Raw genomic sequence first — 142953 nt, 5'->3', positions numbered from 1 at the left:
CAGGGTGAGGCTGTAACTTGGGAACCGTAACCTGGGGCGCCACACTGGCCTGAACCAAGATCTAGCTCAGCGAAGAGCAGTGGGCAAGCATTCACTGAACTACACCGAACATATTCAACAGCAACACCATGTGGCAACACCTGGAGTGGCCCAACCAGGCTCCTTCCTGGAGGTTAGACACAGACTGACACCTTCAGAAAAAGAAAGTTTTCAAGTATCTCAATTTACTCCAGGAGAAGGACACTTTAAGTGGGAGAGATTGGATTTCTTGGAAATCTGGGCAGGTGGATAATTAAAGTGTTAAACGGAAAAATAAAAAGAGCTGCAATTCTTTTGTAATAGTAAAGAAGATCATATTGATTTTACAAGTCATTTCATCAAATACAAAATGCTGCTGTCAACTGTTAGACGCACCAAATATTCACTAAGAAAGAAAAAAAATGCCCAACATGGGGAGTTTAGTAGGCGTTTCCAGCAAAAAGCTGGGAGACAAAAAAGAGTTAGCTCCCAATGTAATGGTCCACGTAGAATAAACCTGCCTTGTAGAAAGGGACAGTGAGGAAAGGCATGAATCAAATTTGACACTGAGTGGAGAGTGCGGACTCTAGAACTGGAACTGCAAACTGGTACTCACCCAGGTTTGGGGTCTAAACACACACAGTGTGGTCCCAAATCCTCAAGCTGAGAAGTCATGGTAAAGAGGTTTCAGATGCAGGTGTTTCAGGTACCTTGCACCACAGATGCAAATTCTGAAGGAAGTGAACATAGATCCAGGCCAATAGAGAGGAAGATGCCATTGACTTCAGAGGTGCTAAAGCGTAGGGGGTGGAGGGTGACTGTGCATCTGAAAATCACATATATATAGTGTACTTGTGTGTGGTGTCGAGACAGAGGAAAAAACCTTACGCAAGGTAAAAGGGAACTAAGAAATCATATGGGGGAGTTTCCCATCAGTACCCTTAAAGAAGGGCTGGGTACCACAGAGTAAGGAAAAGGACTTACTCTGGCTTCTGAAAAGGGCCCACCCACAATGCATAGCTTCAGGCCTCCCACGTTGTCTCCTCCTGGTGATGCTAGATGCTGCCCTCCCAGTTCTTTTGATGGCCTTGGCCTGTAGGTCCACTGGTGTTTCTTCAGGCCACGCACAGTGTGTCTTCATCCACTCCGGGTGTCCAACGGCCTCTCCTCCTGACATCTCCCTTTGCCGCAGAAGTCTGAGACCCGCTCATTTCTTGAGTTCCTGGAACAAGTCCTTGAATTCCTCAACCCCTCCTCCAGGAAGCTTTCCTTGTGGCCCACTGTGACCCCACCAGGGTACCGCACTTCCCTGTTTGCCTGGACCCTCTCCCACCCGACAGTATTGCTAAGTCTTTCTTTCCAGGGAACTCTGGAGTGGTGGTAGCTGGGATTGGACCCTTTTCTCCTGACTTCTTAAAAGTTGAGCCCACAGGAAAGGTGAGAGACACTTGCCCTCAATGCTCAGGGTGGAGCCCCAGACCAGAAGCATCTGTGTCACCTGGAGCTTATGAGACAGGCAGAATCTCAGGCTCCACCCTAGACCTTCTGAACCAGAATCTGCATGTTAACGAGATTCCCTCACCCACCTTCTCCTTCCTGCCCCACGAAGGTGATTCCTCTGTACGCAGGTTAAAATTTGAGAAGCCCCATGTTGAATTGACTTGACGGTGGCCTTGAGGAAAACCATCCGCAGAGCCTGGGCAGTCTGCCATCTGGGTTCCTCCCTGCCCCACCTCCTCCCAGCCCAGGCCCTCGCCGGTACACATGCTCCAGCCCAGGGCCCAAGCAGCTCTTGCTGGGAGCACCATGCCAGCCACACCCACACCCGGGAACCTGCTCTGGGCACTTGGCCTCGGAGCCTGAGGGGGGCCGGTTCACATGAAGGTCTGCTCCAGCAGCCTCTGGCTCCTGCTGGATGTGACACAGAGCCAAAGGTCTCCCTTTGGACGGGATTTGTCATCCTTATGAGACCCCATGCCTGGGATGCTGGCAGGTCTCTTACCCCCAAGCCAGGATGGGGAAACGGTTACTACCAGGGGCTCCCCAGCATTTTTGGAGCCCTACTGTGTGTCTAGGGCTTCTCTGATTACTGGCGGTCCAGCTCTGCCCAAGAGATATTCTTATCCCACTTAACAGACAAGGACACAGACACCCTGAGAGGTTAAGTGACTTACCCAAGATCACACAGCCAACAACAGGTAAAGCAGGAAATTAAGTGCAGGCCTGTGTCACCCCCAGCCTGTGCTCTCCTCCCTGAGTCCCACATTGGAGGACTGAGAGGAGAAGGTTGCAGATATGTCCCTGGGGATATGTCCCTTCAAGAGACTTTCACTCCTCTCTGCTTACAGGTGGGGAAACTGAGACCTGGAGAAGGGGCTCTCTCCAGGTCACATGGTGAGACAGGGGCAGCTCCAGGACTGGGGTGTCCACATCAAAGTGATATGGTATGGCAGGCTGGGCAGACAGAATAATCCCGGGTTGGGATTCCAAGAGGCCACGGGGGGTCACCCAGCTGGACCTGGGGGGCACAGGATCAGTACTGAGGCCTGAGCCAGGGTGGCTAGGCTGCTAGCCAGGAGGCTCTGTTCAGGGTGGGCTCCAGCCCCATTGCCTACATTCCCTTAGCTCAGCAATGGTCTCCTAGCTGTAACTCTGTTTTGGAGCAGCAAATTCAGCTCCATTTCCACTTGCTGGGGACAGGAAGCTCCCACCGTGTCCCCAGCCAGACCCTCCTGGGCTCCTCCAGAGCTTCCTGTCCTCCTGCAGCTGCCTTCCCAGAATCCTCCCTGGGGGGCCCAACAGCGCTGCCATCTGTTCTAGCATCCACTAGCCATCTTTCTTCTAGCAGTCTCCTTTTACGCATGTAAATGTATTTGAAAAAGAAACTTCCTATTACAACCCTCCATGGAAAATCAGATTCACCTGCTATAATGAGAAGCTATAAAAAATATATAATATAAAATATAATATAATATAAAAGCTATAAAAATAAGCACAATGAAACCTCTCGCTGTTATTACACCTCTGCGGCATTTGTCTGAGACAGGCCTTGAGTCTAAGGCCGCCAGATGTCCTCTGTTAAAAGAGACAGAGACAAGCCTTGGAGACCTGTCAGCACCACGTTGAGACTGCTCTCTGATTTACTCAGAAGGAATGGAAAATACCGCAAAGGGAAATCAGCTTCTGACCACATGGGCTGGATCATGCGAAGTTCTCTGTGCGTTGTCTCAGACTAGTTGGGGCCTTGCTCCCTCTCCTGGGCCCCGTGGCCCCGATCCCCGTCCCATGCCCTGTATCAGCCCTGCTTGATCAGTCGTGGGCCTGGTTTCGGCTTTGGCTGACATCCTTGGTTTTCCTCACCCCACCTGGGAGGTGGCACCCAGGCTCCAGTTCTGGGCTTCACACCCTGACATCAGGTAAGACCCACGAATGGAGGGAGAGTTCTGGTTCGGTCAAAGCCAGAACCTGCAGTGTGTCCTCTACTTGGTGTCACTGTGTCCCCTGGTAAGAGCCAAAATAATGCCCCTCCCCGGAAGAGGCCCTGCACAAGCCCCACCGGCCCAGTCAGCAGAATAGGGCCCCTCACCAGCCTTACCCATACACCGTGTACATTCTCCTCTCTCAGTAAACAACGACTCCTACTCTATGCCAGACCCTGTGAAGAGCTGGGGATGCAGCGGTGAACAGGACAGACTGGGTCCCTGTCCTCATGGAGCTGAAACATCAGAAGGGAGACACTTGCAGAGCAAACTGAAGCTGGGACAGAATGGTCTCCCTCAGCCAGATGGTCAGGGAGGGCTTCTCGGAGGAGGAGGTGTTTAAGAGAGCCATAGGGGAGGCTGAGGAGGTAGCCACCGCAGCGTGGGGAGGGGAGAATTTTAAGCAGAGGGAAAGCGGAAGCACAGCTCTGAGGCAGGCACCTCCTCTGTCCCCAAGGAGCATCAGCCCAGGCCCGGGACCAGGAAAGGGGCAGGTAGGCCCTGGACATCCCTTCCCCTGGCTGTGCCTGCTGAGAGGAAGGGTTCCAGGTGCTGACGGAAAGCCGCCTGGCAAGCCCATCTGTGCCGTGGCCCATCTCCAGCAACTGGCTCGTTGCAACATGAATGAGCTGGGAGCTCGTGTTCAGGGCACTCGGATCCTTTGGGTTTACAGAGTGACAGAAACCCAGGGTAATCGGACAAAGAGAAATTTATTCTCTGAAAAGCCCAGGAATAGATTAGCTTCAAGTTGGAGCCCATAACTCAAACCATGACCTCTACATCTGCTTTCTTTCTCACTTTCACTTTCTCTCTAAATTTCTCTTTCCTTGGTTTAGCCTTCTCTCTCAACAAGCACTCCTCCTGGTGACAAGATGGCTGTAGCAGCGCCAGGCTCATATGCTCCTTCTCTGCAACCCCACAGGAGCCCCTTCAGGGCTCCTGTGAAGGCCGGGTCTGTAGGATGTGTAGGAATCGTCCGCCCACATGCCCTTTCCTGAGGAGCCCAGGCAGGGCAGACCACAATGAACTCCCCCCGCCTTCACCAGAAATCGGTCACCACATATTGTTTTGTAATCGGCTTTAAAATTTTTTTTTACTAGACTTAATTTTTTTTAGAGCAGTCTTAGTTTCCACAGCAAGATGGAGTGGAAGGTACAGATAGTTCTCATACCCCCTGCCCCCACACATGCATTGCCTTCCCACCAGAGTGGTGCATTCCTTACAGCTGATGAACCTACGGTGACATATCATTGGCACTCAGAGTCCACAATTTACATTAGGGTTCACCCTTGGTATTGTACCTCCTATGAGTTTGGACAAATGTATTCACCATTATAATATACTGAGTGTGATAAAGTATGATTAGAGAAGGATTAAATTTTGTCTGTATACCATGAGCATTTTCCTGGAATATATAATATTTTCCCATGCTATTTTTAATAACACTGATTTCTAACGTATGTGCCACCGCTGGTTTAACTGTCTTGTAAGGTTCCAAATTTTCCTAAGTACAGGCACCACTGCAGCCAACGCCTTGATCCAGTGTCTTTTTCGTATTTGTGCTCTCTGAAGGCAATTTCTAGCAGTGGTATTTCTGAATCATAAACACTGTTAGTGATTTTGATAATATTAATTTCTCTCTCTCCTTAGAGTCTGTACTAACCCACCCCTCCAGCAGCTAAGTGTGAGAGATGCCATTTCCCTGAACCTTCCATAACACTGGATGTTAGCATTTTTAAACTATTTTCAATGTGATACTGAGAAGTGGTTTCCACGGCTTAGTGTGCATTTCCTCCTTTCTGGCGAGTATGAGCATTTTTCTTAGGCTTCCTGGTCGTTTTTATGGTGCTGAAAGTTGTAAAGATGTTTCTTTTCCCCTTTCCATCAGCCACTTCTGGAAGGAGGCGGGCCCTGGAGAGGATCTATTCCGCAATTTTTTAAAAAATGGCCAGCAGATGGCGCTGCCGCATTGGCGGCACCGAAAGCTTCGCGGGCTGCGCTGGCGATACGGCATTTAAACAAACAGGAGGGAAATTGAGCGTTTCTTTCAACAGAGAAAAACAAGACTTTGAAAAACCGTTGGAAGGGGTTTGAAATAATGCTGAAAAGAAAGAGCTTTGCTGGGAAAGTGCTGATGCTCCGCTGCTTCTTCACTGCACTTCCCACCGCTCATGTTGTTTGGGGTACCCGGGCGACCCCCACTTGCGGTTCAGGACGTCACTTCTCGATTTCTTCTCCCTCATCCTCTTCCCCCAGCTCACACACCCAGAGGGGCGGAAGGAAGCCTCCTCGCCGCCGCCCCTCCACCTCCTCGATCAGCAGGAGGCAGTGAAACCGCAACTCCTAACAGAATGGGCCGCATGAAAATAGCAGGAGCGCGCAGAGCCTCCAGGAGCAGGACCGCGCCCACTGTAACCCGACGTTTGGTCCGCTGGCTTCTGAGGGAGAGGGCTGGACTAAGCCTCCCTCCATATGGGAGGAGGGTCCTTCTCCAATATCGGGGTGGGGACGTGGGCACCCACAAAAGCCTGCCACGTGACTTTCCAGGAGGGAGGCCTTGGGTGTCACGCCTCTCCCCAGATCCCACCTCCGATCTCTTGAGGACCTAGATGGTGCTGGGGGCTTCCCATCCATCTGTCTGCGGAACTGGAGGAGAGGGAGGGGCAGCATTACGTGACTTCTTTTTACCATTTAAATACCTGGGCCCCCGGTCTCCAGACGGTTGGTAAAGCGTGGATTGAATGAGTAAGTAAATGGAAGGAAGGAAGAGGGGAGAGAGTGAGAGGATAAAGAAAAGTCTACCATGCTTGTTAGAGTGTAAATTGGTACAACTCTGGGGAAAACCATCTGGCGCCATCTACTGAAGCTGAACATAAACAGCTCTCTGAGGACCCACAATTCCACTCTTAGGAATATACCCCATAGATAGAGAGACACCATCTTCACCAAAAGACATGAGCTAGAATTTCAGGGCAGGACTACTCCCCAAAATACTCCCAGGCTAGAAACAACCCAAATCTCCATCAACAGTCAAACAGATAAGTAGACGGTGGTACATTCATGTGTTGGAATATTATACAGCCACGAAAACAAACTGCACTTATACACAAGGACGTGGATGAATGTCACAAACAAGACTGAGTGAATGAAGTCAGACACAAGGAATATAGCCTGTGTGATTCCATTGAACGAAGTTCAAGAGGAGAAACTAAACGATAGAGGTTAGGGATGCTTACTGAGATGGCAAAACTCCCAGAAAGAAAAAAAAAAAAGCAGAAAGCGTTGCTATGAAAGTTGAGAGAGTGGCTGCTACTTCTGAGGGACAAAGGGTCAGTGGATAGGAGGCAGCGGAGAGCATCTCGGCAGTATGGGAATTTCTATTCTTCGTCCTGGGCGATGGTTACAAGAGTATTTGCTCTAATAATTTGCTAAGCTGTACCATTGCATTTATGCACTTTCTGAAAGAATGAATGGATGTAGCCAATATGAGATCAATATTTAGTGTGCACTCAAGGCTGGAATTTGAACCCAAGGCTTCTGCCCCTAGCCTGTGCTGCCCTGTAGCACTAAACCAATGGGGAGGGGCTGGGAGTCAGGGGATGTGATTACCTGAACTTCAGGCCTCAGGCTAGTGAACGATGCAGACCAAGATACTTCACACCCACCCAGCAACTGTGGGGCTCGGACTCCAAATCCACACTTTCCTTAACCCCCAGGAACAAATCATGAAAGGTAGATATTCAGGAATAATCCTTACAGATGCCTCATTTAAATAAAGTGTGTGGTGAATTGCAGGGATGATGCCAGTTCTCTATGCCTCCCTGTCACCATGCCATTTGCCCTGTGACACTGCAGTTCCTCCACTACAGAGGCAGCGTCAATTTCCCTACTCCTTGAGTCCTGGTTGTTCTGGACACTTTCTTTGGCCTACATGATGTGGCAGAAGGGACAGTGTACCAGTTCCAAGCCTTGGCCTGAAGAGACCTTCTGTGTTTTGCTTGCACTCTTGAGCTTCTGCCATCGGCATGAGAAGAACATGCCCATGGTCTCCTACCAGAGGATGAGAGACTCGTAGAGCAGAACCAAGAGTAGCTGACAGAGAGCCAACTCCCAGACATGAGGGAGAACTCAATCAAGATCAGCCACCTCTCAACCATGCGATTCATGAACCCAAATAATAAATTGTTTTAAGCTACTGAATTTTGGGGGCTGTTTGTTATGTGGAAATAGCTAACTGATACATTGTCTGTAGACAACTGTGGAGTCCAGGAACTTGTTGGAAGAGGTTCCAGAAAGGAGATGCCCAGGATGGGGGGTGATCAATGCCGGTCTGCCCAACACCCCCGCCTTCACTGGATTCCCTTTGAGGCTCCCAGCAGCCTCCATGTCAACATTACCAGTGAGGCTACTGATGCCTGCCTACAGAGAATCTATCACACCAGGCCCTTGGTTCAGCATTTTACACACTTATCTCACATAACCCTTACAATAGCCCTATGAGGTAGGCACCATTACCATCCCCATTTGACAGATAAGGAGACTGAGGACAAGAGGTTAGATAAGCAGCCCAAGGGACCATGGCTTATAAGAACTAGAGCTGGGATCTGACCTCAGAGCCTGTGTCATCCTGCCTGTCCATCCCAGCCAGCCGGGAGCATCTTCCCCAACTGCAGGACGCCAAGTCCCTAGACTCTCAAAAGAAGGTCACCCTCCCCCCCGTTTGCCTTCTCCTCTCCCTCGGGGCCACCAGGTCCCCAGCATGAAGACTGTGCTGAGCAGAAATCCTGTCCTAGCAGAAGATTGTTCCTGTAGATAAACAAGAGGCCGGTTTACAGGAAACCATCAGCGGAAAGGATGCTTCGCAACAACTTCTAAACAGGATGAAGTGTGTTGGAACAGAGTTTGTCATTCTGATGGGGAATCTTGGAATACTGGGGTTGGAGGGAATTCCAGAGCTAATCCAGTCCAAGTTTCAGACATTTTTTAAGCCACAGAGTCTTCTTCAAATGAAATGTGATATAGAAACTGAACACAGAAGAAAGACCAAAGCCAAGCTTTTCAGGCTGTGAGGTCTGGGAGCTCTACCTTAGGCCCATCGGTGGCACCCCTGGGGTTTCGTGGAGCACTATTTGAGAACCACTGTGGTGGCCCCGTGGGGTCACTTTGCTGATGAGAAATGTCCTCAAGGTCACAGAGCACTAGAGTAGAAGAAACAAGACTTGAACTCAGATCTGCTGCCTCCCACCCCTGGGCTTGCTCTTCTGTTCCAAGTGTTCAGGAATAAAAACACTCATTCCAAAAGGAAGGCATACACCTGAGTTTTTTTTTAACATCCATTTTTCAAAATGGTGCACTTGGCATCTCACCTTAGTCATTGGATAGAATCGCTCAGTCAGCACATTTCAGGAAAACTTTTTTTTTCATTGCTTTGTCATATTTAGCTTGGGGTCCACTGGGACCCTGGACCCTTTTTCCCGGGATCACCTGCCTTGACTATTCTCCCCTCATCTCACTGCACAGCCCTTGTTTAGCCAGCTCCCTAGGGAGCAGCTACTCCTAGAGCAGCTTTTCCCTGCTGCTTTTCCAACCTCTTCTACTTTCTGGGGTGATGGTCAGGCTGCAGGTGTCTGCAGATGTGAGAAGTGCTCCAGAGCACCCCCCAGGTCCAGGAGGAGCCAGAGAGGCCAGGGAGGGAGCTGGGCAGCGTGCATGGGGCGCCTCTGGGTTTTGCCTGCTTGGCTCTTTCTGGAAACAGCATCTAGTCATTCTCCTTTGGGAGTCACCCCTCCCTGATTCCCAACCATGTAGTTTGGGGGGAAAGTTGTATTCGTTTCCTAGGAATTCTGTAACAGATCACCACAAACTGGGTGCTTAAAACAACAGAAATTAATTGTCTCACAGTTCTGGAGGGCAGAAGTCTGAAATCAAGGTGTCAGCAGGGCCGTGCTCCCTCCGAGGTTCTGGCGAAGAACCCGCTTCACGCCTCCTGGCTTCTGGTGGCTTCTGGCAATCCTTGCCATGCCTTGGTTTGTGGGTACATCACTCCAGTCATCGCCTGCATCTTCACATGACCTTCCTCTGTATGTGTCTGTGTCCAAATTTCCCTCTTTTTATAAGGACACCAGTCATTGGATTAGGGCTCCTCCCAAGCCAGTATGGCCTCCTCTTAATTTGGTCACATCCGCAAAGACCCCATTTCCAAATAAGATCACATTCGCAGGTACCAGGTGTTACGAGGTCCATCTTCTCCCCTCCTTTACACACCTGGCCCATCTGGTTCCTCATCCCATTTCTGCCCTTCCCCCTCCACCGCGTGGGCCCCCTTGATCCTCAGAAACACCAGCGTCTTTCCTGTGTCGGGCCCTTGCTCCTGCTGGCCCACCAGCTTGGGATGCTCTTCTCACGGCTCTTCAGGACACCCTCCCTGGGGACCCGCCACTCTTGCCTCCTCCCATTTATCTCTTTAACAGCTCACATCCTCAGGAAAAATCCTCTTGGGGTCAGCTCATTGCCCCTCTTCCCCTTGAGTATGAGTCCCTTTGGGGCCCAGCTCACCAGGCCCCTGCCCTTGGTACCTAGAAGGGTGTCTGGCTGAGCCAGCATCATGGGCGTGTGACCTCTGCAGTCCCGTGGGCCCCACGCGTACAAGGGCCACACGCTTGATTTAATGTTCTGCTGCCACGGACCTGAAAATCTTAATACTTTTTGAAAAAAGCTCCCCCATTTTCATTTTGCACCGGCCTGGTAAATTACGCAACCTGTTCTGGTGTCCGGCAGAGAGGAAGCACTCCATAAATAATTATCGAATGACGCCACAGCACCCCTTGCGGGGAGGCAGACCCTATGCCCTGCAGATCTCCTTCTGGGGGGCTGGGCCAGGACCCTACCCAAGCTTAAGCAGAGAAGCAGAAAGGGGAAGACTGCTGGGATGGGCAAGGTAGGAAGTGGGGAAGGAGGCAAGGCCAACCTGAATCCCATGCCTCTGTCCCTGGGTCCCTGAAGACACCTCAGAAACAGCAGCAGCAGAGCGCTGGGGCCAGGAGGGGCTATAGGGCTGCGGAGCTGGGTGGGGGGGAAGGGAGAGACAGGCTGCAGGAAACTTCCCGCTGTCCCCCGCTCAAGAACTAACACAATGAACTCACTCACTCTGCAGGGCACACCTGGACGGCCAGGTGCACACCTGGAACACGGGGAGGGCCCTCTGGCTCATCCAGACCAGTCTCTCCCAGAGTGGAGGTGCGGCCAGCCCAGTGACCCCATCCTTTAAACCACCTGCACCCCAGAGTCAGACGTCAATCCCCTTTCTCTTCTTCTAATTATGGCCAGGAGAAAGCCCCCCTGACACTTCCCCAACTCTTGCCCATCTGTGCTTTTAACAAAGAGATGGCTGGGCTTCCCTGGTGGCGCAGTGGTTGAGAGTCCGCCTGCTGATGCAGGGGACACAGTGTCTGTGCCCCGGTCCGGGAGGATCCCACATGCCGCGGAGCGGCTGGGCCCGTGAGCCATGGCCGCTGAGCCTGCGCGTCTGGAGCCTGTGCTCCGCAACGGGAGAGGCCACAACAGTGAGAGGCCCGCGTACCCCCCAAAAAAAACAAAGAGGTGGCTGCTCTCCTCTTGCTGCTTCCGGTGGACAAGACTGTCCGGCTAGAACTTACTGACGTTGTGTTTCACTGTATTTATTTTTATGGTTATTTTTTTTATTATGGACCTGATACTGTCTCATTTTTTTCCCCATTTATGTTGATGACATAACTGTTCCTTATTAAATAAAATGCATTTAAGTTAGGAAAAGGGAATCTTCGTGAATAATGGCCAGGTGATGGTGGATATGGTAGAAACTGGCATATTTGGCACATGCGATATGGCAGCGGGTCCCGAGAAAAAGAAGGAGGGCGTTCTGAATTCTGGTCCGGGCCCTGATACAGAATGGACACGGAGGCTCAGACTGGGGACGGGACGTGTCTGGAGTCCCACGCAGGCTAGTGGCGAGGCCAGTTCTCTGGGCCCCCTCCCCAGTTCTCCCCTCCAGCTGACCAGTCAGCCTCACAGGTCTGTGATTCATGATGAATCCAAGGCTGGGCTGCCGCCTTCCTCCCAGAAACTCCCTTCCACCAAGTCCCTTGGGGACCCCCCTATCCCCGCAACCTCAGGGTTCCTGGCCCATTTAATAACCCAAGCTGTGGGCGAATCCTCCTTAACAACCCTCAGACAAGCAAGACTGGAAATCACGTTTCTGCTTTGAAAACTGTCACCGACTGCCTTTCCCACCTTACGCTCAGCAAATCTTCACAGGCGGTGTTTTAAATACTCTTTCTCCTTTTGCTGTGATCAAAGCACTTGCTTGTTCCCCTGATAGGTGACAAAAGATGTCAGAGAGACTAATGAGAGAATGTGGTGGCTGCCCGCTTCCTCTCTCTTGGGGGAAGAAGGCTCGTAGGGTGTCTGGGGCTGGGTGGCCTTTAGGATTTGGGGGGTGAGTGCAGGGAGAAGGGTAGAGGCTACAGGCAGGGATGGAGGAGGGGACCTCGGGCAGGCTGATCATTTGGCTGCCCAACATCGGTTGGGTGGGCCTCCCAGCCTGCATATCCCCTTCTCCTGGACAGAGCATCCTAATTTTGCTTTAGGATAACTACCCTTCCTCCACCCTCAACTGTTTCAGGAGGTGTTGGCTCCAGCCTCGGCCATGGGCTGTGTGCGGGACTTAGACCTTGTATCCTCCTGGCCCTGGTACTTGGTATTGTGGTGGGCGTATCAGCCAATCAGAACGGTGCAGAAGCGATCTTGGGGCTCCAATTGGATTGACTACTGGGAGAGAAGACAGCTCTTCCGGCTGGACTTGGTGGGACAGGGATGTAAGCCTGGAGCTGCTGGGAAGTTTGCCCAAGAGGGACTAAGCAAATGGAGCCCCCAAGTGGAGGGAGAAGTGGACGGACACTGAGTCCTGATGATCTTAAGTTCCTGGATCAAACTGTACCTGAATACGAAGGCAATAAACTCCCTTTTTGCTTAAGTTGTTGACGTTTTTCTTTCATTCTGACAACAGATGGCCATGCCATGATCATCTCTTATCATCTGAACGTGTGTCTTCAAGCACCTCACTCCCTATAGTGAGGCTACACATCCCTATGCCCAAGGATATAAATCCACTTTCTTCCATTCTCTACATTTCCAGACACAATTTCAGCCCCTTCCAGGCTCATCACATGCCAACACTGGAAGACTCTCGGTTAGCGGGCACAAGTCCAGATGTGGAAACTGGGACTCGCTCAGGTAGGATACCACATGGAGAGTTCCTGGGATGGGTCACACCTCCGGGGTTGTCTCTGCCTGGGTATCTTCCCACCCAAGAGATAGCCCAGAGGAATGGATCAAAGCCTAGAGACTCCCGCAACTCACGCTCCTTGAACATGACAGTCCCATTTTCCAGGTTCAGGGACTGAGGCAGCCAGGGCCAGGAACATCTGACACTCCTACTCTCATCTCTTCATCTTGACACACACTCAGCACTTAACCCTCCACCTTGCAGCTAGGAGAGAGGGAGAATAAGCGCTGGCGTTGACTGTGATCCTGGGTTCAGCCATGCCCAAAGGCCCTAGATCTACCTCTTGGATCTTTCAAAGGCCAATAAATCCTTTTTAGGCTAAACCAGGTTAAGCTGGGATTTGGTCACCTGTAACCAAAAGAGTCCTGATTATATAGCTGCCTTCAAATATTTGAGAGGCTGTGTGTCATGGGACCAAGGGAACAGCTATATCCAGCCAGCCCCAGAGGTCAGGAGGAAGACCTGTCACAGGAAGCTCACCTTTCATGGGCCTCCCTAGTTATCTAGGTGGAGTAGAGCCCCCGGAAGCAGTGGGAGGGAAGGCTGGCAGTGTGGGGACATGATGGAGACCAGGATGCATAGGAAACCACAAATGCCAGGGCAAGGTGCCCCTGAGAGAGGGGCTGGTCTTCCAAGAACTGGGGCCATAGATGCCCCAGACCAATTGTTCTCAAAGTGTGGTCTCCAGACCAGCAGCAGCATCATCACCTGGGAAGGACAAATGCAAATCCTCAGGCCCCGCCTCAGACCTACTAAATCAGAAACTGGGTTTGAGGCCAGCAATCTGTGTTTTAAAAAGACTTCCAGGGGGTTCTCATGCTGAACAAAGCTTGAGCACCACTGGTTTAGACATTTCAATAAATTAAATGTGCTCAGTGAAGAGAGTAAATTATTTACTATTGAGAAGAGATGCGGGGAGCCCAGAGCCCAGCTATTGAGTTTTCCTGTTCCCAAGCGTCTCAGGGACACTTAGCAGTTATAGATACCAGTACAGTGGCTCCATGCCTCTCCTACAGGCTTGCAGCAAGCAAGGTGGCAAGGCAAGGGATGGCCACCACCTCCAAACCCCTCCAAGCCCATTTGCCTCAGCCTCCTCCTGGGGACCCTCCTCCACTGAAGAAACCCCGGGAAGCATCCTGCCAGGCCCAGCATATGGAGAGGAGGGCACGGCCCAGAGGGTGTGAGCACTGGGCCATGGTTGACCAGATGACCCATAGCCAGACCAGCTAGGAGCAGATGCCAGCCAGATCCCTGACCACAGCCCTCGCTCTGTCCCCAACTCCTTTTCAGTAACTCCACCTCATATTAGTTAGGATAAGCCTGGGTTATCCTGGCAGTAACACACTGACCTGACCTCTCAGTGGCTTTGTACATCGCATATTACTTTCTTCCTCTTGCAAAGTCCAGAGCAATTCAGGTGACTTTCAAGGATGGTTTTCTTCCTGCAACGTCATCTTAGCAAACCAGACTGCTTTGCTCTTGCAGCTCTGCCATCTCCATGCAAGGCTCTAGGGGCAGGGAGGACTGGGGGGATGGGCACAGCTCTTAAATCCTTCCACCCAGGTCACTTCCACTGGCAATCCATCAACAAGGACCAGCCTGTGGCCCCAGGTAGCTGCGAGGGGGCTGGGACACATGGAGGGAGCTCTCAGACACCCCAGCTGTGGTCCACTCTGCCACCTCCCTGGAATCACTCATTTCGTCACCAAACACCTATTGAGGAATGACTTAGAACCTGCCCCATGCACAGCATGGGGTCCACCACCATGAATGGGACAGACTTGGTCCCAGTCCTTAAGGAGCTCACGGCGGGGGGGGGGGGGGGGGGGTGGAAGATCAAGCAGATCCTCATCGAAGTCTCCCAGGACCCCATTTCTGTGCCCCCTTTGTTACAGTGTCACCTTCCGTCCTGACATTAGTCAGCTTTCATCCCTTGACTGAGCCTTGGTTTTCTCATCTGTATAATGGGGATAATAAGAGAGTAACAGAAGTCATCCAATTACAATGAGAAAAGTAAGTCACAGACTGGGGAAGCCTCACAGCCCTGGGCGGTGGAGCCGGGATCCAGACACCATCAGTCTGATTCTATGGTTCAAGCCTCTTCAGTGGCTCTGGTCTCTTCAGACCTCCCTGGGTGAATGGCCCCTGCAGAGTTTCCCTCAAGCTTTTAAACTTTCTATAAGGAGGGGATTTGACAGCCCAGCCTCCTGGGCAAAGCCAAGGTTGGCCATGCCTGGCCTCGAGCCAACGTGGTTCCCCAAAGATAACTTGAGACAACCCAGCCTGACCTCCGAGGCATCCCTGAAACCGGCTGCTGGCTCAGGTCACTCCAGAAGGGCCATAGCAGCTCTCCCACCCACCGGGCCATGGACAAGTTCAGCTCCAAGCCCCTCACCCCCACTGCCCTTTCTCCAGACTTAGATGCGATTGAAAAGCTTACCACGGGACCAGCAAGGCCACCACTGCCACCATTAGAAACCTGATCCCCAGTTGCTGATTAAAACCAGGAGGGGGTTTTAATCAGCCGCGGCCATATGCTATTTAACTGAAGATGAAAGTACGAATGATAAGCATCATCTCGGAAAGGATGTCGTTAAAGGAAGAGCAGAGCAGCAAGTGGCATCTTTTATCATTACAGCAGCCCCTCGCCAAGCTCTCGTTAGGGGCTTTGAGGACCATCTGGGCCCTATCTTCATTATGCAGCGCTTACAGTGTCATTGTGTTTGACGACGGCTCCCGAGCCCACACCACACTAAACTTCTAAATATACAATTAATGCCCATTAATTATAGTTTTCAAACCAGCAAAATGATCCTTCATTAACTTAATCGCCTCTTCTATTTTATCAGGAAATTGTACTCTCTCTTCTCATAATCCCCGCATCTGAAGCCACCCGTTGGCGGCGGCACGTGACGCCTGGCCCACTGTTTGTGGGACAGCCTGCCTGCCTGTCCCTGGCCATCTCAACCCCCCCGGGCCCGCCCTCCACCGTGAGACGGGAAGCTACCGCGGGCCTCCAGAGCATTCCTACAGGTTGTCCGAGCAGGCGTGGGGTCCAGACAATGGTGGTGGAAGTGAGGCTGGGGCGGCTGCCACCCCCCGGCACCTGGTCAAGCTGGACCCCAGGTCGGATCGAACCGGATTTAAATCAGTGTGTGTGGGGTGGCGGGGTGGGGGGCGATGTGGAGAGGAAAATGGGGTCACCACCTTCTGAACCACTGTGTGTCGTCCTCATCCTCACTGCCGGCAGCCGTGGAGCCCCGCTTCCCGGTCACACTAGCCAGCCACTTATGGTATTATTAACCCCATTGCATGAGTGGGAAAACTGAGGCTCACAAAGGGGAAATGATTTCCTCAAGACTGCAGAGCAAGTCGGCAGCCAGGCTGGGACCCAGATGCTGGTTGTCTAACCCCCCAGGAGCGGCCTCACCCTATTTGCAGGCATGAGAGCTGGGATGACTGTCCAGCAGCTTTCCCGCCCCATCACCCCCTTAGCGTGGAGGGTGCTCTCCTGCCCCATCGCCTTTGGCTTGGCCCTGTGACCTGCTTTGGCCAATGGGATGGGAGCAGATGTGATGCCCACCACAGCCCCTGCATCTTGGATGGTCAAGAGATGCTCAGGGAAAAAAAAAGGGAGGCGGGAGGGCAAGGAAGAGAGAGAGAGAATATCACAGAACACAAGCTTTGCAACCTGACTGGGTCAAATGCCCTAGAGAAATTGTATAACCTCATAGCCTTACCTTTTCCATCTGTAAAATGGACATGATAGAAAACCTACCTTGTAAAGTGAGGATTAAATGGACAGTGCTTTACCTCCAGTGGGATTTGGATACCGTGGCACCTCAGAGAGCCTGGAGGAAGTGGCTGCTTCCTCACCCCAACTCCGTGGGTCCCCGAGCCCGTCTAGATTCTGTTAAAGCCCTATTACAGTGTTCTATAAATTTAAAGGATCTCTACGGTTCCTTGCCTCTGCTCCAACTTTGTTTCCACAGTCTGCTTTTAAGCCCTATCACCACATCTCATGTATGCCTTAGTTTACAGACAAGCAGTTGTGATGTGGGGGGAGTGTGGATGGCTCAGGAGGGGCACATGGCTCAGCCTTGGGGTCAAGGGGGGCTTGCTAGAGGAGCCAGGTCTCGAAGAGGGAGTGGGGCAGATGCACCACAGACCCAAGGCCACCTACAACTTCAGCTGCAACTCTGAGGAACAGCCCAGCAAGCACAGACTCCCGTTGCCCCGGCAGGCTTGCCTCCCTGCAAATTCCTGGGGCCCCCTCCAGTCCCCCGGGAGTCTGCTTGCAAGCACACAGCCTGGAATTGAGGAGGCATCACCCTGAGACACAGTCTGGAACCAGTGAGCACATGCTCCAGCCTTTCGTCCTGCAGGTGGACACGCCGGGAGCACTCCGTACACCTCCCAGAGGTCCACCACCTCCACAGTAAAGTTTTGAGGTAGGATGATGAGTTCCTTCAGGGGCATGTAGCTGGAACTCCTTGTCAACAGCCTAGAGACGGCCATCAAGGCCGTGGCAGTGGATGAGAACCCCGAAAGTGAGTCCATGGAGGAGACACGGAGGCCAAAACTGAGATTGAAGCAATGCCACTATTTTTAAAACTTTTTATTTGAAATACTTACAGATTCTGCAAAGATAGTGCAGAGAGGTCCCATGTACCCAGTTTCAATGCTGCAATTTTTAAAGGAGGATTAGGCAAAGCTGACTGCTAAAAGCAGCTCAGAGAGGCTGGAGAAAATCCAAAAGGGCTTGATGGCAGGGAAGCAATTTCACTTAGGATTCAGTTTGATTACAAGGGAGAGTGGTTTAAACAAGTGAGAAGTTGATTTCTTCCTCATTTAATAGTCCAAATGTAGATTCCAGGTCTGGAATAAAAGCCCTGGTCCTCTAAACCCTTAAGGACACAGGCTTCTGCCAGCCACTCCACCATCGCTGGGGTGTTCTACTTGTCCTCATGGTCCGAAATGGTGGCTAGAATTACAGTCATCACACCTGCTTTCCAGGTAGAATGGAAGAAGGAATGGAGAATAAAAGGGATGATAGGAATAAACAAGGCAGCTCTTAAGGCAGATTTCCAGGAACTGCCACATAAAACTGACTAGAATTTAGTCACAAAGTTTAGTGACAAAATAGTCTGAAAGCTGTCATCTTTATTCTTGAACTCAAAACCAGAGATCCTATTACCAAGAACAAAGGGAGAATGGATACAGGGGAGCAACTAGCATCCTGGGCACAGAATCCAAGGGTGGAGGGTATTCTGGAATGAAGGATATGGTCACCATCGTGAAACACAGCCAAGATGTCAAGAAAGGTAGCCACTGTAATTCCCACTGGATTTAGGACAAAAAAATCAGTGGCAACTTGGTGGGGAGAATTGTAATTGTCCATCTGACCCCAGAGCTCTTGATCCTGAGCGCTTTACTTTTTCCAGAGTTGGCTCCTATCATATGGATGGGGCAGAAAGACAGAGGTGATGGAGTAGAGGGTATTGGACAGAGAGTGGTGGAAATCCAGACCACAGGCTATGGGAGAGGAAGCAGGAAGTGAAGATGAGGGAGTGAGAGGGAGCTAGTCAGGAAGAACCGAAAGGGAACCAGTGTGAGAAGGACAGGAGTAAGGACAGAGGGAGGTAGCAGTTTTTGTGGCTTCCAGGGTGGGGTGCCTCTGGGTCCACAGTGGGACTCAGGAGTGGGTAGCTTAAGACAAGAAAAAAAAGGAGGTTGTTTCCGGGAGGGGGTTGGTTTACAAAGTTTAGAGATTGGATCTAGGTGAGTGCTGACATCCCCTAAGATGCTGGCTGGATGTCAGGTAAAGGCAGATGCCGAGCTCCCGTAGCGAAGCCCCAGGCACCTTCCACACCACCCCTCCAAGTCTTTAACGTCCTCATCGTGACACGGCCCCAAACCTTGAACGTCTGCCCTTGGATTCCCAGGAACATGTTCAAAGCCCTCACCTTTTCCTTTGAGGCCCTCCATGATCACCTAGCAGTGATTAAGATGCTGTCAGCAACAGAAACCCTAAGGAACAGACAACGCCAGGGCCTGGCCCTGAGTCCCCCGCGTGAAGCGTTTCTGTGTCTGCTCGTCCGCTCCCCAGCTGCTGGCGCCTGTGATGGAAGGCTCCGTCTGGCCACCGGAGCTTCCCCTGCCTGTGGTGGGAGCAGCCCTCAACTAAAAACTGGTGGGAATGGGTGGATAAATACCCCAGCTTCCTGGCTCTGAGGGTAGGTAACTCTGATGGGCGTTTCACATGGGTTCCCAGCAGAATCAAGCTCTAGGTATCTTTCCTGCCCTGTCCCCTTCCTCACTCCCCTACCAGCACTTCCCAGGATTGCCTCAAAATAAACAACTTGCTCTCAAATCCACATCTCACGATCTTCTCCTGAGAAAAGCCCAACAACTGAAGTGCAGATGCTGGGTAGCCACCAGTTACTGTACGAGTAGGAGCTCAACGACATCCTCTCGGGCCCGGGCTCTCCCCGCGCCTGCTCTGTGGTCCTCAGGCTGGTGGCCAGACGGCTGTCATCATGACGCCTTACAGGCCCCTCAAGAGACTTTCCTTCAGGTCTCATTGGCCAGAACAGGGTCACGTGACCTCTCCTGAACCCATCACTGGCAAAGGGGATGATGGCTTTACCAAGACTGGCCGAGACCAGCAATGCGATTAATAGAAAAGGCCTCCTACATCTGTGAATTTGTTGAAGAAGAAGGAGAAGGAGGAAGAGGAGGAATGGGAGGGGCGCAGTAGAGAGAGAAGAAAAGAAGATCAGAAAAAAGAGGAAAAAGAACTCAAATGTATAATGTCAAAAGAACAACTTTACAAGGTCAAAAATTCATATTTGGCTATGTTCTAATTATTAGAACCAAAATGTAGTTTAAAGAAACGACTGGCAGGCTTCCCTGGTGGCACAGTGGTTGAGAGTCTGCCTGCCAATGCAGGGGACACGGGTTCGTGCCCCGGTCCGGGAAGATCCCACATGCTGCGGAGCGGCTGGGCCCATGAGCCATGGCCACTGAGCCTGCGCGTCCGGAGCCTGTGCTCCGCAACGAGAGAGGCCACAACAGTGAGAGGCCCGCGTACCGCAAAAAAAAAAAAAAAAAAGACTGGCTTAGACTAATCACCTAGGGGCAGAAAGGATATTGGGGTCAATCGCAAGGACCAAAGCACGCCCCCATCTTCCCTTGCAGTCTGAGTCTTCCACCATAGACATGAAGTACTGAAAAGATGGAGCTGGTTGACTCGGAATGCCGTTCATTCACTGATTCGTTCATTCAACCAGCGTATATTATTTACTACGTCCCTGCCCTCAAGGAGCGCACAGGCTACTTGCTGGGGGCAGAGGTGTGGAGACAAGAAAGGCACAGAGGGCTGAGTGTGATGGGGGCTGGGTGGTCGAGGCATAACCCGGGGTCCCCTGATTCAGCTGCTTCGCCATCTAGAATCCCACCCCCACACCCCCCCACAGCCCCATCATGCCTGCCTCCTCCGGGAAGCCTTTCCTGACTTCCCCAGGCCCCCAGGCGCTACCCTGCCCCGAAGCCCCCTTGGACTTGGGATGGATCAGGCCCTGGGCTGACACTGCCTAGGATGGCTCTGAAGTGTCCTTGTGTCCGTTTGTCTCGTCTTCCCCATTAAGAGTGAGGACTCCTAGAGGGAGGGGTCGTGTGTCGCCGGGGCCAAGCCACAGCCTAGGCCAGCCTGCTGGTCCTCGTCTCAGCCCCCATACCTGCCTCGTGGCCTCCTCTTCGCCCTATCTTTCCCATCAATTTCTTTTTTCATAAAAATCAATTTCTGTCCCGTTTTTGCCATCTACATAAAAGACTGTGGCATCAATTAGCCTTCGTTCTCTCTCTCTCGGTCTCTTTTTTTTGCTTCCTCGTCTTTTTTGGAAACCTCTTTGTAGGGAAAATCTCATATTTCAGCAATTTGCATTATCCACACACTCAGCTTTGAAGTTCTAAGTTATGGTAAGAAAAGGACCCACTTATCTGCCCATAAAAAATGTTCAAAGCTTATAAATTCCCTGAAACAGATGTACATTATCATTGGATTTGCCTTTCTTTTTGCTAGAGCATGCCTAATAGAGTTTCGGCCGCCCCCTGGCCCCCTTCCCCCGCCCCTGTTAGCATCTTGTCTCCACAGAAGCCTGCTCCCCACTGGGCCAGACCGACTTCAAAGGTCCCAGGCTGTCTGTTAGAAGCAAAGCACAAAGTGGGAACATAGGGGCCTTTTAAATCCCCCATGTTTAAGTCAATATCATGCCTCCCTTCTTTCCCCTCTCCTGGCAGAGGGACATAAGTCAGCCATTCCTCTTCTGCCTTCACAGGCGCCAATTCAGCAATCTGAGGCCTCTGTCTCTCTCTGTCTTTGCCCTCTCGTACTTCCCAACTTTACTTTTTGTTCCTTCTCACACTTACGACGTTGTTCAACAGCAGAGAAGGTATTGCTGAACCCGGGTATAGACAGAAAAGTGGATCCCCGGCACTTTTATGGGTGAGAATGTCATAAGCAACTTGTACGAACCCGGCTGGCCTGTGTCCTATGACGAGGGCTTCCTCTCCAGGCTACTGGCTCCAGTTCCTTCTCCACTAAGCGGCCAGATGGTCATATTCTGTGCCCACCTTCCGACCTATTGTTTGACCCTCCTACTTCTTGATGTTTCTTCAGGGTCGTGAGCAAACTCTCCACCGTGGCCCCCCAGACCATGCCCACCCTGGGCTTCTGTCTAGTCCGTGCTCAGCCTCTCTGGCCTCCATCCATGTGTCCAATGGCCTACCCGGTCTTGCACCTCAGGGCCTTTGTACAAGCTGTTTCCTCTAGCTTTCACCAGACTAATTCCTCCTCATTGTTGAGGTCTCCACCTAAATGTGGCTTCCCGGAGAGGCCCTCTGCAAGCCCCAATCTCAATCACGTCCCCTCTGTTATTCCCTCACATGTCTCCCCAAAAGTTATCACAGTTGATAACAATATAATTTTGGTGTGACCGCTGTCTCCTGAGGAGACTGAAAGCTCTGAAGGGAGGGAGGAAGGAGGCCTGTCTTATTTTGTGCTGAGCATGGTCTTGACACGCAGCAGTTGATCAGTAAGTAACTGAGAGTATGAATGGATAGGGGAATCTGGTGATGAATATGAGACAGGTGTGGTCCAGGGAAAGGCCGCCTGGACCTGAGAAGGACCTCTCTGAGCAGCGAGCACCAAGTCTGGGTCACCCTTTGCTCTGACCAGGCTTGATTTTGGCCTCTCCTTGTCACCACAGGGGTGGTCTGACCCCAGACTGACTTGCAGTCACCAAACCGCAAAGCAAGACTCAGTGGGGTACTCAAATGCCAGATTCTTTCTCCACAACAAAAGAAGGAAGGAGGGAGGGAGGGAGGCAGGAGGAAGGGAAAAAAGGTCCTATGGACCACACTAGAATATTCTGGCATTCTGGCTAGGAATTTCTGAACAAATCACAATCAGATGCTGCTTTTTGAGACTAGAGCCAGAGGAAATGGAATCGTGTGACCTCTGTTAAGATGGCCGAGTACACTCTCCATCAGGAGAGGATCTGGCCTGGGGACAGAGCCACTCAAAGTCACCTGAGACCCGTGTCCCTGGTCTGTGCTGGGAGCCCACTGGCTAAGCCCAGGGACGCTGCCCCTCAGCTCTGTGCCACCCAGAGCGTCCCTGCACATCCCTGGGTTTCAGTCTGTCCAAAGGCTGCTACCCCTTCCTGGAGGCTGAATCAGCACGTCAAGGAGCCTGAGCAGGACCCTGTGAGAGGGTGTCCCCTGCCTGGCTGTCCTCATGAATCCAATCAACAGAGATGTGCTGAGTGCCGAGAGCCGGCCATATGCTAGATCTGGCTTGGGGCCGGGTGGGCAGGCCAGGAACTTGCTATCGTTCCGGAGCTCAGCAGATATTTAACAAGCACCTATCTTTGCTGGGCCTTTGGGATTACAAAATAATCTTTGGTGAACAAGATAGTACTTTAGTGGAAACAGATGTTAACCAAATAATCAGAGGCACAAGCGAGCTTACACAGTCGATCCTGATGACTCACAGACTCTTTATCTGTGAATTCGCCTACTCACTAAAATGTACTTGTAACCTCAAAATCAATACTCACGGCGCTTTCATGGTCATTCGTGGTCACGCGCAGAGCACCGAAAAATTTGAGCCGCTAGTCGCGTGCGTTCTCAGCTGACATCAAACAAGGCAACACTCTGCCTTTCCGTTTCAGCTCTCATACTATAAACGTGTTCTTTCCGTGGCCTATTCAGCGCTGTGCTTTTTGCATTTTTTGTGCTTTGTGTTAGCCGTGGCTGAAGGGCTGTCTAGTGTCCCTACGAGCAGGAAGGCTGTGGTGTGCCTTACGGAGAAAATATGAATGTGTGTGCTAGACAAGCTTCATTCGGGCGTGGGTTACTGTGGCTGAGGGCCTTGAGTTCAATGTTAACCAATCAACATTGTAAACAAGGTGTCTAAACAAAAACACAACACAAAGTTGATGGAGACGCTGTGACCAGAGGCTCGCAGGAACCTAACCCTATATTTCCCCTAAGACCTGGCTAAATCAGCGTTGGCGATAACTTTACGGAGAGTAAATACCGTGAGTGACGAGGCTCTGCTGTAATGACAAACGGAATCAACACTGTGAATGAAGGGGAGCGGCAGGGCACCATTTGGCTGCCGCTGGGGCCTCGAGCCAGACCAGCAGCCCCATCTCCCAGACCTTCCTTGCACTCACATGTCCCTGGACTTGACTGGGGTGAAGGCAGAGGAGGGGTAGGACTGGTCTTTGCTAATCTTTGTCAGTGCCCACAGGTTTCTGGCAAGGGAGGGTTGAGGGACTAACAGCTTGTCTCCAGGGACAGGTGTCACACTGTGTTTAACACATTAGCGGTAACCTTGCTACGTCATTTAGCTGGACCGTAACTCGGCTTCCTCCTCTGTTTCCTCACAAGGCTCTTCTGAGGATGTCAGCAAATGCAGGCTGAACGTACAATGAGGGCTAGGTGGTTGCACGGAGCCCCCCTTCCCCAAGGCTGGCTTTGACCAGCTGCACAAGTACCTCCCCAGGGAGCAAGGGCCTCAAAGCAAGGCAGGAAGACTGGGAAGGGCCCACTGGCGTTTCCCTAGAGAGCCGAGGGACGAAGGAGAGCAGTGATCCCCGCACCAGGGCTCACCGTGGACCTGCCCCCGTTGGAGCACAGGCCTTGAGTCCCATTAAATCCGTCTCTTTGGCGCTTGTAGCTTTGAGGGGAGGGTGGTAGATTACTGAGGGCCCAGGAGGCAGGGCAGCTAGGAAAAGAACTGGGCTCACCCCGGGAGGGCTGTTACTGAAGTCTCCACCCTGTCCTCTGGCATGGTCATGGCCACTTGCCCCAACATCGTGAGGCTTTTTGGAGGTTTCTGGGGGCTGGGACAGGGGCCTGGGGAGCTCTCTCTGTCTCGCTTATACCTCAGTGTACATACTCCCTAAGGGCAGGCCACTGGGGTCCCACCCTGCTTGTGACAAGGCCCTGGGTTTCTCACACTGTGCTCTACGGGCCCAGCTGCAACATCATTTCCTGGGGTGAGAGCGTGTTCAAAGCACTGATCCCTGCGCCCACCCCCAGGCCCATGGAATCTCAGTCTCTGGGGGTGGGCCTGAGTCTCTGCATTTGACATGCTCCCTGGGAGATTCTTATGGGCCCTGAAGTTAGGTATTGCCCTCAGAGGAGCCCTTTGAGGTCATCTGGGTTCTCAGCCTGGCCACACGGGAGCTTGGAACATCCTGGTGCCCAGGCCAGGGAATCAGCACCATCAGAGGTGGGACCCGGGCACCGGTATTTTAAAAAGCTCCCCGGGTGACTCTGAAGCACTCGTAGGATGAGAATTACTGGTTGTGCGCATTCCATCCCGCCCACCCCCAGCTCCCACCCGCAGGCTGTCCTATGGCAAAGTCAAGTCTGGAGGGTCTCTATCGAGGTGGAGATCCTCTTGTCTCTGTCAGGCTCACGGACCGGATGCATCACAATTCTACTTTACGGAGAGAACGTGGAGGGGAGAGGAAACCCCTTGTGGGGGCAGGGGGGTGCTCGGTGGGAGACGGGGAGTCTAGGCCAGCCTCCGCTACTTCCTCCCCTTCTGAGGTCACCTTCTGCTGCTAGGAGATGGACCTCACTCCCATCCCCCCTTCTCATGCTAAAGGAAGATGCTGGGTGCAGAAAACCCTTGGCAGAGACATGCATTAACCAGTAAAGTTATTCCCCCGAGAAGAGGGGTCAGGTTCAAAGGTCTGTTGGTTTGGGAGAAGGTGACAAGACCAAGAGCCAGATCAGAGCCCCCACATAAGAGGCGTGACTGTAGGAAGTGATGAAGCCTTAATGACTGGAGAGGGTGCCCTTGTACAGCATTTAGGAGTCAATACACAGCTTTTAGGGGCTATAAGGCATCTGGCTGAACCGCCTGTATTGGTTCTGCAAAACACAGCCATGCACACGTAGGGAGCAGGGGTGAGGCTGGGGTTACACCCATGGGCCTTGGGGAGCAAAGGCAGGGGCTGGGAGGGCAGATTCTGGGGCTGGCTGGACCAGGGGCGAGGCCGCCTTGGGGTCTTTGGGGCCTGCAGTCTCCTGTACATGCTGGTGAAGCCCTACCTTCAGTGAGGAGGTGAGGACGGTAGCGGTGGGATGCCACAGCCCTCCAGCACCGAGCACAGCTCCGGGGCCCCCTTTCATTCCCAGGAGCACTGACAGGTCTCACAGAAGCCGGGTTATTAGGGCAGGCAGGCTTCCCCTCCTCCTGTCACCTGCAAGGCTGCCTTCCTTCTGGCCCAGTAATGATTTGACATCTAAGCCCTGAGAATAAAGTGGGGCGGGGTGGGGGAGAGTGAAAGAAACTGCTCCCAGCTGTTTCCTTTGCCAAAAAGTGTAATTGGCATGGCTGGGTGTGAAGCGCACAGGCCCCCGGGGCTCCCCGATCCCCAGCGCGCCCTGGGTGATGAGAGCCTCGGCCCAGCTGGCTGCCTTAACCAGACGTCCACAGTGCCAGTGACAGATCGGCGGAACTGGGCATCCTAGCGACCAGCCAGTGCTTTGTGCAAGCGTGCGTGAGGCTGGCAGAGCCGCAAGTGAGGGAGCCCCGGTGCTCAGAGCTCAGGTCCTGGGGAAGCAGGGGCAGCTCCTGCGCAGTGGGTGTCAGATTTGCACACAAGACAAAACTCACCCCCACCAGCCTGCAGGAAAATGTGCTCAAAACCTCACCAAGAAGCATGGTTGACCGTTCGTTCGTTCCATCCTCCCTCCTTCCCTCCCTTCCTTCCCTCCCTCCTTCCCTTCCTTGCCTCCCTCCCTCCCTTCCTTGCCTCCCTCCCTCCCTCCTTCCCTCTTTCCCTCCTCTCTCCTTCCTTCTCCTCCTTTTCTCTCTTCTTCCTTAAACTTCCAATTACTTGGTACAACTTCTTTAGAGCTCATTTACAACCGATCAACATTGAAATCACGCATGCTCTTGAACTCAGCTGTTCCGCATTGGCGGTCTGTTGTCAGTGCTCTGGCCGGTGGGCACTGAGACAACCCGGGCACGAGGATGTGCCGTGGCCTAGGATGAGACCCACCTGCCTGCAGGAGGGGATGGGCAAGCCCGCGACAGCGCCTTGGACCAAGAGGGGGTTGAGCAGTTGTTAGAGAGGAGGGGGCAGAGCTCTGTGATGGATGCGGGGAGCTCTTCAAATACATTAGGTCACAGAGAAAAAGGGCCTAAGTATGAATACTACGCTACTCCTTGGGTAAAAATAAAAGGGTGTGGTGGGAAGAGGATTAAGCAGTAACTGCAGTGTTTTCTTTCTTAAAAATAGATCTGAAATAAATACTGCAAAATGTCAGCATTTGTAAAATCTGGGTGGTGAGTTTCACGGTTACATGGTTTTCTGTTTCAAACTTTGAAATATTTTTTGAAATAAAACTAGGGGTGGGGGAGAGGTGAATAAGCAGAACATGGAGCATGTTTAGGGCAGTGAAAATACTCTGTGCGATACTATAGCTGTGGATACACATCATTATACATTTGTCCAAACCCATTGAATGCATGACATCAAGTGTGAGCCCCAAGGTAAACTGTGGACTTTGGGTGATTATGATGTGTTGATACAGGTCCTTCTTTGGTAAAAAATGTACTATCTGTTGAGTGATGTTGACAATGGGGTAGGCAATGTATGCAGAGGTCAGAGGGTGTATGGGAAATTTCAGCACCTTCCTCTCAATTCTGCTGTAAATCTAAACCTGCTCTGAAAAAAATAAAGTCTTTAAAAAAAGATCAACAGAATTTAAATGGGGAGATATCTCATTTAAATGTATTTATTCTTATTAAAAAAAATGGCAGTGACACTTCCATAGTGCTCCTGTGGGCCAGGCACCGTTTTAACTCACTGAATTCTCGCAACAACCCTGTGGGGTAGGTCTCTTCTGACCCCCCCCCCCTTATAAAGGGGAAGCTGAGGCTTGAGAAGTACACAGGGCTACTAAGGGAAGGAGTCAGGATTTGCGCCAGGCAGCTGGGCACCAACATCTGTGCTCACACCACCACGCCACAGCCAAAGGGCCCCGGGAAGCTGGGGTCAGGGAAGTCAGAGGGATGTGTACTTCTTCCTGTACACCTCTGTGTACTAATTGAATATTCTACATGTGCACGTTACTACTTTTTAAAGTTAGGTAAATTCCAGGTACCAAGAAATAACAGAACCCTGACAGGTGTGGGGCTGGGAGAGATGGCAGGGACCTCCTCTCAGAGGCTTCGGAAACGCTCTCAGCCCACCAGGCCACAGAGAGGCTCCCTGCGTGGACCCGATGCCTGGCTTGTCTCCATGGTTGCAGCAGTTCCCCTGGGGCGCCATCTGCTCTGGTCTGCTCAGCACCCCTCCCCCTCTCCACAGGCTGGACGTGTGACTCCAGAGGAGCCACCGTGATTGGTCCAGGGATGGGTACCAGATCCAAGCCCAGCCAATTAGAATCCTTCCTTGGGCTTGCCCTAGTGGGAAATCCTTTTCCATCTGGTTGTGCAGCCCAAAGTGCCAGCAGTCCCCGCACCACGGCAAAGCATGTCGGGGGAGAAGTAGAAATCCAGAAAGGGAGCCATGAGAGCCAGCGAGCCTCAGCTTCATTCACGGCCTGTCCTCTCAAAGCCAGCTTCCTCCCTGCCTTCCCTGGGTTGGTTACATTCCTGCCAGTTTGAGTAGGTTCCTGACTGACAGAAGCCCATAGCCCTAAACAAGGGAAGCCCAAATCCACTGGTTCAGGGATCCTGGGAAAGACTAGAATCCCACTTCTGCCACCTGCTGTGTGGTCTCGAGAGAGTTACTCAACCTCCCTGAGCCTGTCGTGCTCCCTGAGCTTCCACCGGCTGCCTCAGGGTTGTCATAAGGATTAACCGTACTAATCCAGTCCCAGGCACACCAGTAACTAATAAAATTAATACAGCGACAACAAGTCAGCACACTATCTTCAAAAACAAACTCCTTACCAACCACGGTAAACCAACACCAGAGGCTCTGGAAAAGGGAGTGCCAGCTGGGAGACCAAGTGGCGGAAAGGCAGGCAGCTGGAGCCGTTCTTTCTTCCTGTGTCCCTCCAGATTCACCCTCCACTCTCCTCTTCCCCGGCAGAACGCCTGTGTGACCCCCATCAATAGCTCCCTCACTCTCTGGCTCCTGGTGGCTTCAGCCAACGGTGCCTCCGCAGGATACAGGCGGGCAGGAGAGTGAGGTCAGGAAGCCATTTCCCTGTAGGGTCCTCAGAGGCTGGCTGCATCCTTCCAGTGAAGGTCGCGGCTCCTTCAGGTGTCCCCACCCCTCTGTGTCTGCGGAGGATGACTCTCTCCCACGCCCTCCACTCCAGGGGCGGGAGTGGTACCACAGTGCCGGCGCACGATCTTTCAGGAGGCTTTGCCCACACTATGTAAATATTCCCTTTATTAAGCTCGCCCCATTACCCAATCCGAGTGTGTGTGTCATCCGTTTTTCCCGGGGTCCCTGACTAGTTGACAGGTGTCCTTTTCCTGGCCTCCCCGGGTCTCAATCAAACACAATTCTGCTCTACAGAGGACATTGCTCCAGGGTCCCAGCTCTGGCCACTGTCCCCGCTTCCCTCCACGCTTCTGTACTCCAACAGTCCTCTCCAAAACCAGCCAGATCCCGAACCTCGAGAAAGGATCCCTGATGAGAGGCAGGTGGCCACTGGCATCTAATGAACAGCGCCCCAACAGGAGGCACACAGGGTCACGTCTGGGCTCTCTCTGGATGTGTCTTGAGAAGCAAAGCACGGACTTCTGCACACCAGAAAAGGTACCTGAGAGTGTATATTTATAGAAAGATACATAGAAATGGACAGAGGGCATCTATCTACAGATACAGAAAGCTCTGTTAGAGAACCACGTAGGTATGTATATATTTGCCAATGGTAGGACACCAGGTTTCCACATCTTCGGTCACAACCAACAACACACAATTGCCCGATCTGGGAAAACCACACTTGTCTGTGTGGTTGGTTCCCTCTCCGGAGGTTTCCAAAATGAGAAGGCTGGTTTCAGGGGTAGTCTTTAAATATGGGTGTGTATCTTTCTAAAGAGAGGAGGAGGAGAGAAAAAAGAGAAATGTATTTTCATGTTGCGCACGACAGAAAAGATGGGACTGGTTTGGGGCAGAGGCGTGATCCCACTGGAAAGGTGTGAAAGATAATTCCAGAAAGGACAGCTAAGCTTTCTAGGTTGGGACATAAAAACACAACAGCTGGGAAGGTCGCGCAGTCCGCTGAAATCCCTTGTAGCACATTACAATCAGTTAAGGGCAAAATAAAATCAGAATCATACTAAGAGGTAGCAGCTGTTTATCTTCTCGGAGATTTCAAGGGTCTCTGGAAGCCGGGCCAGGGAAGGGTGTTCTCCTGGAAGAGACTGGGATGGGGCAGAGCTCTGGCCGAGGGCTTGCCCGGGGCTGGGAAGCGTGTGGAATGGCCTGCGTGGACACCGCAGCTCCGGAGCCCCAGGGAGCCTCTGCCACTACAGGCCACTTCCAAACCCAGAGTCATTTCTTGGGTAAGTTATGCAGTCCCCACGACATATAAATAAAAGTTTAGTTCTGTGTTTCCATATATCTTCTACATGGAGGCTAGCTGAATATTAGTGGAGTAACAATAATTATTAATAAACAATAATCGTCATAATAACAATAATTAATAGAATAATAATGCCTTGGGGGCAGGGGGAGGGGGGTCCTTCATATGGTGGGGCAAGGGCGGGGCGGGGCTCTAGGTCTGGTAGAAGTGGTGGTAATGGTGGTGGTGTTCGTGGTGGTGGTGATGCTCGTGTCTCTGGACCGCCTGGCCGGCCTGGCTCTCGTACACCACCACCGCGGGCAGCTCCCTGACGTGGCCCCGCCCCACGACGGTGCCGCCCACGGCTAGGGGCGCCTGCAGGCCCCGGCACCCCTGATGGCTCTCCTTGGCACGGTGCTTGTGCTTCTTGTGCCCGAGGGGCGCCAGAGTGGGGAGGAGGGCCGGGCTGGCGGCCAGGTGGGCGGATGGGGACACCGCAGGGACAGCAGGTCCCATGGGGGGTTTGCTTCTTGCCCCTCTGGCCACGTGGCCCACACCCACGCTCTTGCCCTGGGCCTTGGGGGACCTCACAAAGTGCTTGCTCCCGTCCTGGGTACCACCCCGGAGCCGCTGCTGGACCTCCGAGACCTTGGAGAATGGGGTGTCAAGAAAGTGGAAGAAGCCGGGGTCCACGCCTGGGGGCTTTCGGTGTGGGACGTGGATGGCTTCTGGCTCGTGGGAGCGAGATCGAGCGGGGTTGGAGGTGCGGGGCGGCAGTTCTGACTTCTGAGCCACTGACGGGGAGCCTAGGAACCAATTCAACAAATGTTTAATGAGCACCTACTGTGTGGTGGTGTCACACGGTGCCCTGGAAACCACTCCGCCCCCAGTTCTCCCAGGCTGACAGAGGCAGCTGCTCCTTATCAGAGCTAACCCGATGCCCCGACACCCAGCCCACTGCTCCTCCCTCTGCCTTGGAGGAAACTTTTCTGGAATGGAACTTTGCCATCTGCTAAGTGGGAAAAACTGTTTCTGTGTTAGGTCTTTAAAAATAATTAATTCTCCTTCTGAGAGCTTGGAAAGAGAGGAGACAGGGACATTGTTAAAACTGTCTAAGGTCACTGGAGCACAAAGGAAATCTACAAGCATGTTCCTTAACTTATAGAGGTAACTCAGAGAGGAATTAAACACGGGGCGGGGGCGGGGGGAAGGGGAGAAGAGCGTTGTGGGGAGTGAAATTAAGTGGACTGTGTCTTCATCTATTTTAGCAAGAGCTGAGATGTCAAGGGCTGATAAAGACAGAGCCCTGGGCTTCCCTGGTGGTGCAGTGGTTGAGAGTCCGCCTGCCGATGCAGGGGACACGGGTTCGTGCCCCGGTCCGGGAAGATCCCACATGACGCGGAGCGGCTGGGCCCGTGAGCCATGGCCGCTGAGCCTGCGCGTCCGGAGCCTGTGCTCCGCAACGGGAGAGGCCACAACAGTGAGAGGCCCGCGTACCGCAAAAAAAAAAAAAAAAAAAAAAAAAAGACAGAGCACTGTTTTGCTTAATGAAGCCCAGGGTCCTCACTGGAAGAGAGGGGTGGGTCGGGGTGCAGCACCGAAGTGTTGTTTTCATTGAATTATAAGCCCTTGGATACTACTTGATTTTGTTCAACTTTGTGCACGTTTTAATGTTTTAAATGTTTTGAATGCCATCTCCTCCAAGAAGACTCTATACTCTGTCCAGTAAAAGCTAGGTCTTCCCCCAGCCCAAGGGGGCCAGCGAACAAACATTCCCCCACCAGCCCACCTGCCCGCCCTCACCGGTGAAGGAGCTCCCTTACCAGGCCCGAACTGGGACGTGTAGTTTTCTATCCCAGCGAGATCTAAGTAGTGGTTTCTCCTCTCAATGTTCTCATCTACGCAATGGTGGTAGCAGCCGGACTGCTCCAGACGGCTGTCACCCTGGAACCTATCAGGGAAGGCAAGCGAGAGGGTGGGCCCTGGCCTCGCGGTGGGAGTGGTCCCACGAGCTCCTGGGAAGCCACCAGGACAAACCCTTCTGGACCCTCTGTTAATTTCTGTCTGGGTCTTGGGAGCAGGGGCGGGAGGGAGTGAGCACGTCGGCACTCTGTCCCTCCTCTTCCTCCCCTGCCTGGCCTCCCTGGGCCTTCCGGGAGGACGGGTTAGGGACCATGCTTTGAACAGGCCCAAAGCAAAGGAGAAGGTAACTGGTCAAAACTAAGGATGCTCCAGAGCCAGGCCATGTGTTCCTAACGTCTACCTGGCTCCCCACGGGGTGGGGAGAACAGAAGCCCCCAAGCCACTGGAGTTGAGGCTGGAACACTCCATAACCTGCCCAAAGCTCAGAATGGGCCTTCCCGGTGTGGTGTGAGGTGCAGGGAGGGGTGGGCAGGGGAGAGAGGTGACCTTTCTCCCACTGCAGGATTCTGGGCTCCCTGCCCCTCCCCTTCAAGGGCCTCTGTGATCTGCCCACACTAGCTTGCCTGCTCCCCCAGGGCAGCCCCCCCGCATCTGTAGCCAGCCTGGGCACCCCCAATTCCTAGCCCTCTCCCCACGCCATGCTGTGTCCCTGCCTGGACCACCTTCTCTCTTTCCCCTATTTGCTTCTCAAATCCCAGTCATTACCTCTCCATGTTCACAGTAGATACTGTCCCACATTACTGTTACTTTATATTACTGTTTACTCAGCACTTTTCTTTACCCAGTCTCTCTCCTTTCTTCCCTCCCTCTCCTCACTTCCTTCCTTGCAGTTAAATAACAACAGGTGAAAGATAATTGCAGCTTTACAACCCCTTATCCACAATTCTGAAATCCAAAGCACGTGAAAACAAAGATCTTCCATAACCCATGTGGCAGCCAAGCTTGCTCTAAACAGATGCGAAGGTAGCTATAGTCTTTCTCTCACTTAGCATGAATATTTATGTGTCCCTGCAGAAATATCTATGTGCTAAACCCTGGGGTGCTGTGCAGATCCCAGATAGAAATACACGGGGAGCACCTTTCTAAAACTCAACAAATGCCAAATTCCAAAACAAATCTGGCCCAAAGCATTTTGGATGAAGCAACGTGGACCTCCATTTAGCTCTTTGGACAACTGAGTTTGATTTGCGAACCTGACCTCTGAAATCACTGCCCACCCCGCTACGCCCTGCCCCCGAGGAGAATGTAGACTGCAGCCTCCTGCCTGGAATCCCTTAGAGGCAGGTCCACAGCTGGGGCTCAATCCGTGCTCAGAGGCACTGGGCCGGCTCTGCCCGCGCTCGCCCTACCTGAGAAGGGCCCGCTGCTTCTTCTCCCAGCTTCGCAGCTCCTCGGCGGGCTTGGTCTCTGCTCTGGGCCTGGTGCTCTGCAGGTCTGAGTCCCACCGGAGAAACAGCCCGGTGAGCAGCCTGTTCCTGCACCCATCGGCCTCCCGGCTCCACCCAGGCTGCCTAGCACACAGCCCTTGAAACTGGCCCACAGCAGCTTCGCAATGGTTCTGCGGGGAGGGTTCTCCCAGCCAGGACTAAATAGAGGGGTCTCGCAGCTTCCTGCCCGGCCTGATGCCTCCCCCGGACTCACCTCCTCCCCAGACTCCTTAGCTGCCTTCGAGGCCCCGCCCACCTACACTCCCCATCACAAAAGCCTTTACTGCGGCTGCTTGCCACGCCCAGGCCCACCTCCAGCGCTTTGCTTATGCAGGGCCTTCCATCTGGAATTCCTTCCCTATCCAACCTTCAAGGACCCACTCAAATCCCACCTGTCCACAGAGCAGCTCGCAGGAAAGGCCCCAGGACTCCCTCCCACTCCTCCCAGGTGGGACTCTGACCCTCCCTGAGAGCTGGGAGTGGACCGACTCCCATGGCCAGCGTGGCCCTCCAGCCCTCACCGGGGTGATTGAGAAGGACGCTCTTCTTGCTCTGGCTCCCATCGGGGGCCACGGTGAGCTTCACCCGCAGCGTCTTGCTCGACGTCGGGGAGTGGTTGACGGAGGAATCGACCACCTCGTAGATGGTGTGCAGGAGGCTGGTGATGTCCTGGATGGCAAGGGAAGCAGAGACCCACGTGCATTTAAAACAAAGGAATCGGAGGGCTTCCGGAATCTGAAAGGCCGAAGTTCCCCCTGGTTCCCCCAAAGCCCAGCCTCAGGCAAACACTAGGATGTCAGGGGTTCACAGGAAGGGGAAGCAAGAGTGAGGGAGAGGGAGAGTGAATGACCTTAGTGCACAGGAAGGGCCGTGGGCAGCGGGGTTCAGGGACACCGGGGACCTTGGAGGGACTGTGGAAGCTGCTTCAGAATACTCCCATCCCAGAGGGAAGCCTCCTGCACTGCTGGTGGGAATGTGAATTGATGCAGCCACTATGGAGAACAGTATGGAGGTTCCTTAAGAAACTACAAATAGAACTACCATATGACCCAGCAATCCCACTACTGGGCGTATACCCTGAGAAAACCATAATTCAAAAAGAGTCATGTACCACAATGTTCATTGCAGCACTATTTACAATAGTCAGGACATGGAAGCAAGCTAAGTATCCATTGACAGATGAATGGATAAAGAAGATGTGGCACATATATACAATGGAATATTACTCAGCCATAAAGAGAAACGAAATTGAGTTATTTGCGGTGAGGTGGATGGACCTAGAGTCTGTCATACAGAGTGAAGTAAGTCAGAAAGATAAACAAATACCATATGCTAACACATATATATGGAATCTAAAAAAAAAAAAAAAAGGTGAACCTAGGGGCAGGACAGGAATAAAGACACAGACGTAGAGAATGGACTTGAGGACACGGGGAGGGGGAAGGGTAAGCTGGGACAAAGTGAGAGAGTAGCATTGACATATATACACTACCAAATATAAAATAGCTAGTGAGAAGCAGCTGCATAGCACAGGGAGATCAGCTCGGTGCTTTGTGACCGCCTAGAAAGGTGGGATCAGAAGGGTGGGAGGGAGACGAAAGAGGGAGGGGATATGGGGATATATGTGTGCCTATAGCTGATTCACTTTGTTATACAGCAGAAACTAACACAACACTGTAAAGCAATTATGCTCCAATAAAGATGTTAAAAAAAAATACTATCATCCCTCAGGGGTAGAGAATTGCCCCAGGGATGCTATGGGTGGAGAGTTGCACCAGGGACGCTACCTCCTTGCACCAGGGACGCTACCTCCCCCAGACTTCCAGGCTGTACTGAAAAGCTAAGCCACCTCCCAGGCACCGGAGAACGCTCTTATGCGGGGCACTAACAGGTGAACTTGGAGGAGGGCCTCAGATACTGTGGGCGTGGGCGTCAGCAGCATCTACCTCTGGTCTGATGAGCACCTCCTGCATGAAAAATGGAAAAGTGGATGCGTCCACAAAGATAAACTATTCTGTGAGAACTTGACCAAATCTCATCTTCTCTCTGGGCCTCAGTTACCCCCTTAACCAGAACAGTGCTCTCCAATCCTGATTGGGTGACGGAGGGGGAAGCAGGTTCCCCTCACTAGGTCTCCCTTTGTTCCGGCCATCTGCTAAGGTCCTTGGTCTGAGGGGAGGGTTCCTGCTTTGAATGATGTTGGAAAACTCTGGAAAAGGTATTTCCCCTCTATAGGTCAGGCTCACAGATGGTCGATTATCTGCCCAGAGACTCTTCACGAACACAGAGAGACTCAGCCCCCTTTTGCCCCCTCACCCATAAGCCCTTGGGCAGAGGTGACACCAAGCACTGCCATGGCCATGCGGGTAGGTGGATGGATGACCAGGAATGCTGGGGCCAACTGGGGTACTGTTCCCACCCACAGGAGGTGGCAGCCACCCAGCTCAACTGACTTGTAATGTGGCAGTGCAGGCTGAGGGTCATTCCAGAGAAGCCAGAAACCCAGAATCTCTTGTTAAATCTTCAGAATCTTTGATACTGGCAACTAGGTAATTTTTTTCAACTCATTCCCCTCTGCCCCCAGCCACAGGCAGCCCCCATTTTATTTCTGTCTCTGTGAATTTGCCTACCTCTAGGAACCTCTAGGAATCATACAGCATTTGTCTTTTTGTAACTGGCTTCTTTCACGTAGCGTAATGCCCTCAAGGTTCACCCATGTTGTAGCCTGTGTCAGAATTTCCTTCCTTTTTAAGGCTGAATAATATTCCATCGTATGGATAGGTCACATTTTGCCTATCCACTCACCCATCAGTGGACACTTGGGTTGCTTCCACCTCTTGGCTATTGTGAATAATGCTGCTATGAACATGGCTGTATAAGTATCTCTTAAAGAATCTGCTTTCACGCCCTTGGGGTATACTCCCAGAAGTGGAATTTCTGGGTCAGATGGTAATTCTATATTTAATTTTTTGAGGAACCTCCGTACTATTTTCCATAGTGGTTGAACAAATTTATAAACCCATCAACAGTGCGCAAGGGTTCTGTTTTCTCCACATCCTCACCAGCACTCGTTATTTTTTTGTCCTTTTGATAACAGCCATTCTGACAGTGTGAGGTACTATCTCATTGTGGTGTTGATCTGCATTTCCCTGATAATTAGTGATGTTGAGCATCTTTTCATGTGCTTATTGTCTATCTGTGTATCTTCTTTGGAGAAATATCTAGTTAGTCTTTGCCCATTTTTTAATCGAGTTGTTTGTTTTGTTGTTGAGTTGTCGGAGCTCTTTATATATTCTAGACATTAATCCCTTCTCAGACACAGGATTTGCAGATATTTTCTCCTATTCCATAGGTTGCCTTTCACTCTGCTGATTGTGTCCTTTGATGCACAGAAGTTTTTAATTTTGATGTAGTCCAATTCATCTATTTTTGCTTTTGTTGCCTGTGCTGGGCCAGAACACCTGAGGGCTAGCCTGGGACGGTGGGGCTGCCAGGCTGAGACTTGGGCTCCAGCTACTCACTTGCTGGCTCCCTGGGGATCCCAGCTCTTCTGGCAAGGCCCACGGAGGACCCCTCTTCCCCCTTCTCTTTCCCTTGAGCTGCTCTGCACCACCATGACTGCCCACTCTTTCTCATCATCTTAGGAAGCCTGTGAAGGAGGTGTCATTATTTTACAGGTGAGGAAAGTGAGGTCCACGAACGTCATCACCTAAGCATCATATACCAGGCCTGGGGCCCTGGTGTGTGATCCCCGAGGGTTCCAGCTGATTCGGGGTCTAGGAACATGTGTGCTTTGTCTATCCCAGCTGGAATAATCAGCCCTGTTGACCGCACAGGGTCCGGAACGGAGAGGAGTAGGTACCTGTAAATACTGTACAAGTGAACACCTGAAGGATGAACAGGTTCTTTCTTCCGAGTTGGGAAGCTGTAGGCTGTGGTTGCAGGGAGGCGGGAGCGCGTCTGCCCCAGCACACAGGAACATGCATGCTGATGGTCAGAGGGTGTGGAGGGGAACCGTATTTATAGCCAGATTTGAGGAGTGGCTTTGGGGCTAAAAATAGACCCAAAGAAACACCAGGCTGGGTCTTCCCTGGACTGGAAGCCAACCTCCTTGCTGCTGGGCAGGAGAAAGAAACCAGTGAAGGCTCACCCCAGGGGCCGAGCTGGGGCACCCTCCTTGGAAAGCCTCACTTCCTTTCTATTCATCTTGTTAGCAAGGGGTAAAGGAAAGCAGAATGCAGTGTCTGCCTGCAAGATTTCTGTAAGGTCTCCGAGGTGGGGGGCAAACCCTTTTACAGTCAGCTCCTGAGGCTCCCCCTTGGCCTCTTCTGAGCTAGAAAGGAAGAGGACGGCTACCAGAGGCTGAGTCGTCTGGGCCACCGCACGTGTTAGAAGAGGGGAGAGGCCACCACGCCTCTGAGAAGCCCAGCCTGGCTGCCCCCTATTGCCACCCCAATTCAGTTCTGTTACGCAGGCTTCAAGCCTGTAATGTGTTCCCCTGTGAAGATAATGACTCCATTCCCTAGCAGGTGGGGGCAGGGGGGTGGGAAACAGGGGCTCCTCGCTATGGAAAAACAATAACCCCCAACAAAAAGCATCACAGCTGGAGGGCACTTGAGGGTCTCACCTAAACCACCCCTCATCTCCCCAGGGTCCCAAACCAGGAAGGGTCTCCACTGCTTCCCAAACACCCAGGTCCCTCTGGAGGCTTTGCCTCCCTAGAATCCATTCTCTCTTCCCCTAATAACAGCACCTTGATTTTATTTTGTAAGCCAAATCCACCCCGCCCCATTTTCAGTCTATGTGACTCACGGGTCAAATAACTTTCCCCTGACTCCAGAATGAGCACATCGACCCAGAGTTGGCCATTAAAAGCATCACAAACTTATGGCAAAAATGACTGGTTCAGGAGCAGACATGTGACTCAATCAAAGCCAGTCAGATTCGGTTCTGGAACTCCAGTTGACATTCTGAATTTGGGAGGGTTGCAAAGAGCATGGGATATAGACTGAAACTATCAGCTGTTATCTCGCTACTGCCAAGGGGAGAGCAGGCCTGATAATAAAGGAACACAGAGGAAAGAGAACCTTGAAGAACAGCTAGTCCTGAAGACCTTGAGCCTCTGGATCCAGCCATGCCTGAAGTCAGTGCCCGTGGACTGAAGTTTCAGTCACATGAGCCAATATAGTCCTCTTTTTTTTTTCTTACTGTAGTTTGTGCTGGGATTCTGTCACTGATGCCCCAAAGAGTCCTGAATGATTAAAATTCACTCACAGCTTCTTCCTCCGACCTGTTCTAACAACCCCTAAACCACAGCCTGAGGAAGAGGTGGGCTTTTTTCACCCAGGTCTCCCCTCTGGCAGCTTTTCCTGCACTATCTACAGAGAAGAAAATACTGAGCCCTGAACTGGGACAGGGAGATAAGAGAGCAAAGCTTCAATTCTCCCTGGGAACACCCTGAGGCCCTCACGTGCTGGGCGAGAGGTGGGCGTGGAGCCAGCCATGCTCAGCTCAGACCTCTCTCTATGCAGATCTGTTACAGGTAGCGCACCTGAACACCAGGGCCTCCTGGGGAGGGAGAGGATGTCAGAGAGAAACAGGACAGAAGAGGCAATAAGGAGGCAGAAGGGATGATACCAAGACCCAGGCATAAGAGAGGCAGCAACAGTCAGCAATAATTCAGATCAGATCACTCGCCAGCTTAAACCAGCCCTCCCCTGGCTTCCCTTAACACCTGGAATCAAAGTCAGGATGCTGGCTGGAGCCTGAGAAGCCCTGCGTGAGCTGTCCTGCCGGCTCCCGGCTGCAGCCCTGTCTCTCTGGATAAGCAGCCACCGCACCAGTCTCCTCCGGTTCCTTAAATGCCCTGAGCGCTCTCACTCTCCCCGGCCCAGGGCTCTGCCCAGCTCAGCGCCTACGTCACCTCCTCCAAGAGGCTTCCCTGGACACTCCTGCCCATCTCGCTCATACCGCTCTGTTTATTTCCACCACTGAACACGTCACAGCTTACGATGACCCTGTGACTGTTCAGGCTCTGCTTCCCTCAGCGGACTGTTGGAGCTACACGGCTAGAAACTGCATCTGTGCTGTTGCCCACTGTGCACCCGGTACATAGGAGATGCACACAGCAGGTGCGCCATGCGCAGACTCACGTATGTAGAGAGGGCGCGAGGAACCGAGGGAGGAAAGAGATGTGGGGAGATTTGAGATTTGAGGGAGAGAGAGACAAAGGCATGTAGGCGGAGGGGAGGGGGAGGAGGAACGGGCCTGTGAACTGAGCTGCTGGCCGGGCCCTTGGGGCTGCTCGTTCCTGCATCAGTGGGGGTAGGCACTGCCTGGCCTCTGTCTGTCCAGCCCACCCCAGCTCCTGGGCAGACTGGCCGAGGTGGGAAGTGGCCTGGGGTGATCTCAGAGCTCCAGGACCAGAGAGAGAAGGAGGCAGGACAGGACTCTGTTGGGGCCCAGAGTCCTCCTCTAGGGAGGCCTGGGCTCAGCGCCTGCCTCTTGCCTCTTCTGCAGCAGGAATGGTGCCTCGGCCAAGAGCAGCCCGGCAGCCCCTCCCCTCCCCATTCACAGGTCTCCGTGAAGCTCCCAGCAGCCTCGCTCCTGCCCTCCCCACCTACCCTTAGGAGACCGGGAAGGGACAGCAGTGGTGGGCTCACCATGGGCCTGCACCTGAGGGCGTGGCCTGGCGGGAGGCCAGGCGGGTGCACTCACCTCACGGGTGACCTTGCCATTGTTGTCAAAGTCGTACAGAGTGAAGGTCCACTCCTGCCGGCTGTCCTCCTCCACAGACACGTCACACTGCAGCTCCTGGACACAAACAGACAACAGACGAACGTGGTTGGTCACACGGAGGCTGGAACACCCATAGGCCACGTCATGGGGCTGCCACCTCCCCCTGTCCTCCCCAGACTCTGTGTGAAGAAGAGCGTGATGACTACTGAGCCCACACGCCACAACTACTGAAGCCCGCGAGCCACAACTACTGAGCCCACGTGCCACAACTACTGAAGCCCGCACGCCATAACTACTGAAGCCCGCGCGCCATAACCACTGAAGGCCGCGTGCCTAGAGCCCGTGCTCCGCAACAAGAGAAGCCACCGCAATGAGAAGCCCACGCACCACAACGAAGAGTAGCCCCCGCTCACCGCAACCAGAGAAAAGCCCGCGCACCGCAACGAAGACCCAACTCAGCCAAAAAATTTTAAAAAAATAATAAATTTATTAAATAAATAAATACATTTATTTAAAAAAAAAAATAAGAGCGTGATGACCAAGACGTGATGGGCCCGGGAGAGAGGCCAAGCCGGGCAGGGGAGCGTGGGTCTGGGGAGAGGTGCCTGCCGGGTGCAGACAGTCTCTGGGTCTTCAAAGGCCAAGGACACACAAGGGGGGCTCTGGGAGGAGGCTCTGTGGCCTCAAGAAGAATGCACTTGGACCCAGGGCTAGACGCTACTGGAAGATGCAGGGGTGACTCAGGGAGCCGTGACGGGACTCCCAGGGTGGCCACCTGACCTGGAAGGTAGGACAGGAGGGGCATTAAGAGTTAAAGAGTCTGCCCCAGGGGCCAGCCCGGGCTTGGCCCTCCGCAGCTGCGTGACCTTGGACACGGCCCTGCTCTTCTCTGGGCCTCAGTTTCCCCTCACATAAATTATAGAAAATGATGGTATCGACCTCAGAAGGTTGTTGGGAGCATTAACTGCTCTGTCCCTCCACATTCCCCTGTAGCTGCGGTGGGCAGTCCCCGACCTCCCACCTCAGGCGCCCGGCTTCCCTGTCCGAAGGCAGCCCCAAGGAGTCAACCTGAACAAGGGAGGGGCCAGGCCGGGGGACACGCCTGAGCGCATTCCGAGTGGCTCTCCGAGGGGCCCCAGCAGACAGAGCCGAGCTGCCCGTGACCCGCCCATCAACCCCCCATCACGGGCGCCCCTGCTTCCCTGCTACCCCCTGGGATCACCTCCCAAGTCCTGTCTCGGTCGGCTTTAGGAGAACTGGAAACAAGTGCGTATGCCTCTTGGCACAGAGAAAAGCCTAATTAATGGTAGTAGCTGCTATTGTGTTTGCTGGAATGATTAATATAGTGATGACGTCATCATCATCACTCCCACAACCCGAGGTGTCCAACCACAGGGACTTGGAGCTGGGAAGCGGGGGCTCCGTCACTGGCGGCACATACGCGGGGGCCGGCGGAACCCCAGACAAAGAGATCCAGAAAGGATGGCCGTTTGGGGAAAGAGAATCCAAAAACGGCCTTCGAGAGCTACAGTTCTGTGAAAACAAGCAACGACACCCCCAGACCATCCTGTTCCACGTCTTGCCTCGGCCCACCTCTCCTTCTGCATGAGAACACGCTCAGCCCCCAGAGAGCGGAGGTGCCCGGCCTCCCAAGGCTGCTGGGAGTGAGCCCCAGCACGGCGTCCCTGCCCCTGGCTTCCACAGCTCAAGCCGGCTCCCTCCAGCAGTTCTCGGGCAGCCCACGCTGAGTTCAAAGTCGGCCTTCCCTCAGTTGTGACATGCCTGTCTGATACCCGCCAAGTGCCCACTCTGCTCTCTGAGGCACTGCGTCGTGCAGCACAGCAATCGGCCCACACACATGCCTGTACACGGGTGCGTGCTTGCGAGCACACACACACGGACACATATACGTATGCATATACACTCCCACACATACATACACATACCCACACATACATACATACACACGTGCATACACACACATTCATACGCACATGCACGCACATACACACACCTACGCGCGCGTGCACACACACACACACACACACACGCACGCACGGTGTTTACCTGCTTCCCTCTCCCAGCCCCTCCACTTGGCTCCAAAGACAGCTCGGGTTAGAAGTCCAGAAACACGGGTTAAGTAACCACCCCCACGTCCCGTGACCTTTGTCACGTGCACCTTCCTGTCCCCCCAGCCCCGGACCTCTCAGGTGAGTCTTCCTCTGGGACCATGGATGAGTCACAGGCAACAGCCGGCCCCACTCCGGAAGCGGACCCACTTGGGCTTCCTGGGAAGACGTCTGGGGCTGGGCCTTCCCTCTGCCGCTGGGCCTGGCATTGGCTTTGCCGAGCACCCCCAGAAGACCTGCAGGGACCCGGGGTCGGCGAGCTCAGGAAGAAGCTTAGCACCCACAGCTCCTCAACCAGATGCCGCCTGACCCCTCAGCGCCCGCATCCAGGGCCCTCAGCGACCTGTCTCACCCACACTCCTGCGTCATCCCCCTGACTCCCTGCACAACGCAGCTGGCTGTCCCGCACAGCCCACCGGCACTGCCAAGCCTCCAGGACTCTACCCTGCTGTTCCCTCCACCAGAAGTGGCCTCCTAAGCCCGAAGGCTACCCCCGTGCATCACCGCTCCCAACCCGTGCTCCAAGCCCAGAGGCTCAGATAGACCTCTGCCTGCAGCCACAGCTCCCTCCTCCGGGCACTGCACCGAGCGTCTGGACTGCCAAAATGCCCATCACCCCGCAGCCCTCTGGCCTCACTTAGGTGACCTCCCTGTCCCCTCCATGCTCCCAGATCCCCATCACGTCACCAACTGTGCAGTTACTGGGCCCGGGTCACTCATCTGTCCCCCTTGCCATGCTGTGCTCCATGAGGGCAGGAACCATGTCCAGTTCACTGCCGGGTTCCCTGGTACCCGCAGTTGTCAATCAACACTGGTTGGAAGGAGGAAAGAAAGTACTCATTCTGAATTGAACACCCTTTTAAGCACTTGAGACGCCTTGACTCAGCGTGCTTCCGACATCCCAATAAGATAGATATCGCCATTTCACGGGGTGGGGGCAAGTGAGGCAGCGGCAGAGCTGGGAACTGTCCCCCACCTGCTGGCCCCAGAGCTATGCCCTAGTGATCTCATGAAGGAAACAGAGGAGGAAGGAGGTGAGGGTAAAAGGAGGGCGGGGAGGAGCCGGTAATCTCCCTGAGGGCAGGTCTAGGTCTTGCTCTCAGCACCTGGCCCTATGCTTGGTACACAGAAGGAGCTTAATATTCCATTCGGGGAGGCAGGACAGACAGACTGTGGGCTCTGGGCACGCATGTACCCTTTGGTGTTGACCACCTGAGTCCCAGACAGAGTCAGGGACCTGCCCCAGGTCTCCTGGTCGTCCACACCCCACCCGAGAGTCCCCACATGCTCCCCAGAACAGCCTTGGGAGCTAGAAGCAAAGATTTCTTTCACCAATGAGGAAACTGAGGCCCAGAGAAGAGGGTGGTCACCCAGGCAGTAACAGCAGCACCAGGGCCAGGGTGTCGTCTCCCCCATTCATTCTCCTGTCCTTCCCCCAGGCCACCAGGCCACAGCCCAGGGGCATCCTCTGGCCACCACTCCATGTTGAGAGGGGCCCCAAGCTGAGAAGGGAGGGCAGAGGTGAGTCCCCAGGGCCTGAGCTGAGCTGGGGCGGCCCCAGAGGTAGCAGTAGAAACCTCTCCCAGAGGGCGGCTATTCACCCAGGAGGGGAGGGGCCTTCAAATCTGGATGGGCCTCAGCTTCCCTCCTCAAAAAGCAGCACCGAGAAGAGAAAACACCTCCATCCAGGGCCCAGCACCAGGAAAGGAAACTTACTTCGAATTTCAGCTGCTTCTTGGAGCCCGGGCAGGATTCGCCTGTCTTGTCCATCCTCTTCTCATCTCCACTGGCCAGCCCGTCCGTCTTCTCGGGAGGCAGGGCCACTGCAGGGAGAGGCGAGGGAGAAAGCGTGAGGAGGTGGGTCCCGAGCCTCCCAAGCCCAGGTGCCGGGCTGCGGGGCCACCAGCTCCCTGTGGCTTTGTCCCGAGGATGTCCTCACCATGGCGTGCGGCCCATTCTGCCCTGCCGGTTTGCTGGAGTCCAACTGCTCTGTCCTCTGGCCCCGTTAATGCCCAGGGCTGCCCCAGGGGAGACCCTCTTCCCAGGGCGCCTCTCTGCCCGCTGCTCAGGTCACCCCAGTGGGCCTCTCAGGCCTCTGTTCTCTGCAGCCCTGGTAAGCATCCTGAGGCCACCCAGGACAGTGCTGGGCCAAAGGGCAAGTGAATGAAGGCAGACAGGTGCTTTTGGAGCCCCCAGGGGGAGCTCTGGACCACAGCCACTTTCTGCAGTCTCTGCCTTCCAGGAGGACATTGTGGTGTCCTCGAAGATGCCACCTGCCTGGGCACACTGCATGCTACCTGCATGGGGCGCACTGGTGGGTGGTCAGGAAGAGGGATAGAAATGGGGAGTGATAGAAATGGAGCTCACTGGGGTAGGTGAAGGGCATATACACGAGCACACGCGCACACAGACACGCAGGCAGGCACACCATGGTATCTTCAGGAGCCGGCTCGCCCCGGGCCTTTCATTCTGCCTCTGCTCACCTAGAGGGTCCCCCCTCTGCCAAAGGTATTGAGCAGAGGGTTCTATGGTCCCTGTGCGTGCTCCCAGGAGCAGTGGGAAGGTGGGCATGAAAGCCCGGGGCCTGTGGACACCATTTTCCCGTGGATACCCCTAACGGGTGCCAGGAGAACGGTGCAGGGGAGCAGCCATCGTCTCTGAGCTACGACCCAGCCCACGAGGTTCCCTCGGATCTTGAAGGTCCCACAAGACCCCTTCAGCCCCTTCTGTCTCTGCCTGATAAAGGGGACTCAAGTTTGCTCAAAAATGTGCTTTCCAAACCAGCCTCACAGCTCCTCTCTTCAGATTCCCTCAGCTGCCCTGGGGCAGTGATTCTGTTGTCCTGTTTTACAGGGGAGCAAATGGAGCCTGGCTCCCACCTGAGGAGCTGTCCCCTTATGCCTGACTCAGGGTGGCCCAGGAGGGCCATGTAAGGAGCTGAGATGACTGGGCAGTGGCCCCAACCGTGGGTGGACTTCCTTGGGAAGTCAGGAGCCTGGAGAAATGCAGCCACCAGGCCAGGAAACTAGGTGGGGGGCTTTGCCTCCCCCCCCACCCCTGTCCTTACACCGCACTCACACACCCTTGCATACCAGGACCCAGGAGTGGATGCTGGGGTAGTTCCCCAACTCTCCTGCTTCACTTCTGCCCTGTGGGCCCAGCAGTTATCCAAAGCACTTCCCGTGGGGCCCCGCACAGCTTGGTGGCCTCCGTGCATAAAGATGAGGCAGTGACCTCACACAGTGCTGACTACACCGTTCAGCGACTCCCTTGGTCCTCACAGCAACCCTGTGAGGCAGTGACTGCTATCAGCTCCACTTTCCAGATGGGAAAACTGAGGCACAGAGAGGTTAAGTGCTTTGCTACTAATTGACGGGGCTGGGATTTGAACCCAAGCGACCTGGCTCGTGCTCTCGACCACTCCATGCCATTCCTGGCTTCAGGAGACTTGAGCCAGCCCAGGGAGAGGTTAGTCTCTGCTTGGGTTCTGACCCTCCCGACACTGTGTGTGGCCCTGGGCAGGTCACATAACTTCTCCAGACATCTCAGTTCCCTCAACTGTAGAATGGGGCTGATAACAGTCCCCTCCCCAGAGGATTCCTGTGTGGATTCAAGGAGCTATGACTGAAAGGGCTAAGACCCAGCCAGGGCCAGCACATGGGGTCCAGCCATTAGTAGTCATAGTCTGGGGAATGATGTCCCGACACATTTAATCTTTTAGGAATCATGAAGTGGGCAGCTAAGTTTTTTTTAAACTGAGGCTTTGGGATACAAACAGACACAAAGCGTCATACCAGCCTGGGTGGGGAGCAGGGCAGGGAGGAAGGAGATAAAGATAAGGATGCTCCAGTCACAGGCCAGACAGGCGGGGACAGGAAGGCCATGGCAGCCAGCGACTGACCCAGCCCCATCACAGCTCCCCTCGTGGCTGGGCCTGGGCGCTGAGGCAGCCGCCGCCGGGTGTCCCCGTCCTTCTCTTCACACCCAGTGGGATGCAGGGAGCCCCCGGCTCTGCACGTCCCCGCAGCAAGGCTACAACTCCCTAGAGCTGTCAGGGGCTCTGGCTAGAGATCCCGTCTCAGTCACAGACCCTGGCTCCTCCCTGGTCGTTTCACAGAATGAGGCCAATGAGAATAAACCTAAAAGATCTGGCTCCTCCGGGGTGGGGGCGCTTGGCATCCCCATCACTGGGGTGGTTGCAAGGGGAAGGTCACTGGTGCTGACCGCTCCTGGGGTAGTGGATGAAACCAAGTCCAGCCCTCCCTGCTCCTCCAAAGCAAACACCTCCAGGGCCAGGAGGTGCCCCGCTCTGGTGTGACGCCGAGCCCCAGGGAAGTCAGGTGGGAGACTGGCCAGTGACCCAAGGACAGCCAAGCATACGGCCTGCGCCGCCCTGATCCCTCCATCTCAAATCTATCGGTGCACTGCTGGGCCAGAGCTGCCACCATCATGGGAAGAAGAAAAAGAAAAAGAAGAAAGAAAACAAAGGCCAGCTCCATCTTCAAAGCTGCTGCCTCCCTCTGCCGAGGTCCTGGCTGGAGATGCAAGCCGGCCAGGCTTATCGAAACCAAACTTCAAGTTCAAAGGGAAGTTATCAGAAAACCACCTTCAGGTTCAATGTTGCTTTTCAAGTTCCACTTGATAAAACCCAAAGAAAAGAAACCTCTGTCCCTGCTCTCTCCTTCTCTGGACCACCCCTCCCCCTGACACCCAAACAGCCCGGGTCCTTCCTCAGGTCCTCCCCTCCTGCCTTCCTTTCTCCTCTCCCAGGGAGGAGAGGGACATCCCCCTCCATCCCTTATCCTCATCGTATGTCCTCTCCGAAGACCAGGGCTTTGTCCTTTCTTCACTAGGGGGGTCCGATCCCTCATCCCACCCTAGCTCAGAAAACCACCTGGACACCCAGCCGGGGCCGCTTCCCAGCATGGGGACAGGTACAGCCGGGTAGTAGGACTGCAAGCCATCTGCCCTGGGGCCTGGGGGCCAGGAACAGTCAGCGCCCCTTTGTCCCCACCAAAGAAAGTCTTTCTCCCTTTCACTCTCCCCTGCCCAGCGGCCAGAAGAGGTGGCAGATAACCAATCAGCAAGCCATGCAGACCCAATACCAGAGGCCTGGGCTGGGACTCAGGGACCCTGCTTCTCCATCCACACAACCCACTGAAACCAAACAACGAAAACCCGCCACCTGCCCCAGCCACCCCTGTGCAGAACAAATCGTCCTCCCTCCGTGCATCCGTCCTCGGGCACATGGGCAGGTGGGAGAAGGGTGAATGGGGCTCGCCACAGGCTGCCTGGGTCCAATCAACTGGAGATATTTTTGTCAAGATGGGTTTTAGCACCAGAGTCCAAGCGCATTCCCTGTCTCCTATTCCTGTCCAGCCCAGCAGGTTTCCCACCCCCCGCCCCCAGAGGTGATCTTTTGCGGGGCATAGTTTCAGGGGAACTCTGATCACTCTTCAACTGCAACAGTAACAACACTGCTAATTTGAAAGCAGAAAGGAAAGCCGTGCGAGGGGTAGGAGAAAAAGGAAGGGAAGGGACAGAGAGAGGAGGAACCAAAGCCTTTCACTTGCCTATGAAGCACCCTTGGGGACCTAGAGCAGGGGTTGGCAAACTACAGCCCGAGAGGCAAGCCAACCCACCGCCTGTTTTTGTAAATAAAGTTTTACTGGGACACAGAGACACTCACATCCATTGTCTATGGTGAAGCAGAGTTGAGTAGCTGCAACATAGACTCTAATGCCCACAAAGCCTAAAACATGTACTTTCCCAGCCCTTTACAGCAAAGCATGCGGACTGTGCCTTAGGTTAAGTGCAGCTCTGCACACCTACGAGGATACATCCTTGATAGGCAGGGTGCAGGCTTCGCCTGCTGCTCACCTGCTTGACTGGAAATCCTTGTGCAGTCCACAACCTGCCCAACCATACACAGTAGCCATGGAAGAAAGAAAACGTCAACTCTGCTTTCTTAAAACCAGGTCTCAGCTCCAACAAGTCTGGGGCAGTGTGTGGAGCTCCTTCTCTTTGGAAGCTGTTCCCTATCCCTCCTCTCACCACGGCCACAGCCACGAGGAGCCAGCCGGCCGTCTGTGTTTACCAGATGATGGCTCTGTCCCACATTAGCTCCCAACCTGGCATCTCTCCACCCCTAGCAACTGCCAGATTAAATGCATTACTTGACCATCTTCACCCGGCTCCCTTTGATGTTCCCTTCTCAAGCTTCAAAATACCTTTTGGAGGGAGATCAGACAGCATTAAACAGAATTACTAATTAATTAAGCAAAGTTAAAATTTAAACACTGTTTGTTGTGTTAGCCAAAAGCCTGAACAGAACAGACTTTTTTCCTCCGCTGAGATCAAAGACAGTCTCTTCCCTCTCCCCTCCCCCAGTTTAAAAAAAGGGGGTGGGGGTGGGGCGGAAGAGAGAGAGAAAGAGGAGAGTGCTTGAGCACCGCGGAGAGTAGGAAATGCCGGAATGGGCGCAACTCTGATCATGGGTCCCTGACACCCACCCAGGGACCTAATGGGAGGCATCTGAGGCTTATTTGGGACTTCACGCTGGGAGAGCCACGGTCACTTTCTCGGGACTGTTTAGCAGTGACCCAGGGAGCAGGACGGCATAGCCCACCCAGCCTGAGCTGTTGACAGCTGGCGCCGCCCAAGCATGAGAAGAAGAAGGGCTGTGAAATGAAACAGATCCAGCCTCCTGAGGCCCCACCCTCCTGAGCAGGACGAGCGCCCCAGGGTTCTTCCCCCCCTGGCCTTGGGGTCAGGGTCATTTGGGGTCATTGGGAGACCGGCTCTGAGAAGCCGGCTGTGCACGGTACAACTCTAGGGGGCGCTGTTCATATGCCGGACATCCTAGATTTGTGTATTGCTTGTGACCGTTTTCGGACAGATGGCAGAAAGATGTCTGGAGGAGGGGCCCCTTTTTCCAATTTGTACAGATGCATTTGTTGCTAGCAGAGGGCTGTCTAAACCCATTCAGTCTGCAGTCCTATCTGGGATCTCCTGATGGCTTCACGGGAGCCGGTCACATCCACGCAGGCAGAATGCAAGTTTCTCGAGAGAGCTGGCTCTGCTGGCTACTGCCTCCTGGGCTGCCCACAGTGCCTAGCACGTACCGTACGTGCACAGAGCAGATATTCCATCCCAGCGAGGTCCACTGCAGCAAACCCCACCCACAGGTGGACGGAAGGCAGGCTGCATAACAAACACCATGAATCTGGTGTGATTGAGACTGTGAACTGGCATGGGAAAGGGGGTGGTTTAAAAGGGGTAGGTCTGTTCCTGAATCCCAGATGTCGGCTAAAATCCAAACCCTGGATGATATCAGCCAATGCCAGCTTATTTTAACACAATCCAGAAAGGCCTGGTTGATATTAAACTTTGGAAGAAGAGACAAATTTGAAACATGTATGATTAAATCAGCCCCACCAAAGACCAGAAATTACTAACGCTGAAATGCCAGGTGCACACCTCTCTTAGCCTGGTTACCTGGCAAGTTCCTCTCAGTTGATACAATGTAAGTAAGATTTAACACAAGCCAGAGCTTGGACCCTGGCCTTAATGTAGCCACAGGCCTTTCTCAATTGTCCACATGCAGATTATCTGCCACAAATATTTTAGGCTCAGGGTGGCTTGCCAGGATGTTTCTGACTCCCCAACCCTCCGAAAGCAGCTGTTAGAGGGAATGCAGATGAATTTTAATATTAGCCTATGCCAAATATAATTAGGAGGGTAAATCTACTGCCAGTAAAAAGAGAAAGATATCATATGTGCATTCCAGGCCAAATGGTTTCTTGCATTATCTGCGTGAGGCTCTCCTCGGGGAACGAGGGTCTAGAGATACGCAAATCTATTTGTCCCTGCACACGGCAGCGGGCTGTACGTGGAAGCTGGTAACGTTAGTGGGTGCACACGTTATTCCATTAGGTCCTCTTAATAGCACCATGCGGGGTGTGTTACCGTTTGCATTTTACAAGAGGGAACGAAGTGTAAAAAGCAAACTTGATTGAGCCATTTCCCCGCTGCTGTCTCTCAGCCCCATCTCTCCACCGAGCTGCTTTTCCCCACCAAGAGCACACTCTTTCTGTCTCTCCAACTCCTGTCCACCTTTCAGGTCTTCACTGTAAACGTCCCTACCTCTGAGAAGAAATGCCCTCATGCCCTCAGGGGGCTAGGTTAGATTTCCCTGCTCAGTGATCCCCGCTTATACTCTCATTATCATTATTCATTTGACCGAATGCTCCTGCTGCACCTCCAACATACATTACGGTGCCTGTCACCCTACGTAGAAGTGTCTCATCGTCACCATCATCAAAATGAAACAACAGGAAGCAGCACAATCAGGATGTGAGCGCAGACGGTGTAGGAACAGAAAACTAAAATCCCAGTTTCCTGCCTCCCCAGCCACTGTTCTCTCCATTCTGTCACCCAACAATAGTTAACACCTGTTCCTGCCTGTCCCACAACCATTCTCCCCTTCTGATAATAGCATCTGGGTTTTCTCCAGGGGGCCACCCCTCCCCCATCTCAATCCATCTGGTTTACCAGGGGCTGATCCCACTCCGAGCTTCCGGGATGCGCCCAGCGCCCAGACCCGACCAGCTTATTTCATCCTGATGGCCCTGTGACTTAGCTCAGTGCCAAAGGACGGTTCATCGTGGAGCTAACGAAGCTAGAGCTTCTGGGCCTCTCGCTTGCACGGGCCTCTTCCAAGTTGGAACGTGTTGACATTGGTTGGTTGGTTGTTTTTGTGGCACTTTCAAAATTAGATATTTTATCCTCAATCGGTTAAGAACACTGTTTCTTCCCATTCTGACTTCCCACACGTCCCCTTGTGTCACATGGTATTGGAGTGAACACGAGCATTTCTGGAATCACGCTAAGGGGAGGGTGAGTTGGGGATATATTTATTTAGGTTTACTGGGAAATATATTGTAAACAGTAATATATAAATACATATATTTGTATATAACTGGTTCATAGTTATGAAAGAGAAGCATGTCTTCTTTTTCTTAAAGAAGACCCCACCAAACTGGATAAGCTTGGGTCCCACAAAATCTATACCTACTTTGTCCAGTAAAGTAAGAATCAAACTTCTGCAAGAAATAATGGACTTGGGAGCTCTCTTTCACCTGCGATAGCTCAGCTTGTAGGATGTGAGCACCCAGATCAGGGTAGTCATCTTGGCCACCTTAGTGGGAGAGACTAACAGAGGGCAGAGGGAGAGATGATGGAGGGAGAGAGGATGAACTACGTGTGTGTATGTGTGTGTGCTTTGATGACATGGTTTGAGCTCCTGGATCCAACCAGCCCTTCTTAGGCAAGATCTACTCCAGGGTTTTTCAATTTCATGAGGCAGATCTTAAGCGAGTTTGGGTTGCATATCCGAAAGAACCCAAAGAATCCTGACTTAACTATCCATCACTTGGAGCCCTTGCTTTTCAGGAAAAACAAAACCAACAACAACATATAATTGACCCAGTGCAATACTCTCGAAGCTGGTTTCTGGCAGTTTCCACCAGCAGGTGTCTACCCCTTCCTGGGTTTTTTTCTCCTCACTCCTGCTTCCCCAGGTTACATTTTTCTGTAAGTAGATTTTATTTAAGGGCCAGTTGTGACTGAGGGGAAAGAAGAAAGGGGAAAAAAAAAAAAGCCCTTCCCAACAAATAGCATTCTGGCCTTTTTTTCTCATCAGAGCATAAGGTTGATGGCCACTCTGCTTTGAGGTTTGAATAGGATTGAGACGAAACATCTGTTGGGGGAAGGAGGGGGAAACGCCGGGAGAGGGAGAGGGAAAGGGAAAAAAGCCTTCTTTGGGCTAAAAATATCATGTCCCTTCCACTCTCCCCCATCCCCACCCAAGTTAAAACATGTGATGAAATTCAACTTTTAAAATCTAACCCCGAGCTACTTGAAACTATGAAAGCCTCCTCGGTATCTGACACCAGTCAGAATTTCCACTGTTCAAGCTGAGCTTTTATGAAGAACAGACTTGAGAGAAACTGCTGTCGCGGCTGAAGCCCGGGCTTCTGGGGGGACTGCACTGGAGTGGAGTCTGGGCGACTGACACTCACCGGCAGGACAGGCTCTGAACTGAGGGAGAGAAGCCAGCGGGGTGTGGCCTGCCTGCCCCCTCTGTCTGGGGGTCCCTGCTGCTCTGCAGTGAACTCCCCTTCCTCCCAGACTTATGGGAACCACCGGCCAGCCCCACCAATTGACAAGCGTCACCCAGGACTCCCATGGAGCTATCTGTGGCCACTTCCTGAGAAGTCCTCACTCTCTCCCTCTCTCTCTCCGTCTCTCTGTCTCTCTCTCTCTTTTCCCCAAATGATCCCTGAACTCTAGACTCGGTGTCCAACTGTCTACTCAGCATCCCTACCTGCCTGTCAAACAGGCGTCTTGAAACTGACATATCCAGAAACGAAAGCCTTGACTGTCACCTGCCAATACCTCCACCGCAGAAGTACCAGCAACATTTCCTTAGTTCCTTAAGCCAAAACTCTAAGGTGTGCCCGGGATCCCTTTCTTTCCCCCGCCCCCGACAGCCCACCTCCTGTCTCCCAGCCCTCCCCCCTCTCCCCCACACCCATCCACTTCTCTCCAGCCCCTCAGCCCCAGGCTAGGCCAAGGCCATCACCTCTCCCCTGCACTATCGCAATCACCTCCTGTTTTCATTGTTTCCTTCCTTCCTCGGAATGACCCAACCTTCCCAGGAGCCACAATTAACTGGTGAAAATGGAAGTCAGAATCTGACACTCTCCTACCTCAAACTTTCCCACAGTTTCTCTCCAAAAGCAGCGTGAAACCCAAGCCCGTGGCCCCATGCTCATCCCCCAGGTCTCCTGCTGCCACATGAGCCTCCCCTCTGTGCTCCCCTAAACCCCACGTTCCTCCCATCTGGGGTTCGGCTCACCCTTCACATCCTCCCGTGGCGGCTCGTTCCTGGTACATGCATGTCCGCTGAAATGTCACCTCCTCAGAGAGGCCTGTCACACTCCACCCTTCCCTGGGTGTCACCTCTTCCCTGAGCGCCACTCCCAGAGCCTTGTGTGCTCACTCCCTGGCTTATGTATCTACTACCCTGCCTCCTCCATGTCGACACCCTGACAGCAAGGTCTGCCGACCTCGTGGGTGCCTCGAACCCAGAGCCCAGCAAGGCCCCACACCTGCAGCGGGTACTCAGTAAATACTTGCTGAGTGAGGAAGAGACTGTCCTCAGTCTGCTGTGTGACCTTGGACAGGTCACATCCCCTCTCTGGGCCTCAGATTTCTTACCACAAAGGAAGGGAACTAACGGCCTCCCAAGGGCTCCTCTGCTCTGTGAATGGTTGACATCTCATACCTGGGAGCCTGGATGGACTGGAGGGGGGCACATGGGGCCTGCCTGGGGGCCTGCCTCCAGTGACTTCACGGTATTGGCTTAACTCTTCTTGTGAGCACAGTCGTGACGTCCTCCACTGACAATTTTTCAACTTTACAATGGTGCAAAAATGATACACAATCAGTAGAAACTGTACTCCGCATTTCAAAGCTGCATCGTTTCCCGTGCCGGCGATACGCGCAGTACGACCCCTCTTGTGATGCTGGGCAGCAGCAGTGGGTCCCAGGTCCCAGTCAGCCACACGATCACAAGGGTCAGTAATCCATACACGTACAACCATTCTGTACCCAGACAGCCATTCTGCCTTTCACTTCCAGTACAGCATTCAATAAAGGACAGGAGCTATTCAAGACTTGATTATAAATAGGTTTTGTGTTAGATGATTTTGCCCAAGTGTAGGCTAATGTAAAGTGGGCAAGGCTAAGCTATGACGTTCGGTAGGTGAGCTGTACGCAATGCACTTTCGACTAACGATATTTTCAACTGACAATGGGTTTATTGGGGCATAACCCCATCGTAAGTCAAGGAAGATCTGTATTTATTGAGCACTTATGGCATGCCAGGCTATGTTGCGCACTGAGAGTGATAGGAGACACTCGGAGAGTCTAATAGGATTAAAGAAGCTTTGAAAATAGGCCTTCTTTGATCTGGACTAGTAAATAATTACAAACACCAGTTGGCTCCCCCTCAAGAAAGAGGAACCCACGAGACAAGAGTCAGGACAGCTCACAGACACGGGCATACGCTGAACCAGGGCTGTTCTCGGGGCTTATATAACCTCGCCATCTGCACAGGAACTCTGAGGAAGGAATACTATGACTGCCCCCAACAAGAAACTGAAGCACAGAGAAGTTAAGTGACTCTCCCAAGGTCACACAGTGAGTGGTGGTAAAGCCAGGCTGGATCTGGGGTCTGACTTCAGAATAAAGGGAGAAGGGTGCCTCTCATGCACTCCGATGGGGTTGCAGGAAGACAAAGTTCGAGCCATGCAGACTGGGACAGGCCCTGGACTCACAGTGGGGCTGCTCAGCCGTCCGGGTCTCAGTCCCAACACCACTGCTCTGCTCGGCAGGACCACGGCCAGGGAAGCAGAGACCCCACGGACTCTGCCAGGCGAAACCCGGCTTGGGCCAAATGAAGGCCTGCCTGGCAGCAGCCCTGGGAGCCTGGAGGGAGGGCCTGGCCCCCGTGGGAAGGGCCGCCTGACTCAGGGGCTTTTGGTCCTTAATGCAGGCAGGACTGGGTTCTGTGGAGTCAACTTTCTATGGAAGATGCCAAGCTGGTTGCACTCTGCCCGCTGTCCCCTCCAAGCGAAGAGGTCAACAGACAAGAAACAGCCACGATACTGAGACTCAGAGGGCAGAGGCTGCGGGTGAGAGGCGGGCGAGAGCTAAGACGCTGGAGAGAAGGGGCCTGCGACCAGGTCTCTCCCTCCTGACGGGAACAGTACTTCAGTCTTTGCTGGGTCGGGAGGACACCCCCAGACACAGGGCTTCCCGGATGCCTGACACCAATGTCCACCTCGGGCCACAAGCCACAGGCTGCCACCACCTGTCGTCCTGCCCAACTGGGGAGGTGGGGACATCGGGTGGGCACTGGAGTGAAGTGTGGGATGACCCTCCCCAGTCCTCAGCGCCCTGCTGGGTCAGCAGAGGAAGGTCCCTCTGGCCACCCCACCACCCCCCCAGCTCCCAAGCTGCGGGTCCCGCCCTCCACACCCGGCCAGCTCTGGAGCGCGGGACTTTTCATGCTTACTTTGTTCTCTGCACAGTTCAAAAGGAGCTCACAGCCCCAGCCCTAGCTCCAAGCCCAGCCTTAATCTCCCATCCCGTGAGCTCCCAGCTGGCCAGTTAAGGCAGTTAAGACGCTGGATTAGGGCCGGCTTTACATAACAACGCAGGAGCTAAAGCCATCCTCTCCTGGGATGGCTAAAAGACTTCTTTTTATCTTCACGCCTCAGATGGCCTTTTTTTCCCTTAACAGCCCTCCAGCCAGCCAAGAGGCAATGAACTTGGCCGACAGGAAGACAAAGAAGAGATTCAGGATTCAGCTTGCTCTCCCTTGGCCCGAGGCACAGAGGGATGCCCGCAGCCCCAGCTCCAGGCCAGGTGGACGCTCCTCCGTGGCCAGACTCGGCAGAGCTACTCTCACCAGGCCTAGCCGTGGGGTGGCCTGCCGTCCACAGCCATGTCCTTCATCCTGGGGCGGGAGGGGGCGCCTCGGACCTGGCGCCAACGGTGGCCGGAGAACCACAGACGGTCACTGGGGCCAGCATCACCTCCAAGGAGTCTCAGGGGCCACACAGGCAGGCCCAGAGCAGTCCCACCCTACTGCTTTATTTACACTATTTTCACTTTTTAATTCTGTTATTAGTCTTTCATTTCAAAGGAATATATGATCACATTCTTCTCGTAAAACTTAAAACGTGAATTACAGTTAATACTACAATCCTCTGACCACGCTTTCCAATTTTAGTCTCTTCCTCCCCCGTCCAGAAGGAACTACTGTATCTGTCCGTCTAGACCTCTAGCTACACAACAGTATACATACATATGTGGTATACATTCATATATACAAGGAAATACAGAGTATTGTCTGGTACCCTTTTTTACATAAAAGATAACATACTGAATATAACACACCGCATCTCTCGGCAACCTGGTCTGTCTTACCTTTTGTGCTTCTGTGTAAGCTTTTGTTTGAAGAAAAGGGCTGGAAACTTGACCACCAGCAACCTGATGTAACCCCTCAGTTGGGAAACTGAGTCAGGCTAGTGACTCCCAACCCCTCCCCTCGTCAGTGGTGGCACTGATGTGCCTGGACACCATGAGTGATTGGCAAGGTGCCCAGGCTGCCCTCAAAGCTCGACCTGCAGCTGGTGGGCCGTAGGGACAGACCAAGTGCCACCAATCTCCGCACTTTGCCCCGACAGGAGCTGGGACCCTCGGGCACCCCCTATTTATCCCCCATCCGTCAACCAATGTTTGTAAGTACCACCCCACAGCAGTTCATCCTTCCTGCAAGGTGCCCACGTCCTCTGAGCAGCAACAGAGTCCACATCCCCATGCATCGTGTCACAGAGGGCGAAGGGGCCCCAAGAGGGAGGGGCCTGGCCAAGAGCCACAGCAAGTCACTGCAGGAGCGGGCAGGGGAGCCAGGTCTATGGGCTCCTAGGCCAAGTGCTCTTCCTACTTCATTACAACAGGGCATGCTCTGCACAGAGAGATCAAACAAAGCAGAGAGAGGTGGATTCTGTGGGCAGGCTGTTTCATGTCTGCAGGGAAAGATGCCGCATGTGAAATCAATTACATGCTTTCAGACTGAGCCTCAATGGCCAGAGAGTTGCCTCATTTAGGGTAGTGACCAGGGACCCAATAAATGATGAACAGATAGACAGATGGTGAGATAGGTGGATGGCAACTGGAGGATGGTTAAATGGGTTAAGGAATGAGTGATGGATGACGAAGAGATGGGCAGAGGATGGATTATGGGTGGCTAGGTGATACATAAAGGCTGGCCAGCTGATGGATGGGTGACAAAAGAGTATGTAGATGAATGAATAGGCAGTGATGGCTGGGTGACAGGGGGAGCAACAAACGGATGGATGAGTGCTGGATGGGGTAGGTCATGGATTATTGGGTGGGTGATGAGTGAGTGATGGGTAGATGAATGGATAGATAGATGAGTGGACAGGTGGGTGCTTGGATGGCTAGTGAATAGGTGGTGGATGGAATAGATGGAAGGATGAATGAACAAGAGGATGAACTTGCTAAGTTACCAGGTGAATGAGCAAATGAATAGAAAATGGAATGAGTGCTGAAGCCCACGTAATCAATATCTGGGGTCACCTCAGCCTCCAGACCCTACATCCTGCAGACCTTTACCTGACTGCCCAGATCTACTCTAGGTACCAAGCCCCAGCGTCTTTCCATGGAGCTGAGGATAATAGCTGAGGCTCGGGGGAGCCCAGGGCACAATGAGAATCAAAGCCACTGAATCCCTGAGTGTAGCCACCAGATCCACAGGCAAACATGCTCAAGGGAAACACCCCAGAGCCTGGACAGAGCTGTCTGTTCCCCTTCTATTCAGGACCTGCTCGAATTTAAGCAAAGTCTGAGAGATATCTGGGTCTCCAGCCAGCCTCCAGCTCCCGGGCTACTGAATGAATCTCTCAAAATAGCGCTTCTCAAAGTACAATGAGCATACAAGTTATCTGGGGAGCCTATTGCAGGGCAGACTGGATTCAGTAGCCTGGGTGGAGCCAGGGATTCTACATTTATCACAGCTCTCAGGCCCCACGTGGCCACAGTCCTCAGGTCTGGCCCAGGCTCTGCTCCAGAACCTCCCGGCACAGTCTCCTCTCCTGTCAAGACCCTACAAGCCCTCCAAGGCCTAGATTCCCCCCAGAGACCCCTGGGCCCCCAGCTCTCCTAACAGCTGCCTGTCCTGGTCCCAGCAGAGAGGGCTTTACTGTCATAAGGCTGCCCCAGTTCGGTGATGCTCTCCTCTGATTCAGAGTAAAAAAGGGAAATGCTATCCCTTTCAGCAAATGCTTTCCGATCCCATCCGGTCCTTTCACCAACTCAGGGAATCAGGCAGGAAAAGGCCCTCGTTCCCATTCTACAAACATGGAAACTTGGGCTCCGAAAGGGTACATGGCTTCCCAAAGTCAAATCAGCATGCCAGTGGCTGGCCAGCCCTCTGCTCGAGTGTCCTAATTCTTTCTACAATGCAGTGCTTCTCCTTGAAGAGAGAAAGGAGTGAGAGCTACAGAGGAGAGCGGGGAGGGGCTGGGGGTGTTCGTGCGTGTGTGCACATACCCGTGCTCCAGGTGAGTGACACAAGCAGAGAAACACAAGGGCTACTTCATGCAGTGCTCACTACATACCTAACTCTGCTTGAGGGGCCTATGAGTGGTCACTATGCTCACCCCCAATGGGGAAGCTGAGGTCAAACAACCTGTTCAAGACCCCACGGCTAACACGGAGCAGGGCCAGGATGTGAGCCTGGGTGGTCTGAATCCACTCCCGGGGTGGACCTACGAGATGCTACACTTCCCTCTTGCTTCTCACCCCACCTACTCCCAGCCCACCCCCACCGAGAGTCAGAGTCCTGTCCTCCTCCACCTGGTCTGCCGGTTTTCTGGAGGGTACTTGGGGCATGAGGTAGACCAGATGGCCCTTCCCCACCTCACTGCCTTTGGGAAGAAAGCAATGGACTCCAATACCTTCTAACCGAAAGTCTTCCTCTTCCTCCTCGCTGAGCGTTTCTCTGAAAACTTCGCCCACGAGCTCCTACAGGAAGAAAAAGCAGGGATATTAAAGGAGTATTGGGGTCAGGTAGGAACCTGGCATCATTACGGCCAAGGTGGCATTGTGAACGTGTGTGTGGCTGGTCGCAAAGAAGCAGGGACCCTGTTCTGATTGGAATTTAGGTCAACTATGTAGATCCTATCACACTTGAAAAGTTAATCACTGCACTACTTTTTAGGAACTAAGTTATTCTCAGCTTATAGCCCGCCACAAAACATTACACAGGACCACACTTCTCCCCCGGAAAGGGAGCTCCACCCTCCACCCTGGAAAAGACAAAGATGAGATCAGAAAATGTCCCTCCTCTATCCCTCTGAGCCAACTTGATGGACTCGGGACCATAGTCACCCCTGTGGGTCCCAAGAAGAGACCTCAGTTTGGATCCTTCCTCTACCAGAGGGTCCCAGGTGGGCTGTCTCGGTGGGTTTATAACGAGGACCTGGTGTGCTATAGGGCAGGCTCCCTAACACAAACCCAAACTCTTCAGCACAATATCTAGAAAGCTATAGGCTCCGCCTTCAACTGACCTTCAGTCACGCCTCCTGCATCTCCCCCAACACACACACCTTCCAGCTACTGGCCTGCACACGCCTTGCCTTGGTCCCCAAGCATGAGTTAAAAATGTCCGGTATCTCATCCCATGTAGCAGAGCTGCTCCCAATCAGTGGTGAGGCTGCCACCCAGGTGTTGTCAGGCTGGCAAGGGAAGTTTGTTTGGTCCACAGGCTGGGAGGCTGGGAAATTTCTGGGATGGCAATAAAGGTCCCATCTATCTGACCCCACCCCAGCAGGACAACTCTAGGTACAGAGGAGAACAGACTAGCGCTTGTCAAACCGTCTTCTGTATTTATTGGTATTCTGCCAGGAGGAGTGAAGTGATCAAAAAAGACTGTTTTAAACAAAGGTAAACGAGACCCCTTACTGCAGGACTTACTATGGTAACGGATGCTGCGGATATCTAAGTAGTAGCTTATGCTGCATCCCTCAGACCTATTTAGACCATGAAGTTTTGTTTTTCAAAAGCATCACATGGGATTTGTGTTCTGAGGAACCCACGTTGGGAAACGCTCCTCTTTGGGGGAGGAGAGATGAGGTTGGGGGGGTGGGGTGTCACACCGCTTTATCTTTTTTAATGCCCACAGGATGCTGTGGCAGTGCTTCTTGAACCACAAAAAGGCAAGCAATAAAAAAGCCCAAACTCAGCAGCTCTCACCAACTTCTCCTTTTGAAAAAGAAAGAAAAAAAGTATAAAGAAAAAGAAAAAACACCCTCTTCTTGAAAAATCAGAAGAAAAAAAACCCTGCACTGGAGATGCTTGAAAGAAAAACCAGAGCTCGCCTTGATTAACAAAAGAAAAACAATGCTTTGTATAGCTGATCTTATCAATTGGACACAGCTGGAGATAAGTCTCTCGCATGCATGTTTTTTAAAGATGAACAGCTAACGTTTTATGGATTAGAGATGGTTTTCTCTGTTCTCTTTCTTCTTTCAAATCGTTCTGGGGCATTACACACTCTTCCTTAGAGGTTGTTCAAATGTGGTCATTCAGACTCCTGGTGTCCCATGGACTTCAAAACCAGGCTGCTTTATTCCTCGAGTCAGGATGTCTTCTCTCTCCTCCTCTGCCAATTATTATAATCACCGAACACTTCCTGGGCTTGTAAACTGGCTGTTTGTGTTAACAGAGCTGGAGTTGACGGGGGAACTGGGAGACGGTGACAGGAAAGGGCCGCACTCGGCTGGCATCATTAGATGGCTGGGATGCCCCAGCAGCCAATTAGAGTCGATCTTTCATGCCAGAGGAAGACGGATGCCGCTTCCCTGGAAAGGCTGGCAGGCAGCGCTTCCTCACAGGAGCGGGCGACCATCTTCAAGAGAAACGACACACCTGATTGTGCTGGGGCCTTGTGGAGGCTGGGAGCCGGCGCTGACCTCTGTGCCACCCTGGCCACTCCGGGCAAGGCCGACAGGACCCGTGAGGTGGAAACTTTGGGGCACCTGCATCTTTTTATTGGCACACTCAGAGGAGTTTAAAGACTCCGAATGTCACCAGCAGCAAAGCAGCCGTCTGGAAGCCCTATAACGATGCCTCGCCGTGTGTATAACACACCCACAGTCATCACTCTGATGACGGCTTCAATGCTCTCTGAGAAGAACTGTCAGCTGAGAGGACCCAGCTCTCTGACATATTAAAGATATGTCTCTGCATATTAAAGCAGAGTTCTGGCAAGTTCTGGGGTCGGTCTCTTCCCGGTAAACCTTACCCTGCTCTGTATAACAGATCGAAGGGCCCTCAGCACCGTGGTCCGCTGACACACAGTGCAGCGCAGGTGCCCAACTCTGGTAAAAATTCATTTCCTCCACTGACCCAGACAGCCCGGGGCCTGAGGAGTGCCGTGTCTGTGGTCCTCAAGCTTTGAATCACTGCACCAGAGGCAACGTAAACTGTTGAGCCAGACACAGGATCACATCCTGGCTCCATGGCCGCCCTCGCCCTGGATGTGGCGTCAGCCACTGCCTTCTGCGAACCTCAATCTACTTACCTGTAAAACGGGCATATGGTGATAAACCACAACAATAAGAAGACAGCTGACACTTATTGTGCCTTTCCTATGCGCCGAGCACTTTATATTATCTCCCTTTATCATCATAGCAGCCCTGCTCTTTCCATCTCTCAAGGAACAGATGCTCCAAAAAATGATTTGCAACTTGTAAAGTGAGAGGTAGAATTGCTATTGTTTTTTTTTCTACAAAGAAAGTGCCCCAGCCCTCAAGGAATGAGACAGGAAAATGATGCCAATGACAGTCACTTACATCACCAAGCACTCATGACGTATGAGGCACCGACCAACTGGAATCTTCACCAGAACCTCTGGAGAACAGGGTTCCCAAGAGCCCTGGCTTTAAACAAGGAGGAGCCTCCAAGAGGCCCGGCGACTGGCTCTGGGTCATCAGCAGAGCCAAGACTTGAGTCACCTCCTTCCAGTGCCTGGCCTGAGCTTGTACAGTGGAATCGGGGCTCCTGTGGGCATGGGGACAGAGGTGGCCAAGAGTCCTGCCACTTGCCAGGGACCAAGAATCACGCTTAAAGAAGTGCAAGAAAACAGCCCAGCCAGCAGCTCCAGTGGGTCAGGGGCCAAGTACTCCCATCTGTCCTGCAGGACTCAAAAGCCCCACGGCTCCTCCCCCGTAGATTTGGGACAGGGCCAAGAGTCAGCCGGGAACCCTGCATGCAGGGTTTGGGGCCAGGCCCTCAGGACCATCCTGCAGGAAGGCACTTGTACCCCTCGACAGCCACGAGCCCCAGTGGGAACCCTAGCACGGAGGGTGCAGGGCGTGGAACTGGCGTTGCTCAGACCTTGGTTCAAATTCCAGCTCTGCATCACACAAGCCGGTCATCTGGGGGAAGAAGCTTTATCTCCAGCGTGCCTCAGTCTCCCCAGCTGTGCACAGGGACGAGAGCAGTCACACTGTCTCAGGGTGGGTGTGAAGATCGAGCAAGCCATTGCACGAAAAGTACTTAGCATTACAGCTGATACCACGATGGGGGCTCGACAGACAGTATTTACTGTTTATTACTCCGACTCTTATTGTCAAATAGCTACCAGAACGTTGCTGGGCAAAGCTCACCAGACCCAAAGTGCCCCTGCAGACACCGAGAAACACGCTCTTCTCCTGCCTGGTGCACATTTCTAGCGCTTTGCATTTAATCCCCAGGGCAGTCCTTTGAGGTAGAACCACTATTATCCCCACTTTACAGATGATGAAACTGAGGCACATACAGGTTAAGTGACTTGCCCAAGGTCACAGAGCTAGTAAGTGTCAGAGCCAAGATTGAAGGCAGGCTGCCTGGCTCCACTGCCCTATAGGAAGCCCACACTCGGGGCATGGTAGGCAGTCATCTCCCTTTGTCCACTCAGCCATCGCTCTGGCCCCCTGGTGCCAGGCCCCCTCTGCTCTGGCCCCCAGGACAGTCAGACTCAGCCTCTGCTCCAAATTCTCATCAAAGACTTTCCTGGATCCCCAGACCTTCTGCCCCACCCAGCCTGGTGCCAGGCTGCCTCCTGCCTAGTGGCCGGGCTTGGTGGCCTCTCAGGCCACAGGATCCGGACCTGCCTCCCTCCCAAGTCCCAGCACTGCCCTCCTCTGCCCCATGCTGGGCCCCAGGAAGAGAGGGCAGCTCCTCCGCGTGCCGAGAGTGCAGCCAGCACCAGCCCAGAGCCCAGAGCTGCAGGCACAGTGCCTTATAAGGCCTCCGGAGACGGGAGCCCACATCAAAACAGGGCCTTGGGGGGCGGGCTGGAGTTCGGTTGGGGTTTTTCCTCTTTGTCTTTGAGACTTCATAACCCGGAGCTTAATATCTCTCCCCATTGCCTGCCCCAGCAGTTCTTTGTCAATCTTTCTGTTCTCTAAGAGCTAACAGATGTTAGTGCCACGGGGTTTCAAAGGAAACTCCTGGTGCCCACAGAACACGGCACAACTTATAGATTCCAAGAATGCACAGGGCTGGGACATGCCGGGGGAAGAGAAGGGTGGGAGGCAGGACCCAGCCACCCTGTAACCCTTAGATCCAAGCAGTCTGCCCTGGACCTGATCCAGGAAATTCCTGGCGAGCTCCCTCTTCCCAGCACACTGCACAGAGGCAGCGTTCCTGGGGAACTGGCGCTGCTGTGGGCAGGGCCCTTGGAGAGCAAGCTCTGGCCGGTCAGGGCAGGGATGCTCCGTTCCCAGAACCCAGCCGGACCTGGGAGGCAGGCGCCTGCCTGCCCGCCCTTGGGAGCTGAGTGATAGCAGATGCTTTACTTAACCCCTCTGGGCCCCATTTTACTCTTCTGTAAAACGGGGATTTCGATGTCAAAGAGAACTCCGTAAGAAAGTACAGACAGAATACCTAGGACGGTGTCTGATGCAAAGGTGGGAACACAAGCATGAACTTCTCTCTTCCTTCTGTAGCGCCCTACTCCTGCCACGTGCTCAGAAGAGCCTAACCCTAATACCCAGTGATTCAATGCCTCAGTGTCTACCCTGGGACAACACTCACGCGTGGGCACCAGGGAGGCATGTTCAAGTTCAGTGATGTTGAGGGCAACGTTGTTCCTATCAACCCACAGTCAGAAACACGCTGAACGCCCATCAAAGGAAAGCACGCTAGATCTACGCAGTGGAAAACCACATAGTGGCTCCAAAGAGTCAGGCAGACCTGTACACACTGACACACAGAGCCCACGCCACATGGAAGACACGCAGGGTATGATGCTATGTGCATACCCAAGAAAACACCAAACACACACATGTACCGTGAGATCACCCACATCCCAATATCCCGTGGTACCCAACATCCATGGCTACCCCCAAGGAGGGGAAGGAGACGAGATGGAGGGAAATAGGAGTCACAAACTTCAACTTTATCAGAATTGTTCTAATTTTTAAGACAAGTATATTCATGTGTCACCTGGGTCATTAAAACCTGCTTTAACAAAACCGCACCCAATAAGCCACTTGATAAAAAAGGGGACTGAGGATCAGCCAGGAGATTAAGTGGCTGGTCCAAGGTCACTTAAGGAGAGAAAAGTGGCAGGGCTGGGCTAGGGCCCCCAGGCCCCGGGCTCCTTGTCTTGAGAAAGGGGCAGCAGGCCACAACGATTCTCGTGGTCCCCTCAAGCACAGACCTTCTGGGGCTCCAGCCCCCTCCCCCAGCAGGGGGCCGGCTCCTTCTCCTGGGCTACAGTCAGGAATCAAGAGTGAGAGGAAAACCAGGGCCGTCCACTTTCTGGGCTTCAATGTCCCCAACTCCAACATATGCCTCTAACTTGTGGACCTTTTATACTTCTGCCCCTCAGAGACTTCTCTGGCCTTCCAAGTCTGCTCTACCCACAAGGGCGGGAGGAAGGGATAGAGGGTGCTGGCAGCAGCATGAGGGGGGGCTTCTGGGGGCCCTGGCTCCAGGGTTGAGGATTCCCTCCTCCCCAGGGATGGAAGGGAAACAGACTCACTCTTCCGGGACCTGATTTCAGCAGAACCCAGATCTCAAGGGGCAGCTTCCAAAGAGAAATGGTACCTCCTCTCAAATGAGCAAAATGGGGCAGAGCCCTCAGCCACTCCCCTGAGGACACCGCAGCCTCCCGTGGTCGCAGGTCACCCGTGGGCACTACAGGCCCGGCACCTGTCCCCCAGCATCCGCTAAGCTAAGTGGAGTCATCCCCGGGATCTTTCTCACGGGAGCTGGCGGGAAAGACGTCTTCTCTGGTGCCAAGGCTGCATCTAATCTCCTGTCCAGCTGTTGGAGAAGGCCCACCCCAGGAGAGAGCTCCCACAGGGACAGAGAGAGGCCAAGGCTGGGAGAGGGCGCTCGCTCACGGCCTCAGCCCCAGCCTTCTGTAACAAGTAGGCTCCCCAAGGGCAGGGATCCGGGTCTGTTTTGCTCTAGGACAGTGCCTGATGCATAGTAGACAATAAATATCTGTTGGATGAATCCTGAGTCAGGCCCACCCTCACCGGCCTTTCCTGGGGAAGGACAGTTACAGAAGCCACTAAATTGCCCTCCTTGTTCACACCAATTCAGGTCACTTACAGCCGGAAGCTCCAACCCCCAAAACCCCCAGCACGAAGCCACAGTCTCCTAAAACCCTAGCCCAAGATTCCCAGCCAAGCTTGGAAGCCAGAGGGAGGAAGCTGCCACCGCCTGCTTTGCTGCAGCACCTCCACGAGTGTCCCCAAGCCCAGCCCCACAGCGGGAGTCCAGCGAGCTGGGTGGAGGAGGGGAAGGCAGGCCCGCAGAGTTGGCCGGCATGTTTGGCCCGCGAGGACCAGGTCTGCAGGACTCCAGGGATGTGCGGCAGTAATTAAAATTCCTCAGATTTCTCCCTGGCTGCTTTTAATCTGCTCGAGGTGTAATCCCTGGGCCCACATCCCAGGGACTCCAGCCTGAGCTTCCTTCCTGGACTTGAAGGATTGCTTCTCAGGAAGGTGGGCCGTGGGCAGGGAGTGGGACGGCGGGGAGGGCTTCTGACCCTTGGCGCCAGACTCTGGGGCCACCACATCCCCTTCCTCTGAGCCGCAGGTCCTAGACCCTACAGGGTACAAATAATCCCCAAAGACGGGTTTGTCCTGTCCTGGAGACACGGCCGGCCCCAGGCAGCAAAGAGCCAGCAAAGTCCACTCCCTGGGCTGTCACCCCAGCGAGCTGTCAGCATCCATAAGCCGTCGTCCCAACTTCCCCCGGAACTGGGTCCCACTTGGGCTACCACGAGTACTTCATACGTTTCTTTAAATTGGCTCTCTCTCTCTTTTTTTTTAAAACTAGTCTTGCCGTAAGCAAGAAGATCAATAAAATCGTGGGTGTGATGTCCTAGTTAGAGTTGGGGTTTTAAAAAATATCATGCAGGGGCTTCCCTGGTGGCGCAGTGGCTGAGAGTCCGCCTGCCGTTGCAGGGGACACAGGTTTGTGCCCCAGTCTGGGAGGATCCCACATGCTGCGGAGCGGCTGGGCCCATGAGCCATGGCCACTGAGCCTGCGCATCTGGAGCCTGTGCTCCGCGGCGGGAGGGGCCGCAGCAGTGAGAGGCCCGCGTACCGCAAAAAAAAAAAAAAAAAAAAAAAAAAAAATCATGCATATGACACAAATACAGAACCATTGAAATACAAGATGTCCACCACTGACCTCAAAGGCCATCCCCGAGGCAGAATGCGGAACGTGCTCCGGGAACCACAAGGTTTAAGGAGCCCAAAGCTGGAGTGTGTGCCCACCTCCACTCTGAGCCATCAGTCTCTTTCTGACAGGTGGGAAGAGGGGAGGCACCGGGCGGGTGAGGCAAGCAGCTGGTGAGGTTGGATGAAAGAAGGTTCTCACGGCCCAACAGATGCTCCTCCCCCTCCCCCCCAACCACAGGCCCTCCTTCTAGAGCTCATGCTTTTGGAATGTGATTTCTGGACATGGAGAAAATGGCTGATGCCAGCAGAAGATGGCAAAGTTTAGCATGACCCAGAAGGCGCCCTAGCCTCCAGCCCCCGGGATTTCAGCGCTCTTCGGAGGAGATGACCCAACGCAAGGCAGATGGTCCAGGCTGGGCGGAGAACGGGGCTTGCGGCTGCGTGAGTGGAATTTTCCTACAAGTCAGTGTTCAAAGGAGTTTCTACATTGGAAATCAGGATCCAACGGGCTTGTCGGGGCGTGGGAGTAACTGAGGTCACGAATATAAGGACTCCGTGATCATCATAACGAGCGTTTCTTTGGTTAGGGCCCGGCATGTGTCAGCGCCCCGCTCAGCACGTTGCGTGCGCTGCTGAATGCTCCAAACAGCCCTACGAGCTGGGTGCCGCTGTCGCCCGGCTTCAGCCACCGGGAAACTGAGGCTTAGAGAGGTTAAGTGGCTCACTGGACGGTCTGATTTTGACCCTGGCTTCTCTGCTGTGTACTGAGTGACTCTGTACAAATGACTTCACCTGTCTGTGCCTTGGTTTCCCCATCTGAACATGGAAACGACGCCCCACCCCCCCCGGCAGGGCAGCTGCAGAGGGGAAATGGGAGCACTGATGGAAGCGTGCAGCACACACCAGGCAGTCAGCATGTCGTCAGCACAGCTGTTCCTTCTCTCTCTGGGCCCCGTTTCATTCTCTGCCCCCCCCATCCCCTTCCACCCCTGCTGTCTTCGGGACGCCGTACAGCTGATCAAAGCCGGACCCGGCAGGGCCTCAGTCACCCTACGAGGCCTCAAGCAGCGTCCCCGGCAGGCTGCCTGCACTCAGCACCTCTCAGAGTCTCTGCCTCCTGCCTGGCCACTGGCCAGCCGTGCCACCGCCAGCTGACCCTGCCACGCGACCGGTCTGCCATGCCGCTGGTCATCACACCACTGGCCTCCACGCCGCCGGCCTGCCGTGCCCCGCAGCCGAGTGCTGATAACGGGAGAGGCCAAAGGGGCTGGGGTGCGCCTCTGATGGAGCAGCTGGGCCTGCCTCTGCCAGCAGCTCCTGGCCTGGGGACAGGCCCCAGGTCTGCTGCCAGGGTCCAGCGCGTGTGCCCTGCCGAGCAGGGTGGCCGTGAGCCAGGCTGCTTATGACAGACGGCGCTGTCGTCTGTTGAGCAGAAAACGGGGCCTCCCCAGACCACGGGCCACTCGTGGGGAAAGGTTGTGTGCCCTTCCCCGGGGCCAAGGGCAGCCCAGCTGGGGGCCCCGTGCGGCCAGGGTACCCAGGGAAGTGTGGTATTTGTCTCAGCCTTGAGAGTGGGACGCTTAGGCTCTTGCTTCTGCTAATTTAAATAAATAGATGAATAAGATCCTCTTGTTTCGAATATCCCGAGTCCTCGTCAATTTCATGAGCGAAGCAGAGAACAAGGGTGTGGGCCAGACTCTGGGGCCGTCCTGCTACACACACACAGGCTCTCTCTCTCTCTCTCTCTCTCTCACACACACACACACACACACACACACACACACACACATACACACACACACACACACACACAGACACACACACACAGAGCCCACCCCACCTGGCCCTGAAGTTCTCGCAGGAGTCATCTTCCTGCCCCTCTGATCCTAGCTGACACCAGGCCTGCCTTCCTCTGTCCTGGTCCCTCACCTCACCCCCATACCCCAGCTTTGACGACCCCTCACCATCACTCGCACCGGCTGGACCGCCTGCCTCAGGGCCTCCAAACCTTGCCTATGCTCTTTCCTCTGCAGGGAGAGCCCTCTCCCCTTGACTGCCGGGTGAAGTCTTACCCCTGCCCCCGCCCTGGCGTGACTGCTGCTTCCCAACATCCCCACTCCACCGAACTGGGACAGAATCAAGGGTCACCCCTCTGGACTCCCAGAGGACTCAGTTCATTCAGGATCTTAGTTGATGATGTGTCGCCCAATCTGTGCCTCAGTGTCCACATCTGTACAATGGGCCTGTGACCCAGGAGTGCCCTGAGGGTCACACAAGAGGCCGCCATGAAAGAACAGAAGAGTTAAAGACACTGGGAGTGAGGGGTCCCAGGGTCCATACTGCTGTCAGGTGGATGGGCAGGTGAGGAACAGCCTAGAGTCTGATCCCATTGTCTTTATAAAGAAAAGAGGCATATTCTCCGGAATGTTTCCGGAAGGACACGCAATAGTAGTGGCTACTCTTGGGGAGCTGAGGAGCTGTCCCTCCAGCTGTCCAGCTTTCTAGACTGTTTGGATTTTGTATTGTCTCTCTTCTTTCTCTTTCTTAAACCTAGAACAGGCAATGGTTTTTTGCTGTTGCTTTTGTTTTGGGGTTTTTTCCCTTTTTTTTGGCCACGCTACACAGCTTGCGGGATCTTAGTTCCCTGACGAGGGATCAAACCCGTGCCCCCTACGGAGGAAGCGCAGAGTCCTAACCGCTGAACTGCCAGGGAATTCCCTACATGCGACGTTTTTCTATTAGAAAGAAATTAAATTTTGAAATTAAACTTGATTCATGAAGAAGAATGACACGGCTCCCCTGCCTACCTGACAGCTCCATCAAGCCGCTGGGCCGGCATCTCAGACCTCACGCGTCCCAGCCCTGCTCCCGATTTCTTCCCTGTGTCCAACTGGGGCAGCTTCCTCCTTCCTGTTGCTCAGGCCAGAAACCCGGGAGTCATCCTGCAACGTCTATTCCAACCCTTCTGTTCAATCCACCACACATCCTGTTGGCTCTGCCTTTAAAAGGTACCCTGGGGCTTCCCTGGTGGCGCAGTGGTTGAGAGTCCACCTGCCGATGCAGGGGACACGGGTTCGTGCCCCGGTCCGGGAAGATCCCACAGGCCGCAGAGCGGCTGGGCCCGTGAGCCATGGCCGCTGAGCCTGTGCGTCCGGAGCCTGTGCTCCGCAACGGGAGGGGCCACAGCAGTGAGAGGCCCGCGTACCGCGAGAAAAAAAAAAAAGGTACCCTGACACCAGGTCCTCACCTCCTCCACATCCACCCTGTGTTCCTGGCCATGCAGAGAGGCCATCCTCCCTCGCCAGGATGATGACGATCATTTTCTATTCTCTGCACCCACCTCCCGCCCCATTTCCAAGTCCTCCTAACGCCCCGCAAAGCCCCACCCTCATCTGTTACTTCTGTCACTCTTCCCCAGCCACCCAGGCCCCCTTGCTGTTGCTCAAACCTGCTTGGCACTACCTCAGGGCCTTTGTACTTGCTGTTCCCTCTGCCTGGAATTCTTTCGCCAAATATCCCCTCCTCCCACCCCTCCTTCACGTTTTCGTCACCGTCACCTCATCACCTGGGTGAGGGCTTCCAAATCCCCCTACTTGTTTATTTATTTATTTGTTTGTTTGTTTGTTTTTGGCCGCATTGGGTCTTTGTTGCTGCGCGTGGGCTTTCTCTAATTGTGGCGAGCAGGGGCTACTCTCCATTGCAGTATGCAGGCTTCTCATTGCCGTGGCTTCTGTTTATTGCAGAGCACTGGCTCTAGGCACACGGGCTTCAGTAGTTGTGGCACACAGGCTCAGTCGCTGTGGCACATGGGCTTAGTTGCTCCGCGGCATGAGGGATCTTCCTGGACCAGGGCTCGAACCCGTGTCCCCTGCATTGGCAGGCAGATTCTTAATCGCTGCGCCACTAGGGAATTGCCAAACCCCCCTATTTAAAATTGCAGCGCCCCCTCCACCCCCTCACCCTCTTCCCTGCCTCGGTTTTCTCTGGGGCACTTACCGCCATGTGACACACACATCAGTGCCTGACAGAGGAGGCATGCAACGAATACATGTTGACGACTAAACGCGGCTCTATGTTTACTGACTCAGAAAGACATTCCCCGCATTTTCTTGAAAGAGAAAAGCAGTTGCCAAAGAGTAGAGAGCATCCGACTGCATCTGCTCAAATTATCTGCATGTGTTTCCATGCAATGTAGTCAGAGAGACCCATCTGGAGAGACCGGCACCAGAACGTTCCCAGAGGTTTGTTCCTGGGCGCCGGATTCAAGGTCGTCAGTTGTTTGCCACCAACGTGCATGAGGACTTCTACGATCAGAAGTAATAGCAAGGCATTTGGAAGAAAGCACATGAAAGCAAGCAAAAATGGGCCCACGAGCCAGTTCTAGAAGGACTGGCGCACGGAAGTGTCCTGGCCCCAACAGATGGTGAGGTTTGCAACTCTCCAGTGAACTGGGTGGTTTCCTGGTCCTAGCTGGGAGGAAAGGTGGAGGCGCTGGGCTTCTCTGCTCCCCAGACCCCACTGCTCCCTCCCCCAGCCACGCCACGCTCACCGACCATGAAGAGACCATTGCCAGAAAACCGCCACTTCCCAGTGCCTTAGGCTGCGCACGCATAGGAAGCCGAGGGGCTGGCAAGACCCCTCTTTGTGGTCATGTAATGCAGACAAGGCCTTGATTCCAGAAATGGCATGAGGCCAGCTGAGCATGTCAAACTGGGCTGTCACCGGGAGTGGGGGAGGGTGGCAGCTCCCTCCTCCCAACTCAACCATTGCACACCAAATTCTGCGTTTCCATTCTCAGGCAAGGAAGGGAGGGAGGGAGGGAGGGAGGGAAAAATGTAGGTTTGGGGGATCAGGAAGGCAGCCCCTGCTGGTCTGGTCAGCAACCCACGTCTAGGACTACTGTCACTACAGAGTGGTCCTCTGGGAAGTCCATGGAGGTCTGGAAGATGCTGTGTGGCCAGCATCCAAGGTCTGAGGATGCTTTTGGGTCTGGGGGCAAGAAGGCATCCATGGCAGTGACTTCATCCATCACACCTGTACCTTGTTCCTCTGCAGCCTTTGGGTCATCTGACTCACCCAACAACCCTGGGAGGTCAGTAAGGGAGCTATCACCCCCTTTTACAGATGAGGAGACTGAGGCTCTGAGAGAGGAGGTGAGAACGTGAGCAGTTGGGAGGTACAGGACCTCCTGGGAGGAAGGCTCTCGGGACAGGACACCTGGTGTGTGCCTGTGTGTAGCGGGAGAGAAGCCTGCAACACAAGCACACACAGCCTCCTGGACCACAGGTGTTGGAGCCAGACTGGAACCCTCATTCAGAAAGGTCCAAACCCCTCTAAGAATGTCCCCCCAGAAAAACTCCATACAGATAAAATTGCACATTGAACCTTTTTGCGAACTTTAGGTTAAGGACTCTCAAGAGTACAGATGGAGAAACTGAGGCCTCAAAAAGTGACAGGATTTGCCCAGAGTCACAAAGCTGGAGAGTGGCAGACGCATGATCAGATCCAAAACCAGCAGCAAAAGATGAGCCCCCACGGGGGCCGGAAATAAAGACCAGAGCCTCTCAACTCCACCGGAGGCCGGGGAGTGAGCACTTCCGTGAGCCGGGTTCCGTGGCCCATGTAGTCTGGGGGAAATCCTGGGATCTGCTGGGGAACTTCTCAAGCCTTTACAGACTATTTGCATTAGGAAACCCTTCAAGCTGTCCACCACATGCGGGGCTTCCCCGACTCCTCTAGATCCTTTGATGTACGCTCACCTCTCAGTCTCTTTTACCCCCCCAACCCTCTCCTCCAGTGTGCAGTCCCCGCCATCAGCCCACACCTGGGAGGTTTCTTCAGAGAACAGCCCTAGGGCTTTGTCTGTGGGGTCAAAGAACCCCAAACCCCACAGCCCGCCCCCACCAGGTAGCCCTGCGCCAGGGACCGCCTGGAGCAGAATGAAAGCCCAGCTTCCACACCTCCAGTGGGGACTGACTCTGAGCCACAGTTTATAGTCCAGAGCTCCCCACAGGGTCAGGCTAAAACCAAGACCTTGCCTGCAATTGCACCTTGCTTGCCTTCTTCCCCTTCTCTGTCCTGTCTCCTCCCCTCCCATACTGGCCTGTCCTGGGAGAGACAGAGAACAGACCTCCATGAATCACTGGCACACAATCCTCGTCTCAGGCTCTGCCTCCGTGGTACCTGTGGACCTAAGCCATCTCTCCACTGAACTACCTGGGTAGTTGGAGGAATCCTGACACATTTGGTGAATTCACACAGAGCAGACGGGCCCGTTAGTCTCGGACAAGGCATCACCCCATGGCCAGGCCAGCAAGGTCAAGGGTTCAGGCTTGAGTGGCAGGCAGGTGAGGACAGACATTTTTTCCCATCCACCATCCACCCCACCCCCACTCCAAGAATGCCTCCCCTTCTTTGAGGCCTAATTCAAGTACAGGAAGCCCTCTCTGAGCACCACCACCCCCCCCCCAGGACTTCTCTTGCTGACTACCCACAGCTCTCAGGGCGGCCTTCACAGATGGTGCCTTCAGGGGGAGTCCTAGGCTGAAGGAAAGCTCTTCGTCCCTTTCAACACCTCTGCACTGGGCACCTGTGACTTGAACCACCTCCCCCCACTCCCTTCAGCATCCACTCCTCTTTCTTCTGACAACACTCTGATCTTCCTTGGAGAGGCACGCCTCCACGGGCTCACCAGATTTCACAAATAAAAACATAGGACACTCAGTGAAACTCGAATCTCAGACTCAATAATTGTTTTGTATAAGTATGTACCATGCAGTATTTGGGATATATTTATATTTTTAAAAATGTGTTATTTATCTGAAATTCAAATTGAACTGGGCACCCCGTATGTTATCTGGAAACCCTAGCCCTCCACCATTTTCATCCAAGAGGTGTGGACAGGGATGATTTTTCCCCCTAACCCAACAAGGATGGACACATGTCCCAGGCCTGACCAATGAGAACTCTGCACATCCCGGGCCACAGGGATTGGCCAAGGCTGGGTACATGACCCAAGAAGGCCAGAGAGATGTTCTGTGATTGCCCAGAACATCTGCTCTCTTTCTGGTGACATCAATGAGATGTGAGGGTAGGGATCTGACACTGAGGAAAACATTTTACTTCCTCACAGGGAGAGTCTGTCTAAGAAAAAAGCCATCACAGAGGAAAAGAGAACCAGGAGGTGAAACAAAAGAAAACGTGTCCTGACAATGTTGTCTGAGCACCTGGATCAAACTATGCCTGAAGCTAGTGCTTCCCCTAGTCTTTCAGTTACATGAGCCACTAAATGTCCCCTTTTCGCTTAAGCCAGTTTGAACTTGTTTTCTGTCATGAATGAGTCATGCTCAATTCAGCCTTCTCTCACCCTACCCACCCCTGGCACAACGCTGGGCACAGAGCCCATGATCAGAGAGTATTTCAGTTGCATATGTCTGTAACGTTACACCTTACTGTGCAAGGTCGTGTGGGATTATGGGAAAGCCTGGGCTTTCAAGTCAGGCAGGCTCACTTCCCGTCCCAGCTCTGTCCCATCCTCATTCCAGGACCTTACACAAATAACTCAAGTCTCGTGAACCTCAGTTTCCTCATCTGTAAAGCAAAGATACTAGTACCTATACCTGCCATGCCCATATAATTTCACTGCCCAAACCAGGACGCTTTTGAGAGTGAAAAGGGGGCAATTTTAAGAACCAGGCCAGGACAATAGGAGTGGTTGGAACTGTCTTGGGTAAACAGGCCAGTGGTAGCCTGACCTACAGCTGACCTTATCCACCTCCACCTGACCCACGGTCAATGCCTTCCATCCTGTCCACCCTCCCCTCTGCCCAGGACACTCCCCCCACTCTCTCCTTCTAGCTACTTCTGCCTCATCTTTAATGTCCCCTCTTGGAGAAGCCACCCTGAGGCCTCCAGACTCAGTATGGTCCCCCACTCTGTGTCCCCCGGCCGCCTGTGACACCCTCGTTGCCCTTAGTGGTCTGTATGACTACTACTTGTGGATGGCCAGTCTCCCCTCGTGGCTAAACCCATCAAGGACAGGGACTGTACATTTCCTCCTCATTACTGAAGGCCCTACAGACCTGGCACAGTGCCTGGAACACATAAAACGACAGCCAGAAAAGTAAACAGCTAACCCTCCTTTTTCTCCTCTCTGCAGATCCTGTATTTTCTCCGCGTTGATAAAACCATCCTGGGTGAGATGTCAAGCAGGGCCCAATGGGACTAGGATGACGGAGTAGGGAGGGTGTGGGGCAGGGGCACGGCCTGCCCCCAGCCGGCCAGGACATGCTAATAATGATCTCAGAGCCAGTGACTCTGGGGACAGCAGTCCCAGAAGGCCCCGCCCAGCTCGGCAGCCCCTAGGCGGTGGCGGCGGCAGCTCGCTGGCCCTGCGACAGCTTTCACTGATCTGGGGCCAGCGTGGACTGGACCTAGGCCGGTTGCCTATTCCAGAAATCCAGCCCTGGCTCCTGTTCAAAACACAGGCCTGCCGTCTCCCCGCAGCCCCAGCCAGCTCTGTGCTCGGCAGCGGCAGCCAAGTCACTGCCCAGAATGCAAACTGGGCAGGTGCAAAGGGCCTCTCCAACCAGAGACCAAGGCCGTGGCATCCCACACACAGCCCGCCCTGTTCCACTCATGAGCAGACAGCGTCCCCTTGGGTTGCTCAGCCCCTTCCCACGCAGCAATCCTGACCTGCCCCGGGGCAGCCTCCTCACTTGATTTCTTGGTCCAGCCAGGCTCCCAGCCTGAGGTCAGCTACCTGGAAGACACTGCCACACTAGCTCCTTGACTCACAGCCCGTTCAGGTGGCACACCACTGCTTTATCCTCACAGGCTCCCTCTCCCCACTCTACAGCCCTCAACGTCTCCCTGTTCCTGACCAACTCAAATCCTGCTGTAGTCTTGCCCTACCTCCTCAGTCCTGCTCACTGGGAGACAAGTGGTTATGGGCGTGGGGGGATACTAGCCTGGGAGCTGCGCATTCTGCCTCAGTTTCCCCATTTGTACACGGGGGGCTCCAACAGTCCATGATTCCATGGGCTCACGATAGGGCCCATCCAGCCAGGCCCTGACCTCCGTCCTTCCTCTGCTCCTCAGGCCACCATGAAGGGCTACTGTCCACTTGCAAAGCCACTGGTCAGCTCTCAGGACCGCCTCTCTCAGGAGCGAAAGTGCCTTGAGGAGAAGGAAGGAGATCTGTGGGATCTGAATGCTTCCCTCAATCAGATTCTGGATCAGCCCAGCACGTAGCTCCCCCAGCCCCACATATCCTGCCCCGGGAGTGAGAAACCGACAGCTCACAGACTGAGAAACAGCAAACGCATGGAACATCCAAGGCAGGAACCCAGCAGCTCAGCCCACGTGCACCTCAAAAAATAATACTTATCAAGGTTAATCTCACAATAGGTTGAGTCCTAACGGCCATGAGCTCGGACGGTGCCACAGGTACCAGCAGCATCGCCGAGTGGGCTGGGGCCCAGATTCTGGCCCAGTCTTCCCCAGGTTTGGGTCTCGGCTCTGTCACCTACCAGCTGTGTGATGCTGGGCAAGTTGTTACCTTCTCTGTGCCTCCGTTATCACCTTTGAATTACAGGGAAATAATAATACCTACCTCGTGCAGTCATTGTGGTGATTAAATTCAGTAATATTTGTAAAGTACTTAAAACCGTGCCTGGCTCATTGGAAGCTCTTATATAAAGGTTTGTTCAATAAATAGAACCAAAGATTACAATAAAATACATAAAGAGGTACTCGTCATAGAAAAGAAGGATGATTCCCCTCCCCACCAAAAAGGATGACTGTTTGTGAATATCTTTAGCATTGGTCGGCTTTGACGTATAGGAAGGTATAAATGTCCGTGGATAATTTTGCTTCTTCCATTGGGTGTATGACAGTCTTACATGAGGTACTGATATGTTCTTGTATTATCTGTACAAGCACGAAAGGATCGATGTGGGGAGATGAGGTTCGGCCCAACAGTCCTGGAAAAGGTTGGGCCTCTTCCAGAAACAGGAAGGCTAGACTGGCAGGAGAGGTTACTTATAATGCCAGGGTCAAAAGAGGGATCCCACGTGAGTCATCTGCGCAATCCCTTTACAGGGGAGCAGGAATGGCCCAGACTGTAGCCACCACCTCCCAGATGAACCCTCAAGGTAGCTCCACTAATTACAGGATGGTGCTAGCAAGGCAGAGCCCTGCCTTCATAGCGCCCCTGACTAGGGGAGGGGCCTGCAAGCCCCGGTCACAAGGGGCTTCTGCCACACAGCACTACTGGGCACACTGGACTGCAGGAACGCAAAAGCAAACAAAACCCCAGGAGTTTCTTGTAGACAGTACATAGTTTTTGTTCTTTTGTTTGTTTGTTTTTATAATCCATTCAGCTACTCTGTGGCTTTCAACTGAGGAGTTTAATCCATTTACATTTAAAGTAACTATCAAAAGGGAAGGATTCACTATTGCCATTTTGTTCCCTGTTATCTGTTAGTCTTACAGTTCTTTTGCCCATCTTTTCCCCTCTTGCTGTCCTCTTTCCTGTTTTGGTGAATTTTTGTATTGTTATGCTTGTACTTCTTTGTCTTTTTCTTTTGTGTAGCTCCTCTGGGTATTTTCTTTGTGGTTACCAGAGGGCTTACATAGAATATCTCAGTTATAAGTCTATTTTAAGTTGCTGAAAACTCAAGCATACAAAAACTCAACACTTCCCCACCACCACCACACTTAACATTGTGGTTGTCACAATTTACATCTATTTATATTGTGTATCTATTCATGTATTTTCTAGTGATAGGTATTTTTAATATCTTGTCTTATAACTTCTGTACTGGAATTTAAAGTGACTTACCCACTGTCATTACAGTATTCTGTATTTGGCTATGTGTTTATCTTTCCCAACGAGTTTTATACTTTCTTATGCTATGGTGTTGAAGGACTCCTTTTAGCATTTCTTATAAGGCAAGTCTACTGGCCTCCCTCAGCTACTGTTTGTCTGGGAAGGACTTTATCTCTCCATCATTTCTGACGAACAGTTTGGCTGGATATAGCATTCTTGGTTGACAGGTTTTTTTTTCCTTCAGCACTATAAATATATCAAGATCTCAAAGATATATTAGCAAACCCATGTTCATCGCAGGACTATTCACAGTAGTCAAGATGCAGAAACAACCTAAATTTCCTTCAGTAGATGACTGGATAAAGAAAGTGCAGTACATACATACAACCGAATATTATTAAACCTTTAAAAAGAAGGAAATTCTGCAACATGCAACAACACAAATGAGCCGCACCTATGAACATTATGCTAAGTGAAATGTCAGTCACAGAGGGACAAATACTGCATGCTTCCACTTATATGAGGTACTTAAAATAGGCAAATTCATAGAATCAAAGAGTGGAATGGTATTGCCAGGGGCTGGGGCAGGGGCAGGGGGAAAGGGGGAGCTGCTAATCGACGGCCATAAGGTTTCGGTAAAGCAAGATGAATAAGCTCTAGAGATTTGCTGTACAACACTGTACCTACAGTCAACAGAAATGTATGATTGGACACTTGAAGATGTGTGAAGAGGGTAGATCTCATGTTGTGTTTTTACCACAATAAAATAAAAATTTTAAAGTTTGTCTAAGGTGTAAATAAATAAATAAATAAGAAAACCTCTTAAAAAGCCCTATTAAGCCACAGGTAAAGTTTAATATTTAAAAAGGAAGTCAATAAAGTTAACTGTTTGGTATACCTGGGTGACTGGTTCGAGGAGACTCATTTCCATATTCTCTCTACTTTGTGTATTGAAATTTTCTGTAATGAATACTTTTTTTTTTTTTTTTTCCGCAGTATGTGGACCTCTCACTGTTGTGGCCTCTCCCGTTGAGGAACACAGGCTTCGGACGTGCAGGCTCAGCGGCCATGGCTCACGGGCCCAGCCGCTCCGCGGCATGTGGGATCTTCCCGGACCGGGGCACGAACCCGCGTCCCCTGCATCGGCAGGCGGACTCTCAACCACTGCGCCACCAGGGAAGCCCATGAATACTTTTTGAGAGGTTGGGAGGAAGGGCAGCTTAGCCTGAAGACTAAGAGCATGACTGTGAATCCTCTTGGGAGAAGAAGCCAGGCCCAAGGCTCACCAGGCAACAGTGAGTCAACAACCAAGGTCCTGTGATGCTGGGTTCTGAGAAGATGCTAGATTTCTTTTAGGCACAGTGAGATCACAGCAGAACAGTAGGGGCTAGATGTTGTGTGGCACTGACTGTGAGCCAGCCACCATCCTAAGAGCTTCACACTGACTAACTCATTTAACCATCACAACAACCGTGAGGTAGACATTGCTACTTCCCCCTTTCTACTGGTGAGGAAACTGAGGCCTGAAGTGGTTAAGAAACTTGAGCAAGTGGCTAAGAAGTGTCAGCCCAGGCCACGTGGTGCACGAGGCTGTGCTCTAACCACCATACTGAACTGCTCTTCCATGTCAGCCCAGAGCAGATCGTGGTCCAGCAAAGGTCAGATATAGAAACAACAATGGGTTAAAGCTATAGCGTCACCATAGCTTTGGAACGGATTTCACTTTAAGTGCAGAGAAAATCTGGTAACTATGATATCCACTATTAGGGTATCTGATCTGTCATTCTACTGTCTACTCTCAGCCCCGCTTGTTTATGGCAATTCAACTTGAAATTAGCATTTAAATCTTTAAGAAAACTTGGCTCTTCGCTTAGACATGTAAGTTGAATGAACTGAGCAGTACAAGTATGAATGGGCATAGGTGCCGCCCCGCCATGCACGCAAGTCATGGGGACATTAGGGAATCCCGTCAGCACCAGGGTGCTGCCCCATCACCCACAGCGGGCCTGCTTCACTCACTACCCGCCTGAGTTGGCCACCCCTGCCCTGAGGAAATCTGCTCTATTGGACCCTCTGGGACTCCCTCTACTGATTTAGCTTTGGGCTTAGTCACATGACACATCCCAGGAGCAGAAGGATGTCCAGAAGCAAGTCATGTCTCTCAGAGATCCTCAGGTTCTTTCAGATTCATCATGATACATGCAAACTGCAGGACAATTTTTCCATAAATCACTAGTTCAGATTCAGAAGCCAGAGGACTAAAGCTACCTTGATATTCAAGATAATACTTTTTCCCCCCTACATAATACAAAGTTAGGTTGCATTAATAGAAGTATTACCTCTGGATCATTGGAGGTGATGATGTTACTATCACTAGAATAGGATAGGCCCTGCCTGGAAAATGAAATTTCATATGTGAAGAAATGCATACACTAGCCTTGCTAGTCAAAGGGTGGCCTGAGGACCAGCAGTCTCCACATAGTTTGGGAAGTTGTTAGACATGCAGAGTCTCAGGCCCCACCTCACCTACTAAATCAGAATCTGCGTTTTTTTCATGATCCTTATGCAATTCATATGCACCTTCAAGTTCAGGAAGCCCTAGTCTAATGATAACCAGAAAGACGACTGCATAGTTAGAGCTGATATTTATTTACTTAGCAGGTACCAAGCCCTGTTTTAAATATTTTACAATATTAACTCAAGTAATCCTCACAAGCAACTGACGTAGGAACTATCGCAATCCCCATTTTATAGATAAAGAAACTAAGATTCAGAGAGGCTAAGTAACCTACTCCAGAGCACACAGCTTCAGAGTGAAAGAGCTGACAGCACAATGGTGAAGAGGTGGAAACTCAAGCTGACCTGCAGGAGAGGGTGGGAGAGTCTGGCTTCCTCCCTTCGGTAGAGGGAGAAGGTCAATTCTGGGTGCCTCTTAAAGGCAGAGCAGAACTCATGGCAGAAAGGACTCAAACATTCTATCCTCTAGGAGCTGGAGCCATCCAAAAAAGAAAGAGGCCGAGGTGGTGAGCTCCCCATCACAGGGGGGCATTCAAGCAGAGACTGGGTGGCCTTCTGTCCAAAGTGTACTGGAGAGGATTCCTACTTCATGAAGGAATTAAGTTTGTTGGCTTGGACTTTCCTCTTTAATCCCAAGGCCAGGAAGATGTTTCCTAAATTTGCTGGAGGACTGGAAGGTGAGAATGCCCTCCTTGCCCACTAACAGCTGGCTGTGGATAATGACCCATGGGAACCTAGGAGGTCTCTGTGGCCTTAGGAGTCCGAACAGATGATGGAACCTATTGTTACCCCTCTGGCCCAAGCACCTTCCTCATCCTGGATCCCAGACATGTGGCACTGGTTGTCCTCAGAGAGCAGGTAGAGCTAACCGACCCCTGGCTGGGGATGGCAGGGGGCGTGGGGATACACCCTACCCCTACTCTAAAGCAAGGCGATACCTCTGTGGCTCAGTGATTCCAGCTTTCACCCTGGGAAAGAAGCCCCCATTCCCTCAGCCATGGGCCAAGGCCATAGGTAAGCAGACCCCACTCGCTGGCATCTTCAAGTAATTGCAATTTGGACTTGGCTCACAGAACATGGTGAAAATGTTAAACCCTGATGGGAACTTATCTCCTAAAAATGTCAGACCATGGAAATCTTTCAGAGGAACACAGCCCTGGTCTGGAGGCAACACGGCCGAGGCTCAGAGCCTGACTGCTGGAGCTGAAGTCACAGCTCCCCGCGTGAATGGACCACTCTGGGCCTCAGATTCTTGTCTGGGACATGAGGACAGTAACAGCATCTATCACATGAAACACACTTAGAACTGTGCCAGGCACACAGTAAGCACTGCGTTGAAACACAAACACAAAAAAGTGGACCAGGGCTTCCCTGGTGGCGCAGTGGTTGAGAGTCCGCCTGCCTATGCAGGGGACACGGGTTCATGCCCCGGTCCAGGAAGATCCCACATGCCGCGGAGCGGCTGGGCCCATGGCCGCTGAGCCTGCGCGTCCGGAGCCTGTGCTCCGCAACGGGAGAGGCCACAACAGTGAGAGGCCCGCATACCACAAAAAAAAAAAAAAAAAAAAAGTGGACCAAAACATCCTTGTAATACAAAGGAGTGGTGAGCTTTACTGGGTATGTTCATGAAATAGTGCACTCAGTGAAAAATAACGAACAAAAACACTTGGCACGTCAGGGCATAGAGAAGTCTCTGCATAAACGGTGGCTGTTATCACCGCAGATCCTGCTGCTGTCATTTTTATTACTATTACCAGATTCGAAGGAGAGAAGAGAAAAAAATCGACACAGATCACAGTGTCCAGCCCAGGGGGCTGGGTTACAGAGAGGAAGGATGGGAGACCCTGACAGCTGAGGAGGGTAGCGTGGGGAGGAGGGGAAGGCCCTGCCTGGGTAAGAGCTGAGCGGTTGCATCCTGGAGGCAGTGAGGCCTCCACAGAGTCAGCTCCTCAGGCCTTAGAAGTCAGGCCAGCTTTCAGTTCCCGGCATTCCGGCCCTAAGTCCCCAGTCAGGCCCACTGCCCAGGGCGCTCAGATTCTTCCAGGGCCTGGGATGTGCTTCCAAAGCAGCCTCATCTCAGACTTAGGCCCAGAATTCTTTGGCCGGCAGGGACCTCGTCTCCACGAGGCTGACATAGCCCAGCTGCTAGGGCGCCTTCTCCTGCACTCCCACCAAGGTCCCGCCAGCTGCTGAGCGGACGAACTGGAACCGCCAGTGTCCCCAGGCCCTGCTTCAGCCACATGTTTGGTACAAACGCCAGCGAGGGGCTTTGGCCACCCCTCCTGAGCCCTCAGTGCCTTTACAGTGGCAGACACCATGTGGTCAAAATCGGTGTCTAGAGACAGGTATCCCCACCCTGGAACAAAATCCCAAGAAAGGCCAAGTTTTAAGGAAAAAGAAGCAAAAGAGAACCCTCTCTGTTACCCAGAGCAGGAGCCTGAATCTACCACTGTCCGTGATTCTTCAAGGGAGCCAAAGAAACTGCTACCACCTGGTCCCACCGCAGGTCCATTCATCAGGAGGCTCTGTGCAGCCAGCCCGTGTGCACCCAGGCCCACGTCTGGGAGCTCAGTCTGGGTGTCTGGGACTTGTTACCATCTACAGGTGACAATCCAGAGCCCTCAGGGATACAGGTGCTGCAGGATGGGGGCTAGGGTGTCACAAGGCCCCTGCCATCCACAGTCAGGGACAGGTGGGCTCAGCGGGGGCCACCCTAGGTGGAACAGACCACTCGTTCATTCATGGAGGTCAAAGATGAGAAACCAACCAGTCCCAGTCGCTACCAATTACAATGTGCCTGTGACCTAGGGTTACTTCTAAGTTGCCCGATAATTATGCTAATTGCTGACACTCGCTAAGTGCTTACTCTGCGTGCCAGGCATTGTGCTACATGCTTTCTACTTACCTTCTTTTTAAACCCTTGCAACATCCCTTCTGTTATTATGCCCATTTTATAGATGAAAAAACTGAGACACAGGCTGAACGATGACGAAAGTTACACATACATTTAGAAAGTGGCAACTCCGGGGCCTGTAGGCAGGGAAAAGACCCCTCAGCCCAGCTGTGGCAGGCTGATTGCATTAATGGCCCGATTGGTTCACAGCCCCCTGCATGCACCCCCTCTGGCAGTGTCCTCCACAATGACTCTAAGTTTAGCCATGTGACTTGCTCTGGCCAAGCGGACTGTGGCAAACATGATGTAAGCAAAGACTTGATCAGGCCCTTGGGGTTTCCACTTCCTTTCTTAGATGCCAGTCACTATAATGAGAAATGTCTGGGCTTGCCCGCTGGAGGAATGTGACATGCACCTGAAGGGGAGTCAACTTGTCCCATACAGTTCTTTTCTAGACCAGGCAGCTGCCAGTGAACCGGCCAACTGCCCTCAGAAGCACAAGTAAGCCCAATCCAGATCAGCCCAGCCCAGCCCAGATCAATAAAACTGCTCCAACCAATCCACAGATGCGTCAGGAGTAACTAATGGTTGTGTTAAGTCACTAAGCCTTAGGGTGATTTGTTACACAGCAATAGCTCACTATATATATATATACACGCACATATATATATGCACACATACATATTCTCTCTTACTGCCTATTCTCTTTGACAAAGGGAAAAAACCTCCTGAGATTAACAAAGTGAACAGTCATGCTCCTGTGAATGAGAAACCAGTTTAAATCAAGGTGTTGATGCTAAATGAGGGACTGTCAATGAGTTTCTGTTTTTAGATGAGTCTAGAACTCTGGACAACACCCATGAAGGGATCAGGCCACATCTGCAGCCGTGACCCTCATCACTCCATCACATCTGTGCACCGCGTCCCCTAGGTGGAACCATTTATTGCCCCGCCCCCGCTCTCTTCCACACTCATGAGGCAATGCTCTAGCACGTGCCGGGGGACACATCAGCTTTCTCCCATGCAAGCTGATGTTAAGCTACAACTCTGCTTTGGTTCTCTGTTGTGTAACAAACTGCCGAAAACGTAGGAGCTTAAAACTTCCAGTTCCTTATCTCTCATGATGCTGTAGGTTGACAGCCCTCAGCCAGGCGGCTCTGCTGATCGTATCTACGTCTCTCACGTGGCTGCTGGCAGATGGAGGCTGCGGCTGCCGTCACTGGGAGATCCACTGGGCTGGAGCACGTAAAAGGGTTCAGTCCGTGAGTCCGTGTCTGGCCCCTTGGCAGGCATGGCTGCAGGGCCAGGCTCAGCTGAGACACTGGCAGAGCCGGCCTTCTCTCCTGCTCCACTCTGCCTCCGAGCCTCACTCTCTCTGTGTGACCTCTGCACGCGCTTTCTCCAGCCAGGCTGCTGGACTTCTCACAGGGCAGCCTGGGGCTCTCTAAAGCACGATAGCAGAAGCTGCCAGGCCTTCTTAGGTGTTCCTTCCAGTGCTTTCTACAGAGTGAAGCAGTTACAGGGCCTGTGCAGATTCAGGGTAGGAGAATAAACTGTCGGGGCGCAGGGGGCGGGTGACAAAGAAGTTGCAGCCACTTTCATCCAACACAACCTCCTACCTCCTACGCGCGGCCCACTCAACCCAACACCCAGGTCAGCAGCAGTCCGCATCCTGAAGTGCAGCGGTCACACATCTTATACCTTCATCCACACTAGGCAGCAGGCCTGGGATGGGTCTGCAGCACATACACTGAATACGCAAATGGGCATTCCCACCAGAACCACAGGCAGGTCTGGAAAGAACACCAAGGTGAAGGCAGCGGGCTTTGGACCCCAGAATCCCTGCTGCATCACCGGAGGCCCCTGAGGTCCTGTCCGGAATGAATGAGTGAGAGGACCCGTGAACAGGGCTGTTCCCATCCCTGCATACACACAGGGACATCTGGAAGGTATGAGGCCACCATGTTCTTTGCAAAGACCTCAGTCTGGAAATGCGTACCTGCAAGACCTAGCCTCCCTCGAGCCCTGGGACAGAAAAGAATCTCATCTTGGCAAGAGCTCTAGGCAGAGGCCTGAGGGACTGCTGTAGGGAGGGCCGCCCCGGGAGAGTCCTTAATCGTTTAACTAAAATCACATTTGAGGCATAATTAGCAGACAGCTCCAAATTCATGATCTGAGGCGCATCGGCGCAAATGGACTAATTAGTTGAGACATCCTTGGGCGGGCAACGCACTCTGGCCTTCTCGGAAACATCCCAGGGAACTCAGCAGATCAAGGCTGGCATCTGGTCCACGAGCTGCCTTACTATGGCTGGGCAAAGAGACAAATGCATCACTGGGTAAGAAATACACCTTACAGCATGCATAGCTCAGGGAGGTCAACCAGGCAATCTCCCTACCCCCACGATTCCACCCTCCCCAGAATGCACTCCTCCAGCCCTGTAGGCTCACAGAGACAGAGAGCTGTTGCAAAATTGCCCAACATCATCGTGGATCAGAAAAACAAGTCACCAGCTCTGTGGAAGCCCACAAAGTACACAGAGCCACAGACCCACCACAGAGAGTGGGCCCTGGCTGTTCAGCCAGCTTTGCTCAATCCAAGTTGCTTCTGAGCAAGAGGCTGGGGACGCACATAGCAAGGAGGACTCGAAATCTCAGCGGGGAGCTTGGGAAACTGGTCCCCAAATTGAAGGAACACTGAGTTATACTAAAACCCCATATTCCAGATTCACAATGCACCTTAGCACAACAAAGGCTCTGAAAAGTCCTGCAGTAAAGAAACTTGTTTAATTGGTTGTTGTATCGATTGTTTCCCAAACCTATTTTAGCACAGGATCTTTTTACCCCCAGAAACCCTAGTGGGATACTGGATTTGGGAAATACTGTCCTACAGGAAACATAGGGCATCAGCATACGGCAGATGTCTTAGCCACAATCCTATAGGAATTCAGTTATCCAAATAAGAGAAGTGCACCAGGTTTACTATTTGCCTGGGAGACATATAGAAACTTTCATCTCCATGAAAAGGTGAAATATGTTCTCTCTCATTTTTCTTAAAACAAAGAACCATCTTTTCCTCCCATCTCTGATAGAAATGTGTTTTCTATGAGAGAAATAGAAATATTTATTGAAAAGAAACGTATCTCTACAGGAAAACATATGCAAGAGCAGCGACAAAGGGCAAGAGAGAGAGAAACGGGATTGGTGGGCACACTGGGCTCTGGCGTGTGCCCCCCAGAGCCCCGGTCACTCTCGGCTCCAGCCGAATGTTGCCAGGCTAAGAAGTTGATGCTAGTGTCACCACATCACAATGTGGTACACCTGTAACTTATGTAATACTGTCCATCAACTATACTTCAATTTTTAAAAAGTGAAAAAAATAACAAGAAGTCAGAAATCTGGACTTCTAAGTGAAATCCCCCATTTTTAGATGTTGGTTCTATTTTTTCCTTTTTTAATTGAGTGGGTCAAATACAACATTCCTGGGGGCTACATTTGGGCCACCAATTTGCAATCTCTGCCAAAAGGAAGAGAGCAAAATGTTCATTAACCTGGTGCTATCACCTGTTTCCCAAGCTTCTCTGGCTAAGGCACCCTCAGGAAGCAGAGCTGTAGGGTTTGAGTGTCCTTGCCATCTTGGGTGCTGTCCCTTGCGTTTACGCAGTACGTGTACTGCATTCCCTATGCGTACCTGCTCTTATGCCAGATGCAATGAAGGCCTCCCAAAGATGTGGGCTTTGCCTTTGCGAAGGCTCCATCCCAAGCCCCGGGCCCTCTCCTCTGCCTGGGCTCACCCTGACATATGCGGCAAGGGTGAGCTATGAGCCCAGCACACAGTGGGAGCCCAGAGTGGCCGGGCCATCAGGAGGACCCTTCATGGCATCATAACGTTAAGGTCCCTTCCAGAAATGGGATCCGTTCTCAAACCAAAAATAAAAACAAAAAGCCCACCTGGAAATACTTAACAAAGGAAGGCCTAGCTCAGGGGACAGACAGAAAACCTGGGTGTAGCAGGTCAGACTACAGGAGTACGTGCACAACCATGAGTTTGCTGGATCCTCAGAACGGCCCGTGCGATAACACAGGCAGGGCTTTCTTTGAATGCTCATTTACTTATTTTCACAGATGAGGCCCGTGGATGTAAAATGACTTTTCCCTAGGGACATGGCAACTCTTGCGTTCCCAACGGGTGGAGGCTCACGAAAGCAGTGACCAGACACAGCCTGTGCTGCAATCAGGCTGGTTCTCCAAGTTGCCCAGGAGGACCCAGGCCTGCAGGAGGCCTCCTGGGCATTTTCTGAACCATGAGGGAAGGTATATTCGTCTCATACATTTCTCAGAATCAGATGGACAACCACAGCAGTGCAAGAAATGCATACAGAGTGGGCATCCAATTGGAACCTGAGTATGAGTCTCTCCGCAAAGCGCGAGCAGCCCCCAGGGGCAACACCACTCCACATGGGAAAAGAGGCAGGAAATTCTGGAGCACAGAGCTAGACACAGCCAGGTGAGGAAATCGGCAGAAAAAGAGGCCCAGGCACCAACAGCCCCAGCAAAGGGCACAGGACTCAAGCTGGGGTGGTGGCAGAGATGGAAACCTGTGTCCAAAGAGTCATGCTCCCCCTTCCACAGTGTGGGGTTGTCAGTGGGAGGTGGCTGCCCAGACAGGACTACATTTCCCAGCACCCCTTGCATCATGGGACCACGTGATGACACACCATCTCACAGCCAGGGATCTTAAGTAGTGCGTAGAGTTTTCCACTTTCTCATTCCCTGTCACTAGCTGGAAGCAGAGGACCAGAGAAGCAGATGAATGAGCCACAAGATGGACGGAGCCTGGGCCACTGAATCACCACATGGGTGACAGTCAACTTCTAAGTAAGATACCTGTTTTTGACTGGTACATGAGTGTTAAATAAAATTCTTATGTGTTAAGCCACTGTAATATCAAGGTTTACATTTTTGCTACAACAACTAAGCTTACCCCATCTAAACCAGGAGGAAGAAAGAAAGGAAAATGCCATGGATTGAGAAAAGAGATCCTCGCCAGGGTGAGCAGCTCAAGGTCAAAGCAATACAGAAAAAACTCACCTTGCTAAGTCAGATCAGCCACCTCCTCCTACATGCAGCCCTCCTGAAAGCCCCCAAATAGAGGTCAACTTTAAGACCCCTGGGTGCTTAATTACATCTACTACCTTGATCAAGAATGCCTTATGAAAACTTATTTTGGAAAAAAACAATAGCTATTTTCTGAGTATATTCAGCCCACCCACCCAGTGACCTGCTGGAAGGGTATTCCCACCATCTCCATCAATAAGTGAGGACCATGGGGTCAAGAGATGCAATGACAGGTCCAAGGTCAAGCAGCTGGGAGAGGTAGAGCTGGGCTTTGACCTAAGCCACTGTTCCTTCCATCAAGCCCTCCTGTATTTCACACCTTTTCCCACAAATCACTTTGTGCACCTCCCACCACACTTGGTACCTCCTAAAGGGGATGCTGAGGCCGTGCCTCATGCAGCCTCATTGTACCCAGGGGGGGCCTCAACAGTCACTGCTGGGAGTCATGTGTCAACCCACAGTCTCTCGGGCCAAATTCTGGTGTCTCCTGAGCCTACCTGGGAGGCTCACATCCAAATCTAGCTCTCTAACCCAGCTCTCCCAACAATCTTATTAGTCACTAGTTATCAATATTTAAACCAGGCATTATTATCACTGGGGTGGGGGGGTCTGCATCTTCTCTGCAGCCTGGGAGAGGGGAGGAGGGGTGAGTGGCCAGCTGTCTTCATGGGATCTGACGTGGGGGCTAGGGAAAGCTGCTTCTCCCACCAGTTCTGGGGCATGCTTAGCGGTACACACATCTGCCAGCCACCAAGCAGCCATTTATCTAGGGCCGGAGCAGGGCCCTGGCGGGGAGTGAGGGCAAATTTTCACATAGTTCCAACTTTGAACAAAAGGCAGGAATAAGCCCAGAAGCTAGTGACCAATCTCAGGAACTCAGAATTGTCTAGAAGCCAGAGGTGGGTTTGGTGGGACTCTGCAGCCCAGTGGAGCCCACATGCCCCCTACAGCACGATGGCACTACGGAGGCTAGATCGTTCTTTGCTGTGGGACCATCCTGCACACTGTAGGGGGTCTAGCAGGACCCCTGGCCTCTGCGTACCAGACGCCAGTAGCAACACCCACCCAAGCTGTGACAATCAAGAACGCCTCCACACATTGCCAAATGTCCGCGATCCCATCGAGAAACGCTGCTCTGAATTAGGCTGTGACCAGGGGTGGCCAGGCCAAAATGTAAGCCTCGTGCTTTCAGATCTTCCATCTTCTCATACCTGGATTCTCACGTGAAATGTCCCAGTGTTTAAATTTTGCCAACTAACTAATTAAAAAGAATCTGCTTATGCTGCGAGAGCCAAAAAACGTGTGTGCGGGTCACCGGCCGAGCCTCTGCTAAATCAAGAAGGACAGCGAGAAAGGACATAACCCACTTCCCGACACTGGAGGCCCTGAGCTCCCGACAAGCCAAGCTCAGACCCCACAGCCTGGAAGAGCCCGCTCCTCCTCCAAAGGTGGAGACGGACAAGGAATCGAGTTATTTCCGGGGGACTAATGTCACCACCTCACCCGCTTTGCAAACACCCTCTCCCAGGAACACAGACTGACAAACCATCCCCAGAAGAACAGTTTCCCTTTGCAGAAAAACTGAGAGAATTTCCTCACTCGCGTCCCTACCCCGACTTAGCCCCCTCTCCCCAAAACACAATCACCCTCCTGCCGATGTTTCTAGAGCCCAGGCCCTGTGTGGTTCTGGTCTATGAGGCAGATACTTGTGAAACACCCACCTATAACGACAACCAGCCTCTAGGCACTGGTGAATCTTTTAGTGCCAACATTCCCCCGGAGGACTGGGCTCTGTAGCCCCTAGTTAAAGAACTTGTTCTAAGCAAGTTTCCTTTACTTCGAGTGAAAATCTGGGTTACTAGGGGGAGGGAAGTGGAGAATCTAATAAATCTTAGAATATACTTTTTGGCTAAAGGAAAAAAAAAAAAAACCCTACTTACTGGTGTCATGAAACAACTTTCCAGCGCTCTCTGAAGAGAGCGGGTTCAGAAGTTACTATTGTATTCAAGCTGCATTAAATCAAGCTGTGAGCAGCACAGGGGTTATGCTTTTAAAGAATGCCCTGAGCCAATTCTGATGTTTAAAGGGAAAAGGAAAAGTTTCCAAGGCTTCCAAGGCTTCCATAAATTCCGACGAGAGGAAGTTTCAAACTTGGGTGTTCACAGTCTGTGGCCCCCACGTGGAAACAGCTTGGTTTCATGTATTTGGTTTTCCTGTTCAAACTTGAGGGTCTTTTAACTTTTTATTTTTACAGGGCTCCAAAGAAAAGGGAGAGGGAGCCATTAGCTCCCTGAGTGCCAAAGAAAACCCCGGAGCCTCCCTCAGAGGGCCTCTGCCTGAGGCGGCTGCGAGGCAGGGGTGTGGGGAGGGGACCCCCTGGTCCTGGCACACCCCTGCCACCTCCTCCTGCCCACTGGAGGCCAGGCCTGCGGGGCCAGCTGCTAATGAACTCCAACGAGATCAATGCAGGCCAGAGCGTGTGAGCGGAGACCGGGCAGGACAGTCACTTGGCCACGGCTGGGCTTCGGCCGCCGGCAGCAGAAGGAACAAAATGGAGTCTTTCCAAAAACAAGAGGAGGCCCAGCCAAGAGCCGAGGAATCCTAATTTTAGTCCCTGGAGGGAGACGGCTGTGTCTGCTCAGCCAGAGCACCAGCGAGGCCCAGCATCCCTCAGAAATGTCAACCAAACCAAACAGGCCCTCCCTGGACACCTCAGCCCCAAGCCCTGACTTCGAGAGGCTCACCCTCAGCCCGGAGGGCGGACGCACACACGCCAGCTTCCAATCCCCAGCCCCACTCTCCAAGCGCTGCCTGCCCAGGAGGCGGTCAAGGTCAGTGTAGGATACCCATTTGACAGGCAGGAACACTGAGTCCCGGGAGAGGCAGTGGTGAGGCAGAATGAACGCGGGCAGTCCTGAGGCTGGATCCAATACCGTCCCAGCACGCTGCACCCATGTGACCTGGAAGAAGGCACCTTGTCACTCAGAGCCTCAGTTTTACCATCTGTGAAATGGGAGTGAGAATGCTTCCCTCAAAAAGTTGTGATACGGCACAAATAAAATGTGGAGAGGTATAGGTATATACGTACACATTTAGGTACGTACGTGTTAAAACGTGACTCCTGGGCCACACCCCAGATATAGAGGATGTCTATATAGATATAGAAGACAGCTGTCCTTCCCATGGCCAGATACCCCTCCCCCCTCTGGGGTAACAGCACCCTGACACACCTTGGGCTGCTGCCTCCTCTCTCTCAATCCCTGTGGCTATGGGCCTGACCCGTTTCCAGAAGGGTTCTCAGACACCTACTGAATCAGAATTGCCAGGGGTTGAACCCAGAAGTGACTTATTTGTTTCATTTCCCCAGGTGCACAAGAGGCAGTCTTAGGAACAGCTGCCAGAAAAACTCAAGACGGCCCAGAAGCTGTGCTCATAGAAGGTGTTAATCCCCCCAGGAAGCCGCACATCTGCAAAGGGTCTCAGATTCCAAAGGGCTGTCAGGATGGGACCCTCTCCCGGACCTGAGCCAAGGTGAGAGGCCCCGAGGGGAGCTCCGGCGGGGCAGAGACCAGAAAGAGTTCTGATCTGACCCAAGAAAGTACGCGCTGGCTCTTCCCCCCATGATCCACCTTCACCCCGCAGAGCAGATTAAGGGGAGGATGTCCAGAGTCTCCAAACTGAGCCTTCCCTTGTCCCCTTAACCTTTGACCATAGCCCCTAGGCCTGAGAGGGGAAACTGGGGACATCCACCCTGCCACAGGGCAATTTCAGCATAAGGAGGTCTCCATAGCAACCCTCCAGCTGGAGAAACTGAGTTACCTGGTGACCAGACAGGGTGCGGGGGGACAGCGGCGGGACAGGGATAGGGTGGTACTGAAGGATAGGGCTGGGGCTTTTCCAGAAAGGAGGGAAATAACAAACATTTGTCCAGAGGGGAAAAAAACTTGCAGGAAGACTTTGCCTCTTTCTATCTCCTTGTCCCTCATAAGAAAACTTGAAGGGAATAGTTAGTAGTTGTAACAAGAGCAGCTTTACTGAGCACCATCTATGCCAGACCACGGGGGTTCACGACCTTGCTGAATTCATACACCCACCACAAGAGGGAGGGTGAACTGGTAGTCCCATTTTACAGGTGGGGAAACTGAGGATTAGGAAAGATTAGGAAAGTTGCCTAAGGTCACACAACAAGTAGGTAACAGGTCCCAGATTCAAACTCACGCAATTCCAGAGCCCACTCTCCTACCCTCTTCTGCATGGGCACGTCAGCACCCCTTCTAACCTCCACAACCTCTGGGCTCAGCAGAGACTGGCTTTGGATCCACCTCTGCCTGACTCAGAGGCACACTTGGGCCCCAACACCATGCTGCCGCGAAGCTGGTTAAGAGGAACTTGGGTTGGGGGTGAGCACCCACTTTTAGGGATGGGCTAGCTGTGCACAGAGGATTTCTTTGTTTCCACGGTCCCACTGCAGACTCCCTGAGCCCCTGCCCTGCTAGAGCACTAAGGAAAGGGGTGGGGCACATGACCCTGCAACACCCAACCTCCAGCCCCCAAATAACACGTAGGGTGGAAGAGAAAGCACTGGTTAATTGACAAAAGCTGTCCACCTGTTGGCTATTCAGTTGAGGGAGGGGAGGAAGAGTTGGGAATGACCTCCAGGTTCTGACCTGAACAACAGGTGAACAGAGGGCCAGTCACTGGGCCAGGGAGGTCCCTAGGAACCTTCACAGGTTCCCTAGGAAGATGAAGAGGGTAGTTTCCGACAGCTTATGTCTGGATGTGTGAGTGACATTGAGAGGAGGTACCAAGCAGTGGTACCCAGGTCTCAGTCCACCTGAAACTCCCAAGGCCCCCGCGCAACCCCCAAAGCCGCCATGTACATACAGCCTGGGTCCACCCAGCCGTGCAGCCGGCTGGTCATCCTCATCCTAGCTGCCTTGCTGACCGGCCTCTCTCTATCACCTCCTCCCACAGAAGGCAGAGCCTCAGCAACTGTGTCTCTCAAATCATGATCTCAGAAGAGGGAACTTGGTTTAGTTATTGGAAGGCTGCCATCTGCAGTCCCCAAGCCAGGGCCCGTGTCACTGACAATTTCCAAGGCCTTGAAAGGGACCTTTAATCCAATTGTCTGTGTCAGGCAGTCAATGGGCAGCCCCTCCTTCCCCCTCCACCTTCCTTCCAGCTCTCCCTTTGAAGGCAGCCCCAGGGAGGAGCTGCCCAGCATAGCCGTGGCCCAGCCCTGACAGCTGCACACCCGCACGGCCTGAAGGGTCTGCCAGGAGCCCGGATAAGACCACCGGTGACCAGCCCTCGGTGTGAAACCCCTCAGTGCCTGGCACGGTGCTGGTACGGTTGGGAGTAGGGGGAACACATCATTCAAATACTCTGCAGCCATGTTCCTCACTCAGCATGAAGCGCTGCACAGATGTTACAGTCCCCCCAGCAGCGACACGTTTTCCAGATGGAGAAACCGAGGTTAACAAACATTACGGTCACTACAAATTCTGGAAGTGGAAGTCCTACTGCGTTCTGCCTCCAGAGGGCTCGCTTACTACATATCAGTATAAACCACGGTAATAATGCCCTGCTGATTGCCTGCTCTGTGTGTGTCAGGTCCTAAGTGTTTCACGGGCATTCTCAATCTACACAACAGCCCTGTGGGGTACGTATCATTTCTCCTCCCATTTTACGGATGAGGAAACAGAGGCACAGAGAGGTTAAGGAACTTGCTCAAGGTCACACAGCTAGTAAGTGGCAAAGCCAGCAACTGCATCAGGTCTGGCTGTCTCTGCAGCACTTCTCATTCATTATTATCTGCCCCTACCCCATATTGAGCCTACTTACACTTTTTTTCCTAATCACCCCAACATGAAATTTGGGTATACCATAGGTATACTGTTTGTCCATTTGTGTGTATGTATGTGTGTGTATACACACACACACACACACACACACACACACACACACACACACACATATATTGGGGGCAATATCATCACCATTGCGAATGGACTAGAATCTAGACCAGCGCTGCCCAGTAGGAATAGAATGCAAGCCATATGTGTAATTTTAAATTTCCTAGTAGCCCCATTAAAAAAAGAGAGAAAGAAACAGGTGAAATTAATTTTAATAATGTTATTTAAGCCAAAATATCAAAAATCTTGCCATTTCAAAATATCATCATTCTTTGTTATCAATGTAAAAATGATTAAGGAGAAATTTACATTCTCTGATTCAACACGAAGCCTTTGAAATCTGCTGGGTATTTACAACCCAGCCCGGCCCTATTTCAAATGCTCAACAGCCATGTGAGGCTAGTGGCCACATAGTGGACAGTGACCCCCATGCCCTAACCCCTCAGCTAAAGCAATATTGTTTATCTTCCCCAAAGCCTTGAAAATGATGCTCTGAGAGACTTTCTCAACCAAGGAACCCTTTGGAGAGTCACCACCACTCCTAACCAGTGGGTCCTACTTACTGTGTTCTTAGGCCTACTATGAACAAGACACCAGGCTGAGATGCTCTCAAGGAGATATGAAGATGACTAAGAACTGGCATTTGCCCTCGAGCAGCTTATAATTTAAGACGGGGAGCGAAATAGTTACCAAACCCTACTGCACACCAGGCCCTGAGTCTTCCCACTCATTATCTTTTCATCCTTCCACTCTTCCGGGGCAGGGGGGAGATCGATATTACCATCCCATTTTATTGATGAGGAAACAGATTGAAAGAACGTGGATCTTGTCCAGGGCCATCCTATCTGACTTGGCCAACCCAGGGCAGAACACAGGAGGTATCAGCAAAGCAATGGAAAGGCTTTTAGCAACAAGGAGGGCAGCCTTGAGGGAAGGCTTTGGGGGGGTTATGATGAACGATGGAGGCTACATGAGAAGGAAGAAGGAGGCCAGGTTCTGAGGATAAAGAAGGGGCATGTGCATTTGCAACGAATGAAGAAGCAATGCATGGATTCCTGGCGGAAGGCACAGCACAAGAGAACCCCTAAGAGGCAGGAATTCTGGGCGCTGAGATGCCTTAGCAATTAGCCCCAAGTAGCCCATGTGCAGGGCTTTGTATGAGAAGAGGTCAAGTTCAATCTTCGAGTCGTGGAAAAGCACCCATTGCCCAACTCACGGGCTATAATGCCAGAGGAATCCCACTTCCCAAAATATTTACCAGAAGGCTCTGGGCACCAGACTCCATTCTATAAACTTGGGTACCGTTCCAAAGCTGAAACGATAGATCTCCTGGAGAACAAGATAAACTCTCCCTCACATTCTAAATAACGACAGGGAGGTGAGGAAGAGAACGAAATAAATCACCCCTCTCCAACTGCCCAACTTAAAAGGGATTATGCTCAGAAGCAAGAAGAGGGCAAGGATGCCGTCTCCTTATCAGACACATGGCTGCTCCAGACACAAACAAAACTCTTGGCAGGCATCCTTCTTCCACATCATGGGGGGAGGGGGGAACAAAGTCTTAATCCGCAAAGGTCAAACCCATCCTCCTTGAATACAGTCAAGCCCATATTGTTTCCCCCTAATTTCCAGGAGAAAACAGTCCCTTCCGCGAGCTGAAGTACAAACGAGAGCTCAAGGAACGAGGCTCATAGATCTCCAGTTTGCTGGAGGGACCCAGATCTCCAATCCCCCGCCACAGTATCCAACCGGAAGTCACATTTGGGACCGGGAAATATGCCCACTGCACTCCAAGGCACCAGCAAAGGATGAGCTGCAGGACGAGTTGGTTCCGGAATGTGGAGGAGGAAAGTCCATCTCCCTCCCTCTGACAGTCACCACTGGATATCACAGATTGAGTAAATGAGAAAGTGCTTGACATAGATGATCTCATTTAACACTCACACAAGCCCATGTGGTGGATAACTTCGTTATCCCCAATTTACATATGGAAATGGAGGCTCAGAGGGGTGAGGACCCAGAGTCACACAGGCGGTAAATGGCAGAGCCAGCTGACCCCAGGCTTGCTCTCCAGCTGGGGGGCTCCCACACTGGCGTACAACCCTGTTTCTTCCTTTCTCTGCCATGCACTCCCAGGTCAAAGCCCAGGTCTGATCACCTCCCTTCCCTGCTCTATAGCTTAGGCTCCCTTATGCCCGTACAACGAGCCCGAAATCCCCAGGGAGGCACACCCAGCAGCCCCCCAGGCACCCACACCATCTCATGTCACCCACTCCCAACTCCAGAAATGCAGCCCGGCCTCTCAAACAGCCCGTCCAAGAAGCGGGCTTCCTAGCATAATATTTTCCTCCCACAGAACGTGAGAATAAAGGGCTCTTTGCTTGTCTCCTGAAATAGCTGGCTCTCACCAGAAAGCAATCTTCTGCCCAGTAAAAATATTTCTGTAAAACTTGGTAACTCTATCTGTGGTTCCTTTTCTGAAAGTCAAAAATCTTGGAGAGTGAAACATGGCAGGGACAGACTTTATGACAAGCTCATGGAGTCACGTCTACCCAGACATTCCCTCCTTAACGCTGTGATTAATTTGCTGTTAACCACAGGGACTTTGTGTCTTAATACTCTCAAAGCACCAGTTTGCATTTCTACAGAACAATACCCACCACCCGAGACCTGGTGTCCAGTCAGGCGGGCAGAGGAGCCACTGGCTGGGGCTCAGGGGCCGGAAAGGACGCTGCTGAGATCAGGGAACTCCTGCAGGCAGGCATCATGCACAGGTGAGCTGTCACCTGTGGCCTGTCCGTGGCCATGCAGGAGGCACTGTTTATAAAATAAGTGAGGGGTGTCCTAAGACCAGGATGTAAAAGTGTTCACAACTAACCCAAACTAACCCCAAGACGCCTGGATAAGTCACTGAAACCTCCTTGGCCTTAGTCTGCCCACCTGGAAATGGCAAACAATCACTCCAGGGAACTCTTGAGTGAACAAAGATGTTCTCTCTGAACCTCTTCATCCATCAAACAGCAACCAAGCCCCTTCCAGAGACTGTCATGGGCCCCAGAGAGATGGCGTGGGTTCACTGGGAATCTTCCAGAACATATCAGCAGCTCCAGAGGCCTTATCGGACTACTGAGTATGTTTACTGAGTGCTTACTGCATGCTGAGCCTTAAATCACAACATAAGTTATTTCACTTAATCCTTGAAATGACTCCAAGAGATGGATACTTTTTTCCTTCATTTTACAGGTAAAAAAATTAAAGCCCACAGTGAATACAGTTCAGTACAAACCCAGATCTGAAGACCAGGTCCAAAGCTCTGTGCCCCCGGGAGTAGATAAGACCCATATAGGAAAAAAAAAAAGTTAAATAATGAGGTTTTTAAAATATCCATACAAACTGAGGCAGAGGTTCTTAACCTGGGGGCCCTGAAATTGGGGGTAAAGGTGTAAGAGCACTTATTTGAGGAGAAAGACACCATCCAATACAGCAGATTCCCAAAAGGGTCTTATTACCTACCCCCTAAGGGTTAAGAATCACCTAGGATCATAATGGAGAGGCTAGAAGCTTGAAAGGAAAGCTGTGACCCATGTGGGCTGCATGGAGGAGGCAGCAAATCACCCAGGCTCTTCCAAGATCCAATGGCAAGGAGTGGTTCTCCCCGGACAGTCAGCTAATTGTCAGACCGCCTTGTTCCCACCCACGCTTGCCAGCTGCTGCCTGGAGCTGCGGTCGGTGAGTCTCATACAACGCACAGATGTTGGTTCTGTCCACCCAGCGTGCATTCTGCAGCCTTTCCCTCACAGGTGGTTTTTCTTTAGGGAACCACCCCCCTCACTCCCAGCCCTTGAGGTTTGGGGGAGCTGATCCCAGCCCCCACTTGAGGGTAGCCACGTGACCCAGAACCGGCAGAGGCAGAGGGTTTGGTTCTGGGATGGACATGTGACTCAAGTCAAAACAATGGGAGCCAGACTGAGCTTTGACTGAAACTCTCTCTTCTAGTTGGAGATGGAAGCCCAGACCGCTGGGAGCCGAACTGCCACTACCTGGGGAGAGTCTGCCCAAGAATGCAGCCGACCCAAAAGAAACCAGAGCTGAGGGCAGAGTTGGAGCTGGGACCCAGATGTCCCTGAATTCAATTCACCCTCCCAACTTCCCCGTTACACAGGCCAATAATGTGCTTCTGTACAAAACAGCTGAGATGGGCTTAAAAACCAAAGGATTCTGACTCATCCACACAGAGAAAGGTCGCACTTACTTAACCACAGACCCCCCTGAAGCTGCTGCCCTCCTGGATTTTGAAGACCCTGGCTTGCGGGAGAAACTCTGGCTTTGCCAGAAAAGAAGTAGAACCATGCCTGGAGCTCACATCAGGTGTGCAGTGTGTGTGCTGGGGCAGCAGGGGTGTGTGCAGAAGCACAGCTACAGAAATGCACCACATTGATCTAATAGTCTACTTTAGACTATAGGCACAAGCCCATAAACAACCTAGATGCCCAACAACAGGGAATCAGTGCAATGAAGTATGGTCCATCCCTACAATGGAAGGCCTTGAGAGCCATGAAGAGCAATAAGATTGAAGGGCAATTAGATTATATGCACTGATAGGGAATGATTTCCAAGATACACTGTTAAGTTAAAAAGGCAAGGTGCAGAACGAGATTATAACATGCAACTTAGGTTAAAAGAAAATAAAGTCTCTATCACTTTTTTATGCATCCCCACCTTAAATGAATTTTTCAATTAACCTACAAATACCAATGCTTCCCAGTCTTGTTGGCCAAGAGGACTGCTTACTGTCTGTGCAGGGATAAGGGCCCATACTCACAGAGCACGGCTAGAAGCACCTCCAGGGACCAGAAAAAGCAGATGCCTTGGGAGAGGGGTGCTGGGAGGCCAATGGTATTGGCAGAGGTGGGAAGAAGGCTTCCTTTTTATTACATACCTTTTAGTACTGTTTTGAATTTTTTTCCTTTTGTTTTTCACCGTGTGCATGATTTCATTTACCAAAAGAAAACTGGCGAGGCCCCTTTCTGAAAGGCAGGGGAGATGCAAGTGGAGGCTCTCATCAAAGGCCAAAAGGAGGTGGAATTTGGAGGGACAGGACCTCCAGAGGCTATGTGCCCTCTGGCCAAGCTGCTAGGCCTCCCCGAGCCACATCCACCAGGCAAATGTTCCTTGAGCCCCCACCACGTGCCAAGCAGTGCAAAAGGCCCTGAGGACGCAGCAGGGAGACACACAGAGCCTGCCCCATGGACTCTGCAGTCTGGTCTCAGTTTCCCCATAGTATTAATACTGACCCTGGCCAGGTTTCTGCAAATAGTAAATGCCTGACAGATCACTGCAAGTAAGGCTTTGCCAACCATAAAGCTCGAGAGGAATGCTGCCTCTGACTCCTGGGGAAAAGCTGGTCCCACTCAGTGCTGAGCTCCAGCCCCACCAACGGGTTCTGCCTTCCAGCTCCTCAGACCAGAGCCAAGGGGACAAGTCCTCACCCATGAACCCCAGAAGCAGATGCCACGCAGGCCCTCCAAGGTTGAGAAGGCTAAGAAGGCCCCAATTTATGACAGCAGGAGAAGGTGCACCAATCCACCTACCTGGGAGACCCACCATCCTTCCCATCACTGACCACAGCAGTGGCCAGCCTGGGCCTCCTCCCTCCAAGCTCAAGGGAAGCTGTGCCTCCCAGGAGCAGGGTCTGGAGAGGCCCCAGGGAGGGTTTCACCAGTGCCTCCTGGGGGCAGAGCTCGCCTCCCACCATCACCTGCTGCAAATAGCCCCTCCCACCTGCCTCGGGATGGCGGTTAGCCTGATGCACCGCAGTGCTGCATCTCCTCCACTGGTCCAGAGCTGTGCTACCCAGGCAGAAGCCACTAGCCCCACGTGGCTATTTAAATTTACATTTAAATTAACTCAAATACAATATACTTAAAATTCAACTCCTCAGTCCCGGTAGCTACATTCAAAGCACTCAGTAGCCACAGGTGGTTAATGGTTCCCATATTGGACAGTGCAGACATAGAGCATTTCCATCATCACAGAAAGTTCTACCACTAGGCTAGATATCCCTTTAACATCTCCCTCCTTCCAGTTATAAAAGGAGGGGCCTGGCCGGTCTTGAAAAAGAGGCCAGCTATCAATAACTGTCAGCAAAGTTCTAAACCCACTTATAGGGGGTAAGGATCCACGGCCATAGGGAACTGCACAGGAGACAGAATCACTGACTGAGAGCGTGTCATGAGTCAGGAACTGTGCCGGCTTCTCCTCTGGGCCGCACACTCGATCCCCACCCTTCTACAGTTGGGGAACACCATCCCTCCCTCCGCCCTAACCCCTCCAGCTCCCTCCCACCATCACCTTTCCTATAGGGTCCAGTCGCCCAACACAGAGAGGCTCTGATTCAGAGGGACTGCGGCGGGAGGGGCCCCTAGGTCTCAGCATTTTAAACAGCGCTCGGAACTTCAGATGTAGGTGGTCCTTGGGCCGTACCCTGAGTCCATCCCAGCCCCACGTCCCCTTCCAGCTACCGGCTTCTCTCTCCACCCCTTCCCGAAAAGCTTGTCCCGAGACGGATAGCTGATTCACTTTGTTATACAGCAGCAACTAACACAACAATGTAAAGCAATTATACTCCAATAAGGATGTTAAAAAAATAAAAATAAAATGTATTGGCTCTTTGAAAAATACAAAAGTAGTACATGCTCATTGAGAAAAAAAAAGTCAAACAATGTAGAAATATATAATGTGAAAAGTGAAATTCCTTCTCTCCTCACCACCTCCCACCACTTCACTCCTCAGGGAAACAGACTTTGACAGGGTATTATTCCAGATCTTTCCATGTGCACCTGCAAATATATAGAGACACAGGCCTGAACAGACCTTTGTATAGTGCAGAAAACGGGGCCACATTATAGTGATGTTTTGCTCTTGCTTTGCTCATTCAACAGCATCTCAGGGCCTCCTGCCTATCAGCCTGTGGCCCTCACTCAACCTGGTTTTACCAGTTGCAGAGAGATCCATGGAATGGCTACACCACTGTTTATTAGCCTGTCTACTGGTGATGAATATTTGAGTTGTTACAAATTTTCCTTCTTCCAAATAATGTAGCCATGGATGTTCTTACAAGTATGTGCATCTGCTCCCGTATAAGTGCTCCCCTGTCCCTTCAGGACCCATGCCAGTCTCACCTCGGCTGCCATTCCACCACGACAGCTCCTGTCAAACCGGACAGTGACCACCAGGACCCTAAATCCAATGGACACCTTTCAGTCCTTTTCCTTACTCAGTCTCTCAGCCGTTTCTCTCTGGGAGACCACATCCTCTCTGGTACACTACTTTGATGGCCCTCAATCAATCACACCTCCCGGTATATACGCCCCTGTGTAATCCCTTCCCCTAAACCTGGGCTGGACCTGTGACTTGCTTTAACAAAGAGAATGTGGCACTGCCAATTCCAGGCCTAAACCTAAAGAACCTGGCAGTCTTCACTTTTGCACTCTTGGGAAGCCAGCCACAGTGTAAGAAGTCTGATTACCCTGAGATCGCCATACTACGAGGAAGCCCGAGCTAACCAGTGGTGAGGACACCTGGAAGAGAACTGAGGCCCCAGACATATAAGCCAAGTGGATCTGTGGCAGGTGGCCCCTCGCTGTTTGAGCCAACCCAACTATGCACATGGAGCTGGAGATAAGTTGTCCCTGCCAAGACCTGCTCAAATTGCATAATCTTAAGCAGATCATAAAATATCAAGTCAGTGAGTTTTGGAATAACTTGTCACACAGCAAAAGATAACCTAGACAGCCACCTTTTCTTTCCTACATTCTGAGAGGAGGAAGCAAAGGCCAGGAGAGATCACAATAGATACCTAATAGCTAAGCTGCAGCCACCCCCAGGCTCAGGATTCCCAAAACAATGTTCTGTCCAGAAAGATTTAGTTGCCAGGGTGCAACTGCTGCTTGTCATGTTCAGAGGCTGGTTTCTAAGGTGAGAGGACATCAGGGTCCCCAAGAGCCCTCTTCATGCCCTAAGCAAATGGAGTTGATGAACAAGGCAGCAACCATGGCAATCCTGGGACAATCTGTTCTGGCCGAAAAGTCAACAAACCGAAAGGCTCTGAAGCCAAGAAAGAAAACTTTGGCACAGAGAGGTTAGGGAACTTACCCAAGGTCACACAGCTAGTGAGAAGCAGAGCTAGATCCTGAAACCAGGTATTCAGACTCAGAGTCTAGACCAGTGACCAAACACCAGTGTTTTCTAACACTTTGATAGTGACCCACAATAAGAATTATGTTTTATAATGGGCCTCTGTATATATGGGTTTGGGTATAGATGTGCGTTTAGATATACACATATCTATCTATAAATAGATCTATCTATTTATCGGTATGGATACCCATGTCTACATGTCCATATCTATCTATCAATCATCTATAGACATGGCTATCCACACCTATAAACTAAACAGAAAGTTACACAAAGCAATATTTACTATTACCATATGGGATATTCTCTTATATTTTTATTTGTGTCTATTTCATTTTTTTTTAATGCTGGTCACTACATGGATTTCATGAGCCATGAATGGGGTTATAACATACAGTTTAAGGGAAAAAAAAACTCACTTATAATGATTTAAGATAGCTCTAAAATCAGACTGATCTGAATTTGAATCTTCCTAGAGCAAGATTCCACTTCCAAGTCAAGTGACTTTGGGCAAGACGGTAGATTTCTTTAAAGCCTCCGTTTCCGGGACTTCCCTGGTGGCACAGTGGTTAAGAATCCGTCTGCCAATGCAGGGGACATGGGTTCAATCCCTGGTCTGGGAAGATCCCACATGCTGCAGAGCAACTAAGCCCATGTGCCACAACTACTGAGCCTGCGCTCTAGAGCCCACAAGCCATAACTACTGAACCCGCGAGCCACAGCTACTTAAGTCCATGCGCCTAGAGCCCATGCTCTGCAATGAGGAGCCACCGCAATGAGAAGCCCATGCACCTCAATGAAGAGTAGCCCCTGCTCGCCACAACTAGAGAAAGCCTGTGCACCACAACGAAGACCCAACCCAGCCAAAAATAAATAAATAAATAATTTTTTAAAAAAGCCTCAGTTTCCCCAGCAGTAAAATGGGGATAATAATAGTACCTGCCTCATAATGGTGTTGTGAGAACTGAGTGGTAGGGACAGCTCTTGGCCCAGGGCCTGACATATAGCAGATACTTAATGCTGCACCTATGGTTCAGCACAGGGCTCAGCATACACAGGCACTTAACAGTCACACTGAGGCTGCCGCCACAGAACACTGAGAAAGGAGGCACATACCCAAGACTGACCGGGGCAGTGGGCTCCTTGGGATTTCCAGGGCAGGGGAGCAAGATAAGTGCTCCCACCATGCACTGAAAAGGCAGCCTCGTTCCTGGTTTGTAGTAGTTTTCTGACATCATCTTTTTGCTTTTGAAGTCTATCTAGATCCCTAGGGGAAAGAAGGGTAAAACAAGGTCGAGGTCAAAAACTGCCCTGTAACAAGGTTACCTCTGGAAGCCAGGCCCGGAGTGGCCTCAGTACCCCAAGGTAGCACCCCCAAACCTACACAGTGGAGCCACCATCCGCCAAAGCCTCCGTGAGAGGGGCCCACCAGCCTGCGCAGACTTCTGCAGTCAGAGATACACCCTGGGCCTGAGCCCATTTGGGAGGTTCCGGTCTTCCCCAGCCTCACCTGTAGCCTGACGGTGGCCAGGCCCATCCTGCTGACAGGGACTTTTATGCTCTGCCCTACCCTCTCCAGGGCCCCAGCTCTGTACTCAAGCTCAAGGCCAGGGGCTTGGGCAGCACGTGGCAGACCGGCCAATCAGCTCCCGGCTGACACTACTTCATGGGACCAGGAGGTTCTCCCCAACCTCCCACCCAGCCAGAAAGGAGAGAAGCTGGAGTGATCGGACATCGATAAAAATAAAAGCGTGGAAGAAGATTTGCAGCAGGTGGACGAAGAACCAAAACAGGTTGCAACATAGAGCATTGCGTCCCGCAACCCCCAAGAGCTACCCTCCCCCGGTGCCAGACTGCGTAAGTCTGCCTGAACATCTCAGAGACTGGATTCTGTCCTAAGCCAGACACCCAGAAGTGGGTTGAAGGCTCTCTGTTGCCAGTCGTGCCTCCTGGCCTTTGCACTTCCCAAACCCTTTGAGATGTTTTTACTAAACCTTTCATCACCTGGCTATTTATCCTTTGGGTCTCAACAACTTAACTCCCCAGTGCAAAGTAGAACCCTCCTCATTCTCTCTCACCACGCCCTGCTCTTCCCCTTCATCATGTTTAGCACACATCTGGATGATCGTTAGCTAACCACACGAGAAAGCTGCAAGAGGAGGGGTGACGTCTGCTTTATCCTCCCTGATTTGCCGGTGAACTCACTTCAGTCCTCGAACAACTCCATCAGGTAGCCACCATGACTACCCATCCCACCAGCTGTGAAAGTTGAGGAGCAGCAATGAGCCGTCACGTGGCCCAAGGCCACTCGGCTGGGGAGAGGTGCGGCTGGAACTTGGCCCCAGGAAGTCTGATTCTGAAAGCTCTAAACACACTCCCGACACCTACTACATGCACACGCTGGGCCTCAGTATAAAGTGGCCCAAACCACATCTATACTGTACTTACCCCACCTGCCCTCCTATCCTGTTCCCCGGCAACTGAAACATGCTACCCATGACTCCCCAGCACCCAGCCTTGGCTCGGTCTGTACCCTCTGCCTTGGAGGCAGCCTGACTCTGCTCTCCCTTGGCTGGGCTCAGGACTTAACTTGCTGAGCTCGTCTCCTCGTCTGTACACAGGGTGAATAATACATGTAAAGAATGCATGTAAACCATTAGGCACTTTTAATATTCCCTTGTACGGACTATTATCACTAACATATTCATACCCCACCAAAATCTTGTAGGTCTAAATCAACAGTCACAAGCCAGGCCAACTCCAGCTGTCTGGGTCCACCCAGAAAAGTGTTTTTGAAAAATTGTATGTAGTTGATGATAATTTTTTAAATTAGAAAAATTTCACGTAAAAATCCAGGTGGCTGGATTCTCTTAATGAGAGAATGGCAATACCAGGGCCACATTCCCACGTGACAACAGTTGGCTGGGGCTGAGGGACGCTGTTCTCTTGACTCAGGACATGTGCTCCCCAGGGCACCCTAGTCCCCCCACCTCCCCGGTGTCTCCCTCCCAGCCTGCTGCATTCATGAACATGACTTCTCTGGCCTTTAGATTCTGACCCCTGGTCCCAGTCTTACTGTCCTTAGAGCCATACTGACATGCCACCTCCTTCAGAAACACCTCCCCGAATCTCCATAACCCTGTGTCTCTTCCTGGTCTTATAACTGTAAGAGCGAACTTGTATTGAGCACTTACGGTGCGCCTGACATTACAACTGTTTTACAATTTGAGTCCTCACAACTGCCCTGTGATGCAGGTACTATTATCATCCCTGCTTTACAGATGAGGAAACACAAGCAGAGTTGATTATTCTATTGCCATCCCCACCCCCATCCATTCCCCACCCTCTCTGTACTGCCCCGTGCCTCCAGGAAGCTGACCCTGTGGACCAATTCACTGGAGCTTTCTGGCCTCTGGCTTCTGAATTCAGCCAATGCGAAGCCCCGGCAGGAAACGGGAGGATACGAGGAGATGGGAGTTAGGGTATTTCTTCTCCACTCCCTCACTACTTCTGTACCATGTCTCTGACTGTGGTTAATCCTCCATCTTTATAGCTTCTGCCTGGTCTCCACCCATCGTCAGCTGTGGTTCCTACAGGGATCCAATCTAAAATATCCAACATTTCCTCCCCTGGCCCTTTCTGCCCTAGGGGTGGTAACAGCTTCCCACTCTTGCCAGGGACCATCAGTCCCTGGGTACCTCAACGCCCCATAAAGTATCCCTGAACCCTGCCCATACCTCTGGAAGCAAGTTTCATTTAAACTCTCTGGAGTGCATCTGTTTCCCACTAGACCTCTGGCTGACAGAGGTTCGACACTATGCCCAAGGTCCCACAGTTAGCAAATGGTGCAGCAGGATCTGAACCCAAGACATCGGGTTCCAAAGTTCTCGCTCTTTAAGCACCACCCTACACCGCCTGATGTCCTAATCTACTTCTCCTGGTCCTTCACCTGCTTACGGCCTCCTCAAGAGTCCCCTGGGTGACACTCGAGAACCAAGCACTGTGCCTGGACCAATGCAGACCTTCCAGAATCTCTCACTGAGCCCCCAGAATACAGTCACTTGATTCCTCTTTATCCTCCCAAGTATTTTTACGAGGGAGAGCCCATCCCCACATTCCTTCTCCCCCCAGATCACGGCGCTCACCTCTTTCCTGCTGGCCCCTCACACAGGCCCTTCACACACTTGTCTCCCCTCTGGACAAAGACCACGTTCCATAACACGGCTGAGAAGGGCCCCAGGCCCAGGCTGTGACCTCTCTTCAGCCAACTGAACTTCAACCAGCATCTCAAATGAACCACCCTCTTCTCTACGGGCTTTCTCACACGTGGCCGGTCGGTCCGGCAAACACTCATGGTTGTTACATGTCCTCTCCCCTTGCCCTGCTCACCACCACCCCTCCCCCCATGCACCTTTGGCCTTAAATCACAGCTCCTCTGAGACTACCTCTGACCCTGGACCAGTTGGTACTTCCTGCTCTAGAGCCCCCAGAGCACCCTCTAACATTCCCTGAACATCGTCTTCATTATTCGAGAGCTACCCTCCCAAACCATGAGCCAATCAAACACGAATATCAATGCAAAGTAAAATATTAGCAAATCAAATACAGCAGCATTTTAAAGCAGCAGCCTATCATGGCAAAGAGGGATTTAACTTAGGAGTGCAAAGAAAGCTGAACACTAGGAAATCTAGTTATGTAATCATGCATACAAATCATACATTATATTAGCAAAGAATCACCAGCTCCATCAACACCCCGAGAGCATTTGATAAAATTCAATAATTATTCCTGGTTTTAAAAATCCTAGCAATCCAGGAGATGAAGAAAGCTTTCTTAACTAGATAAACAATGAACATCATACTTAATAGTTATTAAGTAAGTTGAGGAGATTCTAACCAATGCAATAAGATAAGAAAAATAGATGAGGCAAAGATGAAAGTTTAGTTCCACTAAACTCCAAGTTCTATGAGGCAGGAACTATGTTCTATTCCTCATAGTTTCTACAACATCCTACCCATGCTCAAATATCTGTAGAATGAACAGCCACCCAGATTAGGTCTGATTCCTATTAAATGTTCTCAAAGCACCCAGCACTTCTCCTTTGAGGCATAAATCACAGCTTAGGTTGTGTAATTTGTTTTTAAAAATACTTATCTTTTCCTACTAGAGTGTAAGGTCCATGAAAACCAGGACCATGCTCTACTGACAGAGCAAATGTATACCTGGCTTAAAGTAAGTACTCAATTTCTATTAAACAGATGCATGAATGACTTGAATAGAATGCATTTACTACATAGTTTCTAAATTGTAATAAATGATTTTATCCTACTTCTCAGCCAGAAGATCCGAGGCCCAGAGAAGGGGGGGGGGTCCTTCAGCTGATGCCACACCACTGTGAAGCCCACCCACTACCCTGGGATCCTCTGAAAGGCGTCAGCCACACACAAACCGCAGCCCACATGGCTCAACAAGTAAGGAAAGCGAAGCCCAGAGCAAGTCCTCAGAGCCCTCTAAACAAACACACATCCAGGACGCGCCCCAGAGGGCAGAGCCGTCTGGTGAGAGCTCCTGTGTGCCGCCCTTCTGGGGCTAAGGATGACTCCAGTGGAGGGACCTGAGGCTTCCCTCGCGAAGCCCCGTAACGGGTACCCACATGGATAAAGAGCCTCCTCTGCTTTCCCGGGAAGTTATCAAAGAATTACTTATGTCTCTGGAAATGCTTGTTTGGAAAAGCTTCCCCAGCCCACCTGGGCTTGGCAGGAGCGGCAGCGTCACCAGGCCTGCCCTCTGGGGAGGGATCAGGCTTTCCCTCCAGCTCCTGAAGGGACTCGGCCATTTTTCATGCACAGAGTCTGAAGCCAGCCATAAAGAAGCAGGCAGCTTCCCAGGATAAACGGAGCACGGTGACATCAAAGCCTGCCTTCCAGATTAAACAACTGAGGCCTTCAGCTCTCTCTGGCGTTTCTTCCAGGATATTCTGGGCTTCTGCCTCAGTTCTCCCTCAGATGGAATGGCAGATATTTTGTTTGTGAGAGTCTGAATTTTTTCCTTCCTCTGGGAGGGGGTGGGGAAGGGAGGGGGGAGAGAGAGTGAGAGGAAGAGAAAGAATGTCTGTGAGAGACAAGAGCCACAAAAAGAACATGCGTGAGTGGAAAAGAGAGCGGTAAGTCAGGGAGGCAGCCGGAAGGGCCTGCTTTGGAATCCAACGCGCGACCTAAAAATTCCAAAGTTGTGAACCTACAGCCAGTGAGTGAGGCTGCGAGAACCCCCCGAGCAAGGAGGACTGAGGGGTCCCTGACTCCCCAGCGCCTGCAGATCTCTTTGTGGGCCCCTGCCTCATTGCCCAGAGAGTCAGGCTGCATGCCCCTTCCTCAGACACATCTGGTAAACTGAGGCAGAAGACCCTCCTCCCTCAGGCACAGGTTCACAGCAGTTCTGGGGCAGGATGGGCTCTCTCTGGGATTGGCTTGTCACTGCCTCTTGCCCCCTGGTTCTTGGGGTGCCTCCCTCTGCCAATGCCACCGCTCAGGCTGCCACATCCCACCACGGCTGGGCTTCTGACCCTCCTCCCCCGCAGGGCAGCAGGGGCTGCCCCTCCTCCCAAACAGCTGGAGTAAAGCCCCAAGTCCCTGTGCATGACGCTGCCTGCGAATCAGCCCTACAGAACGCGCTGGTGGCTGCCCGCCTGGCTCCGCCCCACCCACCTGTCCAGAGGGGAAGGTAGCTCACACGTGCCAAGAGCCACTAACATGGGGGGCTTTGCAGAAAGAATGAGCACCAGAGAGAGTTCCAGACCCCACAGGCTGCAGAGCCGCTTGGAGCCCAGAGTCCCTTCTCAAGGGCCCAACCCAAGCACCACGCATCGTCCATGGACACTAGTGAGTGAGGGGTCTCCCCCAGCTCCCACTGCACAAACCCATCCCCTCTTCCCACACTCTCTCCCTCACTGCCTCAGCTTCTCATGAGTGTTACTGTCTGCCAGTGTGCCTGTGACCACGCTTATTCTTTGTCTCCTTTATTAGACTGGAAGCTACGGGAGGACAGGCACCACAGCTCTGTGATTTGCCACTGTAGCCTCAATGCCCAGCACAGCTAGGGAATCCATAATTAATAACAATTCATTATTGATCATAATTAATTAATAGCTGAGTGTCTGAAAGAAAAGGCCTAATTCCACTCTTCCCTTTATTCCTACTTCCAGCTCCACCTGGCTGGGGAAGAGAACCTGGGGGAGGAAGAGGCAGGGATGGTGACTTCATCTATCTCCATTCATTCATTCAGCAAATATATCATGAGAGCCCACCATGTGCCCCAGGGCTGCCACAAGGAAGATGGACTCCTCAGAAAGTGATTCTTCCATTGCTGACAGCTTAGCCTTGCTGTTTTAAGCCCTCCAAGGGACAGTCTGGCCCCTGAGCCCAGGGGCCCAAGCTTCCTGTTATGAGGAGGAATTCACTCTGTCTATCACCCACCTTCTCTCCTCACTTCTGACACTCCCACTGGGTGAGGGGATGGAACCTTCCCCAAGGCTAGGAGCTTGTGGGACATGCTTAGGTTGTCTCCTGGGTTAGCTTCCCCCTGAGTTTGTGACAGTTTGTACAAGATATGAATGTAGAGGGTCTGTTCCTGAGTTCGAGGGACACAACACACACACAGCCTGACTCAGGGAACCAGTGTCCTTCTCAAAGAAGAAAAGTTTCTAAGGGAGGATAAGGCACTCCTCGAACCTCTACCAGAGACCCCATCACAGAGATGCATGAAAGCACCCAGAATGACAACCTTGCCCACCTCCCACCTTCCTGAGGGATCCAGACCTACCAGAAACAAGAAGCCCCACCTGGCACTCTGTTCAGCTCCAGCTTGCCCCAGCTCTCCTCCCCATTCCCCAGGGGTCCAGAAAGCTGCCAGGTGGGGCTATGAAGCTGGCCTGGGTGCCAGGGGCAGAGGGCACCCTCCGTGGAGAACTCGAAGAAGCCAGTGAGTGGTGGTCCAAACGCCTCCACTGGCCTCAAAGCAAATCATCTTTTAATTCTGAAACACCAAATATTTAATTTATGCTTTACCTCAAATGTCAAGTCCACCTCCCGGCACATAGCTTTGAAACCACGTAAGGAGGCCTAACACTTTCCATATGGTGAAGACATGAGGCCTTTTAATTGTGCCAACTGGTATCATTCAAGGGTAATTCCCCTGGAATCCGGCACTCAGGCAGCAGCTGGGCCAGCCTCCAATCTCATCGCCCAGCTCCATACATCCCCACGGGCTCCAACAGGGCCTGCACCCTCCCCATCTTCCCTAAACATCAAAATGCACTAGGTGCCCCCTAATCAAATTACCAAACCGCCTGGCAGCCACCTTTGATCCAGAGGCAGACTTGCCTGCACCGAAGCTCTCAGCCTGTTTCTTCAGGCGGCTCTGCCATAAAAGAACAAAAGGACCAAACTGGGGGGTGGGGGAGGGGAGGGTCTTAAATCCAGTTGTACACATTCATATATGCACACGTGTGCACACGCTGCAGGAGCGTACACAGACGCGCAGATTCTGCTTCTCTGAGTGTTCTCCTATCAACATCTCTGCGTCCATTACGCTACTCCATCCATCTACTAAACTTGTTAACTTCACCCATTATATTTTCCAGAGCCAACATTTCCAGTTGGTTTTCTTTTGTAACTGCCTGTTGCTGCTTCGTGTTTCTAATACTGTCCTTTATCTCTGAGATTATTATGCTTATTTTAATTTCTAATTGTTTAGCATATTGTTGTCTGGCATACAAACTGTTCACGTATCAGTCATCTTCTGCAGTACTTGTACAGGTCACATTTCTCATTATTTTTCTCTGCCAAGCTCATATTCCCTTGAAGTTCAGCATGTACCCACTGAAAGGGCAGAAGCCCTAGCCTGTGTCCCTCCAAGTGAGGCTACAGAGTATGGGGGAGGGGGAGCCTCTGGTTTCATAATATGGGCCCCCATCTCCACCTCTCCCAGGGCCTCAGGGACCTGCCAGTACTTTTCTCCCCACGTTCTACCTTCAGTGAAGAGTTATCTGCCAGAACCCTGCCAGGGATGAGCATGTTATTACACCCATTTTGCAGATGAGCTAAGTAAGGTAGACAAAGGTAAAACGGCTTATACAAGGTGACAAGCTATTGTGGCCGAGACTGACCTCATTTAGTTTTGTATTTGGGAGGGCAGGCATGGGTTAAATTGCCGGTGAGGTCACCCTCTCATATCCCAGGATCTTGCATGAAACTCAGACCCAATTTAAACATTTACTAAGCTACTCAGGCTCCCTCAGAGAGGAAGAGGGCAAGCAGGGGCCCCTCATCCTTCTGCCTGCCCCACAACCTGCCTCATCCCAAAGTACTCGGCAGCCGGCCAGGGTGCCACCTCTCAGGAATGAATAAGTGCGACCCCTTCCAGGCAGATGTTCTCGTGTGGAACTTTACCACACATGGTTTCCACTGTCCTAGAAAGTAGTCCAGAATGGGAGAAAACCAGAGTCCACACCAGCCGGCTGGCAACTTTACAGGGTTATGAGGAGGATTAAGATAATGTAAGCAAAGTGCTTGACACACACAGGCGCTTAATAAATAGTAGTTATTGTTGCAGTAAAAATGCTGGTTGGATGAGCCATGAATGTGCCCCCCGCCACTTTGGTGAAAGGCTGGGTGACCGAGTGGACACAGAGGCCAACCCCAGGACGGGTCTGGGGCTGGTGAGGGGACCTCTGCCAGTCCTTGGAACTCAGCACACTTTGGAGCCCACGGCCTCCTACATCCTGATGAGATAATGGAAGGGCCTGGAGCCACCCTTTCCGTGCCACTGGAAATCACAGAAATTAAACAGACCGGGGGTTGCCTACTGCTATCCTGTTCAGTATCTCAACATTTCCCAAATGTGTTGCATTCCGTTCTCATTCACAATTTTGACCAGTTGTACTTAATATTTTTCTCAGAATTGACTTTAGACTATCTCTTTCCACTTAGCTTCCTCCTAAGCAATAATATCTGCGAATTCAAGGGTTTTATGTCTCAGTTATTTATTTTTTTCTGGTTAAAAAAAAAAATGTAACTCTTAAGAAATATTCCTCCAGGTACCACTTGAAATCACCTCACAGGCCTCCACGGGGCAGCCCCACACCCTGGGCTCACCCTGACTTCTCCCTGGGCCATCCCCACCTCTGCAGGCTCAGGAGTGAGGCCAGCGGTGGTGGGAACCCAGGCATCCAGGTCCCAGTCAGCAAGCACAACTCTCAAGGCAGCAGAGATTCCCTCCCCTTAATATGTTGGATGGCAGGTCCCACGCTCCACCACCCAACATATGTCATGCTGATGGCTCTGTGTCTCACATCTTCAAAAGTGCTTTGAACAAACACTAATGACCCCTCAGCATTTCTCTGAGAGAGGGGGCTGGGGAAGGAGGGGGCAACACCATCCCATGCTGTCCTCAGATGGGGGAAGAAACCAGGCAACAAAATTCCGTGACTTTACCAAAGCCACAGTCCTAAGCTGGGGCCCCCTCCCTCCCCTCCCTCATTTCCCCCAATGGCAACTTTTACTGGCTCGCATTCCTCTTGCTGGGAACACTACTATTTAATTAAAAACGACAGACTTTTGTTTTCCTCTCCTTCCTTCCTCCTCCCTCCCATCCTCCAGGACTGGATGCCAAGGAGACCTACCAAAAACATGCGGGTAACATTTGTTATGGCTTTGAAGATAAAAGTCAATTGAAGTAAGCCCTCGCTGTATTTCAAGTTTCCCCTAAAGCATGGAGCAAGCTCCCTGGCAGTTTAGGAAAGAAAAAAAAAAGCAGGGGGGACTGCAAATAAATGTCATTCTGCAGGAATACTTTGTAAAAATAAACAGGCTGAAAAAACCCAAAACTTGATTAATGGAAATCCACTCAGTTGGCCTCTGTCTTCAGCTGCAAATGCATTTGTTCATATGGCTAAATCGGATCATTTTCATTGGGCTTTAAATAAATAAGGAGATCAAAAACTAGAAATGGTGGGGGAAGAAAGGGAAGTTTGGAGTTCTGTCTTTAAAGGGCCCCAACTGCAGTGCCCCCGCCCACCGAGTTTTGGCCTTTCCCGGGGGACAGCAGCTCCAATTCTAACCCAGCCAACAGATGAAGAGAAATGGAGAAGAGAAGGCCCCCAGCTCAGCAGTGGCAGTGGAGGAGGAGATGGGAGCTTCTTCCAGATGCAGGGGTTATTTCATACGTGCACAAGAGTCGACTCTATCCACAGGCTCACCTCCTCCAACTGGCTGCACCCAGTCCAGGTCCCACCACCAAATACACACACACACACACACACACACACACACACACACACACACAGCTGAAAAGTCCACTGGCCCCTCCCCAGCCCATGGACAAGACCAAAGAACTAACCAGACCTGAGACTCAGTCTGTTCTCCTCTAAGTTAAAAAAAAAAAAAATTAAATGTCACATCAAAAAGTTGGTTCATCCTTTGATCCTTGGCTTGCTCGAGTTCCACGCAGACCATCTGAAAGCCCTGTGCAGAGTTCTGGAGCCCACAGGACTTCTGTGAACACCAGTGCCAGGCCAGGAGCTGAGGCTGGACTCACTCACTCCCCTGTCACATCTACTGCTCCCCTAGGAACAACTCCAACCTCAGGGACCCGCTGGGGGAGGGCCAGGGGCAGGCCCAGGCTACAGCAGAATGAGGCCCTCTCTCTCCTTGTGGGCCAAGCCAAGGGGTCTCCCAGATCTCAGTACCCCCCAAGTTCTGCCCGCCACCAGATCACAGCCGGCTCTACTGGGGCTGCAGGACAGATAGTACTGACGAATGTCACACACTTGGAACACATCAGAGGCCGGCACGGTCCTGCCTTCCACCCAGACACCCCCAGATGCCTTCCCACTTCCCTAGCCCCAACTCCAAATCCACCTTTGAGCGCTGGCCACAGAAACAAGGTAGAAGTCAGAGCAGGCCCCCAGATCCCTCCAGCGCAGACAAGCTTCCCCATCAACTGGACCTGCACCACCACATCACCTAGGACATTCCCCACACACACACGGCAGCCCTCTGCCCCCAACTGAACAGGAGACTGCCACCTGTGTCACCAATAAGGTTCCCCAAGGCAGGGGGTGTACAGGGTCATACTGGTGGGTCAGGCGCAGCTGAGAAGGGATTTCTGGACTTAGAAGCTGCGCCGAGAGGGTGCTAAAAGTTGGGGTTCGGGGGGTAGGTATGGAGAAGCATCTCTGAGGTTGAAAGGGACGTAGGTGGGGATCGTACCCGAGTTCCTCTGCCAACGGTGCCAGCCGCCCGCAGCTGTCGGGATCCGGAGCTGCCACCCGGGCAGCGCTGCCTCCCAATCCACTCCTCAATGCCTTTCCGAGCCCAGGCGGCGCTCGCAGCGAAGCTGTCACCTGAGGCGGGGACGACACGAAGCCCCTGAGTCCGGCCCCTAGGCTGAAAGTTACCCGAGAGAGGAGAGAAAGAGTGGGCGAGGCAGAGGCAGCAGGGACCCGGAGGGTGTTGGGAGCCGCGCACAGTCCGAGAGAAGGACGCAGGTAATCAGGAGAAGGGAGTTCAGCGAAGCCCCAAGAGCGGGGATCCAGAGCGGAGCCAAGGGGGAAGCAGGACCCCAGGAAGACGCGTCTGGGGATCAGAAGAGCGAGCGCCAGGGGCCAGGACTGAGGAGGGGAGGGATGAACACGGGGTGAGGGGAAGAGGGGAACTGAGCGTCGGGAGAGGGGGCGCAGAAGCCAAGATCTCGGGAGAGGGGACTGAGGGCCAGAAAGAGAGGGCGCAGGCTCTTGGAGAAGGGGCTTAGGAGCCTGAAAAGGGGGTGCAGAGAGTGCGGGGTCGGGGTACCGCAACAGGAGGGGTTGAGAGTCAGAAGAGAGAGCACAGGATAGCGGGGAGGGGGTAGGATGGACAGAGGAGGGGACACAAAGTCCGCTCCAAGGAGAGGGTTTGTGGGACTGGTGACTGGAGTAGCGGGTGGGGGTGGCCCTGGTAATAAGATCCGCGGGCTAGGCCATTCCGCCGCCGTCCGCGGTGCTTCCCAGTCTATCCCCCCCGGTCCGTGCCCCGCGCGCCCCTACCTTCCGGGCTCTCCCTGCGCTTGCACACGGCGGCTGCAGGCACATCGCGCGCGGCGGCGGCGGGAGCCGGAAAGAAAGGAGAGGCAGAGAGTTAGCAATCGCGGGGGCGAGGGCGGCGGGGACCAGGGGGCCGGCACGCGGGCGGGGACACTGACCCGGCTTGGAGTGAAGTTTCCCCATGCTGGGGGCGCTGCGGGAGGGGGCGTCCCTAAGCCATGCGCCCGGCCCGCGGGCCCTGCGGCTCGCCGCGCCGCGCCTCGCTCTCCTCCTCCTGGAGCAGCCCCGAAGCCGAGCGGATCCTGAAAGGTCGCCGCGACACGATCCTGCCGCCGTCGCCGCGGCCGGACTGACGCCCGGGCGCGCCGAACCCCTAGCCCGCCGCCGCAGCCTGCGCCTCCCCGCGCGCCCATTGGCCGGGCGCGGCGCATCAAAGGCGAGGCGGGCCGCGGAGGGAGAAGTCTGGGGGCGGGGCCGGCGGGCTGGGGGCGGGGCGTGGAGAGGCGCTGCAGGGCTGGACACAGCGCCCCCCTCCAGGCTGCGGTCTCTGACCCGGGCCGGGGGCTGGGGACCCGGGACTGGGGATCGGGGGTGGGGGGGGGGGTGATGGGAGGCGGAGGAGCTCTGGCCAGGAGGAGTATTGGAACAGACACCCTCTTGGGTCCTGCCCGCTCTGCAATAACCGCTCCTCTGGCTCACGGGGCTGTGCGTTCCCTCCGCTCTATTTTTCCTGGCAGCGGACAGGAGGACTCAGCGGCTCCACTTTACAGGTGATGAAACTGAGGTCGGAGAAGAGACGCTGCTTGGAGCGCCCGCAGCGTTGCCCCTTCCGTTGCACGATCGGACTTCTGCAGAAAGTGTTCGCTTATTACCCGCCCCGTGCCCGCCCACCTTCTCCTCCGACTCTTTACGTTTTGATTTGGTTGTGCAGGAGAAGCCCCCACTGCACCTTCGGCCAGCTGTGGACCCAGCCAACTCCCGGCGGCTACAAGTGTCCGAAAGCCACGAGTTGCCAGCCAATCGCTGTCCCCGCATCCCGGGGCCCGTGGGTGCCCGCCGGGGGTCGGGGCGCGCTGCCAGCTGTGCAGCCCGGAAGGGGGTAACCGCTGGGTCTTTGATCTTCCTTGGTTTCCGCTCCCCGCTGCAGTTCGCCAGACCAAGGGCTTGTTTGTTTTGTCTGGGGAGGTCTCTGCGGAGGGGAGGGCGACATCAAGGGGTTCCACTCCACCTTTGTGGTTCTCAGAGAGAACGCCTGCTCTTCTAGGGACGCTGTGGGCCTGTTAAGTTCTTCCTGGTACTCGGTAGCCTAGGCGTGGGAAAAGAAAACTCTGTGCTAGGACTGAATTCTCTGTGTGAGCCTCAGTTTTATGGTCTGTAAAATGGAGGCTCAATTCTGCCCTTCTTGCCAACTCCTTAGAGGGGCACTGCCGAAAAGGAAGATAATGTGAGCAACATACGTAATTTCCAAATTTCCTAGCAGCCACATTTTTTTTAAAAGTCAAAAAGAAACATTAAACTTATTTTAATATATTTTCTTTAACTTGATATATCAAAAACGCTTTAATTTCAACTTATAATGAGATGTTGTACATTCTTTGTTTTGCACTGTTTAAAACCTGGTGTGCATTTTACATTTAGAGCACATCTCAACACAGACGAGCCACATTTCAAGTGACCAATAGCCATGGGTGATTGGTGGCTACTGTATTGGACATCATAAATCTGGAGTATCTACATGTCTCAAAAGGATATTGGGAACTGCGTGGCCCTCCAGAGTCATAAATCCCTTCACCCAACAGTGTCTTACTTCCTTTCTCCAAACTTGCTTTCTACACACCCATTTGTGTGGAAATGAAGGCTAATCCTATAAGCAGGTACATTAACGCTCATAGCAGGCTGGTTTCATTTGAGGAGTGCTGGGACCCCCCAAAACATTATTATTGTCCATTTTATATTGCAGTTCTCTGTTCAGTACCTACTGTGTGTCAGCCATTGTCCTAAGTCATGTATAACTCTTACAACCACTGTTTGATGCAGGCTCATACTTATTCTACAAAGGAGGGAACTACTAGGCTCAGAGAGGTGAAGTCACGTGCCCAAGGTCACACAGCTAGGCAATGACCTGATTAGGAACTGAACCCAAGCCCCTTGATTCCATTGCCCATGTTGTTTTTACTACACCAGGCTGTCCCAACACTGTCCAAACTTAACATTCCACCATTAGAGAGAGACTCACCCATCTGGAAACAAATACTGATTCAGTGCCAGCTGTGTGCCAAGCACTGTTTTAGGCACTTAAGATATATCAGTGAACAAAACAAACAATCCCCACTCTCATGGAGCTTGCACTCTACCGGGAGGAAGACAGAGAAGAAACATAATTGAATGGGCGAACAGTATGGTAAGTGAGAAGGCATCACCAGCTATAGCAGTGGTTCTCAACTGTGGGCAGTTTTGCACTTTGGTGGACATTTGGCAATGTCTGAAGGCATCTAGCAAGTAGAGGCTAGGGTTGCTGCTAAACATCCTACAATGCACAGGACAGCCACCTAAAACAAAGAGTGGTCCGGCCCCAGGTGTCAATAGTGCCAAAGTGAGAACCCCTGAGCTTCAGGAAAATGGAAAAGCAGAGCAGGATGATAGGGACCAGAAGTAGGAGGGAGGTGGGGGGCTCTGTGTGTCTGAGTTCCAGTAGGAGCTTTCCTGCAGACCCCTCCAAAGGAAATGGAATTCGGTTGGGGGTGCTCTCTGTCTCTCTCACCCCCGCCCTCCGCCAGCGCCAGGGTGCATCTAAATCAAAGCAAAACTCTGAGCGGTCTTTCTCACAGTGCTCAGAAAGTTGGTTACTTCCTTAAACCGGTCATGGCTTTCTTCTTGCATGAGAAAAAAGTATCCCCTCTTCCCCTTGGGAATTTCTTTTTACAGTTCAAAAAGAGATAAAAGCAAGAACTAAAACTGCAGTTACCATTTTAAGTCTTGGGGGAAGTAAATCCCAAATGTCCAGCCCAGACGCAAAGGCCCCCCTCCACCTTCAGCCTGGCCCTTCCCAGCCCAGCAGGCGCCTAGGACTTCGCTGCTCTTGGAATCGTGACACGCCCACCCCCACCAACCTGGCCCTGGGGGGAGACACAGGAGAGGTGGGCCTGGTGGTAAAACCTCAGCCTGTCCAGGCCTCTGAGGAGGGGCTCCCCAGGGGCCACCAACCCACTGTGCACCTGGGGTGGCTATTCGGCCTTTGCCGTTTTCCTGCCGCACTCGCTGTCTTTTTATGTGTTTTAATAATTTATCTGGCCCACTTCTTGGGCTGTATACTTACAGTGACACATCTTTTTCTTTGAAGATTTCCCATCCTGTAGGGGAGGAGAATGGGGAAGGAAGGCAAGGAAGAGATAAGAGAGAGATTATAACAGAAACGGGTTTCATGGGGCTTGAGATTTAGCAAGGCTGGTTTAGGTGAAATCTGTTAGACGTGGAGTTGGGAGGTTTAAAAAAAAAAAAATCACCCTGGTTGGCTGTCCCACGCTTGCCCCCAAGATAAGCCATCTGCTCTGGCCCCCTTCAAATGCCACTTCCTAGAGGAAGCCCTCCTTGACCTTCCCATCTGAAGAATTTTGACCACTCTGAAAGAGCCAAGGTCCCCTCCCCTCTCTCCACTTGGCACTCCTTATTTTTTAAGGAGGGAGCTAAATTTCCCTCCTAGAGTTTGGGCTCCTTGAGGTGGGGTCTTGTCTGACTCACATCTCTAGATGCAGTACCCAGCATTGCCCATAGGAGGTGCTCTATATGAAACGAGAGGAACCGGCCCAGTCCCATCTCTACCCTGTGACGTGTTGTGATCAGTAAGAGGGTGGGAGGGCTTCCAAGAGTATGATCTGGGGTATACTGAAGAAATAATGAATGCCCAAATTTTGCTGGTTCCCCCTAGGTCCCGGGCGTTGCTTCATTCCACAGGTCCCTGGTGAGTTTTGGCATTGCTAAGTGCCAAACCTGGTTTGGGTGAGAAGAGGAGAGTTAAACTATCCTGCATGAAAAAGTCACAGGAACTTTCAAGACGGCAACCGGGAAAGGGAAGGGAAGAGTGGCAAGGGAAAGCGTATGAGTAGAGAGTGACGAATATAAGTGCCTAAGAAGGGGCAATCCAATGAGGTAGGGGCAGCCAATTCATTTTCAGGACAGTGAAATGTGATTGGCAGTTGTCACTTGCCCTGCTTTGTTCTGTAATCGCCCTTCATCCCTCCAAATCTTGGCAAAATCCTAACAACGTCTTTGGGGTAGTGGCAGAGGACGGAATGAAGGAACCAGAAAGACAGCCCAACATAGATCCTTCGTAGGGCAACAGGTCACAGTCTTCCGAGTGGACATGTTCATCAGCAGGAAAAGATGGGAGCAAGAGGCAGCCGGGAGGAAAGCCAGCCCCAGCATCAGTCCTTGGAGATGAGGTGGGGGGAGGCTGGGCTTCCCCCAGGACAAGGGGTAGGGTCCTCAAGCCACTCTGTTCAGGTGTTAGAGGAAAGACTCCCCAAAGACAGCTACTTGAATGAATTGAATTTTTGTGCCGCCGACACATCCCAGGTCAAGGGTGTCTCAGCAAGTTCAGAATGCAGGCTTCCCAGGTGACCTCTGAGGAGGGAGACAGCCAGCCCGGCCTTATCCTGTCCCTGCTCTCCTCCAGTCCCTGCCTCTCTGCTGCTCTCCAGGCTCCTCTGAGAAGCCCTTCCAGTCACAGCACCACTCTGTCTACTTCCCAACGTCTTTCGCAAAAGGGAGAAAGAAACTCCCATCTTTTTAAGGCTTTGGTTTTCAGTTACCATCTGGGCCTAACCACCCAGATGCACAGTCTGCACATCCACAAAATAGAAGGAAGTGTCCAGCACTATTCACTATTTGCTGAAATGGGTTCCAGTGAACACCATAATTCCAGTGAGATGCTCTCATTGTGTGAAAGAAAGGGCTCCATAGGAAACTTTGGGCAGCCCTGGCCTAGCAAAGGGAGACAGGTTCCTTTTCTGCAGGACTTGTCAGAACCTTCAGTGAGTAGCGAAGCTTTGTGATTCTCCAAGAGGAAGGCATCCTAAGGAGTGTTTTTCAAACGCACTGGACCGGGGAATCCTTTATAAGAGGTGCAAGTGAAAACAGATGTTCATGGAACATACTTTGGAAAATGCTGGATTAGGTGGCTTCTAAGTTTCCTTCTAATCTGAAATTCCAAGTACTAAATCCAGGGACCTAGCCTAGGAGGGTGACAGGAAGGAAAGTTCACTGGGGACAAAGCCAGTGCGGGGAGGCTCCCTGAAGGAATACACCCGCGTGTTTATGATGTGCATTTAACATGTCTCAGAACGCGTATGTCTGCCTCCAGGCCTCTGAGCAATCAGACACCTCCCATGCATGAGGCTCCACGTGGGGCTTCTTAAGGCCAAAGCGCAAGGCAAGAAGGAAAAGCATCACTGTTACAAAGCTCATGGTCAGTTTGCCTGCCTCACCTGCTTTCCCTTCAAGCTTAGCCTCCCCTTCCCCCTCCTCCTCCTCGGTCCCCACCACCACCACCATCTTCTCCTTCCATTCCACAGAGCACAGCTTCATGGTGGCCCTGCTGCCATGTTGGTACCACATGACCTCTTCATTCCCTGGCCACAGCTGATTGGATGCCTGACCCATGAGCCTGACCAATCAGGATCTTTTTGCAGAATTTGAAGAGCAAGGCCCAGGGCCTGGGGTCTGTTTGCTGGTGGTCTCTGAAGCTGAAGGGCTCCATAATGCCAGAGGCTGGAGCAGCTGCCGGGGAGTCCATGTGGGCTGATGAACAAGCAGAAAGAAGCAGGAGTAGAAGCAGTCAGAGACGGGCAGAGACAGTCAACCAGGTGGAGAGAGATGCACAGACAGACAGACACACAGACCGTCTTGGTCCCTGATACTACCTGTTCCCAGCTCCTAGCCTTGTTAGTTCTGCCTTGTATGTTCTGTTCTGGTCTTGGGTCCCTGAGAGACCCTTGGTCCCTCTGTTTTAGGCTGGGGTCAAAGAACCGAGATGAAGGTTCCCTGGAATTTAATATGCATATGAATCCCCTGGGATCGTGTTAAAATGCAGTCTGGGGCGGGACCTGGGAATCTGCATTTCTAACAACCTCTCAGATTAGACTGATGCTCCTGGTCTGTAGACTGCATTCGAGGCTCTAGAAAGTGAAGGCTTCTCAGCAGCTACTAGGGTTATAGAACTTGCTTCTTCATTGAGTAAGTAGCAGTACTGGGCAGGAGAAGGAGAGACAGACGTCAGGGAGGAGGCACCTGAGAAATAAAGGTGTTCTCTTTTATTAATTAAGTCATTCAACAAAGATTTGTTGAGGGCCTAATTTACACTACGCTGTTATGTTAACAAAACAGACAAAAATAAGTTAGTGAAATATACGGTGTGTCTATGGGAAAAATCACGTAAGAAAGAAGGAGATGAAACACCAGGGGAGGGGTTGCAATTTTAGGTAGAAGGGTCAGAGGGTAGCCTCCGAGCAAAAATGTGAAAATGAGGAAAGGAACCATAAGGACGCCAGGGGAAAGCAGGTCCAGGCAGGGGGAGCAGCAAGTGCAAAGGTCCTGAGGTGGGGACATGCCAGGAATATTTTGGGAAGAAGGAGGCCAGTGTCTCTGAAGCAGAGGAAGTGAGGGGGAGGGGAAGATGAGGTTGGGAAGTGACAAGGTAGATCATAAGAACCCTGTGGGCCTTGGCCAGGGCCTCAGCTTCACTGGAGGGAGATAGGCGCCATTAGAGGATTGTGACCGGGAGTGAAGGGGCTGCTGGGTTGAGAGCAGAGTGTGGATGTGGGGCTGGTGGCAGGAGACCAGGCAGAGGCGAGGAGACCAGCCAAGAGGAGATGGCAGCAGTCCTGGCAAGACGTGATGGTGGCTTAGACCAGGGTGATGGCAGTGGAGGAGGTGAGAGGTCGGAGGCTGAATGCATTTGGAAGTTAGTGGCAACAAGTAGCTAATACACTGGCATGGGGTGGGAGAGAAAGAGCAGAGTTAAGGAAGTTGCCAAAATCATTGGCCTGAGCCACCGGGAGAAAGAAGCTGCTATTAACTGAGATGATGAAGCCTGTGCGGGGAGCTGTCTGCAGGGCAGGGAAGCTCAGGGCTCTGTTGGAACACGTTATTTTGAGAGGCCTTTTGGGTATCTGGGCAGCCAGATCAAGTAGGCAGTTGGATCTATGCACCTGGAGTTCAGAGGCTGCAGGCCGGAGAGCTGCACCTGGGTGTCCTAAACCTCGAGAGGGAATTTAAAGCCTGCCATTGGATGAGATCCCGTGAGGAGAATGAGTGCAGACAGAGAACAGAAGAGGGCCAAGGACAGAGCAAATTCAGGGACTGGCAAGTATCTGCCCATCTCCTCGGAATCTCAGTGGCTCCGCAACTTCTTGACCCCCATCCAGTTTACATGGGCTGCCCTCCTAGAAAACCCCCTGCTCAGTAAATCCTTCTCACACCTGCTCACCCCACCCCTGAAGCCCTAACCCATCCCCCCCACCCTACCCCCACCCCCGCTCCCCAGAGCAGGCAGGATTCCTGGCTCAGCATCTCAAGTCTCAAAGCAGTTCTTTGTTCAAAGCAGCCCTAGAGATAAACGAGACAATGTGTGTGAAGCGCTCCGGGTGTCCAGCTCGGGACCGGTGGAGGCCAGCTGTCCCTGATGAGGTGCTTAGCGCAGGGCACCCTGCCCTCCCCAAGTTAGCCATGCCTACGGCTGCCTCACACCACCGTGGGCCTGGCCCACAGCTGGGGCTTTAGAAATGTTCACCGTAGGCAAGAATGACTGAGCAAACGGGCCCGTCTGACCAGGGGTGACACTGTCTCCCACGGCATCTCCCGGAGTTCTCCAAAATCCCCTCCCACGTCACTTTTGTTTCTTCTGACTCGGTGCCCAAGAGAAGGTCGCTGCCTCTCTATTGCTCCAAGCAGCTCTTACCCGCATCACACCAACCCCCAGCCAAGGCAGGAAGGCCCACGGAGGTGCTCAGACACCCCACCACCATCATCCCATCTCTCTGAAACCACTGGGATGAGTGTTTTCTTCTCCACAGAACGGAGAATTCTCCATCTGCATCTTCCAACAGAGAGCTGGGGTACATCCTCCACCTGGCGCCTCTTTTAACATCATTGTCTGCGGACTTCTCTGGGTGACAAGTATCTTTGTACTGAGCCCCCCTCCTCGGCCCCTCCCTCTCTCCCTGGGTTCTGATTCTTTCTCACAGGCTTCCGTCTGCACAAAGGGACCATTGAGAGGCAGGCCATGGGACGCCGCCTTTGATCTGGGGTTCTAATAACGTGTGTATGTTTGTGTCCCAAAACAATGCAGCAGCCTCGCTGGATGGATGGAGCCGGGGCGGGGGCGGGGGGCGCGGGGAGCAGAGGGAGGGAAAGTCAGCAGGATGGTTACAGTGGAGGCTTGGCCGTGAGCATCAGCACGTTGGCTGGCACATTCGGAGAGAACCTCTGCTGAGTCTGCCTGGTGAGGTACACTTGTTACACGGACAAAAGCCCTGGCACGGCCATGACTTGCCAAACCCAGACCTGAGAGGTCACCGGGACTGCCCAGGAGCTCCACAGAGCTGGCGGCCACAGGTACACCAGGGGAAGGTCAGGAAACACAAAGGAGGGGTTTGGACAGGTAGAGCTGGTGGCATCTGCCTAGTCTGAAGGGCCAGCTGCAGCTCAACGCCAGCCCAAGGGCCCATAGTTGCTGGAGCTTTTGATTTTTTCAGGAGTAGCTGCAAATCCAGGTTTCTAAGTGAAATCTCCAAATTTTAAAATATCGGCAGCTAACTTAAAATTTTTTAAGTCATAGTGTAGGCCAAATGAAACATGTGTTCCTCCTAGGATCCAGCCCCTGGGCACCAGTTTCACCCTCTGCTTAGGTGGATTCATCCAGAGAAAATGTACATTGGAGACAGGCAAGGTGGGGGGAAGGCAATAACTCAGACCAGGCCCAGGCTCTCTCCAAAAGGGGAAAAGAGGGGAGATGAAGGCAGAGTAGTGCCTCCTGCCCCAGTGTCCCCCAAACACCCTCTCTGCCATCAGCATTATTCCTCCAATCTCTCGTCAAATGGGTACCAAGTCCCTCCAATGTGCCAGGACTGGGCTGGGTGCAGGGGATACAGGAACGGATCAGAAAGGACTCTATAAGTCCAGGCAAGCAGGCAGAAGTATGGCAAGCTAGGCTGTGCTGAGGGCTCACTATTGCCAGGCTCTGTGTGAAGGGCTGTATGCATTTTGTTACCTCACAGAATCCTTACAACCCCCTGGGGAGGAGGGACCTATGATTATCATCCCCGCTTTATAGATGAGGAAATGACCTCAAGAAGAATAACAGAACTTCTCAACAAAGTGACAGAGACTAGGTTCCCCACTGCCTGCCAGCTGAGCCCTTGCCTGTGGCCACTACTATACACTGACCTGCAAGATGGATCACCCAGGTTTATGCCACATAACTCTTGGTGTTGTGCAGTGTGTAACCTGTGCAACTGTACATGCCAACCCTGTAGTAGAACAGACAAATTACAACAAATTAAGTGTTCATCAAAGTATATATAAAGCCCAAGAATGCTGAGGCTGGGGCCTCCCCTGAGAACCTCTTCCCAGCACAAATATTGCTCCTTGAGAAGAAAAAATTCCCTCCTTTGCCCAGACTTTCCACCTTCCATGGGTACCTGAAAGAAGCAAAGCAGAACATTAGCACTTCCTGGCTCCAATATTTGCCCTCAGTTTTCTCATCTGTAAATGGAGATTATAGCTAGGAAGTAATTCTAACATCCCTGAAACAACTGGAGAGGAATTCTAGGCTAAACAAGGTAGCTCTGCCTTCTTCACCTGCCAGGTGGGTAACCTTGACCTGCTACTTACCCTTACTTCCTCCATCTATAAAATGGCAGACAGCACCCGGCTCAGGGTGGGCTCTCGGTAAGCCATCATTAATGTTGTCTAACTGTTGTCATCATCATCATCTCTGTGACCTTCCACCACCGGGACCATGCTCCGGAGGGGCCATGCCCCGCTCCTGCATAAAAGCATCCCATGGTTCCTGCTCCCATCAGGCATCAGACCAACTCTTTCCAAGAACTCACTGGGCTGCACAGCACAGCTGGCCTTTCACATTTGCAACATAGGAGTAATGTGACGGAGCTCCCAGACAGGGTGAAGTGGGATTGGGCCCGCCGTGTCAGCTGCCCTCCAACCTGGGGTGCACTTCCCCTGAGCAGCGGGGCTGGGGCCAGGGCTGAGGCTCCTCCATCCATTGCCTTGGATTTCTCCAGGGAGGACGCTGGGGAGGAGGGCTGGTCAAAACCCTTTATCCAAGGTTGGCAGGTCAGGCCACTGGCCTCAGAAAGAAAAGGAGAGAGGAGGGAAAGGCTGAAAATTGGGCCCAGAAACCCCTCACCCTCTGCTCCCTGCTCCTCCCCTAAACCCTTAACCTCCCTCTTTGTAGGAGGATGCTCTCAGGGGCCCAAATGGTTCAGGCAACATGCAGAGGACTAGTAAACCTTTAAAAAGCTCTCCGGCCTCACTAAAATCCAGGAGAATGGGAGCTAAACAGCAATCAAATATCTTCAAAGAGATTTGAACAGAGGAGAGCTGTCGTCCTTCTCAAACCCGGTGCCCCCCTTTATACAAGTCAGCATTTTAATGCACATGTAATATTCTGAATATCTCTAACTTCAGATGAAAATCATTCAGCTTTCAAAAAATTTTAAATGCCAAAAAAATGCCAGCTTTTCTGTTCTTAAAAATTAGGAATATGTGCCGGCATGTCAGAAGCAAGTGATGGGATGCCCACTCTCCCCCTCATCTGCCCAGGCCTCCCTGAGCTCCAGCCTCTGGCCAGCTCCTCAGACACCCAGGTGGCCTCCCGACTCTGTCCTCTCGCTGCTGCCCCACTCACTGCTCTCCCCACTCCAGCCACCTGCTCATCCTTCAGCCCCAGCCTGGATGTCACCTCTTCCTCTATAAACCAGCAGTCCTTCTCCTGTCTTAGTCCCCAGCTGGAGCCCTGGGGAGTTCGTTCCTTCAACCCAAGTGGCTTAATAACACACTTACTCATCCCCAACTCTCACAGCCCCCAGATGGAATTCTGGGGCCAGCTGTTGACATACTAATCAGAAAGGAAGTGCCGAGGCTGGGGCTCTCAGGATGACCAAGAAGGGGGATCCATCCCACGTTTAAGTGGCTACCCTCTGAAGATGAGTCCCAAACCAACTCCTGGCCAGAGGACCAACTCCATGTAGCCTGTGGAACCTGTGTGGTGACAGGGTGTCTGCACTGACCACCCCACCCACCATACACTGGATGCTAAGTTCAAGGTGATCCACTGAGGGGGCTGTCATCAGGCTGCCCTACACCCAGTGCAGGACAGGCACCATGCTGGGTGCTCTAGGCAGTGCTGAGACAAACCCAACCTTGGGAGATAAGCACACAATAGCATGGATGGAGGTGAATCATGAGCTAAGCTATGGGAAGGCTTAGCACAGAGCCTGGCAAATAGCAGACATGCGGTACAAGGGATCTCATCATTGTTATTATAAGGACACCAAAAAATAATGTTTTCTTTAGGACTTTCTGGTTGTAAGTGACAGGGACAGAAACCCACTAAAACTAATCCAAGCGAAAAGGAACTTTATGGGCTCACATAACCCAGGTTCTGGGAGGACAGACCATGGGCAGCTTCAATTTATAACCTGACAACCTTGGGTTGAGAGTAAAAAAAGAATTATTCCCCCCCGGCTCAGATGAGAAAAATCCTGGGGAAGGACCCTGATTGGTCTAGCTTGGGTCATGTACACATTCCTGGACCAATCACTAGAGGAGTTTGGTGGGTCCAACTTGCGTCCGATGGCCAACTTCTTGGCCAGATGGAGTTGATTGGCAGCTCCATCTCCATGACAATAGTGGATGAGAAGGAGCAAGTCCCCTAAAGGAAGGGGGAAAAGGGGACATTATCTTACCTGAGGAAGTCAGAATGTCCTCAGAACTCCACCCTTCCAATACATGAACTCAGGGTCTGTCAAAAAGGTATTATCCTCACTTTATGGATGGGGAAGGTGAGTCTCAAATCTATGAAATAACTTGCCCAAGGTCACATGATCTGTAAGTGGTGGCCCAGGGACTCAGTCTCGGGACGTCTGCCTCCATAGTTTTCCTCACATCTAATCCTTTTCTTTCTTCAGGAAGAAGAGAAAGATTGACCACGCACAGGCACTCACGTTTCCCCAACGTAGTTGGCTGCCTGCCTGGGCTAGCCCAGCTGTGTCCAGAGCCAAGTTCGATCTTTGGAAATGTTTTTAATTGGGTGAACTCGACCTCTTGAAATTGACCCCTGGGAAAGCAAGAGGGAAGACAGTAGAGACACAGGAATGAGAGACCGAGCAAATTGAAGAGCAGGTTAGCAGCTGTCCTTGTCCTTGAAACAGGTGACTTGGAGACCAGAATCCTCAGGTCTAAAGGAAAGCTGGTTTGGTGAGGGAACCAGAGGGGAAAAAAATACTTTAGTGAAAAAAGGATAGAAAAATATATATCATACCTGACCCAGGGCTGCCCTCCAAGGCCTGTTCTCAATGTTGAGAAAGAGGATTTTTGGATTCTCTCCTGTTGAGTAGGACCATGAGCCCTCCCTCTCCAGATGAGCGTGGGCCTCCAAAGATGGAGGAAAATGATGAAGTGGACATTGCCATCAAGACTGATCACCTGGGTCGACTGACACCACTGGGAGGAAGCCAGGTGCCACCCTTGAGGGCAAATAATTCAGTTTCTGATGATATAGGCAAGAAATTTACTTTTCAGAATAATCAGAGGCCAGTCTCTGTCCCGCTTCCTGACCTGTTCACACTACATCTTAGTCTGGTTTCTGCAACCCTCTTCTCCCAGGAGCATCCAGTACTTTTTCTTTCCTACGTTTTTGCTATCCAAACTTACCTCTCCTGTGGCCTCTTCATTTACTGCTCTACCAGGAGCCCGGCTAATCTATCTGATGCTGCTGGAATAATTGTAGTTGTCCTGGGTAAAAGTGCCAATCGCCTTTCCTCCCCAGGGGACACACTTAATACATGACAGAGGGATTGTTCCCTAGGCTGGCCCTAGGGTTTGAAGTGGCCACCCCAATAAATCCTCATTGCCAGGATTTCTGGGCATCCCAAGTCTTCCTTCCATGACCAATGAGGTGCTAGCTCCTGTCCTTTCTTTTGAATTCTCCCTTAGATCTGCACCCCCTCCCTCCACACTGCCACTGTCCGGGTGTGACTGATTAAAGATGGCCACACATGATTTGTCACTCTCCCTATGGAGCACAGGTGTTTATTTTCCTCCTTGCGTCTGGGCTGGCCCTGTGACTGTTGAACCAATGGAGTGTGGGAGAAGTGAGCCTTGCAAGTGCTGGGCCTAGACTTTAAGAGGACAGGCAGCTTTTCTTTTTCCCACTTGGAATGCTCACTTCTGGAACATTCCCTCCCAGAACCCATTTGCAATGCTGGAAGCCCAAGCCGTATGGAGGGGTCATGTATCTCTGCAAGTCAGCAGCGCCAGCTCAGCTTCGAGCGGACAGCCGGCAACAACTACCAGCCATGGGAGTGCGCCATCTTGGACGTCTAGCATGAAAGAGTCCCCAGATGACAGCAGTCCCAGTCGACATCACATGAGCAGAAGAGCTACCCCACTGAGCCCATTCAGCCCTCAAAATCACAAGAGATAATAAAATGGTTGTTTTAAGTCACTGGGTTTTCTGGTGGTTTGTTTCACAGCAATAAGTACCTGAACACCAGGATCAAGCTTTCATCTTTCCTGTTGGAATTGTTTGCTAACTAACTGATCTCGCAGCCTCCACACCCATCTACTTCCCAAGGTTATTTTCCAGACCCAGGACTGAGGGTGTCATTCTTCTGCTCAGAAGCCTTCAACGGCTTCTCACTGGCCATAACAATAGTACTTAGCCCTAGGGAGTGCATGTCAGAATTACCAGGGCATCTTTATCAAAATACAGATATTTCATTCAAAGGCTTGGAATCAGGGTATCAGATGGTGAAAAAACACCCCTGGTGTGGTAGATTAAATTATTTGCCAATGATTCTTCCTTGCCTACCTGTACCATGAGTCCCAGAGAGCAGAGGGAATGCTCCCACACCAGTGGACTTGGCCATGTTTTTTATTTTGCCCAATTGAATATGGACAGAAGCAACACTGTGCTAGTTCCAAGACAAGGCCTTGAGAGGCACTGCATATTTCCACTCCTCCCTCTTGCACTCTTGCCATTCCCCATGAAAGAGTATGCCCCAGATAGCTGCTACCCTTTCAGCCTGGGCCCCCAAATGAGAGACATACGGAACAGACCTGAATGCAACCCCCAGTGTGGACTCAAGCTCAGCGAATTCCAGTCAAGTTCATCAGAGTCACCCCAGCTGATTTGCAGACCTGTAGTGAGAAAAATAAATCTTTGTTGTTGTATGCCTCAGGGGTCACTTGTTACACAGCTTTATTGCAGTAATAGCTAACTAATACATCAGGTGATTCTGAAGTACACCCCTGGTTAAGAACCACTGGCCAGAAGGATAAAGTCACAAATGTTTAGCCTGGTATTCAAGACCTTCCTTGGTCTGACTCCCAATTATCTCTCTGGCCTCATCTCCCAGCTTCCTCTTCTGAACCAGTCAAGACTCTGGGTGCTAAAACAGAATCCAATCCTGATGAACCCTAACAGTAAAGGGACTCAGAGGTACCTGTAAAATCAGATTGAGAAAATGGGCAGAAAGCAAGAAAATCAGGCAGCTTGGGCCAAGGTCAGAAGAGGCATAGTTAAAATGGGAGCACCACCGGTTACCTGGACTCTGGGCACTAGATCTTTAAGCCACTGCTTGCAGAGGGGGAATCTTTGGCTCTCCTGCTTCTTTGGAGAGGGAAGCACCCCGCTGGTGCAGCCACACCCTAGCTGCTACTAGAGAAAGAACAGGTGGGACTCCTAAAGAAGACAAGGTCAGATTCTAGGCATCCAAATCCCCACAGACATCCCCTGAACCTCCACGCTCCCTGTGAATAAGATATGAGTTCACATTTGCAAAGCTCTTCAATTTTTCTAGCATATAGTAACTGCCACATGAATGTTTCTCAAATAAATATTGAAAGATATAACTTCTAGGCCATGGGCTAAATCAGGCCTTTTTGATTGCCTTCTCCCAGTTCAGTAAGTTCAGATACTTTCAAGCCTATCTCAGAAGCCACCCTTGCCTGAGGCCTTCCCTAAGCCCCAGGTGGGAAGTGGCATCTCTTTCCTCAGCATCCCAACCCGCTTGATCTGCCCTTCTGTTCTGATGTTGGGCAGGACCTGAAGTTGCCTGTGACCTTGTGAGGCCTGAGGTCTTCCCGGGCACTGAGGCCGGTGCCTGGTGCCTGGTGGGTGCTGAGGAAGTACTGGGAGAATGCCTGAGCAAGGGAGCCTTTTGCCAACTGTGAGAGCCCCAGCTGCCTCTAAACCCTCAACATGTGAGCAAGCAGGAACCCATTTGAGCTTGGGCTAATATACGTATGCAGCCTGGCCCAGCCCGGGGCTTGCTAGTGAAATGCCACAGTGCAGTAGACCTCTGGGTCTAAATCCTTAATTCCTCAGGCTGGGATTTCAAACGAGTACTGCTAGCTTTTGAGCTGAGCACGGGGAGCCTCCCACTTGGAAGGGCTTTGCAAATCGGCAGCTCCAAGAGGAGAGTCCTGGAGCCACAGGGTGGGCAAGCTCTGACCCAGAGGCAACCAGAGACCTCGGCCAATGTCCGTCAGGCTGGGAGTATCACTACCCCAGCTCACGCAGCTCATATGACTACAGATCTCCTCTGTGGGAGTGGGCCCAAATTACCCTCTGGAGGACTTTGTTTGATATCACATCTTTGCTAGATAATATGTCCTGGCTTGGGTATCTGTACCGTGATACCTTCCCTTCCTGGCCTCACCTGCCTAACCCCCTACACATTTTTTTCTTTTAAAAATCTGCTTCTGGGAACCCGACCTAAGAGAGAAGAGAGGGAGGGAAATTAAAACAATGAAAAGCAGAATGCTCACTCTACTTCAATATCTTCTCGTGAATTATCTTTTAACTCTCTCAACTACCTTGCAAGGAATCTTTGTCCCCATTTTAAAGATGAAGAAATTGAGTCTCAGAGAAGTTAAGCAACTTGCCCAAGGTTATATAATTAATAAGTGTTGAGCAAGGTTTTCTAACTGCTATATGTACTGCCTTCCATTAGAAAGATGCCATCAGTAGGGTCTAGACACATATCTATAAGTTAAACTTGAGAAAAAAAAAGCCATAACCAATCCATTAAACAAACATGGATAATAGGGCACATCTATGGGAGATGGAAGTTGTGATGGTGATTGCTTTTGTCTGTCAGGCATAGCTCCCCCTCTTCACCCCATCTTTTTCTGGTACCAGATAGAGGTGGGCATACAATCAGAATTCCTTTCCCCAGACCTGGCCCTTGAACTCAGGGGTGGGAGGTGACTACAGAAGAAACATCAGGTGACAGACACTCCTGTTGCTGACATCCTCTGAGATAGAACTTCCAGATCCAGCTGTTCAGCCCCATCTTCAATCCTCTGAGAATACCCCAAGATTATTCCGATAAAAGTCCCCAAAAGGCTCAGGTTAGACGGAGCCCATTGCTCCATTTTGTCAACAAGACACCTGGAGTGACATAGAAGTTGGTACCAAGAGTGGGGTGTTGAAAGTGACCTAATTTAATTTCCATTAAAATATGGAATTGGGGGCTTCCCTGGTGGCGCAGTGGTTGAGAGTCCGCCTGCCGATGCAGGGGACACAGGTTCGTGCCCCGGTCCAGGAGGATCCCACATGCCGTGGAGCGGCTGGGCCCGTGAGTCATGGCCGCTGAGCCTGCACGTCCGGAGCCTGTGCTCCGCCACGGGAGAGGCCACAGCAGTGAGAGGCCCGCGTACTGCAAAAAAAAAAAAAAAAAAAGGAATTGGTAAAAGTATACAAGCCAATAAATGCCCCTTCGTTATGTAAGCAAGTATGAGTGAAATTTTTGCACTTGCAGCCAAGCAGATCTTGAGAGATGTGAGAAACAGGATGGGAAAACCCCTTCCGTGGATGGCCTTTCTTCAGCTCCATCTCTCTGCTCGTTCTTTTTGATTGTGTGCTACAGGTTTACTTCATTCCTTTCCTATTTAAAGTATGTCAGTGCTTTGCAAGGTAACACAGAACAAGGAATCAGGTGGTCAGCTCAGGTAGGGAGCCACCTGATGTGTCCAGGAAGGAGCAGAAAGAACTGAGTGGCTCAGCAGGAAAGCCACGCGCCAGGAGGAGGACAGCTGGTTCTAGTGACACCCTTGACTTGCTGTGAGTCACTGGGCAAGAGTCTTCCCCCTCTGGGGCTCAGACTCTTTTTTAGACAGCCCTTTTATAGACTGGGGGGTATCTCTGAGGTCTCTTCTAAATCCAACAGGTTCAGATGTTTGGGGCAAACATGAATGCACCTGGCCTAGATCACGTAAACAGCCTGACAAGGTAAGGAGAGTCGGTAATGCCAGTGTGCTGAGTCGACATAGGCCTCTCTGGGCTTTCACCTGAGAATCTCTTCATGTCTGAGAGCCTATACGTGCCACATTCTTGCTTTTCCCACATTCTTCTCTCCTGATCCTACACCATTCCCACTGTAGCAGAAAGAGTTATCTCTACTCCAGTATCCACTCTCCCTTACTTGCTTTAGTAAGAGAATGGCCGCACAACTCCAGACACAATTTTCCCACCTCCCTTACAGCTAAGCATGGCCCTGTGTGAGCAGCACGTGAGCAGAGGGGATGTGTGTTTGCCCTTCACCTTGTCCTTCCCTCTTTTTGCAGGTTGGAACATAGACATGGGGTAGAGATCCAGCTTCAGCCATGGGGATGGGCAGAGAACAAGATGGAAGTTGCTTAGGCCCCTGACCCACTTCATGGAGAGCAATTGTCCTCCACTCCCAGACCACCTCCTAACCTGAGTTTTACCTGAGAGAAATAACCTTCTACCTAGTTTAAGTTGCCATATATGGGGGCGCTGTTCTTACAGCCGCGTACCTGTGCCCTAACTGACAGCTCCTCCAGTTCATACCAAATCCTCAGACACTTTGCCAGCCATGGCCCGGGAGCTAATCCCCACCAAAAAGAGAGGAAAAGAAGGAGAGAACTGGGGGCAGGGAAGAGGGAAGGCTAGCATGTATTGCATACCCACTCTGGTCCAGGCATCCATTATCTTGAAAGCTTGAATTACATCACTGACAACAAATACTGTCCATTTTTTTTCCTTGAAGTGACAGGCACGCTTCCTTCCTTTTTGCGAAAATGTCTCCAATACTCAAGTCTGAATAACCAGAATTTCTCTCTTAGTTGTTTTTTCCCAAGTAAAAATGGAGTTCAGTTAGATCAGCTCACAATTCAAACCATCGCCCCAGTACTTCTTTTCAAGACAACTACTGTACTTCAGCAGGAGAAATGCTTTACGCATTTGGTCACACAGAACATGAAAATGGCTTGTACTCAAGGGTCAAGAAATTAACAAATCAATCAAGTTTCCTGCTTCAAGGACATTCTTACATGATGACTGTCTCTTCTTCTGTTTTTTCTCTGTTTGTTTGTTTTACCATGAGTGCATCACAGCCTGATTCATGCTCCAGCGCCAGGAGGTTTACCCACCCTTGCTCTTGCACAACCAGTGCAAATGTCCACCCAGTTAAAAGGGCAAATAGCATCTCAGTATTCTTATGAAAATGGTTCTGACCCTGTAGACTCCCTGACAGGGACCCAGGCATTCTCAGACCACACTTTGATACGCACTGCCTTTCACTATTCACTTTCACTGGCTTTTTCCATAAGCATACAAATGTGCACGCGTGCGCTCACACACACACACACACTCACAGCTTCTATCATTTGATTTTTAAAAGGGCATTTGAATATCAAAAAGAAGAAGGACGTCATCTCAGAAGAAAGGCTAGCCCAGTAAACTCCATGCATTTAGATTTATACACAGCTCACTGCGCTGTCCTTTTCTGGTTTTGCCAAGGCCAGGGGGCAGATGTTGGCATAGAAGATGGGTGTTTAGAAACCGCCTCCAGCCTGACACACCCCTTCTCGTACAGACGAGAGAAATTACGCCCCAGAGGACTGAGTGCTAGCAGGGGCACAGCTAAGCATGGTTCAATGGGGCTGGACCCTGGGTTGGCCTCCAGACAGGCACCAACTGGCAGGAGGACCCCAGGTAAGATTTTACACGCGCCCCATCCCTCCCGGGAGATCTGGGAGCAGAATAGCCCTCCTGGGAGCCCCCAGTGAGGCATGCGTGGAAGTGGGTTGTGTCTGAAGGGGGTGAAGATCTCACTCCCATCACGAGCCTCCTGGAGAGTCGGTTTGAGTTATTAACTGGCTGACACTGCTTGGCCCTTGCCCGTCTCCTTTCCCCACCCCCCTACCCCCCCACTCCAGAATCCACTGTCACTTTGTATGAGTCGCACGGACTCACATACCGACTCGTGCACACGGCACATGCATGTGTCACGTGCCTCCACCTCACACTCACATACTCCCCACTCTACCACCTCCACCCCTAATCACATTACTTACCTCCTCTCTCCGCATCAGGCCCACAGCCCTGTCCTCACTACTCCCCCATTTGCCTCCTGGGAACACACAGGAAGACCATGGCCTGGGGGTCAGGGCAGCCACCCTAAGCCAGTCCCTTCCCCTCCCCAGGCCTCAGCTTCCCAGCTGTAAGGAAGGAGAGGAGGATTGGAGACGATACACCATCCCTAAAGACCCTGCCAGTTCCAATAACCACACTGGTCTACGAATGGAAGAAGGGCATTTTGAAAGCCACCCAAGCAGCCCCGGGAGGTTTAGGGAGAAGGAGGCCTCTGGGAGGCAAGAGGGGAGGGGGGTGTCAACCGGGAGGTATGGGCGGCTGGGACCACCCAGGATCGAGGCTCTGGGATTGGATGTGAGGGTAAGGGGGAGCACTTGCAGGCCTGAGGGGTGGGATGGGGAAAGCACAACAACCAGGGGGGCGGGGGTACAGTTTAGGGGGTGCTAAGGTCTCATGAGTGGATGGTGAAATTGGATTGACCCTCAGAAGTCCCCACAGTGGCACACGGAGTGGCTCAAGTGTCTCCCTGTGCACAAACCTTTCCGCCAGCAATGCCAAGCCAGCGAGCACAGGGACAAACGTCCACCTCTTTTTTAAAGAGTTGGCTTCTGTGGGCAGCGGTGATGGTGAGCTGCATGTGTCAACTTGACGGGGCTCCAGGGTGTGCAGACATTTGGTCACACACTAGCTTGGGTGTGTCTGTGTGGAACTTTCTGGATGAGATTAACATCTGAATCGGGGTGGGGGGGACTGAGTAAGGCAGATTGCCCTGCCTAGTGTGGGTGGGAATGCCAGGTGGAATTTGCCAGCAAAGGAGCCTTACGCACCCAGAATCCTGGGAAGGGCAGAGACCCTCTTCACTGTGCTTTGAGTCTGCTTGGATTTACGCTCAGCAACGTGGCCGGCGTGTGAGTGGGCAGAGGTATGACTTTGTGCACCTAAGTCAAAAGTTTGATGGATTTTAAAAGTCTGTGACCCACGTGAAGAAAAACACACGTGTGTCTTTCGGAAGCTGCCTCCAGAGTGACCTCCTGGATTTGCTTGTGCTTGCTCAGAGAGAAACTGGCTTGGCCACACAGGCTCAAAAATCCCCTCTGTTTCAAGAGCTAGATCAGAGTCACAACTCCAGAACTGCCTCCCCGGAGCCCTCTCCCTCCTCCACCACCAGGAGGATGGGAGACAGCTGCCTTAAACTCTTAAAGAGCTGCTTTTCGTGTCACGGAGGAAACAGGAACAAGGTTAATATCCCCATTACATCTACTCACCGGTAATGGAGTGGATATCAAGTCATACCAAATTAGTTGAAGTTAATAATTAGAAACTGAAAAAGGAAAATTAAAGCTAAAGGAATTCCGTGTCAAGGAAAGGATTGCCTTCTATTTTATATACTATAGATAAATCCAGACTGTCCTTGGGCATTTTCCCCAGAAGTAGGACCTTCTCTCAGGGAGGGAGGGGGAGAGGGACAGAGCAGGGAGAGGCACGCTTCATGGCTTGGGTGCCAAGAAGGAGGAAGACCCCTCACCCCAGGAAGTTCCTGCCCAGGGGTCCCTGCCCACATGGAAGGGAGAAACCTGGTCTAGGAAAGAAGAAATATTCTCCCCAAGGCTTTCTCAGGTGAATGGAATCACCAATTTAAAAGGGGGAAAAAACCAAGACCAGAAAATCAGACCAAGTAGCCAGACGCAAGGTAGTAATTATGACAAGATGGTGGAGTGGGCAACATCAAAGACTTTGAGGGTCCAGCTCCTTGAGTTCAAATACCCGCAACTCTGTTTGCTAAATGTCCCCTGCCTCAGCTTCCTCATTTATATATAAAATGAAGATGATAATCATAGTAACCATATCGTCAGGATGTGTAAGGATTCAGTGGGTTCACATGCATAGAGCCCTAGAATAGTGTCTACTAAATAAATACCTATTCCAGGCTGTCATCTTCAGTGTCGTATCCTGATGTGGTAACATAAGGACTTCAAGGGTCTGGAGGACCCGCACTCCCAGCTCAGTCATCTTGCTTGGGGGATACCATTCAACCCCTCTGAGCCTCAGCTCCCTCATTTGAGAATCAAAATGACTGCTTTGCAGCATTATCATGAAGAAAAATGGAATGATGGGAACAGGCAATCCCTAGACTGTAAATGGCATCCCTAGGATTGTGCAGTGCACAATCTGAACAACCGTCTGCAGCAGCCCTGATGACACGCTGGAGATACCACCCATGTGCCTCCGTCTGGGTAAGCTTACCTACCGAACCATCAGCCTGAGCTCAAAATCGTTCCTGTGCACCTTCCTCCGTAATGAGTACGGCGGATGCCAACGCTGAGGAAGAACAGCCATCTCCAGTCTGTGAGGGTTCCTGCCCTCAAGGAACAAACGTTTCTAGCAGGAAATAGCCCAAGTCCTGCTGTAACACAGAACCAAACTCCATGGGTCAGGCCCCACAGAGCGAAGCAACCCACAGCAGGTGAGGGGGACAAGGCTGGGACAGCAGAGGTGTCTTCTCTACAGGAAGGTCACCAGGGAAGGTCTGGACTCCCACGCTTTGACAGAAGGAAGGCGGTCACTTGGGTGGAAGGGGCAGTGTCTGCAAAGGTGAGGAGGGGCATGCTTCAGAAAATAGACTCCTCTGGGTGCCCTTCCATATGCACCCAGGAGGGTCCACCCCACCCCGACTGGGGGTGAGGCAGAGTCCCGGGACGGGCTCTGGGCACTGGCCCCTTGTCCTGTCCTGTACCAGTCGGTTAATCCACTTCAAATGGGACAGCACAGGGAGAATCCCGAGTGACACCATTGTTCTATTACCCTTCATTACCGCCACTTAGATCTTTTATTTTATTACAAACATTCTTTAGCCCAGTCACGGGCTGATCTCCTAATTGGAGCTGCTGCCTCCACCCCCGCCCAGATCAAAGCCGCCCTGTTTGTTTGTGGAGGACGGAGGATGAACCGTCTTGCCGGCCTTTGAACATGAAGGCCCCTTTGTCTTCCAGCTGAAGTCATCCCTGGCACCAGGAGGGGAGGGGGTCTGGGGAGGGGTTGCTGTAGCCTGGCCAGAGGCTTGGACCAGAGCTTGAGTGGGGGACGGCCTTCAGTATAAGACCCCAAACCTCCCTGCCTGACTCCGAGGAGGGCTTTCAAACTGGCAGCCCCCCGGGAAGGTCTTATTTGACCCCCATGGTGACTTTTTATTTAAATATTTAATTCAAATATTTTTTAAAATTTTAATATAGCAGATGCTTAAATATTTCTTAAAGAAATAGAGTAGTTCCCTTCTATTTCCTTTCTTTTAAAGATCAGAATACCTGGCAATACTGGGCCTCTGCAGAGGGAGTGAGCTAACCAGCTTTCTAGAGGTTTTTCCCCTCATCCTAGTGGCATCCATGGGGCATTTCAGGTGACTTCTTTATTTTTAAACTGTTGCTTTAAACTACTGTTTCCCCTGAAGTTCCTGCTTTTGTATCCCTGGGCCCACCAGAATCTAAGCCCTGTCTGTGGAGATGGTAGGGTGTAGTGGGGAAACGGTTGTGCCCATTTTACAGATGGGAAAACTGAGGCCCTGTGACATTCAGATAACTGGCCTGAGGTCACACAATGGGTAATGATAGACTTGAGAAGTAGCAATTACAAGACAAAGGGAATTAACACTTATTTGTCCTCTCTTATTTTGATATTATGGCCAATATAACTATTTTGGAAAAGAAAAGCACAATGAAAGTGTCTTCCTGTAATGTAGGGAAGCTTGAGGTTAACACTTGGGGTGTATTATTGTGCAAGGAGCTGAGTAGACATCATCTACTCTTCACGACAATCGTATGAGCTGAGTTATAGTTTCTACATTTCACAACTGAGAAAACTGAGTATTTGGAGGCTCAAGGACTTGCCCAAGGTTACCCAGTGGGTACAAGGGTTAGACCCAGGTCTGCCTGTCTGAGTGGGTCTGTTCTGGGTTCACCATTAGCTGCGTGGTTACTTCTCAGAGCCTCTGGTTCTCCTATAAAACATGGGGGCCGCCTGCACAGAGGACAGCCCTTCCACCCAGGACTGGACCTCCCTACCCCCAAGGCACCCGCAACCTTGCTTATCTCCCCCCCACTATGCCCTCCCTCGCAACAGCCAGTTGGGCCAGAAGTGGACACCTGACCTATGCTGGGCCAATCAGTTCCTTCCTCCTGGGGAGAGGAGATTGGGGTCCAGTTGTGAAAAGCTGTGCCACAAACTGGACCACAGGCAAGTAAGATGATGAAATGTCTGAAAGGAAAGAAGGATGAAGCTGATGTGCAGAAAGAAACAGATGCTGAGCCCAGATGGCCCCAGAGAGCCGAGGGAAGAGCCTCTACTCTCTGTGTACAGGTCTTGCAACCTCACCTGCCCCTTGCCCTTTGACATCACCCTGTATCCTTCCTGCGGAGCATCATTTTATATTTAAGGTGATTTGAGAGATTATCTGTCTTTACAGGCATATAATCCCCCAGGTATACAGAGTAAGACAGAGCTGGGTTTTAATCCTGCCTTTGCCCCTGGCCGTGTGCTTTTAGACAGGTTATTAACCTTGGTTTCTCCTATTTATAAGGCGGGAGAAATAAATTCCTACCTCATGGGGCTTTTCGGAGATTCAAAATAAATAACGTAATTGGAGATCCTTGTACATAGGACCTGATGCAGCAGAGCCCCAGCACCTGGCCAGAGCTTTTATCATCATTGTTATATTACATTAGAAATCTTTAGTGACGAGGAGAACAAGCAGTAATTTCAACCAACTATTGACTATTCCACTTTGCAGAGTATCCACAAATTAATTCTTATTGTCCGCTGATGTCTTTCCATCATCAGTTTCTGCATATGCTCAGGAAAGACGGAATTATTTATCAGTAGCAAAACCCTACAATCGTGGAGACAGAGGTGCTTACAACTAAATCGTCTAGAGCAGATGTGAATTTTACTCCATGATCTTAGATGTGTAAAAAAAAGTTCTTATTTTATTCTTCTAAAATCAAATTAAACATGATTCCAAGCACCCTCCCAGCAGCCTGACTAGAAATTTGTCCCTGGTCACTGTTGGTCAGTCCCCATCCCAAGGCAGAGCTGGACAACCCCAAAGACTCCCTCAGAGGCGGCAGCTCGGATGCCTCCAGCCACACCTGGGCGTGGGATCTCCGCCAAGGTCTGGAGTCTCTCAGTCCAGCAGCCCAAGCTGTGGCCATTTCCTTCGGAGGGGCTACCATACCCCTGTCCCCAGGTTCTGTCCTGTTACTTTAAGGATCTGAGAATTCCACACAGCCCTTTCCTCCCTCAGGTAATTTAATTTTCCTCTTATCACCTCTTCTCCCCAAATCAACCTCCCCCACTCAGAATCACTCTCCTCCCACTCCTTCGCTGTGGAATGATCTAGGACAATTGTTCTCAAAGTGTGGTCCTAGGCCAGCAGCATCTATATCACCTGCGAATTTGATAGAAATGCAAATTCTTGGGCCCCTCCAAGTTCTACTGAATCAGACTCTCTGGGAGTGGAGATCAGCAATTTCCGTTTCAGCAAGGCTTCCGAGTGATGCTAATGGATGCTAAAGTTTGAGAACAACTGGTCCAGTATAATCGTTACAGTGAATTAATAAGTTTAAAACCAAAACCCAAGAAAGTGGGGCTGTCTTGAGACAACTTCAGGCTCTAGTCTCAGCTGCGTAGCATCCTCCCACCTGGAGAGCAAACAATAAACACCTGAGTCTTGGGCTAGGTGGGCACAAAGGACTTGCCTATCATGTATGGCAGTGTGGGTCGTGCACTGCACAACTCCAGAGGGCGCCATGCACAAAAACTACCACCTGAATGGCAAAACATGGTGACCAAGTTGGGAACATCAAGGAACCAGGGATCATGAGGAGGGGTCTTGTAGTCACCTGAATAAGTGGGTTTTGGGGATTCCGTCCCAGGCAAGGGGTGATTGGGAAGATGAGAAGAAAAACAGTGCAAAACCTGAACTCAGCCCTAGGGGGTGCTGTCTATGTGGCCAACACATCACAGGTCAAAAAAAAGACCATGTTATTCAGAGGGTCTCAAACTCAAATACCTAGAGGAACCAGGCTGGCAAGTAAAAGAGGCAGGAGACTGAAGGATGCAGCCCATGTAAAGATGCAGGCACTACCCAGCCTCAGCCACTATTGCCTCATGGAATACAGGGCTCGACCTTGCCAGATCTTCCAATTTTTTATTAAACCGGTAATCCAACTTTTACATGAAATCTCTTGAAATCTTTTTAAATATTATGAACAAATTTTGATTTTTAAAAACACTTTATATCTACCCAAGTATCTAAATTACTCTCAAAATCTAATTAAAAACAAATTAAACAAAAGATCTGAACACTTCACCAAAGAAGATATACAGACGGTAAATAAGCATGTGAAAAGATGTTCTACATCATTAGTCATTTGGGAAATGCAAATTAAAACCACAATAAGATAACTCGATGCACCCACTAGAATGGCTAAATAAAAAAACTGACAATACCAAGTGCTGACAAATATGTGGAGCAGCTAGAAATCTTAACACTGCTGATGGGAATGCAACATGGTGCCAATACACTGGAAACAACTGGGCAGTTTTTATAAAGTTAAACATATTCTTATTATGCAACCCAGACATCCCACTCCTAGGTATTGCCCAGGAGAAATAAAAATTTATGTTCACACAAAACTCTGTAAGTGTATGCTTATAACAGCTTTATTGGTAATCAGCCAAACTGGAAACAATCTAAATGTTCCCTCAACTGGGTAATGGATAAACAAACTGTGGTATACTAATCAGCAATAAAAGGACTGACCCACCTACACATGCAACAAAATTGCTGAATCTCATACGCATTCTGCCAAGTGAAAGAGCTCCAACTCAACAGATTCCTAATGTAGGATTCCATTTCTGTGACATTTTGGAAAAGACAAAACTGTATAGGGACAGAAAACATATCAGTGGTTGCCAGGGGTTGGGGATGGGGGCAGGAAGAGACTAAAATGGGCATGCGGGGGATTTTGGGGAGTGATGGAGATGATCTATGCGTTGCTTATGGCGGTAGTTTGTCAAAATTCACAGAACTATATACCATATGAATTTTACTCTATGTAAATTGTATAATAAAATTATACCTTATAAAACAATATACCTTAATAAAACATGGCAAACAAAATAAAAGTCACTCTGTGGGCCAAACGAAGCAGCAGCACCACGAGTCACATCCAGCCCGTGGCCTGTCCTGGGCGTCATGGAGAACAGAAGGGGGGCCATGGAAGACCCAGCCCCTACCCTCAAGGAGCAGAGTGACAGAGAGGCAAGACTTTATACCATGCTCCCCAGTGACAGCCCTTTTCTCTGGTTTTCACTTAGGGTTACACGTAAGATGTCAAAAAAGAATTCCTTCCTTACGTAAAAGTTTTTGGAAACTATCAGCGTCCTGAAAACAGAGGTGGACCTGAGTGTGAAGACGCTGGTGTGAACCCACCTCTGCCTCTTAACCCCTGTGTGACCTTTGGTCCTTCCTGTTTTTTTTTTTTTTTTTTGCGTTACACGGGCCTCTCACTGTTGTGGCCTCTCCCGTTGCGGAGCACAGGCTCTGGAGCACAGGCTCAGCGGCCATGGCTCACGGGCCCAGCCGTTCCGCAGCATGTGGGATCCTCCCGGACCGGGGCACGATCCCGCGTCCCCTGCATCGGCAGGCGGACCCTCAACCACTGCGCCACCAGGGAAGCCCCTTCCTGGGTTTTTATGTCCACTTCTCTAAAATGGGAAATGGACCCACACCCCTTGCTGCCTGTCCCCCAGGGACCCCAGGAGACCCAGTGAGACAGGAATATGGAAGGGTTCTGGCTCTGGGAGGGATGAGATGGGCAAGGGTGTGGGGAGAAAATCATGGGGTGGGGGAGACACCAGGATGCCCATCCTCAGAAGTAACCAGAGAAATGCCTATTAAAACAGCAGGGAGGTACTGTTTTTCATCCACCCCATTGGCAAAGGTGAAAATCATACTGAGTGTTGGCTGTCGTAGTCGTGGGGATGTGAACCAGCCCAGGTGTCCTATGTTCTATCCTCAACCCAGCTGCATGTTGGACTCTCCTGGGCAGCTGCTAATCGTCCTGAAGCCCAGGTGAGACCCAGCCAACTAAGTAGAATCTCGGGGGTGGCACAAGAATCAGAATTTTTAAAATAATTTTTCAATAGGTGCTTTAAAAATGAATCAAACAAATGTGTGTGTGTGTGTGTGTGTGTGTGTCTGAGACAGACAGATATATATATAAGGGAGACACATTTGATTACTTGTTACTAGAATTCC

The 142953-nt window shown here is 52.0% G+C and overlaps 2 protein-coding genes across 2 annotated transcripts in view; one reads left to right on the top strand and one right to left on the bottom strand.

Moving 5' to 3' along the window:
* Positions 1–278, top strand: part of SNX20 (sorting nexin 20) — an 8111-nt gene extending 7833 nt beyond the window's left edge. The window contains exon 4 of the mRNA XM_060131574.1: positions 1–278. This exon is cut by the window's left edge and continues 1563 nt beyond it. The gene's annotated coding sequence lies outside the window, so the exon portion shown is untranslated.
* Positions 279–29128: 28850 nt separating this feature from the next.
* NKD1 (NKD inhibitor of WNT signaling pathway 1) lies at positions 29129–115332 on the bottom strand. The gene is made up of 10 exons (XM_060131566.1): positions 115153–115332; positions 114998–115030; positions 114183–114316; positions 58714–58780; positions 43814–43920; positions 39948–40043; positions 33752–33899; positions 33153–33237; positions 31704–31831; positions 29129–30686 (listed from the first exon to the last, which is right to left on the bottom strand). Exons 1-10 carry the CDS (start codon positions 115175–115177, stop codon positions 30094–30096), a joined length of 1416 nt encoding a protein of 471 aa, XP_059987549.1. The 5' UTR covers positions 115178–115332; the 3' UTR covers positions 29129–30093.
* Between the last annotated feature and the right edge of the window lie 27621 nt (positions 115333–142953).

Source organism: Lagenorhynchus albirostris, chromosome 19, assembly GCF_949774975.1.
Source record: "Lagenorhynchus albirostris chromosome 19, mLagAlb1.1, whole genome shotgun sequence".
NCBI lineage: Eukaryota > Metazoa > Chordata > Mammalia > Artiodactyla > Delphinidae > Lagenorhynchus > Lagenorhynchus albirostris.
The sequence above is the reverse complement of the archived record's forward strand: the minus strand, read 5'-3'. Positions and strand labels throughout refer to the sequence as shown.

What these genes read in the sequence shown, in the direction of transcription:
- NKD1 (XM_060131566.1), bottom strand. Translation starts at nt 115,177, where the DNA reads ATGGGGAAACTTCACTCCAAGCCGG. An exon ending in GAAACTTCACTCCAAGCCGG is followed by an intron (nt 115,031 to 115,152) that starts GTCAGTGTCCCC and finishes ATGTGCCTGCAG; the next exon opens with CCGCCGTGTGCAAGCGCAGG. An exon ending in CCGTTGGCAGAGGAACTCGG is followed by an intron (nt 58,781 to 114,182) that starts GTACGATCCCCA and finishes TTCTTCCTGTAG; the next exon opens with GAGCTCGTGGGCGAAGTTTT.